The sequence below is a fragment of the Micropterus salmoides genome, unplaced genomic scaffold (assembly GCF_014851395.1).
Source record: "Micropterus salmoides isolate LMB-PRFRI ecotype aquatic unplaced genomic scaffold, ASM1485139v1 Ms_hic_scaffold_20, whole genome shotgun sequence".
NCBI classification, from domain to species: domain Eukaryota; kingdom Metazoa; phylum Chordata; class Actinopteri; order Centrarchiformes; family Centrarchidae; genus Micropterus; species Micropterus salmoides.
Window position 1 is genome coordinate 12,182,300 of NW_024041151.1, and position 135,278 is coordinate 12,317,577.

The 135,278-nt window shown below is 39.2% G+C and overlaps 3 protein-coding genes across 16 annotated transcripts; 1 reads left to right on the forward strand and 2 right to left on the reverse strand.

The window, feature by feature from the left end:
* The first annotated feature begins 2,270 nt into the window (after nt 1–2,270).
* On the forward strand, nt 2,271–39,489 carry mapk10 (mitogen-activated protein kinase 10). 11 transcript variants are annotated; one of them, XM_038734577.1, is made up of 14 exons: nt 2,271–2,582; nt 14,949–15,020; nt 16,224–16,393; nt 20,176–20,305; nt 20,756–20,814; nt 21,241–21,379; nt 21,759–21,924; nt 23,137–23,208; nt 27,294–27,476; nt 29,920–30,044; nt 30,912–30,938; nt 32,035–32,098; nt 32,398–32,475; nt 35,183–35,325. In XM_038734577.1, exons 1-14 carry the CDS (start codon nt 2,580–2,582, stop codon nt 35,323–35,325), a joined length of 1,431 nt encoding a protein of 476 aa, XP_038590505.1. In that variant the 5' UTR covers nt 2,271–2,579. The 11 variants fall into 11 exon arrangements, with proteins under 11 accessions (XP_038590505.1, XP_038590510.1, XP_038590512.1 ...); XM_038734582.1 differs by having other exon boundaries at nt 2,272–2,582; nt 14,949–15,046; nt 35,183–39,489; XM_038734584.1 differs by having other exon boundaries at nt 2,272–2,582; nt 14,949–15,037; nt 35,183–39,489.
* Nucleotides 39,490–41,951: 2,462 nt separating this feature from the next.
* arhgap24 (Rho GTPase activating protein 24) lies at nt 41,952–117,473 on the reverse strand. 4 transcript variants are annotated; one of them, XM_038734279.1, is made up of 10 exons: nt 117,158–117,473; nt 106,614–106,838; nt 92,303–92,390; nt 56,406–56,528; nt 51,974–52,181; nt 48,746–48,878; nt 46,985–47,058; nt 46,730–46,851; nt 45,422–46,604; nt 41,952–44,100 (listed from the first exon to the last, which is right to left on the reverse strand). In XM_038734279.1, exons 2-10 carry the CDS (start codon nt 106,821–106,823, stop codon nt 43,836–43,838), a joined length of 2,406 nt encoding a protein of 801 aa, XP_038590207.1. In that variant the 5' UTR covers nt 106,824–106,838; nt 117,158–117,473; the 3' UTR covers nt 41,952–43,835. The 4 variants fall into 4 exon arrangements, with proteins under 4 accessions (XP_038590207.1, XP_038590210.1, XP_038590208.1 ...); XM_038734282.1 differs by lacking the exons at nt 92,303–92,390; nt 106,614–106,838; nt 117,158–117,473 and adding an exon at nt 76,346–76,836; XM_038734280.1 differs by lacking the exons at nt 92,303–92,390; nt 106,614–106,838; nt 117,158–117,473 and adding an exon at nt 68,801–68,888.
* Nucleotides 117,474–132,605: 15,132 nt separating this feature from the next.
* esm1 (endothelial cell-specific molecule 1) lies at nt 132,606–134,530 on the reverse strand. The gene is made up of 3 exons (XM_038734527.1): nt 134,101–134,530; nt 133,478–133,621; nt 132,606–133,272 (listed from the first exon to the last, which is right to left on the reverse strand). Exons 1-3 carry the CDS (start codon nt 134,528–134,530, stop codon nt 133,178–133,180), a joined length of 669 nt encoding a protein of 222 aa, XP_038590455.1. The 3' UTR covers nt 132,606–133,177.
* Between the last annotated feature and the right edge of the window lie 748 nt (nt 134,531–135,278).

Sequence of the window (135,278 nt, forward strand, 5' to 3'; positions counted from 1 at the left end):
TTGAAGTGTTACAGTTAGCAATTGGATGGTCATACTGTTTGGACATCAAAGGGTCAAACAAGCTGGTGGCGGATGTGCTATCCTGTAACCATGTGTTGTGATGTCTTCTGTTTAACCTCTCCTCTTCCTTATGCAGAGTACAATCAGAATCCTGGTGCTAAGGTTATGGGGGAGAGTGTAACTAACAGGTTGTATGGTTTGTTTTCACATTGTACAGTTGGTTTTAAAGGTGTTGGACAGCCAAATGTCTTGTTGGCACCCCTTTCTTGTCTTTATGGGGGGGGATGTGACGTCCCCATCTTTCGGCTGCTGGGATGTCTGTCTCACTGTATCCTGTGTTGCAGATGTCAGGAGGCGTGGTTAAAATCATCAGTTGTTGGAGCCACCTGGGCCGGGTGTTCTCCACTAAGAGTGTGTCTTTTGTTCTGCACTGAGGGCTAGAGAGGAGGGAAACCCTGTTCCCTATGCTCCACGTTATTTTTTGTTTCTTTCACCATACAACACTTCACGCACTACTCCTTCAAGCATGCACACCTGCTGACATGACTGATCTACTGATTATCAAACCTCATATGACTTTTTGAGTATTAAGTTGTTTCTGTTAGTTTAAAATAAAAGTAATGGTACCTTTCCTGCAGTTTGTGTCATTGTTCTGTTGTTTTTTGTCGTGGTTTTGAGCCAGCCGTGACACTTTTAAGTACATTATCTGAGGCAAAGAAGCCCCATCAGGACACTGATAGGGATAAGATAGTTTGGGCAAGTAGCGTCTCATGAAGTGTAGGTTCTTAATTTGGGGTTTCTTCTTCCTTCTATTTCTGCCACTACTGTCTTCAACACCTCCTCACCAGTGCTGGTCTGAGCCCCAAGGGCGATTTGCACTGTAGCCTCGAAAGAGTGGATATGCCTGTTCTGACAGTCTTGGAAATGTGGGGCACCTGGTAGATTGAAGGCATGCGGTTTGCTGACTGGTGAGTTTAGCCTTTGGGTACAGCTGGAGAGCATTAAAAACTTTCCTTGAGCTCTTTTTTACCGCCTTTGAAATTAGTTCCTTGGCCTGCTTAGAGTTTAAATAAAAACTTGCCACGTCTGGCAATAAAGTGACAGAGAGCCATCCGAAATTAATGTACATATGAGTAGGCTAATGTTTGCAGCTTTGGCGGTCATAAATGTAAATCCCAGAGTCTTGTGCTCTACCTTAAGCATCTAACTTAGTCTAACCTATATATAAAAAGCTGATTTGGATGTAAATTGTCTTTTTCAAGCAGGCTTCTGCACTTCAAACATCCTCCCATTCTGATGATAAGTGTTGCTGAATTTAACTCAGAGGCATGTTAGGTGAGCTGACTTCATTGGGCACTGTTTTTCAAGTGGCTTATCTCACTGGTGTCTACTATGGGGTGGAACAAGGCAGCAACTTCTGGCTCTAATTCACTGTAAGAATGCTCTGTGGAGCTGCTGAGTATTAACATTTATCAACTCAGTCTGGGTGTGATCGTTCTGTAGTGATGCTGTTGTATTGTTACAAGATGCTGGCTTCTGCAGGTCATTCTCTTCTTGATCTTGGGCCAGGTCTGAGTGAGTCGACAGTTGTTCTGGTGCTAGCTTGAGTAACATAGACCCGTTTTTCATAGAGCCATTGCAGACATCTTATGATCTATAAATATTAAATGGAAAAAATAAGGACATATATTATGGAGACAACTCCAAAACACATAGGACTGTCTTTTAAAAATAAATTATTTGACAATAAAAACAACAAAATAAGAAATCAAAGAACAACATTCAAAAAATATAAACATTATATAGGCCTACATATAAAATACGTTGCTTGTTGCTGTAGGCCTATGCATTAAGTTTACTTGTGATGAAATGTACCTTATCTTATTGCATTAGTAAATCTACAGAAAGACCAATTATTATTAGCAATATAAATATTAATCATATTATTAATAATTATTTTGTATTTTTTTGTTTTCAAAAAAAAAAAAAATCCTGAAAAGCATCAACAATGTTGCCTAAATCAGTGAGTCGATGAGAGCTCTGAGATGTGGGCAGCTTAGTGAGACAAACCCGACCCTTAACACCCGGCTCCATATTCTCTCAGACCCTCATGAACGCACAGGCGGGACGGTAGGGGATCAGAGAGATGCTCCCACTCGCCCGTCCCGTCCAGAGACACCAGCCTCCATGTGATCTCGGCTCGGCTTTGACGTCAGACGTGCTCCTGTTCGGTTGCTACGGCAACAGATTTCCCTATACCCCCTTCCTTTTCCCTCCCTCTCTCTCTCTCTGCTCTGGTAGGTCCACAATGGTACAGCCAGCATCCTGCAGCACAATGGTTGCAAGGTGGTAAGCGGTGGGGAGAGTGATTCAGCATCAGCAAACCTCGCTTCCTTCCACCTCTGCCTTTTTCTTTCCTCATCGTCTGTTTTTTTTGGGGGTCTTTCTCCCCCCCAAACACTTCGCCATCTTTATGAACGTTTAAATTAAGCCTTCAGCTATGGTCACCGCAATGTTTCCCGTCGGGATGTTTTGAAAAGGACTGTCACCGGACTGGGATCGTCATCAGCTGGCACGGAATGGTAAGGCCGGGTGGGTTTGTTTAATGTGGATGCGATGTTTGGACCCCAGCTGCCTGGAGGGTGGAGTGATTAATATTGATTGGAAGGTAAGGTTAATGAAGTCCACTAGCGATGCCTCGGTGGGAAAGGGACCAAATAAAATCAACACCATCTTGATAAATTCATCGCCACGGAACAACTGTGCGGGGATTTCATTATGGCGTTAGTCTTGACCCGACATAATGTTGTCCAAACACTCTCTGTCCCCATCCATACAAACATCATGAGCTTAATCATAAGTTTGTGCCTAAATGGACATCGATTGTACGCCACATTATAGGCTTTATCCAGGCTACTTCTCTTTGTTATGTAGGCTATTCTGACTTTAAAAGCTGCACCATTTAATCATGCGTTTGATTCTGTGAACCATTTCCACATAATCTGACTATTCTTGGGGTAAATAAACACACTTGACTGTTGTGAAGCACGTTATGCATTTTTGATTAGAGGTGCAGGAGTGGTGCAAATGGATGATGGGTGAGTGATGCTCTTCAAAACACAAGCCTTACATGGGCAACATACTGTAGGCCTACATGCAGAGTTGGTCCATCCTCCCCCTCAGAAGTCAGCTGCGCACCTTGTGCATTATGCAGACCATCACTACTTCACCAGGGATGTGGGACTAGTCTCAGATCCATCATAGGTCCTGCTTGAAAAGCAGAAAGCTGTGTTCTACTGCTTTTACAGTCTGAATTAGTGGTGATTTATTAATCTATTTCCTTAGTGGTGGTTTTGATACTTGTGCCCTAGTGCTTGTGGAGGCTTTGTCATTAACACTGAACTTGAAGCAATCATAATGCAGAGGGGATGGGATGTCTTTCACCCTAATGTGGACTACATTCTGTGCAAAACACATTGGATTAAAAGAGTTGAAGCTACAGATGAAGGTAATGTATTGAAATCTGCATTGTTTTGAGCACATGGATTATTGGAAAGACATTTTATTTGCCTATTATGCTGATAACACAGGTACAAGTGTACAGAGGTGTTAGGAATTCATCACATTAAGCTTTCAGGTATTTGTGAACACAAACAACTGGTTTTGTTATATTTACTAATTTTGCATTCTTCCACAAACTTGTTTGGTGCATGCCCACAGTCATGGACTAATTACTGGTGTTGCGCTGTGCTGTGGAGTCAGTGAAGGTTTAAAGGTGTCACAACAAACTCTCCATATTTAGGACACAAAAGAGAGTGATTTTAGTGCTGTGACCTTGGATGCTGAATTATTCAGGAGCAGGCTTCCATGCTTGTGAAAGTGCTGCAGGGAACACGCTTAACAATTAAACAAAGCTTGTTATGGATGTTTCTGCAGTGGCTGAAGAGAGGGACATCTCTCTTAATAGATAAATAGGTTCACCGTACATCTCTTCTTCATCATCATCATCAGCTTGTGGCAAATCGGTTGTCTTGAATAGTTCTTAAATATTTCTGCAGATTTGCAAAGTATAGCTTTAGTTCACAAAACAATCTGTTTCATTTTAGGCAGTAGCCACTGCAGGTCTACACAAATTATATTGATTTTTCAGTAGGCAGCTTGTTTATCCAATGGAACATGGTCAATGGACAAACAACAGCAGACAAATGTTATCTTGCAATAGATGATGCTTGAATTTTAATTCCATTTTGTTTATCAGACTTTGGGGCATCAGTATACTAATCCTTTGTTATGTAATAAAATAACACAAAGTATTAAGACGAGATAATGTTGGTTTTACAGGCATGATTAATCAGCAAAGTAAGAAAAAAAAAGATTTTAATTATTTTCAGTATAGCTGCCGATTATTTTCCTGGTTAATCAATCATTTGTTTGGTCTATAACATGTCATGAAATAGTGAGAAATTCTCATCCCAATTTACAAAAGTCCAACTTTACAACTTCAAATGTCTTGTTTTACAATCAACGGCCCAAAACCTAAATATATTCAGTTTGCAATGGTTTGAAACAGAACCAGTCCTCACAATTAAGAAGCTGAAAAAACAATGAATTGATTATTAGAATACTTGCCAATTAATGTTTGGATGATCGACTCATCGTTTCTGCTCTGAAAGGAACATAGAAATTGGATTTAATGAGAAAATGATAAGAACGAATGTTGGAAATTAAAAAGTGGATAAATACGATGGTCTGGATTTGAATGAATTTCGTTTTTCCAGTGCTTAGAAGACACAGAAACAGAAACATGATAGCAGCATGAACTCTCATGGAAATGTCAATGGAAAAGGCAAATAATGAAATACAAGTCCAGTTCAGGCGGAATATAAAATATTCAGGACTTTTTCCTAAACAAGTCCTGTTGACCATCGATTACCTAAAATGTCTTCATCAGTCTTTGGGAAGCCTTTCTGCCGGGGTTCTCATGATCATATGGAAGGTCAAAGTTGTCATTAAAAGAGGATGGATTACTGAGGAGCATCGGCACAGTCGATCATCACCAAATGAACCTAGATGAGTATTGCTCCTTACTGTGTATTACTGTGGTTTTAATAACCTATCCCTCCATGTAGCAATAGTAGCTCAAATAGTAACTATTCATTCAACTGTTGTGTCATGGTAACTAATCAAGGAGGGGAAGAAGAAGAGAGACAAATATCTTAAGTGCCTAGCATCACCTTTGTGAAGGTGTGCTACTAGTTTGTTCATAGTACATGACACAGAAGGAAGGAATAATAACATCTTAAACATGAACAGGAGTGTGTTTCTCTATCAATTAAACTCACTTTAATTCAAAGGGGCTTTATTGGCATGGGAAACAGATGTTTACTTTGCTAAAGCAAGTGTAAAATAAAAATGTAGTGATGATCACCGATGGCACCAACACAACATCACTAATGTAGTGTTCGGTTCATATAGTTATGACAACATTGATATGTTTACCAGAATAAATGGTGCTACAGTATTATATGTTATTTACCTACCTGATGTTGATCAAAATGTACTTCTTAATGTTTCTAGGATCATAACTGCTTACTATCATGCTGCTGCTTGCCATCACCAACTGTATTGGACATTTATTTTAATACAGTGACCATTTAGATCTGAACTGAAAGCTGAGTGTGGGAAACTCAGTCTTATTCTGTTAAAAATAATGTGTTTTTTTTTAACCCTATTCTTATAATAAAATGAAATTCTCACTGCATGAAAGTTGATTCCCCCAGGCTGCAGTATTGCTTACCACTACAGACAAACAGAGAAATGTGCCTGCAGAGGGAGATGCACAGTTACATAATTGGATTTGATCTGACAAATATGCAGCTTTTTATTTGCTTGTGCAGATAGCTGAGTGCAAGACTTTAAGCTGTGTGATTCAGTCCCAATCTCCTCGCAGCACATCTGTAAAGAGAATTAGGAGTCAGTAAAGGTCAGACATTGTAGCAACTCAGAGGCCATCTAAGGATTTGAGAGGAGTCAAATTATTTCCAGACTTAATACAATGTTGAAGACCTGGCTTATATCAACGCATTTTCTCTCAGTGCATTTGTATTAAAGACTGGTGTTATTGAACACTGCAAAAAGCTAAAGGCACAGCAGCAGATATTCATGAAATCCATAATCCAATTTGTTATTAAGATGCAAATATGAGTGATTAATTATGCTCAATTGTTAATATATCACGTAGAAGGTGTGGTAAAATGTTGTTGAAGATTGAGAATAGGCATACTTTTGCAGCAGTGGTCTATTTTAGAAAGCATTATCTGCTGTAACCATGGCATCAGAATAGCTCTGTGATCATGTCAAATGAAATATTTTTATCAGCGTATGTGTTATAGATGGTACTTAGGTGGCTGTTTTACAGAAGGCACAGTGGTTTTAACAGAGTGCTCAGGTCTTGCCCTCTCCCTCTACCGAATGTGTTTCAGGTTCTGTAAGAAAAGCTGTAAATCAGATGTGCTGATGCACCTGCCAAAGGTGTACATGTTGTTACCATGCGGCTTATCAGAAAATTGCAGTGTAAGCAGTTTTTTTCAGCTAACATATCTGTTGTTTACTTAAAGTGAATCAAGGGGACAGACGAGAGCAGAGGCAGAGAGGATACGCATGTTTCAGCTCTAAAAAACAAATCAATAGATGTCAGTGAACATTCAGATTTTCACAGTCTGTAGATGATCTTGGGAGTACTGTCTTGTTTTCCTGGCTGGGTCTGCAGTTTGAAGTGCTTCACTTCCCCTCCCCTGAGCCCAAATGGGAGGCTGTACTGCGTTTGGCTCGGGCTGCACAGTAAAGGCAAGACAAGGCTGCATACTGCAGGAGAGGCTGATGCTGCTAAACCAAGCACTCACAATGGAGCTGCGAGGGAGGGGGAGGGGAGATGGTTGCAGCGAAGCTGGGAGCCTGGGAGCAGGAATGGTGGGAGCGAGGGAGGGACAAAAGAGAGGAAGGAAGGGGAGAACGCGGGCTCTCATCAGTGTTGAGGATGGAGGGACGAATGAAGACATAGATGAATACGGAGAATGTGGTGCACATTCTGTGGCAATAACAAAATGTGTATTAGCCCGAAAACATGACAGAGGGAAGAATAATGGTGAGAGGAGAGGAAGCAAAGATGGATTCGACAGGAAACAATAACACTGGTGTGTAGTGGACATTTAGATATTTATCAGTAGTGCTCTTGTGCTATAGCAGTCAATCAACTTATTTGATGCAGACATAAAACATTGTCTAACTCAACTGAAATCCTGTGGCTATAAGGATTACAGTGACTGAAAAACACAACCCTGACACGTCTTCCTGTATGTACTATACTGTCTGCTGCGCTGAGTCAGAAGCAGCATACTGTAAGCACAGTGGGTGACAGTGGGTCTGTCAAAGCTCGAAGATGCACCATATTATTCTATCAAACACCTGCTTCTGTAACACTGTTGCCACACATGCACTTTGAGCAAGACAAGATATTCCTTTTTTTCTGCAATCCATGTAAAATGTTACGATTTTTGAGATATTTCACTGGCAATGTAAGCATTTTGTGCCAGATATCATAAATAGATTGGATAATGAACATTAGTATTACAGTTAAGTACCTTATCAATCCATATAACATGATGCCATAGTGATTCTGCTGATCACAGAACCACGACTTTGTTGGCTGGCATACCTGGCATAGTGCACTTTTTATATGGGTCGTTTGTATTTTATTTCAGGGTCTTTTGCTTATGACAGGTGAATTGTCCTCCAAACGTTTCACCATGTCAGACAAACAAACTGCAAACATTTTAATCATCACAGAAATATCACAGGTGTAAGTAACATAGGTGAGGTGTGCCAGTGAGCCATCATTTATGTCGTTAATTACACCTGCCACTGTCTCAATCATGCCTAAATGAAAAGCAGCAATTGTTACTGTATTGGATACACCTGTGTTTGACAAAATGTCCATTTAAATTCGAGCATGTTCACATTTACTTGATGAATTTCTTAACCTTTTGGCCTCTGATAATGCTGCGTTCACGTCATTGTTCACCATAATGACGAGCAGCATCAATTTCTCCTACTTGGCTTAAGGAAACCATCGCTGGGGGTTACATCTAAATAAAATCGAACAGTAACACTAAGAGAATAATTTCAGCAAATTTTATAGGAGCTATGCACTGTGTGTTTGTATCTTGTTTCACTTGTTAACGAACTGCTACAAAAGCGTAATACAACAGCAAAAGTGGCTCATTTAAGCTATTTATCAGACAGCATAAACTACAAGACATTTGGGACACTAGCGCATTAGGTCAGTTTAACTACATCTGATCACACCATCATTCAATTTTCTAATAGTAGTTGCTCTTATTCATGGTCCTCTAGCCGTCCAATCAGAGGCTGATATGCACTTTGGTTGCAAGGCATGTACTATAAACTAGCAGGTTAAACAGTAAATCAAACGTTTCCTACTGTAGATCATACGGGGATGAAAAGCTACTGCTGTACGGCCACCGAGTATGCGGAGATGCAGAGTGATGGTGTTGGTTTGCCTGAGGCATTGTTGTGCTCATGAGAGTGGATGTAACAGAATGCCCAGGATCCAAATACCAAGGACCAGCCACAACTGCAGAGCACGCACACATGCACGCACACACACCAGCACAATTCAGCATCAGCAAGGACTGCGCTGGAGATTAATGGTCTGCAGTGTCAGTAATATGCATTAGCCCATTCAAGATAATTAAACCTCCTCTCTGTGTTTGTCCTTGCCTTTGATTCATTCTTGAGTTTCTTGTTACAGAGCTGGCCTTTATTGTAATTGTGCAATACATTTGTGTCTGGATGTGTTAATGACAAGTACTGTGAGTTTTTGTGACTTTAATGTGCTGCAATTGTGTGTGCGTGTGTGCTGGACATGATACTACACATGTATATATTTCCAATGTTTCGTAAGATGTCCATCATCAAAAAATCTTTATCCCTAAGTACTAATGTCCGGTGATTGTGATTGCCAGTGGTGTGCAGTGTTGATCACCAATCTGATCACCATCAAATCAATCACAGATTACGTCTAATCACGACACAGTAATTACATGTTGGTGTGGGCCTGATGGGAGCGTACTCACTTGTCTCTACTGGCCCTGCGTTGACATTGCTTTCCCACAGGCTCCAAGTTGTCTCCTAAACTGGTTTGAATTTGTGACCACAGGCTAGTAACTTTAAAATACACTATCCTACATCAACAGTCCCGAAAAAGGATATGGCAGCACTACTAACATGCTGCTGGCTGCTACAAATTGGCAATTTTATACAATCTATACTACAAAGAGTCCAGAAGTCCTGTACATCCTGCCGAAACTCTGTTGCTGTCTTAACTCTGATGCAACACTAGGCAACACTCTTGAGCAAGCCTATACAGGAGGTAAAACTTTTAGAAAACTGTGGTTGACCCCCCTATCATGCCAAAGGTATCTAATATAGGTATCTTTAACTGATTCTCTCTTTTTTTCGAGGTAGATCAAGCCACCGTGTCATAATGAGCCACCATGTCATCTTTTCACTTGTTAAAAAAAACCTTTGAGTAGTGATGGATACCGAAACTCAATACTGTTTGAGTACCAACCAAATTGTGTCTGTGAAACCAAGTAGGTACCAAAGTACAGAGAGAACATTTGGCTCAAAACAATTATTGTAGTATCAGTTACAACTGGACATTGTATTCGATGTATTACAACACAGCTATAGTTTTTAATAGAGTTTCAAAACAAACAATGTGGTAGCACTGAGACTTGAAGTTAGCAAATTCTACTCCTTAGGGACTTTGAGCCCCACTATGGTTTTGTCAAAGCTTTCATAGTTGTAATTGTGTCATTAACTTACAGTTTTTTTCAATTGCTAAGATGCAATGGTCAAAACTGAAGCCACTTTTTCAAAACTCCTCACACAGTCTGCATTACCAACATGCATCCTGGCAGTTAATCTCACCTCCAAAAGTCACTCAAAACACCAAAACACTTCATATAAGCCTCAAAATCTAGCCTCAGAATTTAAAATCTACATGTTCAACCTCCACATCTTTTAGTTGCTTGTTCACATCATATGTAAAAGAAATTTGAGTCTTTTGTCTTTTGAGAAATTGCAAATTGCAAGTGCTTTGACACATTTATGCAAATTATTATGTACATTTGTCTGCTGTTTCCTACATTAGCAATTGCTTACTGTACGTCATGTTGATCACAATGTATTACAGTATACTGGTTCTTTATTGAGAAGTCTTACCCCGCAAAACATCTGGACATAAGTTCATTGCGAAAGTCACTACATGCAAAATGGTTGAACACGTCATAATCTGTATTTTCCTACATATGTCTATTAGACTTGTTTTGTAATTGTTTCAGTTGTGCTATGCAGTGCTGTAAAATAGTCTTGTTTTTTTTTTTCTGCATCACAATGACATGCTCTGTCAACAAATTGCAGTGCATACATTAAAAGTGTAACTGTGAATCCTGTCCAATCTCTTGCAATGTTTACTGTAACTCTGTAATGTTGAAACTGATCAATGCCATACAGAAAAAGTACAGCTTTGTGCATTTTCAATCATTGTCATCAAAAGTTAAGCCATAGTTTACCAATACAAATAGTTTTGCAAATGTACCAAAGCGACTGAGAAAAAATGGAAGAAACCTGTAACATATTTTCACTTTATTGACTATACTATAGTATATGTTACAAGAATGAATCAGAAATGCATTCAGTAATTTACTTGTGAAAAAAAGAAGTTCCTGACATTTCAGTGCTGTAATACACTTTTGAGATCCAGTGACCACAGTCTTTAATTGATGTACCATCCCCTTGAACCAATTCTACTAAAATATAAGGACATTTCTTGCTTTACATTCAGCTTGCAGTTTTACAGTAAAACCACATTCAAAACATTACACATATTTCTCTAAAACATAAAATGGATGTAAATGTTCTGCAGAGATTTTCTATATATATTTGTCCAGCTACAGCAAAAATGCAAAAATCTTGTTTTGAACGTGTTTTGAACAGTTTTGGAGACAGTGAGTTAGCATTTGAAAAATGTGCTGCATATATATAGTGTTTTGCAGGTGGTGAAGTAGTAATGGGAAAAGAGCAATGAAAAATGATTCACAGTTTGGTCCACATACACTTCTGTTTCGCTGACTGTGTGAAGAGTTTTGATAATGTGACTTCAGATTTGACCAATGCAGGTTAGCAATTGAAAAAAACTGTAAAGTTGACAGTTTCACAACAGTTTTATCCTTGGTGGATCCTCACCACTAAACACTAATTCACAATTCACAGTACAACACAGTCTCAGTCAGACAAGGCTCAGCTGAAATGCACGTCATTTTTGTTGAGGAAGTTAGTGTGAATTATGATTCACTATGATATTTATTGACATATTTTATATGTCGTAAACTCCTCACCTTCTTGGACTAACCTTTTAGAATAAGCTGAAGTACACATGGGAAATTCAAACTTCTTTTTTTATTTTTGCTTGTTTAACCTCTCAATCACCTGGAATTGGCCTGTACTGATGAGACATATTGTAGTCAGAATGATATATGGGCATTTTAAGGACTGCAAACAGAGCAGCATTTCAACTGTGACCACTATCAGCAGAATCTGGTCAGAGGCGTTGAACAAACAAGCACAGAATCTACTGTGTTTCACTTGCTATCAGCTTCATAGAGGGGACAAATAGCTGTAACGTGATTCAGTTTGTCATATTCATTGCGTCTTCATGATTAACTGTTCCTCATAATTACAAATGAATCAATTTGTTCTTTCCATGACATGACAGTCAGCTACTTCCTAAGTCATTATTATTAAGCTGTGTAAATGACAGCTGCAAGGTGAATTGTTAATAGTCTTTATCCAGTTAAGACACTGCATATTTTCTGGTCAAACAGATATTGGTTCGACTTCACAGCTGAGATGATCCATCAGGTTTTAGGGAATACAAAAGATGCAAGCCACTTGAAATGGGAAACGTATAAAAACAACGTTGTTTTGAGTTGAGTTTTGATACAAAAATCAACTCAAAAGAGATGTTGGATTTGTCTTTCAGTATTATATATGTAAATACAATGTATATGATTATATAAATCTGTTGAAACCATACAGTACATCCACCATATATTTGTTGGTGGTGGAGGCCTGTGCTAATCTGTTGATCCTGTTATCAAAATGCATCAGAAAGCAGCCATTTATTGAACAGCTCAGTTTCAATTTAGCAACATTATGACCTATTTCAACATTCATTTTGTTATTTTGCAGTAACATAACTTGATTTGTTATGAAATAAAGAGAAAACCATTATGTTTGTTGGTGGTAATGTATGAATGTAGCGCCAAGCATGCTGCGTAAGTTCGTCCACACAGCCTAATATCATCATATCCAGGTAGTGTTTGAATTATTATAGTGTATACTCCTGGAAGACAAACATTTTGGCCATGTGAGAGGTTTAATATCTTATGTACACACAACGCTAAAGATTAAAGCAACACAGATGTAACTAGCTAGGTGGCGGGGCTTATTCAGTGTTGACCTGGTAGATTAATAGCAAACATTGTGCTGGTGAGTTTAGCTTCCAGCATGTTAGTCCTGTCAAACATACAGCTGTGATATTAAATTAAAATAGCGGTGTGAGTGATTGCAATTAATGTATGGATTATGCACAAAAATCACATCTAACCTCTCTCTCCTGATAACCATACCTTTCCCTCACTCTGGTGGGTTTATTCCACCCTTCCCATTTACTGTTATAGCATTATAGTGAATCAGTCAGTCTTCAAATTGCTCCACATTTAAAGGCACAAATTGCTATTGCATACTGTCCATACAAACGCAGAACACCCAATGGTAAATTCAGAGAGTAGGAAAGCAGTACTGTGATACTGCATGGGTCTAAAGTAAAAGGTCAGCCTAAATAGGCCAAACCAGAAATCTCACGCCTTTGTGTCCCACATCTCTTTTTAATACTGTCCTACTCCCTTTGGATTTAGTAGAGACACTAAAGCCTTGACTGTTGGAGGGCTGGCTGAGCTAAGCGATACATTTGTGTTCTGAAAGTACTAGATTTACCTCCTGAGAGCAAATTGCAAAGCCAGATGCTGGCTGCTGTTCTGGACTTTGCGAAAGATGGCCATACCCAACTCTAGTTAGGCCAGCAAACAGTTTTCTGTTATTTTTAATGCCAACATAACAACACGTATCAATTTATTCAGAAGATCATTAGCACATTGGTAGCTTCATTACCAGGAAAACCCTTGAAGCCGGAGTCATTGTGGAGGATAGCTTCAGCCTGTCTAGCTCCTGCTTAATGTGGGAGCCCGTGTTGTTTAGTTTCCTTTCCTCTTTATTCCTCCCTTGCAATCTTTTTAATTGATCAGCCAACAAAAAGCTATAGAAATTGTGCAAATCTACATTTTAACCAAATTGACCCAGTTAGTTGCTCCTTCACAGTAAAAGCCTCCCAGCTTTTTTTTAAAGGAATAGGAATAGTTTGATATTTTTTAAAAAGCGTATTGGCTTTCATGCAGAGAATCAGATGAGAAAATGGATACCATTCTCGTGTCTGAATTTCAAGCTATAGCTGGCCACCGTTTTGTATTAATTCTCCTACCAGCACATCTAAACTCGCTAATCAACATGTTATATCTAGTTTGTTCAATCACGCAATCACTTTCTGGAGTCCCCACTGTGTCAGAGTGACGACATGACTCCTGGAAGTGACGACAAAACCATGACTTTTTTACTCTTTTTAATAAACAAAGTACAATGTGTTAATTAGTGAGCTTCAGAGGCATACCCTTTACCCTTGGACAGAGCCAAACTAGTTGTTTCCCCTCATTCCAGGCTTTATTCTAAGCTAAGCTAACCAGTTGCTAGTGGAATCTTTTAACAGACAGACAGACATGAGAGTGGTATTAATCTTTTCAGCTCACTCTTAGCAAGAAAGTGAAAGTGTGTTTCCCCAAATGTTAAACTATCCTTTTTAGGGGGGCTAATACAACCTGGGCTAAAAAAATAAAATAAAATAAAATGGAAAGTACTGAGATGTTGAAGTGATGTTATGATATTAACTTTAGTACGAGGGGGAGAAATATTAGCCAGGAAGTCATTAAACATCAAACATTTTCCCTCCTCGATAGCACCAGCTATTCAGGTCTTTTTTTCACTAGTATCTTGACACAGCCATGCTGTATTTTACTCTGATGAAGAATTGATATATTGGTCAATTCCTGTATATAGAGGAGTGTGTGGTGACAGTTTCTCTCACTTTTATTGAGAATGATGCTGTGGCTCAGGAGGTAGAGTGGGTTGCCCGTTAACAGCGGTTCGGTCCCCGGCTCCTCCAGGCTGCATGTCGAAGTATCCTTGGGCAAGATACTGAACCCCGAATTGCCCCTGTTCCGCCAGTGTATGAATGTTAGTTTCTGTTTGAGCACTTAGGCTCAGTGAATGAATGTGTGTGAATGGTGAATGCAGATGTAGTTTAAAAGTGCTTTGAGTGGTCGAAAAGACTAGAAAGGCGCTATACAAATACGGAGCATTTACATTTACGTAGAAAGGGGACAGCAGTGAATTTTCTGGGAGAATTTAATCCCACACCAGGAAAGGTCCAAGGGTCCAAACAGCTCTTCCATCACTGTAAACATGTCGAAGAATCCTTTACTCAGAAAGGCTGTGCAAGTGATTCTGATGTAGATTAATGTACCACTCTCTGTGTTCCCAGTAGAGTACAGTTTATATGTGAGGGTTCAGTTTATTTCACATCATATACATACAGTATATATATATATGAGAAACTGCAGCTTCCTTTTACTGATGTCCACACCACACTCACTCTCTGACCCTGGCTCTCTCTCTGTGTTTGTGTCTTGTAGGTATTTATGAGCAGACATTTCTTATATAACTGCAGCCAACCAATCCTGGATGTGAAAATAGCCTTTTGTCAGGTGTGTGTTCCTTACAGGTAAAAAAGGTACAGTATTCATTCACTTCCATTTCCCCTTCATTGCTCTATATGTTGTGGTGTTGTTGTGTTTCTGCGTGTAAAAAACTGTGATAACTCAAGACCTGTCTGAGTTTCCAAACACTAGCACAATTTACCTAAGAATAAAAATAAAAATTAGCATAATGTTGTTAGAATTTAAATTCAATATGGTTTCCATCTGCGATTAGGAGCTATAGTGAAAATATCCCGCAGAAAAGATTTTTCTTTTAGAAAGTAAAAAGAGTTTCTTGCCATGTGTTGATAATTAATTTCATGCAAAGCTAAAAATAATTCAGGCATACCTAATTTTCCACAAAGTTCACTATCTCAAGTGTTTATCTGACACTGAAATGACTTCCTAACTGATCCCCCATCTTCCCTTGAGTTGTGACTCCTGTGGGGCTATAATTTCATAAACTCTGCAGTCTATGTCACAGCACTGCTTGTGTGAGAACTGCTGGGTTTGCTAAAGGCTATTTCACTGTAGATCAAATTATTAATTATATTTATTATAAAATAATAAATTAATTTGGATGTGATGTACACATTACGCATGCATGTGTAGCTTGATGTTTAATAGCAACTCCGGTACCGCTGGCTGCAAATTTTTCATCGCGTTTGTGGAAAGTGTCTCAAACTTGTGCCTCTCATTAACACACAGTGGCACAGCCTTGTTTGGTTTGTGAACTGTGTTGTAATTACCCAGTCTGTAATTAACTGATATTTTTGTTGTTGTACCATTTGTTCAACTGCACTGCCCAAGTAATTATAGCCTGATTATCGTGTACACATTCATAAAAGAATAATGTCTACAGTTACAATATAGTAAAGACATTAGAGGCAGTAATGTCATTACATAGCTGCATGGAAATGGTTTAAACTCTACTGTATGTCCTGCCCTGTGTATGCCTCTAACACATACTTTTTTTGTTGCTTGGAAAAGTACCAATGTAGACTGATATTAAATGCAGACAAGGAGTTGATAATATAGCAGCAACTAAATATTATTGACTGTTGATTCATTGATGGTTTAACAACAACATACAATTTACAAAAATTTGTAAAACATTTTACTTCCAGATATTTTATTACTTGCCAGGTAAGTAAACACATAAATGGTCTTCATCATCACAAATTGTTTTTCTGTTGTGTTTGCTTCACGCAGGGTTTTGGAAAACAAGTGGATGTGTCATATATTGCCAAACATTACAACATGAGCAAAAGCAAAGTGGACAACCAGTTCTACAGTGTGGAAGTGGGAGACTCCACCTTCACAGTTTTAAAACGTTATCAGAATTTAAAGCCCATTGGCTCTGGAGCTCAGGGAATTGTCTGGTAAGTACTCAACAGTGCATTTCTTTTATGTCCTGTTTTACATCATATCAAGCTATTTGATATGTTCTTTATGTAGTATTTAATATCTGATTATCCCATTAAGCTGTAAATTGTTTTTGTAATTGTCTTGTGCTTTGTTGCTGTGGGAGATTATTAAGGGAGGAGAATCTCTGCTTATTGTTTTCGCTGTTATGTGAGTGAAGGGCTGCAAAATGTAATTTTAGAAAATTATATGTTTCCATGGTGTAATTCTGTTCTGCTGAAAACCCTGATGTGGTCCCATTATGCTTGGCCAATCAAAGCATCTGAAAGCACGGCATGCAGCCATATAACTTGTCTTTGCAGAAATTAGTGAAAGGGAATGAATCAGCTCAATGAAAAAACCTGTGAATATAGAAAAGTTTTAATTCTTTAGGATCATTTGGTCATTTTGACCTACTTTGGGTTTTAATCCTGTATTGGCAAACAGGTAGATGTTCCTTCAAAAGGGCAAATTAATCTGAATCATTATGTTTATTTTCAATCAGTAATGTTTTAAATGCATTAGTAAAACAAGCCTATATTTTACACTATGATCAGTTAAAAGCACAAGAACTATAGGCCAACATCTTAAATTGTTGCTTTGAATATACTTGTAATAATGGTTAAAAAGTACTGATTAGGCTTAGCTTAGCTAAACCACAAAGTAATAAAAAAGTAAAGTGTTTCCTGGAAATAAATTCAGGAAAATGGCGGCAACCCAGTGGTAAAAAAGCAAAATAATCGTGTCTTGATCATTTGGGTGAATATTAATTTCAGCTGACTGACTGACTGACTGATGGACCTTTTTGAAGCAGAGCAACTGAGAAGTGGGCTTCCTCTTATGTAGTAATCAAGTAGTGAAATGTATTTTAAACTTGAATTTTGAAGTAAAATAATAAATAAGAAAATTAAAGTGAGTTGCTGCTACTTATAGAAAGTTTCAAAATATAAGTAGTATTTCTCAGTAGAAGCTGAAAAATATTTAAAACAAGTTAAAAGTAGATTTGGATTCACTATTGGTTCATATCCTCTCCAGTGCTATGAGCTGACATGTCTGCTGTTTAGAATATGGATGTGTGGGCCATAAGGGCCTAGCACTTAAGTGAATCCTTAATCTGGATTGCAGAGAGAGCTTGTATTCATTGTAATTCATCTCATGCCTGCCCTGTCAGAACTCAGTAGAACCACTGCCAAGGCTCCACTTAAAGGAATGCATCTTACAGATGATGCAAGAGAAGGGAAAGTTATATTTATGTTAATGCTGTGTCACTGTGGCCATATACCCACCTCAGAGACTCTCCCTGGGATGACCCTAATTAACATGTTTTATTTTTGCGTTTCTTATATACTAGATAAAAATCACTGGCTCTCAACACTCTAAACCCCCTGCCCTCCACTTGCACTCTCTTATTGTCCTTCCTTTGCTTCCCATGCCCTTGGCCCTTCTCCGCTTCCGCTCCAAAGCAATTTTGTGCATTTGCAAAGGAGCTTGGACAGGCTGTAACTGCTAAAGCTGGGATTGTGCCCATATGAAGGATATTGTAGAGATGGATGGCAGGGAGACAGTGCAAATCTAATTTAACCTGCTCTGCTGTGTGCTGCTTGACTCTGCTCACAGCTGTCATCTGGTGTCATATGGTTATGGTATTACCACAACCAAACTACATAAAACCCCACAGACTGATATAATGTCCCACTGATTATAGAGATCAAATGGGATACACTATGGAAATGGTCTCATTTAGATTAACAAGCACATCAACAACATACCAAAAGACTGTGACATGTGTATTTATGCTGAGTGGTTTTGTTCTAACATGATGATAAAATGATTAGAGTGGCTTGCTTACCATGCTTTATATCCAGCATAATCCCCAACTGGAGGACATAATCACATCTACACTGGAATTCCCTTCCACTAACAATTACAATATACATGCACTCACAGCAGCTGACTGTGCACAGAGAAAACTACAATATACATACAAGCAGTGATCCAAGTGAGTACAGTATGTATTCTGCTTTTCTAATGCAATAAGAACACTCCTCTGTAAAGCCTGAGACCATGGTAATGAGGGCAAACTTGTATCACTGACTCACTCTGCTAATTCCCATCTCTGCCCTTATGACTTGTGTGCTCAGTCAGAATGAGCTTTCAGAAGCATCTTTGAAGGAATGAAGGCTTTAAGTAGTTTAGCTGGTCATTACATCATCTTTCACTCCCCTAGAAAAGTGATGACAGGCTCAAATCCCTATTGGATCAATGCTTTTATGAAGGCTCCACTGTTTCCATGGTCACACACCATCCGTGGCCTTCAGTCTCCAGGGACATGACGAACCACTGTGTATCCAACCCAGCCATCCACAAACCCACACACGGTGGCATCTTCATTAGGGTTGTAGAATGCCTGCATACGGATGCCTTGAAACTCAGTTTGTAGCGTATTTTAGGGAGTATTTGTCAGAAAAGGCATAAGATATAGATGAGAATGTGATGTTCGTGGGATTTTTTTTCTCATCTAGGCACTGCTTTTCACTGAAAGCAAACATAAACACAAAGAGCCAAAATCCCAAAGGTTTTCAGGGGTTGGGATTGTGTTGAGCCAGCAAAGAACTCACTCTGCTGAAATGACCTCCAAAATGGGTTGAGTCACTTCATGGAAAAATAAACAACTTATAACTTACACCCCCCTTGCTTTATATATTTGTTGTTGTTTATAATACAGCTACAGCATTAATGTTAATCATAATATAATCAAGTAGAACGTTAATGGATAGTTCATACTAATAATTAGAAATGGGAGATGTCTGTCTTTTGTAGGCTGTAGCATCTGAATGGTTGTAAGTAGAATTAAAGGAATTTTGGGAAATCTAAGAGTTAGATGAGAAGAAGAGTAACAAATACATGTAAAAAAGGACAAATAGCCTAGTGGTTTTATGATAATGGTTAATGATACGACTCTCTTATCTGTCCACTAAATATGACGCTGGAACCAAGAGACGCTTAGCTTAGCTGGGAGCAACTAGCCTGGCTCTGAACAAAGGTAAAATGTGCCGGACTATTTCTTGGTAGGTCACAGTGACAGTGACAGTATTCCTATTTGAGAATATTCACTATTTCAAAATGGTTACGCCCACAGCTAGCCTCGTTGTTAGTACATCATTTCCATCCATCCATCCATCGTCAACTGCTTATCCTGCGGGGGGCTGGAGCCAATCCCAACTTACATTGGGCGAAAGGTGGGGTACACCCTGGACAGGTCGCCAGTCCATCGCAGGGCTAGTACGTCATTTCAATACCCTAAATTAACTACTTTTGCTGTGTTACATATTTGGAGTAAATCATCAGAAACCAAATAAACTGTGTATAACTTCCGTAAAATTAGCTGAATCGATTTTATTAGAGTTAATATTGAATTTGATTTAGATGTAACTGCCAGCAATTTCTATCTTCTCATCTACGTCTCCACAAGAAAGCTAACAAGCGTATTTCCCAAAATGTCTGAATGTGAGTTTCTCTTGTTACTGAGAAGATCATATTCATTCTCAAACTTATTTTCACAGATAAAATTATGAGTTCAAGTCATCTGTCATCTATTTCCATGAGTCTTTGTTTGCTTGGAAATGTGAAAAATAATCCATTTGTTTTTGTGACCATTGACTTTCAGGGTGGATTGTCTCAATGTCATACAATCACACACAGAGAGTGATTCATCCAGCTATGAATACTAAACAGTTCTGCTGTGGGTTTTCTTCTGCAGTGCGGGCTATGATGCTGTCCTGGACAGAAATGTAGCCATCAAGAAGCTGAGCAGACCTTTCCAGAACCAGACACATGCCAAGAGGGCATACCGGGAGTTGGTGCTCATGAAATGTGTCAATCACAAAAATGTAAGTGACTCAGCAGAGGGGAAACAGTGGTAGTAAGGAGTGTGGGAAGAAGGAAAATGTATCCATTGTCATTTTTAAAATGTACCCCAGACAGTGTATATTTTTGGTTCAAAATCCCTTTGCAAAAACGATGAGCAACTGCAATGTTGCAACCGTGCTAAATCCATTGCCTCCAGGAATGTACCAAACAGGCAGGAGAGTGAAACAGAGTGCATTTTAAGGCATGAGTGTAATCTCCAGAGCTGCAGTTTCTGCTCTTTTCTTCTCCTCCACATTTATCCCCACTCTTTAACTCACTACTTCGGTTTACTCTGTCTCTCGCTCAGCAGTGTCCGTTATCAGGGTCATTACCAATTAATATCCTCGTCCCTTGCTGTAACACAGATTTTGTGTGTATATTTACCTTCCATATGTTGATGATGACCCTCTCAATGCTGTTCTCTCTTTCAGATAATCAGTTTATTAAATGTCTTCACACCACAGAAATCATTAGAGGAATTCCAGGATGTGTGAGTATAGTAAATGATCCTTTGCATAATTACATTTCCATGAAAACATATTAATTTAGCTTGTGTAACAGGCAAAGAAAGGCTACTGGTTTCTATTTAATCTGGTATATCACGTGACAGAGAAATGAAGGGGACTGATTTTATCATGCATTATGTGCTTATTACTCACAACCGCTGGAGTGTAGTCAGTGAAAGTACTGTAGGTGTAATCTGAGGCTGCTGGATGTATCCTGTTCTCATACTGAATGATGAATGAGAATGTCTTTGTGGCACATTTCATTTTTTCAGCCAGAAGGGCTGGTAGAAGGGATGCAGAGTGCTCAGTTTATGACTTTCACCTTTTCAAATGACTTTAATAGACAGCTAACTCAACTGTCACTCAACTGATACGTCTGTTAACCATAAATCAATCAAACTTTTTCTCAGGTACCTAGTGATGGAGTTGATGGATGCCAACTTGTGCCAGGTGATTCAGATGGAGCTTGACCATGAGAGAATGTCCTACCTGCTCTACCAGATGCTTTGTGGTATCAAACACCTGCACTCAGCCGGCATTATTCACAGGGTAGGAAAGCCACGCATCTCAAGTTTCTTGTTTAACCAATGAATGTGTTTTGTGTTGGGGGTTTAATATATTTTGGGGTAGCAATTTGGAGTCTGACTTTAGTAGGTTTGCCATATACCTTGACATCACCTTGGTCATTCATTTGGCTAACAAGGGATTCCAGGTGGCATGTGTTACATCTTCCCAGTGAAGCTCCTTGCTGGCAGGTTAACTGGAGCAAACAAAGTGGGAGTTAACAGAAGCATTGCCATAGTGCAATGGGAAATGGGAAATCCAGACTGGGAGAGAACTTTACTTTAAAATAGTTTCATTATTTACAGTTTCAGGTATTTCTGATTAAAATTAAAATTGAACTAGTATTGAATTTTCCCATCTCCAGGACCTCAAACCAAGCAATATAGTGGTGAAGTCAGACTGCACCCTGAAGATCCTGGACTTTGGTCTGGCTAGGACTGCGGGCACCAGCTTCATGATGACCCCTTATGTGGTGACTAGATACTACAGAGCCCCAGAGGTTATCCTGGGAATGGGCTACAAAGAGAATGGTAAGGAGTCATGATAATTCAGTGCATTTGAGCTTGATTGGAAAATGAAATTCAGACATATTTAAAGGATGCTGGAGTCAGTCTACTTTTTGCTCAGTTAATGCAGATGAAACACAAACAAACAACCCCCCCCTCCAAAGAAATGTATCAAAATAAAATACAAAATACTGGTGCCAGAAAATGTATTAAGATAAAAAACATGGATTTTCAAAATACAGGTAATTACATTTGTGACATTGGACATTCTGAATTTATACAAAATTGCAGAACCTTCAGATTTTTATAATGTACACAACAAGGCTCTGGTGACAGTTTGAACTCTACCGGAAGGAAGACATGAATACAACTGTAACCAAAATGTAACTGAAAATAGCCTTGTACAGTATGTAGAAACATTCTCCTTTCCAATTCAAAGACATGACAGCCACTTCAATTAGTAGCCTATTGAGTTGCCTTTAAGAACAACTAACTATTCAAATATTTCTGGTGTTAACCGCCTTCTGTGTGGATGGAATATTAATCCTGCAGATGAGAACAGTCTCTCAAACGGAGCTGAAGAGGGTAGGGTTGCGTTAAATCAAGCTTGATCAGTAGATAACCCCATGGGTATCACACATGGCCCAGCCAGGTTTTGATCTAGTGTTGTTTTTTATGTTTTATGAATCATGGAGAAAGTATTTTGAAAATACAAAATGTCTCTATACTCTGAAGTACCTTGTTACAAATTACATATGAATTTTTTCTGCCTTGTCAAATACGAATTACAAAACACTTAAAAGTAATTCAAACACAAGTATCAGAAAAACTCTGCCTGCTGAGTTCTGGTTGAGTTGCACTTTGCAAATGAGCTAGTGTTGGAGGCATGAGTCACAAGTCCCCAGAACATTAGACATGTGATTGAATGCCAGCCTAAGCTATGACTCATTAGCCATAGTCCTCCCATGGATGGAAGTGTGTAGCCTCTGAGGGTTCTTTCCTACCGTTAGTTAGTCCTTCTAAGGCTCTGCTTTTCACTTTTACTGCACTTCTACTGTATTACATTTTAATTTATCTCTATGTTACATCCTCGCTAATTATTCCACCCTCACTGAATAACAGCTTCTAATCACTGTTGCTTCTCCCAGAAAGCTTGGCGTATCTAACACTAACCTTTGCCTTCCTCTCTTTTCCTTTTGCTCCCTCTTCGTCTCACTGTCACCTCTATGCGTGCAGTGGATATATGGTCGGTGGGGTGCATTATGGGAGAAATGGTGCGCCACAAAATCCTCTTCCCTGGGCGGGACTGTATCCTTGTTTACACACAACGATGTTATCTGATGGTAACACTATTTTTGTTTATAGGTTTATGTCTGCCGATTATAATGAAAAATGAAATTAATCAGTAATTCTTTGTTTTAAATACTGCCATCCATGTTGGGTTTCAAGTGTCTCAAGATGGATTCAACTGACTTTTAAAACACACACACTTTGAATAGTACTTGTCTCTGTATGTTACTGAGGTGAACTAAACCACACTCACATCTGGCTGTCTTTATAACACATTTCAACTGATCTTCTTTTAACACTTGCAATAACATCATTAAATAAGAATCATACATTCTTGCTCTTAAGTCAATATGTCTGAATTTGGCAAGAGGATGTTCTCTCTCTCTGAATATTGTAATGTAATGTGTAGAGTGTTTCTGGAGTGCTACCTGGTTTGTTCTCCTGCAGTGAGGGGGCTGTTTGCATCCCTGAGATGGCTTCTTTCAGCAGGATGGATTTAGATCAATAGTCTCCATGCTGAGTTTGTGCACGTTAGGGGGCCCACATATGTGAGTCAGACATAGTTAGAAAGCATTCAGTGAATTAATAATGAATAATTAATGTATTCATTTTGAGCACCTGTTAATATCAGCTTAGAAAGGGAACTCACTTGGTAGTGTGAGGAAAGTTCAAATGTTAAAGGTGTAGACTGTTAGCATGTTAGCGTCTAATTAAAAAAAATGAGACAGCTGCCATGATGGAAAAGTATTAAAACCAGGATGATGGAAGGTAGAAAGTATTTAAATATGTTAAAGGATACCTTAGGGATGTTCTACATTTCTCTTTTTGTGAGCTCATCCCATGAAAACCCAAAACCATCAATGAAGTCAAAGCCTGATATCACTAATTTCTCAGTGTCATTGACCTCCACAGTTGTGCAGAAGCTAATAAAACACACAGGAGAGCCACACCATTGCACTGGGTAACACATTCTTTCATTATGAGCTTGGGTACTGTAATTTTGAGTCAACCCCACATACACCATCCTGTTGCTGCTACTCAAAAGCTCACACAATCCCCAGTTGAAAATAATGGTATTCAACAAATGCACTATTTGCTCATGTTTGAGTAACACTTCCTGAAAACTACAGTGCTGTTTAGAGGCAGCAGTGGGAAACACAAGACCTGTGTGGATGCAGGTTGTGGCTATTAATCTGGTCTCTGCATCCTTGAACATGCAGTCCCTGTGCTCTGGAAAAGAGTAAACTCTTCAATGAGCAATATCTCTCGCCTTCCATCTCTGCTGCCATTAAGACCTTCTTATCATCTAACACTCCATCCTTTCTTACTGTAGGTCGATAAACTGTTACGGGACACTCTTTGTTCATCTTCTGCTTATAGATTAGATCTACACTGTAGCCTGTTGTTGCTAATCTGAATTTACTTCATAGTCTTTTCAACCTGAAGCATTGACCTGGCTGGAGTTTTTGCACCTTCTTAAGTGTCTTTCAAATAATGACATACAATAGCAGTCAGCCTGCACAGGGCACAGCACTGCGTCAGGGTGACTGGGTGTTCAATGGCCATTTAGTACTGCAGTGTGTTTAATAAGTGGCTTTGGAGTGATGGCAAGAGAATTAAAGTTGTATTTTATTTGTGGCTTACGGGTAGCATAAATGTAGACAGGTAATTACATGCATGCAATTCAAATTGTCATGTTGCAGAAGTAGCAGTCTTACTTTAGCAATGTATCACACTATATTTGTGATTCATTTATAAAGTGCAAAGTCATAGAGGAACAGAAGTTAGAGCATCTATAGCTTCAGTAATGTGACATATTTCCTAGTGAAACTGAATATTCATCAGGGTTTATTTGAAATGAGGATTTAAATTAAATCCCACGCCAGTTAGATCTGAAGGAATAGGATATGGGTGAAATTAAAATCACTTCCTATGCTACCAAAAAAGTATTAAAGCAAATTAGAGGCTAGCAGTGTCTTCTCTTCTGTGTAAAAGTTTGCTATAAATGAAATAAAAATCCAAGAAAGGCACACCAAGAGTGAAATGAACGTTTGTAACTAGCACTAACTAGTGTTGTAGTCAAGAACGCCCAAACCAAGACCAAGTCAAGACCAAATTGATCTGAAAGATCCAGATTCCCATAAAAACAGCCACTGAACAGAGCTGAAAGCTCTTTATGCAATACTCCTTTTCCATGTTCAACATCGCGGGGAGGGGTGACAGTCATTAACAGGAACAACACATTTTTAATTAGGGTTATTGGTTGCATTTGAAGCAATAAGTTTTACATCCAATCAAAGTCAGGATGTTAACAAATAAATCAGACAATGCAAAAGCAGTTTATTGATATTCCCAAGGTTATGGTCTTAACTGGTCTTGAAATAAGAGACCGAGTACAAATACGGTCGAGTCCACAACAAGACCAATACCATCAATATGTGGTCTTAAGACTGGTCTCAAGTACTACAACACTAGCACTAACTCTAGCATTTTAACATTAGCAAGGTGTTGACAGATTATCCAACTTAATGCTAACATTAAATGTTAATCAGTTGATGTGCCGTTAAAGATTAGCATGTTGTATGTGCGGATTTTGTGTTTTCCAATGAAGTAACTGTTACTTTTTTTATCCTGAGTTGGAAAAAACTGGAAAATATGTTTTTTAATTTCCATAATTTTAGATAAGAAGTTTAGAAGGCAGTATTGTTAGGTACACATAATTCAGTGGAATCAAACACTAAAAAGACAAGAGAGGTTTGTTTTTAGCATATTTATATATAATATGTATTTATAAATGTAAGTTATGGAGGGGGTAGAAGTTTGAAGTGATTTTTGATAGATGTTGGTAATGCGAGTATGTGTGTGTGTGCTTGTGCATGTGCCTGTGTGTGTGCTTGTGTTACCCCAGTGGACATGTGGTCAGTCGGCTGCATCTTTGGAGAGGTGATAAGAGGGACAGTGCTGTTCCCTGGGACTGACCGTATCCTTCTGACCTCTCAGACCCACACTCTGTTTCATATATAAACCTAAATGTAGTAGAAACCCCACAGCACTTTCTTGAGAGAAGTTTCGTTCAGGTGCATGGCACCCTGTTTTAAGACCTGAATAACGCCAAACACACTGGAGCATCATGCATTTTGGCACTGACATACTGTGGAAAATCACCTTAAGCTATCTGAGCAAATCCAACAACTTGCCAAATAGCCATGGATAAGAACCTTAGTGGATGAAAAAAAACTGCCTGACTGAGCACTGTGTTGATCATGGCCAATGTGCAATGGAGACAAAAAGGAGGTGGAAGTGTGTGGCGTTCCAGCAAGATGAAGTAAGGGGGATCTCTGGTGGCCCTGGCAGCTAACTACCTCAACTGGCATCCTCTGTGAGAACATGGGGAGGGTAGGGGGTCATTCGAAGTGTGTGGAGGGGTGAGAGAGGAAATATTTGTTGCCAACAGGGAGGGGAATCACAAGCTGACACACCCCACAACCATATTTGCACACACAAACAAAACCACATATACATGCTACATGTCTCTTGTTATTTAAAAACTTGCATATTCTGGTCAGTAGGCTCACAGCAGGTCGGCTCTTTGACCCAATTCCTGCTTGTTAGGTGAGCATTGTAAAGGGAATATAGATTGGCATTTCATGTATTTTAATATAAAAGATAAATGAATGTGTCAAGTGGAACAAAGGTGTCCCAGGAAGCCAAACACTGGAGGGAGTTTTTAAGGAATGGGAAAGTAATAGAAGGGAAGCAGAGAGTGAAAAGAAAAGCTTAAGATTTATTCATAGAATTTCTTATGCACACAATTATTGGCGAACTATTGATCAGATGCATACTGAGGCCCATAAATCTCAATGGAGAGTGAGATGGGACTCAACTGTTTTTTAGATCAGAAATGCTTCAAGTAACTTAGTGAGACTTGGTGATTGTGCTTTTTAGCACTCTTCTTATTTGTATACTTAGTGATTATACTGTCTAACAGACCTAGTTTTTTTTTTTACATTTCTTAAGTAAACATAGTAGCATATTATACAGGAGGCATATAGGGTGCTGCATAGTATATGTGTGTTTCCCTTAATCCTGACCCACCACACCAGACATCGACCAGTGGAACAAGGTGATTGAGCAGCTGGGCACACCCTCACCAGAGTTCATGAAGAAGCTTCAGCCCACAGTGAGGAACTATGTCGAGAACCGGCCAAAGTATGCAGGCCTCACCTTTCCCAAGCTCTTCCCCGACTGCCTTTTCCCTGCTGACTCTGAGCACAACAAACTCAAAGGTGAGAACGTCAATGAAAGCTTTCTCAGATTTCAGTGTTTGTAAGGTATTGTCATGTATGTCCACTTGTCTATGTGCCTCCCATTTTATTGACTGACAATTTGAATTTAAAACCTTTGCACATCTATATAGACAGACACACATAATGTCCCTGTGGTGTGATTCTGTAATGTCTGTTGTGTGATGATCTCCCAAAAAACTAATTACCCACACCGTTAAATCACTCATAGGTTTTTTTATTTGACACCAGCATCTTTCTTAACTACAGAAGCCCTGAAACATAAGGTATATACAACTCACACCACACGTGATTGAGTACCAGCGAGGTGCCATTAAAATCATAATGCCTGCTATTAAATCAAAACAGAGATATGATGTCTAACCATTATAAGTTTCAATAAATTATATAGCCAGTCTTGGAACATTCCTGACTACCTCTCATTCATAACACTTGACAGGAAAGCAGTCATTGCTGAGGAGTGTTGCGTTGTCCTAACCCTAACCCTGACAACTACTGGATGGAGCGCCATAACATTTGTAAGAGACATCCATGTGCCCCTCCAAATGAATCATAATAACTTTGGTGATCCCTTAATGTTTCCCCAGGAGCATCAGATCACCAGGTCAAAATGTTTACATTTAGCTGACACTGTTATCCAAAGCAACTTACAATTGCTATACATGTCAGAGGTCGCACGCCTCTGGAGCAACTAGGGGTTAAGTGTTTTGCTCAGGGACACAATGGTGGATGGATCACAGTGGGGGATTGAACCCGGGTCTCTCACACCAAAGGCATAGTCTTATCCATTGCACCACTGTAGTGTTATAACTAATGCAGAAATAACGACATTCCCATCAGCCTCAGCTGTACTTTGTGTTTAGTGCTAATTCGCAAATATTAGCATGCTAAAACTTTAAACAAATATGGTGAACACGGTAAACATTATCCCTGCTAAATAGCATGTTAGCAATTGTCTTTGTGAGCATGTTAGCATGCTAATGTTAGCATCTAGCTCAAAGCACCGCTGTGGTAGCCTACAGCCTCACAGAGCTCACAGAGCTGTAGACTCTTAGTTTTGCAATATTTAGTCTTGTGTTTTGGTAAACTTTTACCTCATAAAAAATGCCTTTGGGCATCTACATTAAACTGAAATGTGTTCTCTAAAATTTTACTTTTTAAACCCCATTCTGTGTGCAGTGGTGAATTTAGTCTATTCTAACGCAGAAGGTTAACCAAGACATCATGTCTCGTCTCTATCTCAGTTGAGTGCAATCTATATTTCAAGTATTTTAAAAAGTGGAAATTCCCTGGAATGAGGCTCACTTTTCCATTGCCCTGCTTCTACATCAAGGCTCCTGTCTGGTAAAATTCTCATGAATCACTTTCGTATTCCGGCGGCTTCCTGCTGGGATGCAGTGTTAAAGAAAATGCACCTAGAAAGAGAGAGAGTGGGAGGGTGTGAGACCTAGTTGAAGTGCTGCTGTTTTGTACTGTCAGAGGTAGGAACTGAAGCAGACATCCCTTGGGCTTTGGTAGTTTTGAACTGAAGGGGGAAGAGGCAGACAGACAGTGGTGTAGGATAGAGAGAAAGGAAGAAAGATAGACAGGGATTAAGGAAAGGTGGATGGAGAGTGATACAGGAGTCATTTTACAGATGTACCATCCTTTTGTTATTGATGTGTTGATGCTGAGGCAAAATGCAGAGGGTGCGCCCGGCTCATCTGTTCTTCTCTGTTCTCAATTCAGTTTCTTCACTCCTTTGCTGCTGTAGATCTATTTATAGTGGGGTCAGTGTCTGTATGAGAGGGATGGAGTGTGGTTGAAGGGTACTCGATTTCAGATCAGTCCAAGAGGGCCTGAGGGTAGAGAGACTGAGGGACTGCTGATGCTTATGGCATTTGTGTATGCTGTGAAGCCAAATTAAATACAGTGATGCATATGATGATATAATACTTGATGCCCTTTTAAAACTACATTTAAAAAGACACGACTAGGAGCAGGTATTGAGTTTGCATATCATTTCAGAGCAAGCTGACAGAAGAAAATAGCTCCAAGACCTACATTTTGCATTAATCAGAGAATATGGGACAACCCAGAATCTCGATTTGCAATTAGATCAAAGAGGAAGAGATGTCTGCATGGCTGATAAAGTATTGCAGAATCATCTGTACTTCATACATATTATCAGTTTTAATAAAATACTCTTTTCCAAAGTTCTCACTCTGTAATAGTGGTCTGTTTATTTGCTAATCCACATGTGATTGAGGCTTTGTGAGATTCTGGTTTCCCTTGAGAAGCTGTTGTTTATTATTCGGTTTAATCCCTGACATCACTTTCTCTCTCTTCCTCCCTTTCTGCCTCATTGTGTTTCACTTTCCAGAGGAGTATTTGTTGCCTCATGATCTCAACCAGATGTTTTCTGGGTTTTTTTTCCAAACCACAGCTAGCCAGGCCAGAGACCTGCTGTCTAAGATGCTGATCATCGACCCCGCTAAACGGATATCGGTGGACGAGGCTTTACAGCACCCCTACATCAACGTGTGGTATGATCCAGCTGAGGTGGAGGCGGTGAGTAGGCCTTTGGCAGAGCTGTGTATTGATTACTATCTCAAGCTCAATCCTCTTCCCCTCTTTGAATGGTCAGCAGTGTTTACTTTGTATTTGCAATGGCATGCCAAACATAACGATGATGACTCTCCTCATTTTTTATGTTATTTTTGAAACAAAAAGCAATTATAGTGATGTACAACACAACAGTTGATACAGTTTGTTCTGTATCAGTGAAAATTGCTGCATCAGTACATTTATTAATTATGTTTTAAATTTTTGGTTCACATCTCATTTTCATTTTCCTCTCACGTATGGTTTTATACTTTATATCTGAGTTCTGAACCATCACAGTTTTTAGATTCAGTAATATAACCCCCAATTTCTGCTACTCCTTAGATACAGAAAGTCAAGTTTTTGCTGCTTTTTATAATAGGCCGACTTAGTGCATTGTTCTGTTTTTATTGTAAGAGTAGTAGTGTTTCTGGTCTATTTGGTAAAGTCTAATTTCTTCTTCATTGCCTCATTAGGTATGAGGTGACAGTGAGATTGGGAAAAGCCATCTGCAGCTCCATGAAGTTGTACAGATACCACTTCTACTTGCAGCAATACACTAATTAGTGCATGACCAGCTGATGAATTTCAGCGTGAAACGTGAAATATCCCGCTGGTTAATAGTAGCTTTTGTAGATGCCACGTGATACACCTCCATTGCAGTTATCAATCATTTTTAGAGGATTTCATGCTGTGCACTTGTGTAAGTTGTCTAGCCGTTGATGGTTTTAATTATGCTATTGTTGTTAGAGTTGATGTGGTGTGTATGATATGGCATTTCAACACATTTTCTGCTGTTTTCCCTTTCTCTAATGTCATCTCATGCTGATGAAGGCCAGAGATCTCATCCAAATATCCATGGTAAATAACAACCGCTCTGCATCGAAGAAAATGATTCAATGGGACCTTTGTTTATAAAGAGTATAGATTAAAGGAGACATTTGGACATATTTTGGTCAGCACTGTCAGTCATTAATCATGATAAAAAAAGAATCAAAATAAAAAAAATTTCGAGAACAGAATACAATCTGCATATGGCATTGTACTAAAATATCATCAATGGGATATAGAGGCTTTATTGTAGTGTGTAAAAGAGGTGCGGCTCTGTCTGTGCAAATCCACAAGGCTGCATGTTATCCCGCTTCAGGATGGTGAGAAGCTGAGATGGGATAACTCCTGTAGTAGGATATTAATTTGACAAATTCTTCTCACTTCTGTCTTCCTGTAGCTGCAGAAAACTGACCTGTAACTGTCCCTCCAAGGTTGTATCAGAGGTTAATGGGTGGTCCTGTCACCTGCAGGGAGATTATGCTGTCAGATTCTGGGGCAGGATCACTATGAATGAGTGATAAGAAGGGTTGGGTGCCACATTGAATATTTGTGTACTGTTAGATGAAATGACAATCCTATATGAGGAAATAGGCACTTTTGCACTTTTTTTCTTATCTAAATTTCTGTCAGTTGTTTAATGAAATATTTTAATATATTTGGACAGACAATGTATTGGTATTTTAATTATATAAATCAATCACCATTTTATGTGAAGGATGTGTTAAGGATAAATAAAGTACTGTCTGTTAATTTTCCTTCATTTACATTATTTATTTTCTTCATATTCCACATGTGCCTACTTTGTATGCCAGCATCTCTTTGTGTACATACAGAACAATGTTATGTTAATATCAAATTACGTTAATAACAAAAAGTGTTTCTCATTTTGATATTTTTTTCATGCCCATATTTTAATTTATTCGTAAACAGTTTCCATATTCCATATTGCCAAATTCAATGCATCATTATGTAAACATAAAACCTTGTATGTAAGTGTTTTTTGTATGGCTATTCCACCTGGAGATATCCAGTGATATCAGCCATAGATATTTCATGTTAAATGAATCTTGTTCACTGGGTTGTTCGCCAAACTGTTACTAACATGACGGTTGTGCTCTCCCCCTAGCCTCCACCTCAGATCTATGACAAGCAGCTGGATGAAAGAGAACACTCCATTGATGAATGGAAAGGTGAGAACAGGAAATCACCAAAAGTGGGTGACCTGGCAATATTACAACACACACTTTATTCTGTATGTGCAGTAATGAATTTTGTGTGTCAGACAAAAAATAAATACATTTGTATTTATATTTTAAATATATCTTTTTCTCTATTGAAGTTCCCTAGTTTGTTATCTGCTTGTATGCTATCATGCAGGGTTAGACTGTTTGACAGCGTTGTCCTTAAAGCCAAGAATTAAATAGTTACAGTAAATAGTCCAGGGAACAAAAGAGATAAATTACTCCTTCTTTTCCTTGCTCCTCGGCAGAACTAATCTACAAAGAGGTGATGAATTTTGAGGAGAGAACGAAGAATGGCGTTGTGAAGGGACAGCCTTCACCTTCAGGTACTCTCAGTGCATAACCCTAATCGCTCTGTAAGTGAATTTACTATAACCTTAATGGAGTTACTTGTAAATAGATATACCCATCGTGTTGTTGACCATGTGTCCCCGTCTCTTGCATCTCCTGTTTTTAAACAAGTTAAATGCAGTGCAGTGTTGTCATTTTGTGCCAAGTGTATTTGTTAAATGGCATTGTAGGACAGCTAATCAGTAATTGCTAAGACTGCCTTTTAGTGCAGATCTTTTTATAGCAGATGGTGTTTGCATTTTTACGAGTGTGTATGTGTATATGTTTAACATGTCATGACATCTGGGTCCTCTGGGGTCCATCACAGGAAATGTCAGTCCTCAGCTGCAGCTGACATTTTATACTGCTCTGTTCTCTGCAAGGGACCTTAAGTGCTGTTCTCATAGTTTGCCACAGAGGGGCAGTACAGAGTCATGTTAGCATATTGATCAGGCCAACCAGACACTTGGATCCGTTTGAGTATAGCTCATTGGTAGGTTTAAACTACAGCCATTCTGCATAAAAAAACAAAAACAAAAACAGGTGTATTTTCAAGATTAGCTAAGCTAAATCCTACAAAGACAGTAGTGTCTGCTGACAAGGAGAAGTAACTGCCACATGTGAGTGTGAAGGGAAATAAATGTGCATCTAAGATACAACATAGTCTCTCACAATACTTTCCTTATGGACAAACCAGTCAACCCTCTTCTTGTAGAAAGTTTATAAACTTTCTGCCTTTCTCAGCAGGGCCAAATATTAATATGCACAGTCTTGCTCTGAAAAATTATGAAGGAAAGACGATACTTCAGATATTATAATGAGTAAAGAGCTCATACTTTAGGATGAATTTAACAAATAATACAACAGCTGCTTTTCATCTTCTTCTTCACTCTGCCTCTCACAAACTCATCACCTCCATCTTTCTTAATTTTTTTGCCAGCCACTAGTAATTAAGCAGATTGGCTGGCCTAGTGTCTGATGCTGAGTTCGGCAGACACATTGCACTGAAGAAGCTGCAGACAGTTTTGCTTTACTGCAGCAGGAAAACACAAGAGCTGAGAGCATACATGATGCCTCAGTCAGAACCAAGCACACCCTGGAGCTCTTTTTATGTTACTACGTGTGTGTTTCTAGATATAGTGTATTCTATATCTTTAATGCTGTATTATTATTTATATAGTTATTTCCAGGCCAGCGCTACAGTATTTGTCTGTACCACATTGTATATTATCAACAGTATTATTAACATATTCACTATTATTCCTAGACTACACACACTACACACTTCACATCTCTGGAAATATCAAAAGAATAGTAGTGCACTGAGTGCAGGGGGTGGCTGTATAGTGCAAGACTGAGTAATGATTTAGACCTTATTAACAGTGCCAAAACAGCACACAACAAGAGTTATAATTCTACATCACAATTACTTATTTTTTAATTAACCTAAAAGCTCAGTTAGTCTTCAATTTTACTAATCTTTCTTGTAACTACTGGTGAGGTTTATAGGCTCAAGCATCTTTCAAGATTTAAACTTGTGCTGCACCCCCATGGTGACTTGTAACAGATGTTTCTGATGTATTTAATGAAAATAAACCTGCAAGTGAAGTGACTGCTGGAATTAATGCCAGCCATTAATCCTGCTTTGTTCCCTGTTTTATTTTGGGTCAGCTGAAGTGCCCACCAGTCTCCATTAAGCAATAACCTCCCACAGGGAACAGACACAAATAGCAGATTTATAGTTGGCCTGCACTGTACAAGTCCACTGTAGAAATTATGGGACTACCATCATGCTTGGAAGTCAAAATGGTTCTTTAAGCGATTTCCTCATATTGGCAATACCCTTAAATTCTCATCCTTATCCTTTTTAATCAGACTTTACTCTTTCAACTCCCATGACTGTTTTTCTATTGATTTGCTCATAAACTTATCAAAGAGAGCAAAACCCCCTTAATCTTTGTGCCATCTGTACCAACATGTCAGATCCAGAAAGTCAGCTCATCAAACAGAGACGCCTACAGCCTTTTATGAAGCGCTCATCTTATTACTCATGACAAAATAGCAGCTGAGTAGACTGAATTAGGAGTTCTTTAATGAAATTTCAAAAAGTTTACTGCCCGCTGCTTCCACCTTTGACTTCAAAGCAAGATCAAAATGAGAAAATCAGTTGTTGTTTAAAAATGTCTGAGCAAAAAAAAATTTGATAAAACAACTGAAAATTGCTTCCTACTAAGCTTAGCTGTAGCAGACTCCTTTGTGGTACATAAATCATAAATGTTGTCATACCAACACATGTGTATGGCATTAAAACAAAATAACTTTAGCTTATTCAGCATAAGATAAAAACCTAACCATGCCTGGGTTTCTGCTAAAATGCTATCAATGTATTAAGTAGCTACTTGCTGGTGTGTAAATGAAACCACTCACTGCAGCCTTTGATGATCTTTCCTGTGAAACCCATTGGACCCAAACCTTCCTTACCCCTGCCTCATTATAGACACACTGTGAATGTGGTGTCCCACAGGTGTTATTGATGTTGTTGACTTCTCAATGTCATGGAACAAACTCAGCTACAATATTTGTCTCAGTGTACCCTTTGTGTGCACTTACAAAAATATATCTTCTGGTTGTATTTCTGCACCTGTCTTTGCCAGGACTCTTTTACGTTGTAACCCCCTGCTGCTGTTGATTCCCTTAGCACAGGTGCAGCCGTGAACAGCAGCGAGAGCCTCCCACCCTCCTCCTCCATAAATGACATCTCCTCCATGTCCACCGACCAGACCCTGGCCTCAGACACTGACAGCAGCCTGGAGACCTCTGCAGGACCCCTGGGGTGTTGCAGGTGACTAGCCGCCTGCCTGCGCAACCCCATGTTTTTCCGTAGGTGAAGAACCCAACCAAAATGACCAACTGAAAATCCGAAGAAAAAACCCCCAGTAAAGATCAAAATGAATATACTGAGAACAAATACACGAGTTATGGAAATGCAGAATCTGAAATGATGAAATCTAAAGCCTGTGCATTCTCATTCAAAAACAGCAGTGGTATTAAAACTGAAGTAAATGAGCTGAGATATATGTTAATGATCCTCTAGTTGCTTTGCTTAAATTACCCCACATACCTTGTATATGGCATCCAAACAAAAATGACCAAATGCTTAGACTTGCATCTCCTGTAAAGTGCATATTGGCTGGCTGCTGGTCTCCCAATTCCTTACAAAAGCATTTATGCTCCAATCATTGTGGCGAGGTGGGCTGCCATTTTACTCATCACTACTGTACAATACAAACTTCATTCTCCTTTTCCCCTTTCCCTAGCCAACCCTTATGTAACGACACTGCTGTATTTAAATCTCTAGGCTTGGTCTTAGACACCCACATCTCTACCCAACACAATCCCCAATGTAAGGTTGCCTGATTTGTGTGTTTTTATGTGGTTATTCTGCAGGGATATGTAGCCGCTCTCACCCAGAGCAGCGCTCCCTGCACTACTTGTAAATAATGTAATTCTGTACAGCTGAAGGGCACAGAGTGGGACTGACGGCCAGTACACTGGGAGTTTTTTTCTGACTAGCACACCTTGCCACAGCACTGCTTTCCACCTCAGTTGCCCCTGCCTATTGCTGTAGTCCTGCATGACTAGATTTACAACAATGCTAATCTCACTGTATGTTAAATGAGTCTATATAGAGACTTTTGTTTATATACGATGTAAACTAACTCCAGACATGGGGGGTCTGGTCACAGGATAGGTGTGTGTGTGTGTGTGTGTGTGTGTGTGTGTGTGTGTGTGTGTGCGTGTGCGTGTGTATGTGTGTTAACTACAGGCAAGCCATTAAGACATTAGTAAATGTCAGGGCTGAGTTTGGGACTTAAAGGGTCAGTACACTCAGTAGAGTGAATTATTTTGATTGTGCTCAGACTTGATAAGATTACCTTAAAGGGGTTTAAAAAGTCTGATATGTGTAATGTCCCTTTTATTTCTCCTGGCAGTGTATGATAAGCCCCTCCACTACACCATGGGCTGACACACAGCCCTGCATGTCGTTATGTACCACTAACTCCTCGTAGGCACAGGAGGTTGGTCTGTTTCGCTGTGGTGTTACCACAGGGAGACTATTCTTATTTATTTGACTGAAACTTAGAAGGCCTTTAGAAAGGGATACAAATGATACAGTGGGTACTTTAAAAGCAGGCGAGGAGTGTTAACCTCGTAGCAGTGTATTATTGTGCTCTAGAAGTAAACTCATTTACATAATTTCACTATACAATTATTCATTTGTTAATAAAAAAGGAACTGGACAGAGTTATGTGGACAACATTATTTCTTAGATGGAAGATTTATTTATTGATGAATTTATTTTGACAGATGGAACCTGAAAATGGCAAGTGCCTTTATGGAATGAAGCATTGCAAGTCCATAAATTATATTATTTTTGGTAATTTTTCTCCTGCTTCTTCTTTTTCTGCCTTAAAATTATTTGAAACCCCAGTCCACTAAATGTAGTGGAAACATTTAAGAAATTAAACACTGTTTGGCCAGATGTTGGAGCTAACTTTGTGGTGTAAAATCAATTTGCTTTCCCCACATTATATAACTTAAGACACATTTATGTGTATGCTAGTTTTAACACAGCATGTAAGGTTTTCTGCCATTTTGCATATTGATTTAATTTAATTTCTCAATCAAACTGAAGACATTGTTTGCACTGATCTTGCAAATGCTTGGCAGCTGTTTTGCACCCTTTCCCTCTCACTTCGAATCCATTGTTTCTAATTAAGAAAAGTAGATGTGGAGTATGTTTGGCAGACTGGAATCAGAGAAGACAAAGTCCTCACCTACACACAATGTTGCACCCACAACCAGCCATTTGATGTGCATCCCATTCAAAACATAGTATATTTTCACTCCTCACAACATTTTAGCCACAGTTATGCAATGGTTGATTGCAATTAAGGTGTTACTACAGCTTTCTTTTCTGCTTTAGATAAAATACACTTCAACTAGAAACCACAAAGGTGATCTGTTAGTTGTTTCTGTATATGTTATTTATACTTAGTTAAAAATGTGAAAGAAGAAAGGAATTCCCATTATGTTGGTTTCCACTGGCATAGATCATGTTCTCATGCAGGTCTAGTGTGTTATGGGGTGGGGAAATCAAAACTTATAAGCGAAGAAATTATTTAAAAATGAGATATCTGTGTTTCTTTCTCGGACGTCAAAACCATTTATAACTATTTATATCAAAAGCACTATATTTCCTATTCATGGAAATTGCATGGTTCATTAGTCCACTAGTTTAGAGTAAAGGTTCAAGCCCAGTATTTGTTTCTTAATATGTCATTCGACAGTCTAACTATATCTCTATAATCTCCGGTTCAGCTGCTACAACACAGGGGTTTACTTTTTACATGGAGTTTACCTGTCACTGTACATACAATGTGTCAAAATCCTTTCCCACAATAATATACCTAACTTCAAATAGCTACTTTGTTAACACTCTTTCCGCCTGTGGCTTGTGTACAGTGAACCGCACACAGACATAGAGTACCTTCGCAGAGCTAAAAGGGTAACTGAGGGTGGCGTCTCCAGAATAAGCTACGGCTAGCTTGGCTTTCTGTTCAGGGTCTGGCCAGGGCAATCCTTCAAAACAGGGTGCATCTTTGAAATTGTTTGTGTTTTAAAAATGTTCCAATGAATTTGTCACAAAGGGGTCAAATGTTTGAGTGGACTCCCACACCACAAATACGCACTGTACTGTTGCAGTTATTCTACAGGGCATTTTTAACCATTCCTGCCACAATATTGGTTTCCTATCTTTACATGTTCTGGTCACTGAGTACAAATACTGAAATATATTCTGTCTTTTTTCTTTTCGTTCTCTGAATGTGATCTTTTTATACGACATCCCTCCAGACAATTCTGTTGTAATAAAAAGGTGCTTTTGGTCCTGTTTAATGCTCCTGAAGTAGAGATGATTCTAACACAGAAACAGCTGGGTTGTCAGCACTGAATGTAGAAATGAACTGTTTCACTCACATCATTGCTGCTTTGTCATCAGTGTGTGCATGTGTGTGTGTGTAATTTCAAAGTAACCAGCATTGAACACAAACTGTCTGTAAGGTTGAATTGGAAGATGTGATCTGGCATCTGGGACGATTATTTTACAGTACATGTTTTAAGATCTTTCTTTCAATGCAAGATCAAGACTTTTGTGGGATTGCGTATAAGAATGTTTGATGGAGAGTCAGTGCAGTCATGTGTTTGGAAGTAGTTCATGTGCGTGTTCATGTTCAGTCACGTAAACCTTAGAATTAGAACTACCAATCCCGTTCCTAATTTTTGTCACGAGGGTCTTGAAATGATTTCTCGTGGATTCAGGATTAGCCAAATTCTCATCTTTTAGCCATTTATTTACAATCTAAAGATGTTTGACTTGACATTCAGCCATAGGATACACCTTGTACTCAGCTGTGCCAACAAAAAAATCTTTGGACCCAGTACCTGTGATCCCTTAGCTTATTAATTTATCACTTTCACGTCATATTGTAAATAACAACTTTCCAACAATGCAATAAACTCTTTATTGCACTCAGACAGGGAGGCAAGCTACTGCAAGAGTCAGGTGATGCTAAAATGTTTAGAGTCTTAAATGTGGACTAAAATGTGGAACTCCATAAATGATGAAACCCTGTATAGCTCATCTGAATCAGGTGACGTTGCTCTTTGATTCTTTTATGATTCCTTCTCTCTTGTTTCTTTTACTCCGTGCTGTTTAAATGAATCCTTCTTTTGACATTGTCAGGTTGAAAAAAAAAAAAAGATATCTGTTTCACGCTGATTTCAAAGCTTCAGGCTATAGCGTTTCAAATAAAGTCAAAACAAATGCAAAAGAAAAAGAAAAAAATTTACTGAAAGCTGTTACTGTAAACACAACATTTTAAAGGAACTGTGTATGTAAAAATAGTATATGTATGTGATTGAAAATAAACAAAACCTTTGATCTTGGACTACAGTGTACCTTTTTTCTTTTACCTGTGTTGATTTGCAATTCAATAAGTTTGATTTCTGTGTGCCTTGTCATTTTTGTTTCTGCCCTTCTTCCCAACCATCTGTACAGACTGTGACTGTAATTCACTTTCAGGCCCTCTCAGTTCCGCTGTACAGACAATTTAAAAGCTGGCTTCTATTAGCCACTTCTTACACAGAATGAACAAAAGAAATGTATGTTTACTCAACTACTGTACTTAAGTACAGATCTGTATCTCCAAATGATTTTGAAATAGAATTTTTCTGATAAACTGAAGGATTAAGTGTTCCTTTATGGGCTGGGAAAAATCTCCTAGGATTAGTTACAAAACTGAAAACAGGGCTTTTTCTGAGCTCATGAAAAGTTGACTTTTTAGAGACATGGTTCTCACAGGACATGGACACTGCAAATATGATGATCTTATAGAATATGATACACTGCAGATTAAACTACCCAACCCTATTTAAAGTAGTTAAAATTATCATAACTTTAAACAACTACAGCTGTAAAATGCAACATACACAACAATGCAGCAGTAATATTAATCTAAAACATCATAATAATAAAAAAAAACACTGACAGGGACCATTTTAATGCATAAGGCATTATTACTTTTACTTAAGTACAGGATCTGAATACTTCTTCCACCATGGGAAGTGGGCAAAATGAGTATATCATGGTATGATTTTTTGACATCTACATCCTTAAAACTGTGGTAACCTTTTGTGGTTGTATATTAGGCACTAGAAGGTTTGTTTGTTGGTGCCCGAGCAGAAACACTTTTAAGAAATATTGGATTTTTATATGATTGTTTGCATCAATACATTGAAGTATTTAGAACTGACAGGTGTTTGAGAAATTGGAAAAGCAAACATTTGGTTAATTTAAAATCTTGTGGTCTATTAAGTATTGATGTTTTATTGTAACAACAAAATAATTCGGTGTTTTAAATTATTTTATGAACCTGTGATAATGCCGTATGGTCAGTAAACTAATTTATTTCATGGGCATTTCATTTGCTGGATTAGCCAAAAGCAGACTAATGTTGGCTGGTTAACCTGTCAACGGTAGCAAACAAGATGCTTGATTTATTACTGTTCTTGATCTCAGAAAAATAAATTTTGCCCAGCAGTGTTTAAGTTTTGGCTGTAAATATGTCATTTTTCTGATTTGAAAGTGAATCTGAAGTTTTGATTTACACCATATTGGCTCTGATCTCCACCACTTCTTTTTCTGGGCCTCACGGTCCCCTTTCTCCATGGTGCCTTTTGCTTACTAGTCATCAATGGCATCAATTACATGTGAAATTTCAGAATTGAAAGTATTCAAGATCATCAAAATAATCTGAAGCTGGGCCAGTTTCAGATTTGATGGCAGTTTCCTGATATTCTCATTAAGTTTCAGATCTAATGTTGATTTTTGGTGTAATAGAAAGATCATAGAATACACAGAAATGTATAGATACAGCATCAAACACAATGACATTTGAGATGCACCCTTAGTAAAAACTAGATCTAGAGTGTGCCCTCTATTATTAGTTAGCTCCTTCACATGTTGAATCAGATATAACGTATCAAGTATGGTAGAGAGTTCAATGACATTTTTGTCAGTTACGTTATCTATGTGTAAATCACCTGTAATGACTTGGAAGTCAAATTCACCACAGGTGATTGAAAGCATCTCAGTGAAATCCTCACAGAAATGTGCAGAGTATCTTGGCCTGTATATGACCGGGGTGGCGATGGCACAATGGATAAGACTATACCTTTGGTGTGAGAGACCCAGGTTCAATCCCCCACTGTGACCCGTCCACCATTGTGCCCCTGAGCAAAATGCTCAACCCCTAGTTGCTCCAGAGCGACCTCTGACATGTATAGCAATTGTAAGTCGCTTTGGATAAAAGCATCAGCTAAATGAATAAATGTAATGACTATATAATAGAGAGAGAGAATTTAATTTCCATTTTATATGAACTTGTCCCTAAAAAAGTAACAAACACTCCCCTCCTTTTTTGTTCTGTTGTGCTTCACACTCAAACATGAAGTTTGGTGGGGTGGATTCAATAAGGATCACATTCCCAACATTAGCATCCAACCAAGTCTCTGTTGAAAACATAAAATCAAGCTTGTGGGAAGTTATACATTCATTGATTAAAGCTAGTGGGAAGTTATACATTTATTGATTAAAGTTTGTGGGAAGTTATACATTTATTGACTAAAAGTGATTTGCTACACAGGGACCTATTATTAAATAAGGCTAGTGTCAGATTTTTTGGAGCAGGGTCTGAGATACTTAGTTCACAATGTGAACCAGATTGTAGGATTGGAAGAGTTTACTGAATTTAATTGGAAAATGATCGCTTTTCCTATTATTTACCCATGTGGTGTCAAATACAAAAAGTTCCAACTATTAAAGACATACTCAAAAAGTAAAATTACAGACTCAGATGAAAATGCATTTTTATTCATATTAAGTAATTTTTTCAAAAGTTCCTTTGTGTGTCAAGTATCATGTCATGAAAATATTCCACTATCCCTTTCCTCCTCTCCCTCTTGCCCTGTGTCCATAATCTGCTCTTTTTTTTGTGGAATTCACAGAACGAGGTGCCACTGTCAGCTTGGCTTAAGCCGGTTACTTCTCGGTGAAGGGTGCAAAATGAGAAGCGCAGGCTCCCCTCCCTCCTTCAGTTATTCAGGCACTTTTCCCCCCTCCCTGTGCACATTCCAGATGCCCTGCATTGACCAGTAGCAGGTTTAAATGGGACCTGGTCTTCAGAGGAAGAATAGCCAGCGGCAGACATGTGCACACAGGCACACACAAAACTTCTTTTGACAGAAGTCCAACTCAGGTCTGTTATGCATCTTGTTTTGTATACATTAGCATATCCACATTGGGTGTAGTCATTTGGTTCAAAGCTACATAAATACACTTACTAAGGCTTCATCAATATGCAGTCACTTTACAGACATTCACTTATTGTGCACCAGTCCTCATGGACTCATGCACACACCACGTTACTAAATGTAGCAACCAGGCTCAATGGAGACACACTTGACGCTGTAATCCCATTTTTCACAGTTATGACCCACAAACACAACTTGGTGTTGGTACTTGGTTGCTGCAGCTTGTTATTCTGTGCTAGGTTAGGATGAAAACCAGTTGTGTCAGGTGGATAAATTGTCAGACGACTACAGGATTAAAAGTGGCATCTCATATGCTCAGAGGCGGCTTGTGAACTGCAATTCCCACGAGCTTTCATACAGTGACAACAGCTACATCTGTTACTGTAAAGAGTACATTTTGTCAGCTGAAATTCTGAATTCACTACCAACATTTATATTTTATCTGTTTTGTTTTGCCAATGACCCATCGTGCAAGTTACAAGCTACAAAACATTCTTCAGTCAGCATCAACTCAATACTTGCCATATCCATCTTAATATGCGTCAAACCACAGTGCAGACTAACAAGTAGTGTATACAATTATCTATAAAATATTTACAGTACAGGCTCTTTTTTTTGGTCATGGGGTATATGAAACAGCACAGAAGCACAGGCACATATACAGTATTTTGTCCAATTTAAATGGTACACACATTGATCAACAGAAACATTCAGTACCACCTTGCTGAGACTAAACAAACATGTAAGTGCAAGGAAAAATCATAATATAAAATATCACACATTGATAACTTTGCTTAAATATCAGATAAACATTTAAGTATTACGTTCAATTATTTTTACATACATATGACACTGTTTTTCTGCATTGTTTCCCTCTATGTACATGAGCAGATATAGAATTACGTGGAACATGTTTTTGGTTAGATTAAAAAGATGAATTAAGATAGGGAGGGGTCCAAGGTTGGTATTTTTGATTTATTTTACTGAATACAACATTTTTAAACATTTTGCCTTCCTTCCTATATGTCTCTAGGAGCTAAAGTAAAATAAAAGTAGTACTGTGAATCATCATAGACTATGGTGTACGGTGCCTTTACTCCACTTCCCAGTCAGAAGAGTGATTACCACCACAGTTTGAGTAGATTGGAGAGAGTCTGTGAGCTGTTTAAATAATGCTGTATTTACAGATAATGACAGTCTGGCATCACTCCAGGTGATGTCTACATTTATACAGGTGCCTTGCATTATCCCCACCTCCTATTTCTTAAATTAAAACATCCATTAACCATTGTAACGTAACTTACCTACTTGCCCTCTACAACCAGCAGCCAAATCCTGTTTGGAGCCCTCGTAATATTCACATCATTTAATAAACCATTTCCAGTCTTTACTAGCATTTCAGCCCACATGCCCCTGCCTTCCTTCACTGTATCCAGATGCTGTTGTTACGATCTGGTCGATGCGGGTCGGTGGCTGCGGTGTTGCCAGTTGCAGTGAGATCACTAAACGTGGAGAAAAACTGCTCCATCTCTTTCTGCAGCATCTGATTTCGCCGCTCAGCGTCATCCTTGGCACGCTCAGCGTTGCGCAGCTTTATCTCCGCCATGGTGTACTTCTTCCTCTCCTGGTCCAGCTCTTCGTGGAGGTTCACCATTTCGGTCTCCAGATCAAGGTTACGCTGCTCCAAGCTGCAAAGGAGAGCAGCAGAGTGTAATGACAAAACAAGTTGGAAACAGCTGCTTACATTTTTAATAAGCTAATGCCGACCAGTTACTAACGCTAACGTGGAAGGATTTGTTCTACTAGCCTGTAGTGATGCAAAGCAGGGGATAACCAGCTAGATTAACACCGAGCTGGTGTTTTATTCTACGCAACGTTCAATTTACATTTATTGTTGCTTTACAAATACTCTGCTTCTTTGCCAGTCTCAGTCGCCAGAACTTAAATGACCCACATAATAAACAATAATGCAAATAACGGTGCAGGACAACACTATAGTGGAAGACTCATTCAGTACAGTAACTTTACTTACTACGCTCTAACTGTTACTAAAGATAATGGATTAGTTCAACGTTTTGTGCGATGTTGTCTCTGAGTGCTTGCTCATTAGTTTGAGCATGTACATTAGCACAGGCTTGGAAAGAAGTGGTTGCAATCTGAAACATCACTGCTAAAGGCCTCTGAAAACTACACATGACCCTTTTAATGATTGATAAGAATTCAATCCGTTTATGTGTGGTGGTGGTAGGGCATGGACTTGTTTTACCACTGGTTTAATCAATACTTCAAAAAGGATGTTCCATTTGAGGAAACATGTTTCCCAATATTTTTAACTACTCCTTTAAGCCAATTAGTGTGTCTCCCAAAATGTAAAACTTTATCTTTAACATTCGTTTTCAAACTAGCTTCTCACTTAAGAGTTATCTGGGTATATTCAGAAAATTATGATTTCCAATCAAGTATTCAACATGAGGCTATAACCTAAATAGCAGCTACTTTTTGCAAATAACATTAACTCTAGATTATATTTTAGTGTTGTTTTTTGGATTTGTATTAGAGAGGTGTTGATTGAACTTCATTATTATTTCGGAGGCTGTAGTTTGTGGTGCTGTTGAATTATGCGGAGAGGTATCAATGAGGTAGAGTATTTAATAGAAATATCTCTCTGTATAACGCTACATAGTTCAACATCACCACAAACTATAGCCTCCAAAATGGATCATGCAGTTGAATCAAGTAAAGTGAACATTATAACTGTCATGAAGGTAGGATTTATTGCAGGACTAATAAAGTAGCGACTCAGTGTACTGTGTGTATTCATTTATATAATGGTTAATGTAAAGACAGTGCTGTTCAGTAGATAAAAGTCGTAAAGTTGTTGCTGCCCCAACATAGGTAGCAATGTTACAACTGTCTGCCAATGTGTGTATGTTAATGTCCCTCATTTATCTTTAGGAATGTCCATCTAATGTCATCCCACGACACTATTTTTCACAGATGGGTCCCTACCTCTTTATCCTGGCCTCATACTCGGTCTTCTGCTTATGCATCTCCTGTTTAAGGCTGGCCACTAAACTGTGTAGAGCACTGTGACTGCCGGGTCCATTACCAACGGTGAAACCATCACTATTATCACTACTGCTGGTGTCCCGACTGCTCCTCCCTGCTCCATCTCCACTTCCTTCTCTGTTGCTGTTTCTGCCCTCCCCCTCTCCTCCTCCACCAGACTGGGGAGGCTCATTATGCTGGGCTTGTCTATCCAGGTCTTCATAGTGACCTCCGTAGAAGTCCTGCTCAGGGCAGGTAGTGGTGGAGGAGCGACAGGAAGTGGAGTTGTCAGGAAGAGAGATTTCACAGGAGGAGGTGGACCAGGTGGCACTGTCTACGCTCTGTTTGTCCTCACAGCTGCTGTTCAGACACGTGTTGGTGATCTGGTTCTGCTGCTGAAGGTTCTGCTGGTTTAAGTGGACATTGTCATACGTGGACAGACGGTTCTGATTGGATGTTTGATCCCCGTTGGAGCAGTCACGTGTTTTGCTGTTCTCGCGTAATGTGACGCAACCATTTGGTACCCAAAGACCATTGCGGCCGTTTAGACTCCCCGTGACCACATCGGTGCCGGAAATGCCCATCCGCACAATTCCATTCCCGTTCCCTCCAGTGCTGCTTCCACTCGTCACGCCACTGGTGCCCATTTTTGTGCCGGAGCCTTTGAGAGTCCCACTGCGCCGCACCGGTAAACTCCCAACTCCAGTCAAAGTCTGGCTCCTTTCTTGACTTGGGTCTGAAGAGGGTGAGGAGCTGAAGGAGCCGTTTGTAACGATCCCACTGCCTTTACTGAAAGCTGGGTTCTTTTTAATAGTCAGTGGTGGACTGCGGGTGATGTCAAAGCGTCCCATGACACCATTACGAGGGCTTGCCGATCGCGGGGAGCCACTGTTGTCTACACGTTGGGGGTGCAAAGGAGACTCGGGTGCTTCCCAAACACACTGCCGCACCACCTGCGTGTTGTTGTTCTCTGCGTTCTGAGACACTGTAGTGATGGCAGAGGTAGTTGTGGTGGCTTGTCGCCGTTGTAGTTCGATGTTGTTGTTGACAAGCTCCAGGGCCGTGGGGCTGTCCTCATCCCCAGGGAATAGCACATCATGGCGTCCAATCAAAACGGCCATTAGCTGCTGGACCAGAACGGTACCTGACCATATGAGACCACACATGAGACCTCCTTTACTTTTAAAATGTTCATTCAGTTAAGCTCAACATTAAAGAAAAGTGTGTCACAAAGCAAGACACACATACATGACTAGCATGAATACTGACCTTCCATAATAGCTACTGGATCCTCCACCTTCGGCCTCAAGATATTTGGCCCAAAAACTGTGGCCAAGTTTTGGACGCTCATTTTATTCACTCCTGAATATGACTGGACTTCATCTAGAAATCTGGGGAACAGGAAAAATATCTACTTTTCGCTTTTTGCTTATTATTTTAATGTTTGAATAATCAATATAAAATATTATAATATAATATTTGAAGCAATTTGAAATATCTTCCACCTTAACAATCAGTTAATACCTGCAGATGTACTTGAGAAGGTTGTAATTCACTGGAGGTAGACTTTCCACAAGCCTTCTCAACTCCTTCATACCCTGCAGGTGATGGGCACTTTTTAGGTGACATAAGTTCAGTCATGAACAATAAATCATATCAATTCATACCACAAGTTATGATCAATCATGGGCAGTTTATGTCATATCATATCAAATATAACTATCACACCCACAAAACAAGTAGAGAACAAAACAAAACAGGACGAAACAAACTCAGGATTCTTCTGCCATCTAAAAACATTGAGTATTAAATTATTCCCATCATTTTCTGAGGTATGCATACAAAGGTATGTTTACTCTATAATACCGGGGTATTCAATTCAAAGAGGTCCAGTTAGAGAAAATTTCCTGAAGCAAAGGTCCGGAACATCATAACGACTAACTCGCGTTATCATTCAGTGACTGTCAAATCAAATAATATTTCAACAATAGTTCATTTTTCACATCAAACTGGAGGGATAATAATAACTACTCTGTAATAATTATAAATGTAAGTAAACTAAAATCAAGTGCTTAATGTCAGAAACAATGAAATAAAAAGTGTAGCTTGAAGTGATTGAAGTGTAGTCTCAACCAATTTTATAATAATTACTCAACACATCTTAACAAATGAACAGCTTTAATGCCTCCTCATCTCTTTTATTCCCTCCTACAAACCATTTTCCTACTTTCTGTTGTTCAGCGAGAAACGTGAGCTCTGGCTTGGAGATACGTATATGAGATATTCTGGTTTTGACTGCCCTTTGGAAGAATGTACATGTAAGAATCTGTACATACTTGATTAAAAGCCATGTGAAATCTCTTTTCTCTTTCGTCTCCTCTCTCCCTGTGTGTTTCCAAAAACGTCTCTGGTGTATCTTTTTACCGGACTCGACTCGCAATGCTTATCGGAATGCACAGATTTGATTGGCTGAGCAGCATCACATGAGACGATAGGAACACATGTAATTGGTCTGTGAGTTTCCTGTGCCGCTAAACCAGTACAGTAAATGCAAAAAAAGCTGCGTCACAAGGTGGTAATTCTCAATAATAAATCGGCTGTAGGTCCGGATTAGTGACCTCTGCCATAATAGAATGAGTTATAGGTTTTAGGAAAAAGGTTTTTTGTCTTCTAACTACTATAAGAGTCCATTTGTCTTTTTTTAACATAAACATGAATGCAAATAACTAATCAAATACAAAAATATTATCGACCAATATGATGATTTGTATACTTTCTATATTTCTGGATCATCAGTTACCAGTGAATTACAACCAAAAAACACGCGGTAATCCACTGACAAACCAAACACTTTTTCTGCTCGCTCAGTCAGTTTTTTTGTTTGTTCAAAATCTTACAAACTGTACACAAAAGGCACAAACTTGGGCTCTTAAGTGAAAATGAGAGAAAGATGTTTTGGACACTGTGAGGAATCACTAGACTCGTCCCCTGCTGTGATACAAGCCTTACAAAAAGAAAGAAAGAGAATTATATTTAGATGTTAGAAGTCAAGACAGGCACAGCAAAGTCATTGTGTGAGAAACAGCAGAGCACGGCAATGGATTACCGGGCAGAAAGAGGCCGGCTTTAACGCCACAGAACAGGACATATGTGAGAGCTTTTCAGTGCTGAATTCTGATATATAAATTGACCTTTAAAAAACTTTATGTAGAGGAATAAAGTTTGTGAAAGCCAATTCATTGCTAGAAATAGGTTAAGAGAAAGTCATCCAGTACTGTTTCTTACCATTTCATCATCTTTGCTGAGGAGCTTGGCGCTGGCCAGAAACTCATCATACTTGTGGAAGGGGATGACGGGCTCCGGCAGCTCTCTGAGATACAGCTTTAGTAGAGAGGCTACTGTATGCACATCTGTGTTACTGTGGAGAAAGAAGGGACAAACAAGAGGTAGAAATCGGGGAGGTTATGAGTACATGGCATGGGGGCAAACAAAATCCTCATGAATATTCCTGCAGCAAGAGGACTGTTGGCTGGATGGGTGGAATCAGAAGGAAAAATTATGCAAGATTGCCATTTAGCTTATTTTAGCAGCACAAAGACTGGAAACAGGGGGAAACAGCTAGCCTGGATCCATCCAATGCTAACAAAATCGACCAACCAGAACCTCTACAGCTCCCTAATTAATATGTTATAAAACAAAAAAGTTTATACAGCGTACAACTTACTTAGCTAAACTAAACTAAGCTAACAGGCAGTTGGCTGTAGTTTTTTATTGTTTAAGAGCAAATTTCAAAGCAACAGAATGACAGATAGGTAACAACAAAAGCAAGAGAGGGAACAACAACAACACTGGGAAAGCTTAGATGATCTGCCAAAAGGCAAGAGGATTTCCACTGTAGGATCAGAGACACTAACGAGCCGACGAGGGGCAGCTGGTGAAGCAGGCAGACGGAGGCTAGAGACAGAGTAGATGGTACGAGTGGCGGATGGTGTGAAAGAGGGAGGGCAGAGAAAAAGATATGTGGATTTGGTATGTTCCATCACTCATGCATGTCATCCTGAGTTATTGACGAAGGTTGTCACATTAAAAAACAGATCTCAGTCTCTTAGGACAGCCACTTACACACCCTATCAATAGAAGGCAGATTGTAACTGCAATGTAGCTGCAAGATTGTGGAGTGTTTTAAAATGGCCAACTTTACAGTAGAAATAAACATGTTTAAAGTCTTATACAAGAAAAGGTTTGGGTTTCTATAGCTACTTTCCCCATTCATTTTTATTTTTATATCACTTGTTTAAATGATATTAAGGCTTAAAGTTATGCATAATTAAGGGCGTGGCTGGTTTGAGTGACAGATGTGTGCTGTCACAGGTGCCTAGCTGCTAGGTGGCAAGGCACTAGCTCTTTGCTAGCTCTGACCACGCTTCACTTCAGTCTTTGCCCATTTTTGAATTAGGCAGGAGTTAGGCAAATCAGGCACTGCCAAGATGGCGTTGACTGGAGATTTTGTGCTCTTCAGAAACCTGTGGGTGACATCATGGAGACTATGTCCATGTTTAATATAGTCTATGGATTAGTGATCTGCTCAGCTATAACTTGTCCTGCCCTAAATGGCTGTTCACCCCAGCATTTAAAATAGAGGTATTATGTGACAAAATCAATTCCTTTCAATGGAATTTCGACTAGCAGTAAATTTGCACGCAAGGGTGAAACAAAAGTAATTTTTCACGTTTCACACTGTTGACCAATAGCAAACCTTCACTATTCATTTTTATTTAGTGCCCCTCACAAATGAGGCATTCTTTTTGGACAGTTATGTGACAGGGGTTGATGGTACAAATATATGTCTCTGACAGTCAGCACGCTAGATCAATTCAGAAAAGCTACATTTAAGATATACTTTTAATAGAGATGATTTTGTTTAGTAATTTAGCATTAAAAGCAGATCCATTTCATGTGTCTCAGTGAATCAGCAAGCAACACAAATGGAACGCATTTACTTATTAACCCAATTAATCACACCCGTTCTTTGCCTGCTAAAGACATTAGATCACCATTTTGTACTGCTGTGTTTACAATGCTGCACTGCACTGATGAGGTAATGGCAACGAATGACAATAAATCTGAGTAACATTTCATTTACTTTCACATAAAAAACCTGTTCCTCCAATTTACCAGCTGTTACCCCTCAGTGTGGTAAAAGCAAAACCTCCTTTACTATCTGCCAGTTAATTACTGCACAGATGTGTTCAAAAGAAGAACATTAGTATTAAAATGAACATAGACAGATTATAAAGTTCAAAATCAATGATAGCTGTTAATTTTTAAGTGGCGCACAACACAGTCACAAGAAAATGCATGTAAATCTGACAATGAAACCAAACATTCATCCTTTGCTAAGATATGTATTTATGTATTACATTTAGTGCTGGGCACCCATTTCTAAAGAATTGAATTCTAAAGTAGTGTATTGCGCACTTTTAATTTAAATGTACTGCTATTTACACAAAAGTGCAATAACATGTGATTTGCAAACACCAGCAGTATTCCCTTTACACAGTAGCAATAAAATATTTCTTGTAAATCTCTATTTCCCAATGCCAGGGCGTTACCTTTTACACTTTCTTAAAACAAGTTGTCCAGAGAGTCCAGAGCCACGTCATAACAGGCACCTTCTGAGCAACAGGTTAAAATATCTGTGTTCTTGTTTTTTTTTCTGAGCAGGAATCAGCAGAAACATTTTCTTTTATCAGGGAGCAGCAGAAACAGTCTATGTTCTGTAGCAAGTGTTCCTGTTAGAGTGAGATGAAGTGCTCGCCTCACGCACATGCCCACCCGCTGACAAAGTTGAATTGTCTTGAACTTTTGTACGCGACGCACAGCACAAATCATTGGAAGAGAGACTGATCCTCGCTGTTTGTGAGTTTCCATAATCTATTACAGTTTACTAAATAGGACATCAACAGGAGGGAATTCGCATGGCTTTTGTTTATCTACTTCTCCCACACGCTGCATCCAGCGTAGCCTAGTCTGCTGAAGCCTCCCTCCACTGCTTGTTTGGGTGGGTGATTTGCAGGCTGATCAACATCCCATCCCTCCTGACCCATGGTTTGACTGTATGTGTATTCAGAACCAGTGAGCAACGGACTTTCAAAATAATAATAATCCCCTTTGTGTTAGTTAGTCTTGTTTAGCCACATTTAAATTCAGGCTGAGTTTTCCTAAAGGTTCCTTGGTTTGTCACAAAGGATCCTTCTAAATGTCTTTGTTTAGATTTCCAGTGCAAAACAGGTATTGAAATCCATCATTCAAATCTCTGGATGCAACTGAATCTTATACCCACTCACCCACCTTTGTGTTTTTGTAAACTTCTGGGGGTTCGCCCATTTGTTCCAGGCCAACAGGAGCACCCATGTGGTTCCAGAGGTGCAGTCAACAGTCTAAACATATCAACTTCACATTAAAATGCACTGAGGAAATCCAAGTAGCCAGTACCCTGATGTGTTTCCTTACCAATCAAAGGAGGGTTTTTCTCCACAGTCGAAGGCATCCTGCAGCTCTTTGACCAGGTTGGCCTGTCCTGGCAGCCTGAATAGGCCCTCCTCCTGAAGGCCCCACTGCCGAATGAAATCCACACATTGCTCTACCAGCATAGGAGCCAGCTTGTTCCCAAACCGGCGTTCAAACCGCACAGTTTCCTCCAACTTCTGACCAAAGATCCCTGAAGCACAAGGCAAAATGTTTTATGATGGTATGACATTGATAAATGGCAGCAGCATTGAGCGATTCAGTTTTTACCCTATATTTGAACATTTATTCATAAGCAAAGCCAAAGCTTTTATCATATTTGTAAAGCAGTCATTAATAATAGGAGAATACGCAGTTAACCACAGTGTGCAGAGTTCAACATTATCAAAGGAAGCTGAGAGATGTGTTTCAGTGTTTAATAATGTTTTTATCACAGATAAATTATTTAGGCCATGATTCTGAAATTACAAAAAATGATTGTTCAGTCATACAAATACACACACACACACACACACACACACACACACACACACACACATACACTGTACATCATCTTGCACTATTTAACTTTCTCTCCCAAAGTAAAAGGAGCATTTTTCAAAGAGTAAAAAAACATTAGCCTAGCATCCGTGGCTTAAGGCACATCAAAGACAGCAGTTAAATCGATTGAAAAAAAATTCAGATGAGGCCGGCTAGACAGTCCAAGCAAAAAACACCCACAAAGCCTTAGTCTGATGATCAAATCTCTAACTTCCTGCTGAGCACCTCTCGCCTTTTGTCCGAAAAAAAGGGACTGATTTCCATTTGCAGCCGTCTCATGTGGATGCAACACAAGAGGGGATTAAGGCAGCCTTCCTGAGAGATTTGGATCTACATACTTTTCCGGTCTCCAGATACAGACAGAGGCTACTCACACACATGCATACACGTGGTACAATGAAGTACCGTACAGTGACTAAATTAAACTTAAGCTTACCAGGATCCTCGTGCTTTTGACAGCATGACACAGCAACAAATCACTTAAAAACAACCGGTGTTAATGTGAACACAATTGTAGTTTATTGCTTGCCTTTTCACTAATAATATCATTGTATGTTGTCATACTCACCCCTCTTGAAACTGACACAACTTGTAAGCTTCCGAAAGATACACCGATTACAAAATAAATAAGATAACAAACCAGAGTTGCAGAATTTAAAGTGCCTGCAATCTAGCATTTTCCAAAAACAACCCCTGTTTTGTAGTTATGACAGGAAGCAAAAACAACAACAACAATGCAGAAATAAAACAGATGCATGAAATCCAAATTCCAAATCTCAGACGAGTCACAGTGAAATATAGATAAGTCAAGCTCCCCCAGAGTACAGAATGATTGAATATACTCATGTATCAAAAAGAGCAACAGAGAACAAATGAGGAAAAATGACTGGATGAAAACGAGGTCATCCCTCCAGACATTCTGGTCATGAGTCTAGGAATTTTTTCCCGGGGTCACATGTAACTGTGTGTGTGGACCAGCTTATGAAGAGTGTGTGCGTGTTTACTGTATATGTTTGCTGTACCTACTCAGCAGGTTCCCTCAACACTCTCTCTCAGTCTCACACACACACACGCACACGCAGAGGGACAGAAGATATTAGATATAACACACATCTCACACCCATCTCTTCTTACTAATCCTCTTTTAACCCCCCCTTACTTCACTAAATGCTAATGTTACATATTCATAGACATATATGGTGAAACTAAACAGCTTCAACTGTGTTTTATACTGCATGTCTCATGCAGAAATATTTAATATTGAGAACTCTCTACATAGTATGTCAGAAGGCGAAGGGATGAATGAGCGTACGGGGGAGGAAAGAAGTTGACATTAGAGCTTGGTGTGAGTTTATGTTACTACGCTGAGTTAGAGGAAGGCTTTAAACAATGTTCAAACATTAAATTAAGCAAACTCAAGCTCTCCTCAAAGGCTCCCAGCTGCATACTGTATCACTAGTTTTTTGTACTGAAAATGTACTACAACAGATACTAGATCATTTTGTATTTTAAATTAATTATACCCTGCAACATGTGAGGACATGTCACTCAAAAGATGACAAATATTTGACAATACAATAGTGCAGACAGGCGTTATTCAAATAACTCAAAAGTTAAATAAAGCCATGGCACTATAAGGCTTAGGTGCTTAGGAAGTTTGAATATTTATAAGGAGATTTTCATTATTAATTATTATCATATTCATAGACAGCTACTGTATATCATACCTGGGAAATAGCATTTTATAATGTTAAAAAGACAGGAAATCACTATGGGTGGGTCTCTTTTTAAATTCATGATGTAAACATAATAATTAAGAAACTGATAACTTCTCAGATCAGTTCAACCAGGGTGAAATCACAGCTCACAGACTGTTTCAGAGGCAGAATATAAATTGCAGGTAATGACTATATGAGCTTATGTCCCTTAACTAACATCTGAACTTAACACCTGTTTGACAAACCTTGATAGACTAAAGAACTTTTCTAAGCTTCTGTGTCTTCTAGGTCTGGTGACTCCAATCCACAACCATAGGGCAAGTAAACGTCACATTTTACTATTAAGTAACTTCATCTATGGTGTTACACTAAACTAAATAATAACTGTAAATTAGGTTGTTCGCTGTCAAATGCTGTTGAAACTAGACTGAAACAGACATGACACATGGCTGTAAATAGAAAAAACATAAATATACACAGTATGTGCCACTGTAGTGTTTTAATATGAATGGTTTAAAATAATATTGTCCACATAGAATTATTTCAACAACTTCAGCAGTTCAAATTCTTTCCCAAATTGCAAATAAACATTTGGTAATTACCATGAAATAAATCTCCAAAGATCCAGATGGAGAGGCCACAGCTGCACATTTCTCGAAGGTCTGACTTTGAACTCTCTCTTGTCCAACGGTTTGTTCAAGCTGGCCGGTAATTAATTCAACGTCATAGCAAGTGTTGAGCACAACATGACAGCAAACCATCAGTGGCTCCGAGCTCTTCTGTGGGTCAAACACAGGGCTTCTCTTTGGGAGCTCCCTCGCTGCCTGTCAGTCTCTGAACAGAATTTTTAATCACACTTCAGAGGCACTGACCAGCCAATCAGGGCTCCGTTAGTCTCTGCTGCTACTGCAAAACGTGAAAGCCTGGAATATGTGTGTGTGCTCTTTATATATACGTATATGTGTGTGTGTGTGTGTGTGTGACAGACCGGCTCCGCTCCAACTTGGAGCCACCTTTCTTGTGGCATCTTTGACAAATGGCTCGTCCTTTTGAAGAGCAGTCAACTGCAATAGACATCAAACTCCCAGCACTGAAAACAGAGGGGCCAGGCCAGCCTCATCTATTCACTGTGTCACCGAGAGCGGCCCAAACTGCCTGTCCGGTTACAAGCGCCGCACTTGTGCCCCGCTCATACACAATGTAGGCCAATGTCTGCAAGTAAAGTCAATAAAAGGCTGTGGCAGCGCAGCGGGAAACTCCCACAAAGGTCAGGAATAACTCCATGAGAACAACTTCCACTATGAATCACGGTTCATTTGATGATTACATGTTGCCTATTTCATCTACAGTAATTGATTTTAACACAATACATTGCTTTGTTTATTAGCATGAGCAGCTGGATAGATAGTGGGGGAAAAACATGCAGGATGATGACACAAACATGAGAGATTCAAGTAGTTGAAACAACTGAAACAAGACAAGGCAAATATTCCTAAAGCTGTTTCTACATCTCATCATGGTGAGGTATTGTAGTAATGTAACCAATATGTGACAGGACACCACCATATGGAGTTACTCATGGAGGAGGCAAAAAGGAGGCAAGCTGATGCTTTAACCTTCCAACAGACTCGGGAAACATGTTTGTTTTAGAAGAAACTTTGAAGATACAGTACGGTAAAAGTCATGATAAAAGGTATTGTGGAATAGTGCAGTCATCTATTCATTATAGTCCTCCTTTTAAAAAAGTAAAACATAATATTAAATCACAATATTACAGAATAGCTATATTGTACCTGGAAAGTCCTGTCTCAATCATGCAGAACAAAATGGATTAAGGCAATATTATAATCATTGTTCACAAGGCAAAAGCTGAAGTTTGTGCTTTCAGCCCTTAGTTAAACACAGTCTCTGCAGACAAGCAATGCATTTTGTCAGCTGGATCAGTCAGCAGATTTATGGGGTTGTGTCTTGCTCAAAAAAACCTTAGCAGAGATGGTAGCTTGCTCAGAGATTGAAAATACACACTTATCCATCCTGCGGTGCGGCTACTGGAAACTCATCCAAATAAACAGCAAACTGGTTATACAAATCTCAGTCACATCAGCAAGTTAATAACAAGCTATTCAGTTAATACAAACAGTGGCTGTGTGGATACTGACCTCCACCAAATGGAGCCCAGATGACCCTGCGGATCGTCTTCACCCAATCCTCCATGTCATTCTGGGTGTTAGCCATAAGAAGGTAGGTCTCATGGTTGGCTGTCATCCGCTCTCTGTCTCCCCCTGTTCAAATATTAAAATGTCCTGTAGTTAGTAGCCGAAGTCCCTCAAGTAGGCCTGGGCGAAAAATCGATTGAATGAATTAATTCGAATTTTTTGTTGCGGGCGATTTAAAAAATAAGTAAATCGAGTTTTTGTGTAATAGCACATTTTTGGCTCCCCGGGGTTTCCGTAGTGTTCGTTTCCCATAGCGACAACATCATACACTAAACAGCAACAGCAAGCGACAAAATGGCTACCGGTGAGAGCGGGAAGTTTGTTCCCAAGAAAGGAATAAAGTCATCTGTTGTTTGGAACTGGTATGGGTTTGCTGCGACAGATGTGGAACAACAGACACCACGCTGCAACATTTGCCTAAAGCCTATCGCAGTGAAAGGCAGCAGCACCACAAACCTATTCCAACACCTGAAACAGAGACATCCAGCCGAATATGAAAATCTCTCCGCGATGAACAAAGCCGCACTGACCAACAAACCTTATTGCTTTCCTTAAGTAGGGGGGGAAATCGGAAAAAATCGTAAATTGAATTAAAGTAAATAAAATCGGAGATTTTATTTTTAGGCCATATCGCCCAGCCCTACCCTCAAGCTGCAAAACTTTCATTGTTAAAATCATGGAGTCAAACTGTCCAACACAAAGAGATATCATCATGCATTGCTAATCTGATCTCTTTATCTATCAACCCATCTACTTCTTTTCCCTCATCAATCCTGAATCTTTGAACACACAAATATTGTTCATTTCAAAAGTTTAACTACTAGATACAAGATGCCTCCTTTTTCACTGAAAAGTCCATTTTCAGTGTATGTGTGCTGGAGGCTTCAAGATTTCACAATACACTGTGAAATTTGCACACTGGACTTCAATTGGCTTACAAACAAGTTGTGATGCCATAAAATCATCAAACTCAGTTGAGCACCGAGAAACGTTCCCCCTTCCCGTGATCATTTACTTGAACCTAACCACTAGGTGTCTCAACAAATATGGAAATTTTGGATACACACACACACACACACACACACACTGCCTTTTTAACTCACCCGAAGTTATAAATCAAAAGAAATGTTTATATCTCTGGGCTCTGCACCAGTGTATACTCCATTAGAGACAGGCTCAGCTATCCTGACTCGACTTGTGGATAATGGCTACAAGCACTCTGCTGTTATGTGATATCAGACAGACTGGAGTGGAGGGTCTGGACTTGTTTCATATAACGAATCTGGTTGCAGCGATTACTATGACAATAGAACCATTTGCACCGCTCCGCAAACAAACAACGACTTATGGCATTTCACAGGGATGAACCTGATCTATTATAAGATGAGATGGGATGTTAAGAGACATAGTGGTTGAATTATTTATGATTATGACCACTGAGGATCCTGCTCCATTGATTGTATCCCAGGATGAGATCTGTGTGTTGCATATGAAAGATATTTATAGACTACTACAACCCAAAATGAAAGGCCAGCCAAGGGATCAGGTTTACCAACATGAATTCCTAGTGACTTTATATGAAGCATAAAAAAATATACTTGAACTGTTTTCTGATACGAACCAATCCAACGGTTGTGAAGGTAATAAACAAGCATGCAACAGGATTATACAGCATACCATGGCTATTACAACACACTCCTGTTCCTCCTGCCAATCCATGTACATTTTTAAAGTGAAATTCAAAATAGCCAGAATGGGATTACGCTAAAATCAGAAACATAGTTTTAGACACTTGGTACACATGCACACATATATTTCCCATTGAATTCATTTTCTACTGAATTCAACAGCTTTAATGTTTTTCAAGAAACATTCTCATCTCCAATCTGTCAACAAATTACTTAAATGTAAGGTATTATTATCAATGTCACTATCATGAATTAGACACTCAGTTCACATTTTGATTGATGCAGTTCAGGATATCAATGAATCAGTAGTATTGTCAGAACTGTGTGTTTTGGTGTGTCAGAGAGCTGGGCCCTGTTCTTCAAATGTGGCCAAAATAATACGGTTTATTCTCATCTATCTAATTTGGTTCTTTAAAAGCAGTTTGATGATAGCTTTGTTAACAGGGCCCTCTTATTTTGAAATAAAGACAAAATGAGTAGAAGCTGAAACCATGATTAACATTAATATGATTGCGTGGCTGGGGATCATGAGATTACAGTTACGTGAAGTAGGTGTGTTGGGAACCCTCCCAGCATGCACTGGAGCAATAGATTCACGGATATCCGTCTAATGTTGTGTATGTTTCTGCATTGGGTGTCAATTGTTCCACATTGAGCTCTACTGTGTTGACTGTTTCCACATTTTAATCACTGTTAAACATTAGATATTACCAGTGAATGTGGTCAAGCAAGCCATTTCTATTTGAAAATTTGTTCATATATGGGGTTGTTAGCAGTTATGCCTAATTTATTTTAAAAAGAAACCTCTATGCATTCATACTGTAGAACTGAACGTGCTCATATGTATTTGTTTAAAATAAAGGAATGTTTCTTTATGGTTTCCAAATATCATTGCAGCCAGTACAATTCATGCATCATCCATCCATCCATCCATATTGTGCCTGGAGTAACAGTAAAGGACGCCTTTAGAACTTGCGCAGACCAACTCTCAGATTAAAAACATTGAAGTTTTGACCCATAGTTGTGATTTGCGTCCAGGAAGCACGGTCTTCCTTTTAACAGTAGGTTAATGCCCTCTATTCCTGATCCAGTAATTAGTCACCACCCACTATTACCTCAGAGCCTTATTAAGTAGCTACACCTCACATGGAGTAGACACGACAGATTCACTTTGTCAATCACACCCACACATTTATACTTGAACATGCAAAGCAAGCTGCATCTGCATTAAACTTATGAAATAATTTCTGCTAATGTTTGGTGTTTGCTATTTGTCCATTTGTGACTGCAACATAAGCAAAGAGGCAGCTTCAGCTCACCTCTCAAGTGAAGGAATCACACCCACGATGTCATTTCAAGAAACGATGCACTAATCGGCCGGTAAATGTGCAGCTCACTAACATGCACACACGTGAGTGGTTCTTCGGCCGTTGTAAAAGCTCCGTCGCTCCAAAATACCTCGTTTATATAAAGCGCTTCACGTTTAGATTATTAACCCAAAGTCCTCCGTTTAACAAAGTCCTGACACCTGCTGATAAAATCGTAGATTTAATTCAGAGAGAGAGAGAGAGAGAGAGAGAGAGAGAGAGAGAGAGAGAGAGAGAATATCGATATGTTGGTATGTCCACTGTGAGATGGAGACCGACAGTCCCCATGGCCGCGCCAAGGTTTTTTAAGGGTCCAAAGCAAGTAATCCTGAGTCCATGTGCATATTAAAAATGAAATGATTAGAAATGGCTCACAAATATATAGTTTCATTTTAATAATGCAGCTGGGCACTGTGTGTTAAGAAAACTTCACTCAGACATTGTGCTTTTATTGTGGACTGTTTTCAGCTGTGGATCACAACACATTTAATGCTCTAGTGGTATGGTATCTGTGGGAAATAAATTAACAATTTAAATTACACAATTCAACAGTGTGTCTGATTGATGTGTTTTCAATAGTTTAATAATTGGCATAGAAGAGAATATTCAGGCATATAATTTTAGGTTTTGAACAATGGGCAGTATGTTTTTTTTATTTTTTTTTAATGGCATTTATTGAAGTGAAATTGAAAATATCACCACACCTATCATTTAAGCTAGGTAACCACTTAAGAACATTTTGCGAACAGTTTAAAATTAACTTTGCAAGCATATGGACCAACAATCAAGTATAATTATGCTTGTACAGTTTCCTTACTGAAGAAATCAAAATGATACAATGCAACATAGGAAATACTTATATTATGACACTTAATGACAAAAAAAGAATAAAAAGCCATAAATGTAACTTTCAAGAAGTGTATGCAGATTATTGACTAAAGGTCAATAATCAAATATGTATTGATAACAATGACATATGCATTTCACTTTGTGGTCCTGGAGAGAAAGTGATGTAAAATTCACAGCAGGTCAGAGCAGGTGCGGGTTATTTTTGCAGTCATTTATTAAGCCCTGCCTGGGAAAAATGCACTTTTGTAAAACATCTGCTTTGTAAAATTATCAGTGTTTGTTACAGATAGGCTGCAGCCTCGTTCTCCTTCCACAAGATTAAAGCAGAAAAAAACGTCATAAGTGGTATTATTTTGTTCCTTTTGTTTACTTTCACTTTCCAAAACTGGAAACCGGCTAAGCCTGACTTAGCATACTGCAAAATAACTCGATTTAACAGTTTCATACTGCATACTACTATGAAAAGCAATTTGCAGTCTGTAGTCCATACTGCATACTGCGGTCACCGGTAGTATGTAGTAGGCAGTTCCGAATACAGGCTAAGTTTGTCTGTTAAGTTTATGTTGCTACTCCATTCACAGTTGATCCACCGTTTGCTTGCATATCTTTCATTCTTGTGTGTGTGTCCAGAGAAATGTAACTTGTGATGTTTACTTAAGCCTACTTCACATTACACAAATTTAAGCCCGTTTTGCTGGTCAGTGAGCTCGGCGACCATCAGGCTGGGATCATGGGTAAATCAGTGATCGATCAGAGGTTGCCAGTCATTATGTGCGAACTACTCAACGACGCATCAAAACATCGCTGACGCATCGCCGACGCCAGCCAGATATCTAGCATGCCAAATATCTGGAGGAGTAGGCCGACTTAGCATTCACATCCAGCCAATGAGAGAAGGCAGCTGACAGAGCAGGCAGCTACTTTTTCACTGCAAAACACTTTTTACTCAGCTCCAGCTCTCTTTGTAGCTCAGACAATCCCTGCTACCTGCGTGTGCTAATACTTTCTTTCACCCATATTCTCTGTCTTTATAATTGCTATCTTTATAATAACAAACAACAGCTGTTTCGTGTGTAGGTTTGCGTCATTTCCCGTTTCACATTTCATCTGTGTTTTCTTGACAAAACATGGTTTGGAGACCAGCCGTCGGGTGATGCAACCATTATCAGCTTGTGTAGTGTGTGACCCCCGGTAAACAATCAGTCACATAACGCCACAACGACTTCAAGACCCCCGTTACAAGACGGCAAGTTGTGTAGTCTGAACAGCACGCCGATTGGCCGACGCTGAAAGTCGTGTAATCTGCACCGTTATTGCGCAGTTGATGATGATTCTGTAATTACAGCTTTAAATGAATAGTAGTTAAATGCATCATTTATCAACGGGAATGGCACCAAATGGTCCAAAATTACATATGCTTATACTTCTGACAGTTTCTTACGTCAGTAATTTAAGTGTAATGTTGCAAATGATGCATACAGTTTAGCGAACTGTATGCATGTGTTGTAGTCAAGTTGTAGTTGATATCTGTGGCTATAGAATGCTATTGCATTTAGTAGTAGTGAAATGTTATTAATGGCTACCTTGTATAGGTTTTATCTTTCAAAACCACACACACACACACACACACACACACACACACACAATGTTTATATTTTATTAGACTGCAGTAAATTGATCAACTGTCTCAGGAATCATCATTTACAAAAGTCTTGGTTGAACATAGGGAGTGCATTCTAACAGATGCACACTCGACGATTATAACTGAGCAGCCAGCCAGTACTTATCAAGCCAGCCTGTATAACATCTCAGGTATGTACACATTTGGTCAAAATGTCATATTACGCAACTTCATCAATCGAATGCTCATCTGTTGATCACTGATGTGGATCTGTCAGATAGATTCTACAGTGACACCAATTAGTCACACTGGCCAATTTGGCCAGTTCTCAAGTCACAGGCCTCTCCACCCTGACAGCATTGTCTGCATAGATTGTCATGCAAAGTAACTGTGATTCTTTGGTGCCCCTGTGAGTGCTTTAGTCCATATTTAAAATCAATCAGCCCTTAACATAGAGCCTGTGTTTCCATTACTTGAATGGAAAGGCAGTATTTCCTTTAGGAAACAACGGTTGTGAAGGTGTTAAACAAGCATGCAACAGGATTACATTACAGCATACCATGGCTATTACAACACACTCCTGTTCCTCCCGCCATTTCCTGCTGATGCTCAACTTTCTTCCGCAGTTGCTGAATTGGACACATGTTTTATAAAGGCGGACGATACGTCAAACTCACTTAGCATATGGACAGTCTTCCTAGACAAAATCTTCTAAACTATCATTCTTTATGACTGAGGAACATATTTGTCATTTACTACCTATGTAGTATCCCACCTCTAGCCCTGTAACCTGTATTACTAGTATTAGTATAAGCATTAACCTAATATAGCTAATATATCGGAAGAACACATTTGAATATGACCTCTAATGAAACAAATATCAGGATCAGCAGATGGGTTTACATCCATTCTTGGGCTGAAACATGACTTGAATATGAGTTTCTTCAGATGATAAAAACACAAGTGACAACAAAGTAATACCAGCTGCCTCTGTTATTTTTGCTGACTGGCAGCTTTCAGCCCAGTGCCTTGCTTTGTGTCTGTAACTAAGAGCAAAGGGGTTTATTTGAAACTGACTAAAACCTAGCAGCTGCAATGATTGAGTCATCACTTCAGTGAATGACATAGTGCTGTAAACTGCTCCAGGGATTAATAGTGTTGTTTCTTTGTCTATGGGACCTCTTTTGAGCCAAATGCAATAATAATATTTGAATGCACAAGTGTTAATTGTTTGGAGACTCATGTGTAGTCCAATCATAAACACACAGCATTCGCAGATTACTCAGCATTGTCTCCAGAACTCAGACACAATCAATGATATGACTCCAGGTTAAAATCACCATCAGATAAACAGATAATTAGAGAAAACCAAAGCCACATCCCTGTTAGGAACAAATATTAGCTTTTCATTCCCTGACCTGCAACTTCCGCACCCATCAGAATTTTGCTCAATTAAGCATTAACCGCAGAAAGATGAAAACCTTGAGCTCAAATATCATCTTGTCGCCTGTGGGTAAATTCTCCATATCTGTCCACTAAATAAAATGACTGGAGGCTCCTGTCTGACAGATTGTTTACTGGCTGTGGTTAAGCTGCCAGCAAGTATTATTCTCTAGTACACAATTCTTAGACTGCTTGTGGTGTGACTGGCACTGTGTCTCAAAAAAAACCAACAACCCCTCAATCATCACTTCTTAAATGAGACCAATCCTAGCAGGAATTCCCTGCCTGAGACAGTCAGGGGGCTTCACTTAAAGTACGACTGTACCTGAAGAGACAACCGTGACAGCTGTCACAATTCCCCTGATTCACCACGCTTCAGCACACTGCTCCAAAGTTTTAGGAACTCAGCGGTGAACAATTGTCAGCTTTATAGAGGCATGCTGACTGGTACTTCAGAAGACAGCTTGCATTAAAGAAGACACACAGATGAAGATTCCTTATTCTCCTTGAGACTTAGACCCCATGAAAAAAGTTCAGCAAAAGAGATGCCATACATTTTAATTTTTTGCCTTTAATTCTTTTGACAATATTCTCCGCAGTGGAGCCCCTATAAAATGACAACTTTATACTAACTTCTGCTATTTACATTCAAGAAACATTGTACTTCAACTGCATCATTATTTATCATTATTTATAGTTACCCTATGTGTGTGTGTGTGTGTCATAATTCCCATCTTCCGGGTGAACGCTGGCGCTATTAGCTGCCACTGCTGTGTATTTCTAAAGCTTCCTGCACTTATGAATGCATGGATGCATCTATGAACTGTTTTAAACTATTTTAAGGAGCCACTCCGACCTGTGTATCCACGCTGATTCGGCGGGTTTATATGCTAGTTTTGGTACGTGTTGATGCTTTCTGCGGTTGCCGGTTTGCCTGCTGGTTACTGACTGTTCTTCGTGGTACCTCTGGCACTTGGATCAACTATAAAGATCACTGAGCTACCGGTGCGGATGAACTATATCTGGGTCGTCCTTTCTACTAGGCCTATATACCATTCTGTGGCATGGTCGATGCTCCAGTATTCGGAAAGTATCTCAGTTAACTTTGTCTACATATTCTTCTTTTGAAACAACTGACTTAAAAATCAATGGTGCAATTCCTACCATCCTCACAACTATTTACCATCCTCCCAAGAGCAATAATGCCTTCTTATCTGAACTTTTGACTTATCTATCTTCCATGTCTCCAAATGTAATCATTCTGGGTGATTTTAACATTCATATAGACAATGTCAGTAATGCATTTAGATGTGAATTTTGATCATGTTTGGATTGCTTTGGTATGCAACAATTTAACACATTGCCCACTCATACTAAGGGGCATACTCTTGATCTTGTTTGCTGTTCTGGTATAACACCTTATAATTGTACTGTCTCTGATCTGTCCATATCAGATCACCTACTGGTGTCCTTTTGTGCCAAATTGGCAGTTTTTAAGGTAAACCTGTGTCGTTCGATCACATTTTATATTAAGAACATTGATGTGCCTACTCTTGCTGATGAACTTGCCATCTTCTCCAGTAAAATGGATTTATCAACTGTTTATGAACTAGTTACATACTACAGTGATGGACTGAACATGATTTTAGATGAATTTGCACCTGTGAAAACTTGAACTGTTTCATTTGTACACTCAGCTCCTTTTACACCTGAACTACGCAAACTTTAAGGCCGTAGGTTAGAGCGGTTATATGTCAGGTCTGGCCTTACTGTTCATAAAGAAATGTATGCTGAACATATTCGAAATTATAAAAATGCACTGTCCAAGGCTAAATCTGATTACTACTCCAACATAATTGGAGTTAGTAATGGGAACTCCGGGTCCCTTTTCTTGGTGGTAAACAATATTCTGCAACCACCTGATTCTCTGCCATCTGATATGTATTCCATGGACTTATGTGATGGGTTTTTTTTACTTTTTTTGCATCTAAGGTTGAATATGTACATCACCAATTAGGCCTACTTACTGGTACTCTTCACAATGACTCCTGTCAGTCTATCACTTACACACCTCCCCACTCTGTTTTCTCTAACTTTACACTACCAACTACTTCAGAGATAGTGGGTCTGATAGGTAAATCTAAATCTTCGACTTGTCAGTTAGACCCTCTACCTACTCCTTTAGTGAAAGCTTGTTTACCAGCCCTGTCGCCATTGATTACTAAAATTGTTCATGCTTCACTTGTTTCTGGTTCTGTATCTTCATCTCTTAAATCTGCTATTATTACTCCCATTCTTAAGAAACCAGGGGGTGATCCATTTAATTTAGATAATTTTCGTCCAATTTCTTACCATTTATCTCTAAGGTGGAAAAGTGTATTATAGTTCAAATTCATGAACATCTTTCTAATAATAATTTCAATTACAATTTCAATCTGGCTTTCGTCCCCACCATAGGACTGAGACTGCTCTTGTCAGAATAACCAATGATCTACTGTTGGCAGCTCACTCTGGGCTTTTATCCATACTTTTCCTCCTAGACTTGAGCACTGCTTTTGATACTGTCTCACATAAGATACTTCTTGACAGATTAGCTTCTATTGGTATTACTGGCACTGCTCTGTCTTGGTTTAGGTCATATCTATCTGGACGCAGTCAGCGTATCCAATTAAAAGGTTTTCGATCAAGAACATCCATAGTAACTACTGGTGTTCCCCAGGGTTCTGTCTTGGGCCCGCTTCTTTTCATTATTTACATGCTCCCTCTTGGTTATATTTTGAGGAAATATGGGATTCATTTCCACTGTTATGCGGATGACACCCAACTCTACTTGTCTGCCAAACCCACTGGTTCTTTCCCACCACCATCTTTGTCCAGCTGTTTAGCTGAAATTAAAGATTGGCTTTCCGCTAACTTCTTGAAGGTAAATGGCAACAAAACTGAGGCTTTGCTTATTGGCACTTGATCTGTTTGTCTAGATCTAATTGTCTTTCTTTGTACATTGACAATACTGTAATCTATCCTTCTTCACAGGTTAAAAGTTTGGGTGTCATCATGGATAGCACACTATCCTTTGAAGCTCAAATTAATAATATCACGCGGATCGCATACTTCCACTTGCGTAATATTAACCGTCTCCGCCCCTTTCTTTCAAATAATAATACTGCAGTTCTTATTCATGCACTGGTCACTTCACGTATAGACTATTGTAATGCTCTTTTCACAGGTGTTCCCTCCAAATTGCTACATAAGCTTCAGTTAGTTCAGAATTCTGCAGCTCGTGTTCTTTCTAGAACTCCTTATACTGAGCACATTTCTCCAGTTCTTCAGCGATTGCACTGGCTTCCAGTAAAGTATAGAGTTGAATTTAAGATCCTGCTACTTACTTATAAGGCACTTCATAATCTTGCACCCCAATACCTTACACAACTTCTCCATGTTTACACCCCTTCACGTGCTCTCAGATCTTCATCTTCAATTTCGACTAAATACCATGAGTGCCAGATCTTTTAGTTATGCTGCCCCCCGCCTATGGAACTCTCTTCCCTGTGATGTTCGCAATAGCGACTGCTTGTTGACTTTTAAAACGCGTCTTAAGACACATCTTTTTATACAAGCTTTTTTATAACATGTTGTACTGAATTTTTAATGCATTTTATCTGTATGCGGCTTGTTCGCTGTGTGTATTGTTTTATGCAGTGATCTGTATATTGTCTGTGAGGTGACCTTGGGTGTTATGAAAGGCGCCATTAAATAAAATGCATTATTATTATTATTATTATTGAGTTGGGTTGAGTGCAGACAGCTATTAACTGTTTGTTCCAGTTTGGACCACTGGCGATAATAAGTGTCAAAACTCTGCTGCAGAGTAGTCTTTAACTAATGGCTCAAAACAGGTGGGAGACAACAAAGGCTCCCACTGTGCTGTAATTGCACACAAATACCTGGAGCCCCGATACGCTTCACTCTGTGAGTAAGTCCTGTAAAATGCAGTGCATTCATTCTGCGTGTTACATTGGATGGAAGGATCACAGAAACAGTATTCATCTTTTTACCCTTGATTGTCACTGCCAAATGATGCTAGCACTATGTACAATGCTATTATTATAAATTGTTACATGAATATGAACATATAAACTGTATGTATTGATAGTCTTTTTGGTGAAAGGAATAGCTGGGAAATACACTCTTTCATGCCGTGAGTTAGACGAGAAGATTGACACTACTCTCAGTTTGTTAACTATGAAACTACAGCCAAGACTTGTAACTTAGCTTAGTTGTTTAATATTTACTTCTGTTTTTGTACCAATTTAAAAAGTGTTAAAAATTGAAATACTGATAAGTTTGTTGGATTTTTTTCACTTAGCGACAGAGCCAGGCTAGTTGTTTCCTCTTGTCTCTAGTATATATGCTAAGCTATACTGCTTCCTGACTGTAGCTTCATATTTAATGAACAGCCAGAAACTTAACTTTCAGACAGACAAATATGTAGAACTATTCCTAATGCCCTGTGACAAATCAATGAAAACCTTGTGTTTACCTCATTGCAAGGGTCTAACATTAAAAAAATGGTCAGTTTGGTCAAATTTACATTGCCCAAAAGGGAGTGGGTGGTAAAGGATTCAAAATGACATAAAAATATTATGTTTGCTCAAAAGCAGGCCACATTTTGTGAGAGACTTGTTGAGAAAAGTTCTTCCAGACTTTGATTGTGCTGTTTGCCAAGCGGAGGAAGCAGCTGCTGCTGGCCCAGAAAACAATGCAGACCCTGTAAGTACCTTTCAGCTTTAAATGACAAAAATATGTGTCATAATTCTCCCAGTGTGTCTGTGTGTGTGTGTGTGTGTGTGTGCGTGTGTGTGTGTGTGTGTGTGTGTACAGTGGGAGATTAAATGAATACATCAGTGTCTGTTCTCTCTTGTCTGCAAGAGTCTTCTTGTTTGCATGCAAGCAGGGGCAAGTTAAGATTCAATATTGCGTCTAATGATAGTCTTCTTAGAAGTCCACACATCATAAATACCTCCAACAGAACAGGAAGTCACTCACCGAGCGACAAGCCACACAACAATGCAAAATGTTTGTTCATTCATATGGAATGGTGACGGGGAAAAAACTACCTTTGTTTCCTTTTTCATCTTTGGTTTGGCAGCAGATGGCACCCTTATATACAGAGTTTCAATCATGAATGATATCACCTTCAGATAATGTAATTCCTCTGCAAAGTGCAGCTGTTACAACAAAGAAGTCTGTAGTAAAGACATCAGTATATGTTTAGAGAAATATGTCCATTGTATTGTATTGGAGAGATAATGTATTTAAACCCATCAACAGGCGCAAAATAGTAAAAATCAACAACACACTTATTATTACCTTGATTGGAGGATAGTAAATCAGTTAATCCATACTGTGGCAAACTATGAATCGCCTGATGAACCATCTCCATGTCTCCTCCACACTCCTGTCTCTGGCAGTCCTGAAAAGAAGCGTGTTACAAAGTCCTGGCTGTCTGGGTTAATTTGAGGACGGGAGTTCCTAAATGAGGAGCTGCTCTACCAGTTTTTGGCCTCGCTTAGAATGAGTGAGTGAGCACAGCTGAGAGGGTGTGAAAGAGAAAGGGGAAGGAGCGGAGGGAGGTAAGGTTTGAAGAGGGGGTTGCAGAGTACACCCCCCCACACACATACACACACTCACATACCTCTCTTGAGCACTGTAATGGGAACAATAGGCAGATCTCTCTGAAGGCTTTGGTTTGAAAAGGCCATTGGTTTGACACAGGGCTTGACCCCATAAGCAAACATGGGATGTCCCATTCACACTGTGATGCTTTGTTAGCATATTCAACCTCAAACTGTTTAGAGCATAATGATGTAATAATATTGCCTTTTTGCAAGTGGACTTAAATTAGCCTTAATGTGATACATAAACAATTATTATTATAACATAGACACTACACTATATTTTTTAAGTTTTGGTATTGTATTGTAATTGTTTTGTTTTGCAAATGTAACTAACAATGACAATAGTGCTGATCCAAATAAATAGTCAAGTATTCAACTGACTGAAAATTAATTGACAGCAATTTAGACAATTAGTCTTTATATATATATTTTTACATTCCCTTGCCACTCATTATTTACCAAATAAAACACACAAAAACTGTATAGCAACTCTATCAAAACAAATAAATGTCAAATGAACAGTGCAAACCCTTAAAATTGTATGAAGCCCTTTGTGGCTCCAGAGGGAGCGGTCGAAATCTGATAAATTTGCCAAGTCACTTGAGTCATTGTCAGTCAGTGCTGAAGACTACAAGTTTGAAACTGGCGACTATTTTAATAATCAAATAACTTTTTCAAACCCCAAACATCCCCTGCATCCAACTTCTCAAATGTGAGGATTTCATGGGATCACTGGAAATGGAACAGGATTTTAGACTATTAGGATAAAACAAAAAAATCCGAAGACATCACCTCAGACTCAGATGATGAGCTTTTTTCACCACATTCTGACATTTTATTACTCAATCTAACATTAATTGACAGATAAATTGATGATAAAAACAATTATAAGTTTAAGCCCTAGATGACAATTTGTTAATTTCATCTTCCCATTATGATGGTTGATAATGTTAAATGATAAAAATCTCCAGAGACTATAGAGAGAATAATTAAAATGATTCAAACTCTTATTCTTTCATATTCTAAATTCTCTTTACATTTGGCACGTTGGAAAGACTCTGGTGTATAGCCCTTCTCTGCAGCTACATCTTCCCATCTATAATGGGTGTCCTGTTTCATCTGACCCCCAGCAAGGTATCGATGGCTAATTCTCTTCCTGATGTCACGGTGGTCCTTGCCTGTCAATCCACATAATGTGAAGGCAGACACCACAACATTAGCCTCCACCTGAGTCCCTAAAGACATTGTCTGGTGGAGAACACAGACTCCATAGAGTTGCTATGGCTATCCATTACCACCTGATGCTGAATGAGTAACAGAGTGAATAGGAGTACGGAGGTCAAAGGGGACAAGGATTGTTTGACTTTCCTGTCCCTCCACAGACGCCCATGGGGAAGGAGGTAATCATGGCACCAAAAAATAGGGAATAATGGCTACATCATCTAAATTCTCTGTATTCTTTAGTGCAGAAAGGCAAACATGATATCTTGACTGCTTGGGTTCTGAAGCCACAAGGTTAGGCGCAACAATGCGGAAAGTCTACTTTACAAAAATGTTCCTTGATAAAAACAAGTAATTCAGTCACCACATATCCACTCCTCTGTTCTCACACAAGATGAAAAGGGAGTGAACTGCACTGGTTTGAAGGCAGCTGTTGAGTAGTGTGAGTGAGCAGAGCTGTAATAAGTTGTCATGAGGACAGTCAGGGACGGAATGGGTCAGTACGTTCAGGCAGGTCACAGGGCTGACAGAAAGCCAAGTGTCTCTGTTCTGATTGCATGCCAACTAAATAAAGAAATATGTCTGTGTGTCCTGCCAAGGCTTCTGTAAATATACCATTATGTAAGGGGAATCAATTTCAACTTTAGGACAAGGAAACAAGGCTCAGACTTGACTTAAAGTCCAGAGCTTTTGTTGGAACATAAATTGACGTGATAAATACCTAGTACCTACCACAAGTACAACATTTTCTAACAATGCTGTTTTCTTCTTTTTCCAGTGTACCTCTGACAAGAAAAGAATATAGTACATCATGGTTACTATGATGGATTATATGCTGTATCTTAAGGTACTTTTGGATATTCTTGTAAGGAGTGTAAATATATATGTTTTGTTGTCAATATGTGTAAAAGACAAACTGAGCCAAACAGAATGATCATTTCATATTTGACTTGCTTTTAAAATGCCAAATGCCAAAACAACTGTATATATAAACCACATATGACATTTATGGAAGCTCTCAGCCCTTGGTATGAAACCACAAACATTCTTTTCAACCTATTTATTTCAGTGGTGACTTCCAGTATAACATGAGATTAATTCTAGACTAATTCCAAACATCTTTAAACTATGCATGACAACACTTTGAGGTTTGTTAAAATACCAAAAACCTTACGAGTGAACCATTTAGACCACTGGCAGCTTCAGTGACTACTGACTGGGGGATTAATATTCCATTTAAATGTTAGCAGTGTTGAGATTTGGTGAGGGCCGGCAGCTGTTGTCACTTGAACACTTGCACGCAATGCTGGGAGGCTGAAACATTACATCAATGATACAGGCAGACTGACACTTATGATGATAGCGAAAGGTGCAGTACATATAGATCCAAGAGAAGAACCACAAGTGGCTCCACAGCAAAGCTCTCTAAAGTCAACCTGACATTACCTTTTAATGCACTTTTAGCCTGGTGTCATCATGTTTCGTGTACAGTTCTCTTTTGGCCTGCAATGTGTTTGACAGGATGATTTTCATCTACTGTGCGTGTGCTGTAATATGCATGTGATGTTGTGTGTCTGTGTGAAACATGTTGGCACCCTTATATAAACGTATCTCGCTATGACGGATCACCAATTCGACATATGTATATCATGCATTCATGGCCATGAGACTGTAAATCTGTACGCTGTGCATGCCAGGAATTCATACTTGGTGTGCAGTCTACGACCCAAAACAAATGTCTGTCCGATATCCAAATTGGTTTTGATTTAGATACAGGATGTTGTCAGTGCTAAGCCTCATGCACACACATAGACACACACAGATGCAGATCAGGATGCTACTGGCAAAACGAATTTCTTTAGGGCAACAGTGTTTTTTTTCTTCAGCATAACATGTAAATAACACGCCATTCAGCTAAATCTGCGTCTTTGTTTGCAAATTATTATGTTGGAAGGAAAAGACGTAGACAAACATCCTGGCACTGGGAGAAGGCGGTGAACCACCCTTGATCTACGCTAGAGAATGAAACAGGGAGTGGACTTGACAAAGTACCTGTTGCTCACTCACTAATACCTTCTAATATCACCTTTCAGCAGTGATGCGGGCTTCAGGGCAGATTCACACCTGCACTCCCCACAGCCAAAATTGGTAGGTTGAGTCAGCCTGGCCTTTGGGAAAGCCCTTTGAACCTTAGAAACCCGACTTCTGGTTTATGGTGTGACTACTGGAGGCAGAGAAACTCATTTATTCTGTCTTTCCCCATGTGAACCAAAGAGAACTAGCAACAAAGGAGGATGTGTGATCAAAAGTAAAACAAGTAAAACAGAAATAGCCTGAGTCTGGATTTAGCATGTGAGCTCCGGAAACGCTGTCGGTGAAGACCATTAACCAGAGAGACACAACAAAAATGTGACAGAAAGAAAAATCCTGACAACTGGGTCTTAAAAAAAAATGTTTCTCATGATTTTCGTTCCCCTGAAGTAAATTTGTTGTAAAATGAATTCACTCTGGTCATCTGTCATAGAAGCATTAATCAATGTTTTCATTTGCTAGATTGCGTTAGGAGATTAAAGGGCGTGTCAGAGGTGAACATTATTGTGATAGAAAGTAGAGATAAATCTGACTTTCATCAATCATCACCCTACATGAGCCTGTCCCACCACTTCATATTTCTACTTAGTGAGTGATGAGGTGGAACACGGAATATGAATGACACCATTTTAGTTCAAAACTAGTGAATGTGTTCCCAGAGCAGAGGCATCTGTGTCACTGTGTAATAAACTCATACTTGTGGCCGTCTGTGCCAGTTATGTGTTTCCGCACGCATATCTGTGTGATGGCCAAACTCAGAAGGCATGCATCCTAAAACTTCCTGTTGACTCGCTGCCCAATTATTTGGACAGCCAATGGACACTGGCCATCAGCTTCGGCAAGATAAGCGTGTTTTCATTTTGGCCATCGCAGCAGTCCTGTCTGCGTTGCCGTTCCACATCCTCGTTGTTTTCTCTGACAAAGCTGGTCAAAGCACTGAGCCTGAGAGGGCTGCAGTGCAGGGGGAGTGCAGGCAAAGAAAAAGATTGGTGGTGATCTAAGTGGAGAGACAGAGAAATGCTGACGATAAGGATGTCTCTTTGTGTGTCGATGAAGGTTTGCTGATGTTGTTCAGTCAGTTCTCTAGGCTCAGACCTGTGCTATAAATAAAGCTTTCATTAACTGCTGTCACTGGTACTGAGTTACCTCACGTGTGTAGTGTTTTTTTAAATCAGTGTCCAGTTGCTTTGCAGTGTTACATGGAATAACAGGAGTTTCTGATGTATTTTAACCGAGATCACTGTATACAGCGTTGATTCCCTTAGTAGAAAAAGTGAAGAGGTCTTTAGTAGGACTGCAACTAACAATTATTCTGATTATTGTTTAATCAGAATAATTTGTTTTCTTAAATGTCAATTTCCTACAGCCCAAGTTGAGTCAACAGTGAAAAAATGTGAACCTGAAGACAAGTTGGAACACAAATGTTTTATTATTACTCAAACAAATCAACTCTACCCTTTTGTATCACCCCATCTCACACTGCGACCACCAACACCACCACACTGGATCACTTCCACATTGCAGTCTTAAACAATGAGGTATCTTTGAGGACCGATGTGAAACATCCAACATGAATGACAATGAATGGCAAACAAAGCTTATCAAAGTATTTAATTAAATTGTTTAATTTGTCCTTTACCTGATTTGATGAAGAATAGGAAGGCAATGTCCAATGACATTCTTCACACTTTTCTGTTTCAGATTAACACAACTAAACTATATTGTCTAATATTGTTGGGTGTGCCCACTTATTGGCTAGTCATTTAGTTTTATTGTCTAGTCACTTATTACTTGCTGCCTCCACAGGCAAGAAATAGCCTGATCAAATTTAAAATGAATAATTATATAAGCGTTTTTATCATTTTGCTTTCTGAGATCAGCAAACCAAACATATAAAACACCTTATTCCTCTCTTCACTTTCCTCCTCACCTCCATCAGCAGTCCTTGCAATCCCATTTGTGCCCCAACATTCTACATATACGGTACACTATTTCTTCTGCCTGCTTTCTCTCCCATCTGTTGCTTCAGATTTTTGCATAAGAACAGAACTACCAAGATGGATTTACAGGCAGGCTGGGAGCCATGAATTCATGAGTGTGTTCTGTTATCTGCCTCAAGCAGCCAGAAATTTTAATAATGTTTTTCTTCCCCTGGCAGGATTTTTTTAAAGCTATGTAGCACTACCACAACTGGGTGGCATTTAAACTACATACTATATTATATAAAGCATATGTTATTCGAATTGCTCCAATGGTTAAATCCTTTTCACACCATAGCCCCTTTTCCACTGCACAGTACCAGCCCGCCTCGCCTCGCCTCGCCTCGCCTCGCCTTGCCTCGCCTCGCCTTGCCTTTTTTTGGTTTTCCACTGTGGAAAAGTTGTACCTGTACCAGCTAACTTTTTTTCATATCACCTCCATTGAGGTTCCAAGCGAGCTGAGGCAATACTAAAATGTGACATGCAGCAGACTGCTGATTGCTCAGAGAGAATCGTCACTATTCACTGCATCATCATTGCGTGCACCAGACAGAGGCCAGCAACATAAAGTTTTATATTTTACAATTTTCATGTGTTATTTCATCACTAAATCCACTTCTGAGAAGTTTTGAGGTGAGAAATCAGCTGTTTAGATTTCAAATATTGACAGTTTTACGAACAGTTTTACGAAAAGTGATGGCGGAACCAAAAATGTGCTTGAAAGTTTACAGAGTTGAGGAGCTCATACCACTTATCTGTCTTTATATTCTCAGTAATGTTGAAACGTTTTAACTTAAATAAAGAGACAGATGTTTGTGGGTCGCTGGTGTGTGTGTTGCACGCGGCAAATGCCAGTGGTGTTTACACTCAATATTTACAAGTTAGTAGTGTACAGTACGTAGGAATTGCTGAACTTTCTATTTCATCTTCCTTTACTCAAAGTTGAAATGAAAAATAACATTTTCTTAATTCATTCATGCAGTGAATGAATGTAAAATGTCTATGTGGTTTGTTGGTGTCACCTGTGTGACTGACAACAACAAAGCCTTTCATTTCATCAAAATGTTTCCAATCACATTACCCAGTTGGTTAATGATATTTTGTATTACAATGAGGTGAAATAGTTTTGCAATTGCTTCATAGGATTCTTTTGATGGATTGGTGCTTTTATATTTACTTATTCTACAGTCACTGAAGGCGAAGGAGAACTCTGCCGATTCCGCACCTCAAAATCTGTGTACAGGTCTTAGGGAGTACTACTGCATTTGTTAAAAAAGCTGTGTAAAAAGCTTTTGTGGCTTTAGAGGGATGTCACTTGTCAGTGTCATTTGGGTCTGAAGACCACAAGTTAGAATATGAAAAATAATCTGTGGTGTGGAGTTAGAAAGAAGTGAGCTTACCAGACCATGTAATGTACGGAAAATTCAAATGAATGACATATTGAGCATGAAGGAGGATCTTCATCAAGCTCCAAGACATTGATCATTCACATCCTGTCAATACAGCGCCACAGAGCAAAGCCCCCCAAAAGACCTTACACAATTTGCCAGAATAAAATACCATTATTCACAGAACATGTTTGCAGATGTTACAGTAGATAAATAGATTAATAAAAAGGAAGGTGCAGCAATGTCACCACAACAGCAGGAAAATCAGGAAACTGCTCATCTGAGTTCACAGCTGCAATAAACATAAGCTATGAATGGTAACTTGTAAAACACATATCTGCTGGCATGATGAATGAACAGCATTTGGAAGATACTTTCTATGTAGCTTTGTTTCTGAAGTTTAAGACAACTGAAGCTGTCTAAGAAATCCTTTCACCCCTTCCCCCAGTCATAACTGAAACTTAAAACAGACTAAAAAGTCTAATAATATCCCTGCCATCGTAATGAAACGCTCCAAACCAGATGCAAACGTGTTTAGTATTCAGTAAAGTGACAGACCTGGGTTGGAGTTAAGATCCATGGGGTGCAGAGGAAGATGTGCACCCTTCTGAGCTGGAGGTTGAGGGAGCAAAAGCCACGCTGTTGCTGCGCACCGCCGGCCCCCCAGTGCCACTTCTTCATCTGTTCTTGTTCTGTGCCACAGTTAGATTTATCTCCTTCTGATTCTGCTAAAACATTATCCACTACACTCACTATTTTCCTTACTACTTTCCCCCTCCTTCCTTTGCTTCTCTCTTTCTCCCACCTCATATAACTCTTTCGCCTAAAACTTCAGTCAAAGGCAGGTCAATGTGACACACCAATCAGCAGCACTTAGGCAAGGTCAGGCTAAGGCTAGTCTGTCTGCCTCTCAGGAAACCTTTCCTCTACATATGCTTCTGTCAAAGGAGCTGAAAGACCAGAGGAAGCATAATTCTAAGACAAACAAAAAAGAAGTGTAGGAGAGAGCGGCCGAATAAAACCGAGTGAGACAGCAAGCCGAAGGCAAGATGGTGCGTCTGCTCGACTCTGAAGGAAGTGAGAGGGGTGGGGTGGGAGCTGCTGGTTGTGGTGGTGGAGGGGGGTGGGAGAGGGAGGATCGTAAATCAAGCAGCCCTCCCCAAAGTGGGGACCTGTAAATCTGGCGAATGAAGAGTGGGCACTCGGCCAAATGACTCATCCACAGTGCTCTATAAATACAGCCTGCGGGGTCGGCAAGGCTGCTGCTACTGGTGGCCAAGAAGCCCTGAGACACTGGGGTTTCTGCCTCTTGGAGGAAGGTCTTTAATAGCCTCCTTATCGTTTTTCAATCTCACCCTGACTTAAAGGCAAAACACACATCATTGGCTTCCATTAAATGGCAGAGGGCGCCCCTTTGAACCTGAACTTGGAGGGTGATTAAATTTAGGGTTGACACTACCTTTTGGATATAACTCAAAGGAAAAAAAAGAGTAGTGGGGATACATAAATATTTATCCAGACAGAAATCAGTTTACATACCAATGGTCTGAACATTCAAATCAAGTGTCCCTGTCAGACAAACATGCTGTAGTAGTCCTCACTGGAGGCCAAAATGTTCCCTTGCTGAGACCTGGCCAACCTGATACATGTGAGAGCAGGGGTTGTGGACGGGCGTTAGAGTGGGAGGCTGACGGAGGAGATTGCTATGTGACATGTCAAATACCGATACCCTCAATAAGGCTGTTATATAAGCATCGGAGCTTCCTGTGCTGACCTGAGACTTGGCCTGTTTGCAGGCCTCTGTGCATTTCCTCCAGAGGATCTCAGTGCCGCAGAGTCTTACACACAGGGACAATAATGCAGGAACACAAGAAAGGAAGAAGGCGTTGAATTTCATTACTAGAGCATAGATGAGAATGAGGCAAATATTTTCAACATCTACAACATACAAAATGTATGCAGCTTATTGTTTGGACACGCTGAATTCCCCAGTCTCCTGCATTTTGTCACATACCTTTTTGAATCAGTAGTTCAACATTTTGAAACATACAACACCTCTTCACATGAGTGTCTGGCTAAGATGTGAAGAATGAATACATGGGTTTTGTATTGCATTTTATTTTCCATACCGTATGTAGCAGTGGTTGTCCTTCACAGCTCAGATACAAAACCCTTTATCACCACACACTGCTAGTTTATCATCTTTTCATTATCTGACAGAGTTGTTAGGCTCTAATGGATGACGCATCATTAAGTGAAACACCTCTGCTGTGCAATATAAAAAGTGTAGCACACAACACTGCGTGTCTACTCATCCTACACGGTGTCCTTTTGTGTTGTTATCGCAGCTGCTTTTTCCCATTTAGTGCATGATCAATCATGGCTTTATAAAAAATGGGCCTCATCATTCACTTGCAGTTTGAGCCATAATGTGAACTCCCTCGGGTTAAAAAAAAAAAACAAACTAACTAAAATACATAAACTGCACCTTGTGTAGTTACATGGGAACATAAGAGGACTATAACCACTGATGAGACTGCTATTGAAGATACGCTCTTTTAATTTAATTTACATGTTTGTATACATATATGTAGGCAGAGTTGACGGAAAACATTTGTAGGCTGTATCTTTTTTAAAAGGAATATTTCAATATTTTGGGAAATGACTGGTTTAGATGAGAAGATTGATTGCCCATTCTCATACTTGTATGTTAAATATGAAGCTAAAGCCAGCGGCCAGTTAGCTTATCTACAGAATGGTAATACTGGGAAACAGCTATCCTGGGTCTGTCCAAGGTAACAAAACCCACCTACCAGTGCATCTGAAGAGCACTAATATATCTTGTTTCTTTAATTCATAAAAAAGCAAAATGTAAAATTAACAAGCTTTGGGTTTAAAGGGAATTCTTGAGCTCTCTTGCCAAGGGTTGGATCAGAAGGTTTATTCCACTCTACAGCTAGCTTAGCATAATGGAACTGGAAACTGTTTTAGAAGTGGTAATGTGCTGGACTATTTCTTGACGGACTGCTATGACCTGCAAGACCTATGAAGATGGCCGAAGGTGTGGGTAGACTAGTTTTCTGTAGCCTTGCTAGTTTGTCATCTACAGGGACTTGGGTCTCTTCTGGCTGAATGTGACAGTCCATTGCTTTTCTTAACAGCCATTGCTTTAAACCTAGAGATGTTAGCCATCACACTCACCACGCTCCATTGCACATTGGCATTAATCACCTGATAACCATAAAAGGGCAATATTTTCTATAAACAGCAGATTTCACCCTACTGTCTAAAGTGAACATTCTCCAGACCTTTTGCCTTAATGAGCACTCTTTGAAAATCCCACACAGTAGGGAGGCATCCTTGTCAGAGAGTCCAATGCCCTTTTTAACAAACCCGACCATTATAAGAATCTCTGAGTGTACAATGTCTGAACAGCTTGCTGCTGCAGCTCTGGGAGCCCAGGCACTCACAGCACCACCTGCAAGATACCTTGTGAAACCTGGTCAGTGACCTTTTTCTAATCCACAAAGCTACATGTAGTCACGATTAGCAAACTCCAAAACTTTCAATGATCTGTTAGAGGGTGAAAAGAAGTTGCACATGCTTTGTGTGCATTGTTACTTTTAAATCCATTTGACAGTCAGATAGAGTTTCCTTTCCAGCACCTTGTCACAGGCTTTCAGGGGAAGGGAGTTTGAGTTGTCTGTGATCTGATTGAGCACACAATCCCCAAAATGTTATGCTTCCAATATCTGCCAATATAGTGCAATAGTAAATGTGACACTGAAAAGGCTTTTCAATCACAAAACTTCAACATTTCCAGACAGATTTCGTCCATACTGCCATGACATTTTGAACTATCTCAACATGCTCTGCCAAGAAAAGTTTCTGAGACTTTAAAATTGGATTCCCTTTTCTCTAGAATAAAGCATTTGTCTACTGGGTTTTCTTTCTCAAACTGCTTCTTACACCTTCCAACTATTTCTCCCGTCAATGTCCCTGCCTTTGCAAAAGCACACTGAGCAATGTCCTGCCTCCGCCTTCTTTGACACTGAATGGTTTTCCAGAACTCAATCCTCCTCCATTGCCTCTATTATCTACACCCAACCCAAACTTCTACAGCAGCAGCCTCGCTGGCCTGCAAATAACTTTCAGAGTAAGTAGTACAAACTAGGTTCAGATGGCTTCCCATTTTATAGTGATAGCACTGGTCTTCAGTGGCATCAACCAGCAGGACATTGGCTACCACCACCTACCAGCTTTTGAGAACTCCAATTAGCTGCTTCCATGACATTTGAACATGAAGCTGTTGACCACTCGTGTTGCTTAAGATGTCTGTTCAGAATTCATGGCAGTCCATAGTTATTGAGACATTTTAATCAAAACCCCAAATGGCAACCTCATGGTGGAGCTAGACAAATAGTCAGAGAATCACCAAGGTCAATAGGATTCATCGTCTGGGAACTATGAATGTCTGTGCATAGTTTTGTGCCAGTCCATGTTATAGTTACATAGATATACATAGATATAAAAAAACGACCTGCTTGTGGCACTTCATGAAAAATTCATTAAAGTCACTATAATTGTGGTGGTGATGGAGCAGTGGATAAGACACATACCTTTGGTGTGAGAGACCCGGGTTCTAATCCACTGTGAGACACCAATATGTCCCTGAGCAAGACATTTAACCCCTAGTTGCTCCAGAGCAGTGTGGTCTCCGACATATATAGCAATTGTAAGTCACTTTGGATAAAAGCGTCAGCTAAATGAATAAATGTAATGTATAATTCATCCTCCGGGAACCATGAATGTCTGTACAAAATTTTATGTCTATCCAATAGTTGTAAAGACATTTCCCTAAAAAATAAAAATGCAAAATGAAAAATTGGGATTGTCAATCTCAGTAGGATTCATCCTCTGGGGACCATCAATGTCTGAACAAAATTTCACGGCAATTTGTCCAATAGTCGTTAAGATATTTCCGTCTGGACCAAAGTGATAAACCAACCAATCGACAGACTGACATTGCCATCCCTAAAGCCACGCTGCTAACATGGCTAAAAAATTGTAATTCATTTGAATGTCTCTATGGAAAGAGATTCAGTGTGTGTTTACTATGATGTCAACACAATGCATCCCACAGTTTGTGCCACAGCAATGTGCTCCAAATTAATTGTCACACTGTCAAATCCCTGGGGAAAATGTCACCAATGAAGCCAGTGGGTGGCTCACTGTTTTCAAGATGTATGTTGCATCAGAGGAAGAAACTATTCAGTTATTGAAATGTGGGTTTTGTTAGGAGTGTGGTTTTTGTGTTCATGTTTCCTGTTTAAGTCCGTTTTGGTTCTGTTTCCCTGTGTAGTCTTGTGTCTTAGTTCTTTGTCCTGTACATTAGTTCATGTCTTAAGTGTTTACTCCTGGTCTGTGTTCTTCTGTTGGTTGTTATTTTGCCCCATGTCTGCCTGTTAAGTGTTCCGTCTGTTCCCCCAGTTATCTCTCTGCCTGCCTGTGTCTCGTCAGCCTCATGTCCCTCACCTGTGTCCCCTCCCAGCTCGTTAACCCTGTGTGTGTATATATCCTTGCTTGTTTCCCTCAGTCTTGGTCCGGTCAACATATATATGTATAGACGCTCTGTCCCATGTTGCTGTTTGTTGTATTAATCATGTTTCCCTGGATTTGGATTTCTGTTGGAATTAAACCTTTTTTGAACTGTACCTCCTCTGCTCTGAGTCCTGCATTTGGGTCCCACCTGCTCAACCACCACAACACCCTGATTTAGAATATTAAGGAACATAATACTGATATCATGACCTAATTCAATTTGATAAACATATGTGTTGCATCAGGGGTGAAAATAAAATGGCAATGTCTTCACTAAAAGTAAAAACACCTGCAAGCTACATGCATTCTAGGTATTCTATGTGCTGCTGTCTGTGCATGATATCTAAGCCATTTTTGGAGCTTTTGTAGACAATTTTCACACTTCAAGCTGCCAGGACATTAAAATCCACTGTATATGTCTGCCCTGAGACGGCCCTCTTCCTCTTTGTAATGTTAAGTGCTTGGGGAAATAAATTTAGATATCAAGAGAACAACAACAAGGGGTGTGAATCTCAGAAGCCCCATATGAGAAATGTCAACAGCGGCAGATTGCTAGGCCACAACTCCTCCAGGAGGCTACATGCCGCTGTGTCACAGACAGCAGGCCATTGACTTTAAATGCACACTGGGAAAACATGGATGTGCGTAAACATGTCTACACACGGCACACAACACGCCCACACATATACAAACATACACTGAGGACGAAAAAGAAGAAAGAGAAGTTCAGTTTCTGACCTTTCTGAAAATGTCACATCACATAGTGAAGCGAGAAAGGACACTGACACGATCCCACAGTCTCTGACCAGACAGACTAGTGGGAGACGTACAAATAAAGATAGACGACACTTTTATATGCAAAACATAATCCTGTCACTAATGCTTCTCCAGACTTCATCATTTTATCACAGTAAAATTCTTAAAAATCAGTTTCACTGCTTTCCCTCTTAATTGAAACTGCTGCTCTATTCCTCGTGGATGTATGATGCATTAGATGCTGAGAGGGCACTGTACATCCAATTGCTAATTAAATATAAAGCATAAAAACATATACTTTGAACCAGCAAGCTACTTGGTCAGATCTTGTGTGTCAGATTAATTAGATCAAACTTGGGTATGGATTAATATATGTTCTAGTTATGACACTGAAGTGGGTGTAGGAGGTGTTTGTGTATGTGTGTTTGGTGGAGAAGTAATTTTATTTCCTGGAGCTATGTGATTTATTATAGCTGGGTTGGGGCTTTCTCCCTAGACTCCTTGGAGTTCATTTGTTGTGCTGCTGTGGAATAGTACATATTTGTCTTTTTCCCCCCTTTTTTCCTATATTTGTTTTTATTTGGATTATTACCTTAATCATCTTTCCTTTCCTTTGGACACTTAATGCTGATCTTGTGCATTGTATATGAAATTTGATCTTACTCATAAAATTATATCTGTCATTTTGTATTGTCTTGTGTTTCTTTTATATCTTGTCTGAATGCCTTGTATGTCTTGTGTAAAGCACTTTGAATTGCCTTGTTGTTGAAAGGTGCTATACAAATAAACTTAATGTGCCTTGATCATGCTTGAAAGACATGCCTGCACACTGAGGAAGGTATTCATCAAAAAGTTTGTGCTTTTTACTCCTATGCATTGTAAATTCATAATGAATAGGAAGTCAAAGAATTGAAAACTCCTTAATTTGTGTGCAAACCAGTTGCTTGTCTTTGAAGAAAGCCTTGAAATAGAACTGCAATTGAAACCTGAGCCGGTTTTGGGATTACAATAGTCCACTGTCATACATTCCATAAAATTTATATTATATAATATTATATAAACTCTATGTATAGTAGTTCAGCCAACCCTCTGAAGCTCCAGGGGTGGTCATCGAACCTTTGTTGATACAAAGGGGTGCACACATATAGCCGATGCCAGCACCAGACGTTATCCATGAATATTGGGACCAATTTGAAAACCACCTCCATACATCCTGACACTGAAATATCAGCACCACAGATTCATATGCTTTCTCAATTACTCTACTGGAGCTTAACCTTAAACATTGATGCCTAGAGGGCAATATTCTCAGCCTGCTTAATTTATTACCATCCATGAACAATACTTGTTTGGGTTATTAAAGTCCCCCCCGGCTTGGGCTTTTTAAAATTTAATTCATCCATCATTCCATCATCAACTTTTGGTACTCATAGTCTACATGCTGGCTTATAAGTAACCCCTGGCTTCCTCATAATGAGCAGTACAGAAGTCTTTTAATTACATGTCTGTCTTCACCGTCCAATAGTAATCATTCGGCCATTACAGTTTAGTCCAGGACAAAGTGTTATGGGAACAGGGCCTTCTCAATGGCCCCTAAACTTTGGAATTCTTGGCCCCACTATCCGATTCTCCCCGACCGTTGAGATTTTCAAGAGTTATCTTAAAAAACACTTTTACACTAGCCTTTAACTGTGCCAAACTTTACCAGATCAGGTATTTCCCCTTAAGTCTCTGTAGGTCTGTGTTGTCACTATGGGCTCTGTGTGGTCATGTGCCTTAACTATTGACAGTCTCTAAGCATTTTCAAACATCCCTTTTTTGCATATCTGATTCTGTCTTACTCTCACTCTTCCCTGCCTGCCTGCTTATATTTGCATTGTGATTATCATAAATCAATCACACAAGTCACACTGAGTAAATAAGACATTCACCTCAGTGACATGACACTGATAAGTCATTGCAGAGGTCACCAAGGTGTCTATCTATTGCAACCCATCAGGCATACATGTCACAGGATCATGATGGAACATTAATCACAGACACACTAAATAAAAAAATGAAACAATAAAAAAACTAATTACAAATGAAACAGCATTTAAAAAAGTTATTCTGGCAAAACAATCTGAACTCCAGCCACGTAGCACCTCTGTCGGGAGCTCTCAACTGCATCTCACAGTTTGCTCAGTCATTGCTAAGCTAAAACACAATACTAACATATACAAGATAATATAATACATTACAATGATGCTATAATGCTCTACAAAGCATTTGTAAACTCAATAACTCACTCATATTACCAATGTCTTTGTGCAAAACTAGAGAAATGTTAAACGAATGCTTAAGTAAATTCTGCACTTTTCAATCAGGTCATCACAACTTATTTAAACCAGTTAGCAATCTTATTGTTTCATAAATCCAGTGTGAAAGTAACAAAACCCCTTAAATGAGGCAGTAATACATTACTGTATTTGAACTCACAGCACAGAGACTACAATCTTGCATAACTCATTCAGAATTATACAACATTAGAATTATACATCATACAGTCTTTCCATTTGTGAGAATCCATGAAAATGCACTACAAGGAAAAATTGTACTCTCCTTATTCCCTATTTAACGTAAGCTTACTTATTTGCAAGATGCAAAAAAGATGAACAGGACTGGATTTTCCCCAGTACTGTAATGAATTTGAAAACCACATGATGGCACTATAACCTTTATTTAGGCAGGGGCTCTGAGGCTTTCCTTTCTCCACCTTTCACTACAGCATCATATCAACTCACACTTAAAATGAGGAAATACCTACATATTACTTTACTTTATACAATAAGCTCGGACCAAACAGAATCTTTGATCCTGGTAGAAGAGGATACTCCTCTACTCTCCAGGTTTGTTTAATACACTCAGGCTTTGCCCTGTAAACAGCATTTATGCTTGAGGCCGTCCACCTGCTCATGGCAACATGATCCCAAGGTCCTCTCATGAATGAAGGGATGGTGGCCTCTGGGTATGAGCCGGGAAATATTCCCATAATTCAGTGACTTGCTGTGGCCTATACCAGCCACTCTAACCATGCAACCAAGGGAAAGTGAGAGAAACAGAGAGAGAGAGAGGGCAAAAGACTGAGCCTGGGGCAAAGAGAGAGAGACATACTGAACTCATACTGGAGCCAAAGCCTTGTGTTTATTAGAGCTTGGGGATAGAGGAGCACACTGCTTCTCCATCAAAAACACAGCGGGGAGTGTTTCCTGTGTTCATTCTTGTTTTATAGGAATGGGATGATTTATCGCAGTTGGACCAGGGGAAATGACATTTAGTTACAGGTACTCATGCAACTTTGAAATCTAAACAAAAAAAATTTGAAACGTGTGATATTTTGTCTAAAATCAAAATTTGCTAAAGCCAGATTATACAACACAGCTATGCTCATACCTGACATTCTTGGGAGGATTCAACAACATCAGATAAAATAGCACACTGATCCGGCAGGATGTTCTGATATGTATGGACTGAGAGAAATCCAGTTTTTTCTTCTGTCAGTGCTGTCTGTGTATGAGAGATATCCTTAAGAAGCTACACTTCCTGTGATTTCTTAGGAAGTACCAGAATTTAGAATAGTTTGCAGTTGCAGCTAAATATGGCTACACAGAAAATGTCATAATGTAATCCTTAAGCATAGCATTAAAATGTCCTGCTCAGATTATCTAAAAAATAAATATTTAATGCCAGAAACAGACATTTTTGACAGCTGTATTTATGCATTTTTGATGTTATTCCTGTTCCCCTTAGCTCAGGCGCATGTGTGCTTGCACATGTTGTAACGTGTCAGTGTGACGGAAGACAACGTCACTGGTGCTTAAAATCCTGGTTTTGGTGAGCAAAACAAAAGCCCCATTATGTCTATACCTGTGTGTCTCGGTCAGACAGTTAAAAATAAAGACATAACCATGATTCTAGACTAAATATTGTTGGCCATGTGGTGAATCTGCTTCATAAGCCCCCCTCTCTTCCTCAGTGACTCTTTCTGCAGGTTTAACACACACCCTCCAGATGTGATGAGAACAACAACAGAGAAGAACAGTAAGAAGCATCAGTGTGAACACAGCACTGGTGGATAAAAGTTGCAGAGATGTTTTCTGAACTATTTCGCATTTTTCACTGAAAGTAAAACTTTCCAGAAAAGCTAAAAATACAGAGTTGTGTGTTAATCTGAGAGCAGCGTCCTGATGCATGCTCATGTTCAAACCTCGCCACCACCCTTGCAAGACAACAGACATCTCTGTGCAACTCTGACTTCCACCCCCCACTCCCCCATCATTTCCCGTCTGTCTGTTTGCCAGACTGTCCATGTGTTGTGTTCAAATTGCAAGGCCCCATTTAGACCAGTGGAATATATGTGTTGTGTTTTCCTTTCATTTGCTCTCTCTGCTTCTCTTAGACTTCTTTATTTGCTGTTTCATAACAAGCCGTGTTCTTGTTTTCCGTCAATATCGGGGCGTAGTGGATGTTGCAAAATGGGGAAAACAGTTCAGTAGTATTAGCTGAAAGTCTGTTGAGTCCTGATGTGTAACAACAGCCCATGAGGCCCTTGTGGCGAACCTGCAGGTAGTCACATTCCAATCCACATGTTTTGGTATGTGGAGCAATTTTACAACATCTGAGACATGGCCATAACAAGTGCTTTGAAGTAGAAAGTTTAATACGGACATTGTGGCCAGTGGAGGGAAGTGTGAGCCTGTGTGTATAAACCAGAGAAATCATATGTGTGAATAAACGTAGTGTACTGGATCTATACATTAATACAAAGTACTTGGAATAATTTGACATTTTGGGAAATATGCTTATCTGCTTTCTTGCAGGAAGTTAGATGAGAAGATCATTACCACACTGATTTCTCTGATAGGGCCACACCTATCAAACAAAGTTTATATCTATAATTTTAATCTGTGCTATGCTACAGCATAAAGACTAGAAACAGGGCGAATACAGAGATTAAACATCCATAAAACCAAAACGTGTCATTTTTGTATTTTTGTCCAGTCTTTATGCTAAACTAAGCTAAGCGGCTGTAGCTTCATATTTATCCTTCAGACATAAGAGTGGTCTAATTCTTATTTGACTTTAGTTAGGAAAGTGAATAAGCGTATTTTGCCAAAACGACTAGACCACTAAGTTTAAAAGTCAAAATTAAAGGAACTTTGTCTTATAAATTATAGGTAAAATTTTTAAGCAATATGTTGACTCAGTTTTTGCTGTTACAGCCTTTCATGGTCTAGAGCAGCTTATGGTGGCTAATGATGGCTAATGTAAGCAAACTTTATCTAGATATAACTGACCTTTCTGAGTCAGTTTACTGACTTTATGACTCCTCTCTACTTGTACTGGTGTTATACTATGCTTTAGCATTTACCCTTATCCCTTAATTGTAACTTGTGGCCTCAGTGACATCTGTTTTATGGTCTTGTTTAATAAAATACCAAGAAAACATCATGTGTTAAATTATATGGATAAACACTAAACACTTAAAAAGTCTAAGTCATCTTCAGTATCTCACAAAAGTGAGTAAACGCCTCACATGTTTGTAAATATTTCATTCTATCTTTTAATGTAACAACATGGAAGAAATGACACTTTGCTACAATGTAAAGTAGTGAGTGTACAGCTTGTATGACAGTGTAAATTTGCTGTCCCCTCAAAATAACACATCACACAAACATTAATGTCCAAGTTCACCCCTAGATGAAAATGTCCAAATTGGGCCCAAAGTGTCAATATTTTGTGTGACCACCATTAATTTCAAGCACTGCCTTAACCCTCTTGGGCATGGAGATCACCAGAGCTTCACAGGTTGCCACTGGAGTCCTCTTCCACTCCTCCATGACAAAAGTCACGGAGCTGGTGGATGTTAGAGACCTTGCGCTCCCCTACCTTCTGTTTGAGGATACCCCATAGATACTCAATAGGGTTTAAGTCTGGAGAAATGCTTGGCAAGTCCATCAGCTTTACCCTCAGCTTTTTTAGCAAGGCAGTGGTCGTCTTGAAGGTGTGTTTGGGGTCGTTATCATGTTGGAAAATTTCCCTGGGTCTAGTCTCTGAATGGAGGCGATCATGACTCCCTCAATTAACTGTAGCTGCAGTTGCCAGCCTGGTTGCCAGCCACACGCTTGACATCATCATCACCAAATAAGTTTATCTTGGTCTCATCAGACCACAGGACATGGTTCCAGTAATCCGTGTCCTTAGTCTGCTTGTTTTCAGCAAACTGTTGACAAGTTGACCCCCCACCCCTTCAACCTCTGCAGCAATGCTGGCAGAACTCGTACGTCTATTTCCCAAAGACAATCTATGGAAATGATGCTGAGCACGTGCACTTAACTTCTTTGGTCGACCATGACGAGGCCTGTTCTGAGTGGGACCTGTCCTGTTGAACCGCTGTATGTCCTTATTTATTCACAAATGGTAACTAATATATTGTCATACATATTTAGGATTATTTTTACACTGTAACTGCACTGTGCTAGCACATCCTTTACAGTATTAGTATTTTGCCTTTTTATACTTCATTCACTTTCCCTATATTAAACAAGACAACTGAAGTGAAGCTATTGTGAACACTTTACTGGTTGATAGCAAAAACTGAAAATGCATCACATGGTACTATATCAGGAACTGTAGTACATTTTCCCCATGGCCTCAAAGTCATACAGTACTAAAGCAATGACATGAGCTGCATAACACAGTTAACACCAATATTTGATCACATTAACTGTCACTAAGTGCCACAAAAGACACAAAAACCTCCATATCCAACATAGATAGCCAATATACTACAACAGATGATATCCCTTAAGGTGAGTTAAGTGGAATATGGCAGCTGGGAGCAGCACCTGCTGTATTGTGGAAATTCTGTTATGACTACTATTGCAGAAGGAGACAATTGAGTCACTGGATTTCAAATTTCCTCTTCTTTCAACATTTTTACAGAAGCTATAGAAGAAAAAAAAGAAAGCTGTTTGTAGTGGTGGAGACTGGAATACACAAAGTCTCATAAATCAAGAGAACCTGAAAATGTGTTAATACACCACAAACTGTTATATGTAACAATATGTCTCAACAGTAAGGTTGTACATGAAAATAATATATTTCACAGTGTGCTAAAACAACAACATATACTGTAGCACCGGGAAAGGGGGAACTAAAACTGAGACTGAAAGGTGGTCTAATCAGTCACTGAGGCATGTGACTCATTTTTTACTGTACTTAAAATCTAACTACGAAATTCTAACTGCATGGCAACAAGACTCTGCTGTCTGGCTACTTGGCACAGGTCAGATCATCTTATTCAGCAGTGCCTTCAGCAATCAAAAATATTTCACCGTCATCATCTTTCGAGAGAAAAGCTGGCTAAAATGTATCAGCAGACGTTACCAACATTCTGCAACTTAAAATCATATGTTCTGGTCATGGACTTCTCAAAGTAAAGTTGGGTGTGGGAAATCAGTTCTGTGCCAGCTCAGTCAGCAGAATAAAATACAATTCTAAAAATAGACAACTTAGTTATTTGTTGTGTGGCTGTTTTTCAGCTGAAGTGCATGGCTTCAAAAAGAGAAGTGAAGATTTAAACATCCCTTTTGTTCCTACTTCCTGACATATTAGCTTTTTTTAATTGCTTTTAGACAGTATGTCCTGCTTTATATTTAGAAACAAATTTTGTTCCACTACATGTGTGCTGATACATCAAATGTTTTCTTCCATTGCATACGCACACAAGCATTTAGAAAAATAGTGCGTAAACTAAACTGTTTCGTTACTCCTATAACACAACCACCTCCAACCATGAGAACTATTAATCACAAGTTGACAAGTTGACTTTGCTTCATTTCAATGTGAACATGGAATAGCTGGAGTGAAAAGTAGCAGCTGAAAGTACAGGATTAAGAGATAATCCTGATCTGATGTGGAAACTATTTGACAACCAGCAAAGTCATTAGCATTCAAAAACTAAAACGCTATCAAGGTTAACCTGCGACACACCTGGACTTTTCATCTGTCAGTTCTGGCCAACTGCCCAGATTACTTGTCTAATTTTGGCTCATTCTGGGCAGTCTTTAATTTAGCTTTCACTGACAAATGTTTGGATGAACTTTCATCATTATCTGCCGGGTCACATTGTTTTTGAGTTTGTGTGTGTCTAATGGGAGCCACAAATCACATGAAAAAATGTCTTGATATTCATATTTAGATTTCCTCTGAGAAAAACAGTAGTGGATACACAGCAGAGAAAATATCAAAATACAAAATACAAGTAGCTGTTGCACACATCCTGTGTTTTCTACTGGGTTTTACTGTAGACGGATGGTGGTGTCAATGCACTTTGCTACTGTATCTTTTAACAGCTGTCTCTATTTCCCCAGTGTACATGTGTGTTTTAAATATCTATTCCATAGACTCACATTCCTGGCATTGCTCCGCCTGGGAAAATACCCCACTATTCCTTTGTGTTGTATCCGACCATGTTTCCATACAGTCTTCTGGCGTCTGTATTGGCCTTTGAGTTTATGTGTGGGAGTATGCATGTGTGGTCAGTGTTTTACTGTAAGCCACCTTCTCAGCAAAATTTCTGAACTCTTGAGTTCCAAATTCAGTTTCTCAAATTCAGTTTCTTAAAATTCAGTTTCTTAAAATTTCAATTTCATCTATCAAACATCCAACGTAAAACTAATATCCAGCTTGAAACTTACTTCACCGCGGTCCGTTCTTATATGCCGTGCTGCGGAAAAGAAATTTGCATTCGGGATAAACAAAACGTGGAGTTTTATTTACTCAGAAGCGGGTAATACTGAACAGGAGGAATCAGATCATGCAAGCAAAAACTAGGAGCTCATACCTTGAGAGAAGTCTGTTGAACCATGCAACATTTTTCCAGCAGTTCCAGCCACTATGTGTGTGTCAGGTAACGTTTAATGGCTTGCCCACAGACATCTAGTCTAGTTGACCAAGACATGCTGTTGTTGTGATGTTAGATATAGCAACAGGTGAGCTGCTGTGCTGCTCTGGACCAGCTTGTCCTCTCGTTAGCTTTGCAGCAGCAAGAAGCGACAGTTTGCTGCTAACCCACTTAGCTACGTTGCTGTGTCATTGTTCACTCTATATCATTGGATTTGTCATGTTAATGGATTCCTCCAGAATTGCATGAATTATTATGATGCAGAGAAATATCACGAGTTAATGTTGGAAATTAACTCATTAACAGTAACTCATGATATTTTATTGAATTTACAAAAAATGTTTTATATCGGCATATATATCATTATTGGGATATGAAATCAAGATATTATTTTTTTGTCATATCGCACAGCCCTACCTGCTGCACTTCACAACTCACATGTAAGTGTATTAGCATATGTATAAATGTATTAAACCTTTTTTTTCAACTTGCACATGCTGAAACAAAGCCTTATTTAGGTCTGGTGACATGTAAACCAAGATATGGTAGGAGAGACTACACAGCTACTGTTCAATTTCAAATGTAGCGTACAATATTCACTTTGAACATTCCAAATTCAAAAATATTACATTAAGATTCAATTTGTGCTCACACTAAAATAGCTCAATATAGGCCAGCTATTTCTCCCTGCTTCCAGGCTTTAAACTAAGCTAAGCTAACCACCTGCTGGCTAAAGCTTCATGTTTAGTGTGCATTTTAAATGTCAGTGGTATTAGTCTTCTCATCTAACTCTTGGCAAAACAAATGAGCAAATTTCCAATAAAAAACAAATTTGGGTCATAAAAATGGTAAATTTCAACTTCAGTCAACCTGTCAGTGGCTCTTCATTGAGCCTCTTTATAATAAGAGGCAGAACAAAATAAGAACAATGTCAGAGTGCTAGAACTGGAAAGCAAGAGAGAAAGAATGTTGTAACATTACAGTAATCACAATTTCACAACATATGACTTCCTTTTAAGCAGCATGTAAACAATCAGTTAATGGCTAAATTCTTCCCTAGATGATTCTCACAGTGTTTAAGAATTTGCCCAAATGTATTTGCTGCAGATGTTTTTGTTCCTGCCCGTGCTCCAGCCGACATTGCTATCATCATTTTGTCCTTAGTAAAGATTTTAAAAAAAAGTGATTCCATTGCTTTCATCTTTTCCTACCTGGAATGACTTCGAAGAGAAATTTCCCCCCATCATCGCCGCTGGTTGCATGCTCTGTAACTTTGTTTCCAGGTAAGAAAATGGTTCCCTGTGGATAATGAAGAACAGACTGATCAGAAGAAAAATCCCAAACAGAGTATTATGCTTACATCATTAAACTAAATGTACGATGTTAGATGAATGTTAGTTTTGATTGTAAATGCTAAATAAGGAATATTTACGTTGAATAGATACATCAAAATACTTTATTTTCACTGTATATGGTGCAGAATCTAATGTAGTCACAATGTTTTATAAATTTTTTTTTTTTACAATTAGGTTTCATGTTAAAATTGTGCCTGGTTTAATGGTTTAAGGCACACAGTCCACGTGCATTAAAAACACGTTTAAATGTTACTGCACATTTGCCATGTGACCGAGAATGGTTCACTTTGCACAACCTTTCCTGCTGTTCTCTTGCAGCAGCACTCCTGAGCTCAGCAGCACACCAACTCTCATACATTATCACAGGAAAAATATGTTTAGAAACACTGACATGTTTGTCAAAGGATTTGCATTGTCATGTGTATCAGCATCTCTGCCGGTTGAGAAGGTGGCGTACAAGTCCCCAGGGATAGGTCTGGATGATGGAGCTGACCTGTTATAAAATGTGGCAAAGCGGTAGCATTATAGAGGATCACCATCTCTCTGGCTCAGCTCTGTCCACAATGATACATCATCTGTGTGACACCAAAGGCCAGAGATTCTCTGCTTTAAATAGCAGGAGCATCAGCTTTTCCAGAGTCAACCTCTCAACAACCTTACTGTCGAGACTTACTGTCTGTTAGAAAGGTTGTGGGGCAGATCTATGTACCTAGTCTTCAAAGAGCATCAAGGCAGACACACTCATTGACTGGACCAGTGATAAATGATGACCCAGGATATTTTATAATATTAACCTCAGAAGGGTCACAGTGCGTGTCTGCAGGTGCCAGTGAGTATCTGTGGGTCATGTTAGTGACAGCAGCCGTGGAAAGCAAGTACATTTTCTGAATTTAAGTGCTTTTCCTTCACTACATTTCACAGTTAAATTGTTCTTCCTCTACATTAATTTGTTAGTACATACATAGTTATGAGTTACTTTCTTGGCTGATAAACATTTAGCCTATAGAACATATGATCACCTCATAAAATATGATATGACATTGTCATTGATTCAGCTATACCCAACAAGATGTAAAGTAATATTAGCTCCACATCAACCAGCTACATTAAAATGCTGCTTGTATTTTAATGCATCCATAATAGTAATCCATGTGACACTGGTAAGGGCCACTCAGCTGTCTCCTTAGTTCTTTTATTTTGATACTTAAAAAGGTGGAGTAAGTGCTTCTGGAGAACTCCAACACCATGACGAATACCATGATATAGAGCAAACAACAACACAACAAGTAAGGTAACTAGAGCTTCCGCTGCAAAGCTAACATGCAGAGAAGACAATGCGGTCCAAGAGCCAGCACACTTGTCCCAAAATAAAAATTCTACTTAATTCAATGAAATTTGTCATATGTCATCTCATTTCACTTTTCATATAGAGGAGGTCTAGACAATACTCTTTATAAAATAACGAAATATTTATAAAGGGTCTTAGTATTAGTGATAGACAATTTATTTTAAATCGTAAACATCACACACTCAGTAATTTGGCAACCGTAACAAATAAATTACCTATTTTAACTTATTTATTCTAATTAGGTTGACTGTAAAAAAGGATTACAACACAACCAGCTGCAGTGACCCTTATGCATTCAAACAGTGAATTGATTAACAACTCAGACATTACTGGCACAATGCAGCATCTGACAATCATTAGAGTGCCCTCTGTCTGGGTTAATGGTAATGCAGACAAGATGTGTATTGGCGGCAGTATCAGTGTTAAGCACCCACACACATGAGGGGATCTGGGGGGAGTCAGTTTCCTTCATGCTGAGAGAGAGAGCTCTTTAATGAGCCATAACTGTGACAACCGGGAAGTGGAAACCCTACCTGAGGCCCCAGATGAAGTGCTTTTAACGGGGGTAATAAAGATGGGACAACCATGCTCCAAAGTGGAGGAATGAGGGAGAGACAGAGCTCGTTTGATGTGGTTGTCAGCAAGAGAATCTACTCAGCTGCAGTATCTTGGGATTAAGAGCTTCTTTGAAGACTTTTTTCAGTGAACATAGAACTTATTGTCATGCACATTGTACTGATTCCAAGGAAAAAGGAGATGACTTAAAGGTATTGTGTGGGTGAGGTAGACTTAATAAATGTATGCTTTTCGGACCGTATATATTCTTAAAAAAGACGAAAAGGACCCCCATACTGTAAAACCACAACACCACTGATATTCCTCTCCATTTCTGAGCCACAGCCGCACTTTCCTTGCTGACATCCTCCCTGGTGGGCTGTTGTTTGCTGCAGACAAACCCAACCACAGACTGAGTAATATTTACCAAGCAAACAGTATGGTAGCTTGGCCCAACCCAACGGGGCAAAAAAACCCAACCTATTTGGGGGTGTTTTTTGCATTTTTATATTGTCGTTAACTAGGATGAGGTCATTTTTGGAAACAGTGTAATGACACAAACCCAATAATCTTTTGTTCTCAACCAAAAGCTACACACGTGGAAAACAAACGTCTCAGAGAAATCTGTTTGAGAAAGGAGACAGCAGGAGACCCAAGCTCGTAAGCAGCAGCTCAGTCTGTCAGGGGGCTGTTTCTGAGGTTGTGTCCAACGGTATGCTCCAAATTAAATCAAATTTGGGGTGTTTTCTCAGACTGCAAGAAAATACCAGAATACTGACTGTGACTCCAGCTCTGCTCATTTAATGGCATCTGCACAAGTTTGTCTGACCAGCCTGCACACACTGCAGCAATCAAATCCAACTGAGATGTTCTTTTTGGTAATAAAACAAACATTTTACCTCTCCGAACATTCAAGTTTGTTAGGAAATGTGCAATAATGCACCTCATTGTTCCCTGCAGCCTTGGATGGTTGATTAACTACCCTGTGGGTCACATAGGCCTTCTTAATAAAATGTTAGGAAAACACTGTGGGACCAGCTCATACAACATGATAAGCTATCCATTATTAATGTCTAAATGTTGTTGTAATGAGTTGATACCGTTAACCTTGTGTCCACTGCATGATAAAGGAGATGCCCCTAGCATTGACCCCATTTCCACATATAATCACATGATACATCGTAATGTAAACTATTGATTATAGTCACTTTAAGAATAAAAATGACTACGCCACTGGAATTTCTCCTGGAAACTATATCTCTAGCATGATCAACATTTGTTCAAGGCAAGTAAAACAAATTAATCAACAGTCAGGGATAGTTAAGAGATAGTCTTAGTTTGTTAAATAATGATCTGGTTTAATGAATGAGTGTGAAAAGCAGGACATGTGGCAAGGTAATAAAATGCAGAGCAATATATTGTGGGGTAGAAATTGATTTCAGATTGCAAACAGATAAGTAAATGCTCCTACTGAAGTCAACTAACCAGAAGTTATTGGTGTAACAGGTCATTAAAGTGCTTGTTAAACATTGGCTGGTTGATCAGTAGTCCTTTTATCCAATAATAACTGTTCCTGAGCTTGAGTGACCTCTCAGGCACAGGAAGTCAAACTCAGTGGGAGACCTGGAGAGGGTATACTTTTTGCCTGTGGACTATATTAAGTGTGTAAGTACTGTCTGTCTATGTGTTCCTTCTTTTCACAATCTGACTCCATATTTTTGGTTGTGTGCCTGCTATAAGACCTGTCTATTCAAGTGGCAAAGAGTTACTAATGGTTGTTTGCTCTCATTGCTCCACTGACTCCATCCATCCAATAAATGTCATCATTATTTCACAGTTATAAAACAGGTAGTTCTGGTCTTCAGCTCTGACTGGCTGAGTTTGTTCAAAAGCCTTTTCCATTAATTTTTAGTTACTGTGTGAATTAACTGTGGGTGAAACATGTGAGATGTTAGGCACAATAAATGATGATACAGAGAAGACTGAAATTAACAAGAGGGGAATTAAAATGTTGGGGAAATCACAAGGCTGATGGCATTAAACAGATTATGTGAAATGTTTGCTTAAAACAGTGACCAACGATAAATGGGAAAAAACTCAGCCTTGCTTGGAGCTGATATGATTGTTTGAACATGTAATGCAGGTAGATTTTATGAAAATCACACAATCTCTGGCACCAAATACAAACCTAGCAAATAATTTTGTAATGTTTAGCAAAATCTTGCACAGAGAGCTATAGAAACAGACAGCAAGGACAGGTATGGTCTGAAGCATGCTTCGTTTCACACACACAGAAAATCCATCAAAAACTACAAGATTCCTAAGACAAAAAACAAGAAAGCCTATGTGCAAGCAGCTGGAAAACACAAGGTGCCCTGTCACTTTCTTGCAGGAATATCTGTCACTGCTGCTTTTATCCTTATCCAAGAGGAACTCCCATATTATAAAATATCTTCCAGGACTAAACCAGGACTGCTTTTTTGAAAAACAGTTTGAATCTGAGATTTCTCAAATCATGAAATATAAGGAAAGATAATGGAATGAATGATATGACACTGTACACTGCTTTTTTTCTTTTGAAGAGAACATAAAATGCCAAAGCAATTACTGTGAAATCTCATGAAAATAAAAGGATAGAGATTAAAGGGCACACAGTCCTCTGTTCAAATGTAAAACCTTAAGAGGCAGAATCGAATGTTTCAAGAATGTTATTAATTTATGTAATTTCTCTTCCCTGGTTCATTTTCAAAAATGTGATAATTTTTTACCTTTTTTACATGTACTTACAGACATTTTTAAAAATAATAAAATGCACACTAATCATGCACAGAATATCTCACTAATAAAGGTTCCTCCTCTGCAGGGCAGAATGTCTCTCAATGTCTTTTTAAAAACTAATGTCTTTATGTAACCTTATTAAAATCAGTGCTCCTTTGACTTTATGTGCTTTATGGATTTATCTTCTAAGGCCAATAATATAAAAAACATGTTCAGATACGAAGCTCTGTGCCATTATGGGGCGGCTGTGGCTCAGGAGGTAGAGCGGGTTTGCCGTTAATCGGAAGGTTGGCAGTTCAATCCTTGGCTCCCCCTGGTTGCGTGTCGAAGTGTCCTTGGGCAAGATACTGAACCCCGAATTGCCCCTGGCGGCTATTCCGCCAGTGTATGAGTGAGTGTGAATGTTAGTTTCTGTTTGAGCACTTAGGCTCAGTGTATGAATGTGTGTGACTGGTGAATGCAGATGTAGTGTAAAAGCGCTTTGAGTGGTCGAAAAGACTAGAAAGGCGCTATACAAGTACGGAGCATCTATACAAGTACGGAGCATTATATTGGCCTTCTGTATCACATAGCATACTGAAGGCGATGTCTGAAGTGGTCCTCTTTTCCTCTTTTTTCAAGTAAGGTTTTTTAGTAAAATAAATACTATGAATTCCTTGCACAGCTAATGACAATTTAGTTGAAAATATAGAGGACTGAGCATGAGTGGATACATTTCTATGTAAAGTGCTGTAGACACGTACATGCTCTAAACTTGATGTGATTCCTGTGAAATTAATTTATACGTTATTTAGCTGAACTCTTAGAGAGTATTTACACCTTTAAAACTAGAGCACAGCTGTAGGAGGCATCACTACTTTGGCTTACAAAGTATACAAATAACCAGCCACAGACGAGGCACGAGGCATATTTCTGCTCATCAACTATTTACCAGTGAAATGAGTTTGCTGCTGTTAGTTCAGCTGGACTCTCGGTTACAGCAAAATTCCACCTTTAAAACTACAGCATGGCTGCACCATTCACAGAAATCAGAGAACCCATAGTCCTGTTCATTAACTATTTGCACTGTTATTGGTTATATTCTATACTGTCTTTGCGATCATTAACCAGGAATTAAATAATAAATAGTTACTTATACTGATACAAAAGTCAAAGTAAAAGTCAACTTTATTGTGAATTATACAAGGCACACGGAGGACTGAAAGTGCGTTTCTCTTTTGACCCAATGTGAAATATACGACAAAAACAAATACCAAAAAAACAATTTAAAAGTAAAACAGTAATTAACAAATGACAACAGTTTAAGAGGGGGTATTATGCTTTTTGACTTTTTCCCTCTCCTTTATTGAACTATATACCTTTTTTTGTGCATGTAATAGGTTTGCTAAGTGAAAAAGTCCACCCCAAAGAGAGTTCCCATCTCCCACAGACAACTCTGCTCTGAACTGCTTGAAAACAGCTTGTTTGTAGTCCATCCGCTTCGCTTTCATCCTTGTGACGACACAGGGATGAAACATAAATGCGCCTCATATAATGCTCACCAAGCTGCTACTCCGACATGCCCTCAAAAACACCAGTGGAAAAACACGGAGCTGCAGCACACACCTCTCCTCTCCCTTCCAAACACTAGCTATCCTCTTGCTCCAGTCTGTGTTGCCAAGCTGGTCTGCAACATGTACAGCTGAACCGAAGCTGTTTACTGGTTTATCGCTGACCTGCCCTTCTCAGCTTCTGATCGGCTAGTAGTCATTCACTAGGAACTGCACATATGCAACTCCCAACAAAGATCATTTAGAGACAAGATGTATCACTCCATAGATAAAACAAAGCCTTCAACACAGGGTGAAAAGAGGAGCTGCAGCAATGTGCAGTATGACAAAAAATATGGTGTTTTTTGAAAATTAAACTATATAAACCTGTTCTGGTACAACTCCTAAATAAGATTTTGAACCTGAAAATGAACATAATACCACCTCTTTAAACAACTTAACTGAAGCAAGTTTAAAATCAATCCACATAGAACAAAGTTGTCCACGGTCCACAAATTAAAATTGACTGCCACAGCTTTGTTTTATTAAGCCAGAGAAGGAAGGACAGATGAGAAAAATGAGAAATCTAAAGAGCAGACTGCCTGGAGGCTTAGATGATAAACATTCCCGGGACTTGAAGATTAACAAGAGGAAGAAAAAAGCAGCGTAGAATAAAGCCTTAATATTCAGTATACCCTCTGAAGTGATAATATGATTGATTTTGGCTATACCTAAGAAAATGAATAGCACAGAGGTTGTATGAATGGAGTCTGCACTCTGTATGCTGTTCCCATGAACACATACAAGTGATGTTTTGAGCAACATGCCTTATATCAAATAATGAAATAAAATGGTAGATAAATTAAAGACATAAACATTAAATGTTTACACCACTGTCATGAGCACGTAGATACCAGGTAGCCACAAATACAGATGTTAAGATTCATCCAAAAAGAGAGGAGACTCTTCCTCTAGGGAGCATGAATATCCACGGGAAACTTAATGTCACCAGTAATTTTCGAGATACCTTGCCACGGACCGGAGTCTTGGTCTGGAATAACTGTACATTTGACAGAACAATACCATATTTTATTACAACCTTTTGCAAACTGAGATTTATAGCTTTAATAAAAACTAATTTTCCAGACTGACTGTGTAGGACACTAAATCTTATTAAGAAAAACTTGGAAGCTACAAAATTCCAGTAACCTGCCATAGTAATTTTGCACAGCACTTTGAATCAGTAGAGATTATACAACACTATCATACCGGTGTCTGTTAATTTACCTTCAAAACATGTTTTGACTGACTTAATGGATTACATTTGTGCAAACCTAACATTATTTTAAATATATAGAATCACATGTTTAGTAAACAGCAGGATATACTGTCAAACCTTAAAGCAATGCTTATGTGATGAAATTATCTAGATAATATGGCAGGTTATTTCATTGACGGATGACTTCCAGAAACAGCCACAGACAAAGAGAAGTCTTAAAGCAACAATTTGTCTTATTATTATTTATTTTACATAAGGTGCTCTGAGTAACTTACCCGTAGGGATATTGATGTTTCAGTATTAGCTGTGGCTAAGAGTCCTGTGCAGTCCAAAATGAAAAGTGGCAGTCAGAAACATGTTTAGCCACAGGGCAGCATGAAAACACATTTAAACCCTCCACAAGAGCTGACATCTTTTGTGTATTTCTGATATCCTATTCTGCTTTCAGACTGCCCACCAGGACGTCTGTACGTACTGCTGATACACATTTTTGTGTGACAGTTACTTGCCACACAAAATAACAGGCACCTAATTTGCATATAGTACCTTAAAATGTCTCTGTAAGCTTGTCCACATTTGCATGCCACCAACTGGATAGAAATTAAGACTTAGCTTAACTTAGCTAAAAAATCGTTCATCAATGCCATTACAGATTAGTAAATGGTACCATTCAGAGCTTGACATTAACACCTGCCAACCTGCCAAATGCGGGCAGGTAACACAGTCACTCCCACCAGCCAATTTGGCATGTTGAAAAATTGTAGTCAAAAGGCACATTGGCTAGTGAGCAAAAAAGTAAATGTCAAGCCATACCATTAAAAACTAAAATAAGTAAAACCTGCAAAACTGTTTTTGCCACAGACAAGGCAACGTTAGCATTCATATGGAGTTGTGATTCTGGCCAGCTGATCAATCTGGCTCTTTACCTGCTAAATGCTTAGTCCCTAACTTTATTGTTGGGTCATTTGGTGCTGAGCGAGTTGTATACAGTGGATATTTAAATGATGATGCGGTGGAGCTAACAGTAAAGTTGTGGGCAAGAAAACAAGTTGAAAGTTGAGTTAAAAGACACTAAACCGCTTTGTAAAACTGACTGGAACTGCAGATTAAGGGTGATGCATTGTTAGTATTACTGACTACAGCTACCTTAAGAAAAATTTGAAAACTACAGGCACTAACCAACACTTACAATTCTGTGTTGTGGGAAAATACACACATTAATACATGTAGCCATTAGAAAGTGAAGTATTTTTAGTCAGACAAGGTCTTTTGCCCGGGGATACCAAATGAAACCTGTGTTGTGTGTGAGGAATTCTGATGTGATTCAATACTCCATACAGCTCCTGCACCAGCTGCGTACTCACTTCTTGTGAGGAAATGTGCTCTCCAGAAAGCAGCTCAGAAAACAGAACTGGCATGAGCTTGTTGCAAGTCCAGTGAGAGTTAATTGACTTTTCTATCCATCAATACAGAGCTTATTAGACATGCAGTCACCATACAGGAATCAGAGGTAATATTCTCTGTATTTAGTGTGCGTACTAGGCATACTGACATCCTGCAAACTGTCATTCTTCAATGATTAATTTTTTCCCTGCTCTAATGTAAAGTTTAAAAAAAGTAATTGGCTTTTAGTATGTCACTCATACATCAGGTGGCACCCAGCCATGTCCACACAAAGTCTGTGTATGGTTCTGTAACCAGACGATTGTCACGGATGCGTTTAATGATGTATACAAATACATTGAGGGTCACGTCACGTCTGGATGTGATGTGACTCACTGGAACCTTCACACAGTACAAGTATACATACATGTATACATTCTGCTAGGAATCCCTCGTCTATGTGCATGTTTGCCAATGTCAAAAGTGACAAAAGTGAGACACAGAGTGAGCACAATTTCGGACAAATGGTACAGTGTTAATGTTTCATCAAAACAGCAGCAAGACGACTGCAGTGGCATTTTATTTACTCCTGTTAAATGCCAAGGTCAAACAGTTCACAGCTCAAGCAGAGAAACCAAAGAATTTTCAGTGGGTTATTGCACTGCATTACAGATTTAACAAAACTTCTCATTAAAGCCAACTACTTTTTGTTCTGATTATTTTGTCTGAGTTCAGACACAGCCCCCTCGTGCTATTAATATTAATGAACTAACTTGTAAGACCTGTTGTGGTGAGAATTGTAATATTCTAATTAAATTTTAATATGTCTTTCATTTCTTAATGTATTATAATAAAATTAAATTGCTTCAATGTATTCATTCACAATTGTCTCATTCATTCATAATGTTAGCTTGCTTACTTTACAGGAATACAGATACAATACTAAGTGGTCTAAATTACAATAATCATACCATTTCACCCACTGAATGAATACTGTCTTTGTTTATGGCTCAGCCAGATGAAATCTGAGTGTGTGTGTGTGTGTGTGTGTGTGTGGAAATGTGAGTACATGCATGCTTGTGCGTGCATACATCTCCATGGACGAGTAAGGGCAAGCAGATGGCATGTTGAAGCTAAACCCACACGTGCCGTACACTATGCATGCTTTTCGGTGACCCTTCACCTCTATCTGACTCCCATTCTTCAGATTCCACACGTTGCTCAGAGAGGTTTGGCCTGACTGTACAGGACACAACACGGACCTCTGTATTGACAATAGTGTTACGCTCACTTCCTCTGAGCAGCAGCATTTGAAATCTCATCTCATCTCATTTCTGTATAAAGCTAAGTGCTAGTATGGTTACCATTATTTTCTTCTATTTTCTAGGACTGGTCCAGGGCATTTCACTATTATGTACACAACAACGTAGTGAACTCTTGCAACACAGTCCTGCAAGAAATACAATCACAGTAAATTTTGTAAATCTTTACAGCTGCAGAGTATTTGTTAAGCTCCCCATCACAACCATCATCCTCTGTTGTGCTCTTTGCGTCTTTTTTGATCTAGCACCCCTATTGGCAGGAATTTGTCTGTATGACCCATCCATTCACCCCAATCACCTCACTACTTTACCTGACTTCCTTCTTTGTTACTGTCATGGCCACTAAAGGTGGCCTAACAACAGCCTTACAATACATGTAAATATGGGTCGTAATGAGCTGCTTGAACAATCAACCTATACATCCGTTTTTCTGGTGAGGACGGGCTGAGGTTAAAAGTGTCTCCAGCAGTGACAAACACACACAGAGAGTTATCACCTCATTCTACAGTTCCTCTCAGTTTTATGAAAGTGTATAGCTTCTTTCAGCTCATTGTTTTGGTTATATCATCTGTACCTCCAATATTTTGGTCTACTCCTGACCGCAGATGACAGCTGTTTTTAACAAGAAAAATGTTAAAAAACACTATTTGCCCAGGACCAAATGGTAAGCAGACAAAATTGCTAGTGAAAATAATGAAGCATTTAGCATAAAGAGAAAGATTTTGTGCCGCTATAACAGTATCACACAACTTCACACTCATTAGTCACATGACCGCAAAAGATCACTTATCAGGAAAAAGTAAGCACAGTCTCACTATTCCCTACGTAATCAACATTAAATAAGTGAGAAGTAATATGAGATTTAGAAATCACTGACTGGTGTAAAGTTGTATAACTGTAATTTATACATAGAAAAAGGGCGAATCATTGCAATGTGGAGTTTTTAGAAAATAGTAGAATTAAAAAAACAGCCATAAAGCAATGGAAAGTAAATAGTGTACTAAGCAGTAAAATGGGAAAGATTTCTCATGCAACCTTTGTATTTAAGTATTACTGTTCATGACAAAATCAGTCCAAGTTTTGTTGGTGACTGTGTTTCCACAGGCAATAGAGAGGGGCAGATGTTCCTGCTCCCACAGAGGAGGCAGCAATTAGGCAAATGTGACAGGTAACAAATGGAGATGTCACAGCACGTGAGTGAATTAATTAATAGCTGATCTAAATATGGCTTCACACCCCTGCGTTATGTGGTTCATGACGCAGGACAGGGAGATTTAATTCTATTGAACACACTCTTAAGAGATGTATGATGGTACATTTGTGTTGTGTGTGTGTGTGTGTGTGTGTTTGCCCTGATCTTGAACATCAGTGTTATAGGCTAGGAACAGCTGAGGCTGAGGCTCTCTCTCCTCTCTGCCCTACTTGTGTTTTTTCTTTCAGAATGTTGGAAACTCTAGAGTACTTATCTTGTATTCTATTGGGTACTGTGTCATGTTAGAGTGTTGTTTTTGTGCTATTCCATGCTTCTCTGCTTTGGAGGTCACAGAGATTTAAGCACTTTGAAAGCACTGCTCTGTGCCTGACCTAGTTTTATTGAAATTGGCAGTTTTAGGCATCTGAAATTGATGTTGGCTTTGTTTCAGAAGTAGGAAGAATAGAAAGTTACAAAAAAAAAACAGATGAGTAGAGCGTTCATTAGGTAGCTGAAGTTGTAGGAACATTAATGATTAACATTTTTGGGTGGATAAATATAGATGGCAAGAACATTTCAAAGGAAAACTAATTTTTTCTGTCATTTTCTTTAAATTATCATGTAAAACTGTTCCACAGTAATTGCATCATTCCCTCAGGATATTCACACCACTAAGAGCTAAAGCATAACTCATGGTGCTTCTAATATAAGACCACACTCTGTTTTAAATACACTGCTTAAGAAGCAGAGCAACCCCGAAATAGCAGCGAAGAAAATCTCCTCTCCCTTTATCTGGCCAGAGGCCCACCTTCAGGTCTGGATCTTTAACCTTCAGAGACTGCTGCTGCTGCTGATGTGGCTTGGGTTTGGCTGAGCTGAGCTTGCTGGGAAATCAACCAGACAAAGACATGTGGGTAGATGAGCAGAATGAAGATTTCAACTGTGCTCAAGTGTTCAAGTTTCCCTTGGAAAAAGAGGATATTGTTTGGATGGAATGGGTATATGAATTGGTTGTGGAACATTGCTCGTGGTGTGAAACAGCTGGCTTCTACAAAAGGGTAACACAAATAACTGAGTAGCTACCAATGAAAAAGTTGAACTGCTAATTAATAAAAAGAAAACAGGCAGACTTTAAATTACTCGAAAGGATTTTAATGTATGTCACTTGTTTATAAATTAGTATTTAATAATAAGTTCCTAGACATCTGCATACTGACCAGTCTCGTACCTAACCAAATCCACCCACCAGCAGACCTAAAGCACTTAACATATTATATCTAGTTTGTTTTATCTAAGCTTTAGATGTAGGCAGATTTCTTGACCTTTGGACAGGGTCACACAGCTGTAACCACCTGTTTCCAGTCTTGCTAAGCTTAGCAAGTAATCATCTCGTGGCTGCAGCTTCATATTGAACAGACATGAAGGTGGTATGAAACTTCTCATCTAACTCTCGGCAAGAATAAGCCAAAGTCTTTATAGGCAAGCAGGCAACTCGGCAGCCATCTTGGCATAGCCTCCGAACAGCTATTTCGGACTGAAAAGACCAGGCTCCCATTTGAATGAATGGGGAGAGAGCCGGAACTTCACTTTTACTGGTCACCGGGACATAAAACCGTTTATACTTCTACTACGCATGCATCACTACTACCATGCATGCGCATTAGAAGAATAACAGACCCTTACATCAGTGGAACCACATGATTGGCTGAAATATGTTTCCTGCTTTGCTGTTAAAAGCAGACGATTGGCTTTCTAGTGTTATGGGCTTTCCACATAGTGTTATATAGAGAGGATGTGATTGAGTGGCGTGTCTAGCTTATTTCCCAAGATGTCAAACTCCTCTATTAATATCGCTTCTTATCTGTATTCAGTTGTCCCTGGCTCCCTGACATTCAGTCCCAGCAAAATGATCCCTGAACAGCCATAGAAACAAGAATAAATCTGTGACAACAGATTCTAACTTCTGTTTCTCAGTTCAACTTCACTTCAATTTCAACTTCAAAGACAGTTTGTTGAAAACATGCAACTCCATGTTGAACTAACATGGTGGAATTAATTATTTTTCCTTTGTAATGAGAATCAAAAGCCTGTCTAATTCTGCTTCTTTGTTCGGTCTACACATGCTCTGTGAGAGAGGCTGCCTGGTTACAGTAACGTTAGAGACAACCTTATTGTCTGCATCACTCATTGTCCCCTGTTCTTTCAGGATAGCTTTGTGTGCTGGCTTCAGTGAAAACAAGTACACAACAGTTTACTTTGACTTATATTCAAACAGTCAAAATAACCTGATTCATCAGGTGAGTCAGATCTTGTTATCTCATGTGGCTGTAAGATGCATCTGCTCTGTAAACCCATTGTTTCAGAGATAATGCATGGGAACAAAATAATTCCAAAATATTTCCACCTGCAGCATCCACCTCTGATCTGATCAGCTATTCGTGGTAAATGTCTGTAAGTTCTTCAAGTGTGATCAGCTCATAACAGATTCAATTGATTGTTGACTTGGCTGACAACAGTACACAGTTGGCATAGTTTTATAGCAGCCCAAACACAATTGTTCCTTTTTCTTATATCTGATATTGAATAATGCACAATAGATCAATATGAATACCCATAGCACCAACACATGTTCCATTATGTAGGCTTCCGGCTTGATTAAAGAACTTGGCATCTGATCATTTTGTCACTAAGAGACACATCAGTCTGTGAAATCTGTTGTTTTCTGTTGCCATTATTTAAAAATAAGTTGGGATTAGTCTTTCAGTGTATTCACAGCCTTACCAGAGCTTTGGTCTCCTCCTCGTCTTTGTAATAGTAGAGCTGGTCCCCTCGCAGAACAAACCAGCGACTGTGCCAAGTCTTGACAAAACCTCCTTGCTTCCTGAGCCACCCACACCTGATGACACTCAACCGTCCCTGCCTCTGGATCTCTGTGCTGGGCTGAACTCCATTGCGCTGGGGACTGCCGTGGGACACACACTGGTCGTCCATTACAGCAACTCTAACCTGCAAAAAGGCAAAACAGTTTTTATCTGTTTGTATTTACAGAAGTTCCAAGTAGGCAATAGGTAACCAAATACTTTCTGCAACAAACAGATGATGACAAATTCTTAAATGCTCTCCTTCCAAACTCAGTACTGATATTCAGGAAGAAAATTATATAGAGGTGGAGTGACTCTTCAGCCAAGTCCTAATATTCTGCAAGATTTCAAACAATAGAGAGATTAACTTGTATGTTAGGGAGAGTGTATTAATCACAGAACTCACAGTCACCACAGTCCAACACAAATGCGACAGCAACAAGTCTGTTCATTTAAACTATTCCTTCAGTTAATTTAATGAAAACCATTGTTTTCCAATAGAGTCTGTGGGTTTTTTCAAATGTCAGTTTCAATTCTAACAAATGATAACCTGTCTTTCCCCTATCTGCGTGGCTAGAAACAACCTGTGGTTTGGACGTACCAACTCTGTCAGAGGGATGGTTGGCTAATTTGCTGTGGTTTGCAAGTTGTGGAGCATTAAAGAATTTGAGATGGACAGAGTTGAGTTTTGCAAAGGCAGGAGGGGAAATGTGGGAGGAGGAATTTATAAGCCAGAAAACAAGACCAGAGGCCAAACCTCTACTCTCTTTTATCTATTTCTTGTGTCACACACCTACATATGTTGGTTGGCCTGCCAGTCTTTCCCTTGCCTCACTGTAACATTTTGTCTTTTTGTCGTTTTGAATCCTCAACCTTTTGAAGTTTTACAATTCAAATAGATTACATCTAATCAAATGCGACAAAAATCCTTAGCTGCACCTAAAACTTTCACACGTGCGTACAGGAGTGCAGTCACAAACACATGTAATAAATCAACCTACACATATTGTTTCCATGAGCATGATAGATTGTTTAAACATGTGCATCATTCACTGACTATGCTACTACTCGGAGACTGCTGCAGTCAGCTTTAAGCATTGCCATGTTATCAGTGGCTCTCGTTGAGCTTGCCTTGGTAGAAGTCCAAACAGCCCGCAGGTCCAGATGAGGACCAGATGCGGCCCAGTACTGTTCCAGGCAACAGTGGAGCAAGTGCAGCAAGGCTGCTGTGGTGATTTCAAAAAATTCTGTGGTTCCATGCACAAGGACGTTAGTGAGTCCTGTTTGCATGTGCATGCAAAAACGTTCTCTTGGAAAACAGTAGTTTTTACCTTGTTTTGCATTGTGGAGGCCATAAACTACTTTTTTTTATCTGTTGTCTTTCTCTACTTATGGTTGCTCCGCTTTTGTGCTGGAGCTATGTAGGGGGGAAAGTGGGCAGTGCTCAGCAGCAGTGAAAGCTATCATCTGAGCTAAGTTTATTCAAGGGAAAATTCTTTATTGCGTGGGATCATTTAACACTAATATTGGATGGAATAACCTCTCTATCCCTGCTGCTTCCTACATTCTTGATTCTCTTAGTTTAAAAAATCTGTAAGTACACACATGAACACACACACAACATAAATCACAGTCTAGGGTCGATACACCCATCTGTTGTGGTGATGGAGTCACCTGCTGTGTTGCCAGTCTGGTGCCACATCCCCTTTACAATTTCATGCCACCTGCACTGGGCGTAGTTAACAGTACTGCTGGGATTGGCCTGTGCTGCTGCAAATTGAAATAGTAAATAACTCAGAGGTTTCTTAATGTGAGTAACGTGGTGCCGGCTGAGAGTAGAAACAGTATTTAAAATTTTCATTACACTGTGGTCTAGTCCAGAGGTAATAAATTGCCATACAGGGATAGAAGGCATAATCATTACTAAATCTATAAATCAACAGACAAATGGAGTAAGATAAATAGAAAAGTTGGAGGTTCTTTGGCCTATGCAGGAACAACATGATGAATTGTGACCTTTAGAAGGTACTCATTTTAATTTTTATGGTTCATTCTATAAGACATTTCTAACATAATCATGGTGAAATTATGTGTAAACAACAGGCATAAGTAATGAATCCTAAATTCTATGCACAGTATAGGGTGGCCATAACTTTATCAGAATTTTGTGAAGCAACAATCCAACTAGGGCTAAAGGCAAGGTAGTTGACCTGTTTTTCAAACCTGGATTTTATTTTTATTTTTTTGCAGACACTTCTCCAGCGAACCTTCTGATGGTGCCAGATGTGGTTTACATTTGTGACACAACTGCAAAGTCTCTGCAAGAACGCATCCTTACCTGACTTTTGTCCACTCAGCACATTGAAAGCAGCCTCCCAGAGGTGCATTCTGTGTGTGCAGGTGCATGCAGGTACTGTGTCTTTTGTGGCAGTAGTGTCTCTTTACCGTGAGCCTCATTCTCGACATAAGCAGAGGAACTATATTGATGATTTCTTATAACAAAGAAATAGGATATGTAATTTACAAGGCAGTCTGAAAGGTAGATTTAAGAAAAAGGAAATTTTATCTGTGAATCACAGAAATAGAGATATAAATGGTTCCTAAGTTGCAATCTATTTCCAAACTAATGCCCAATAAATAAGTTCCTTATTCAAAAATTGTCCATACAAGTGTTACATTTCAAATTAAGCAAAAGTTGTATTCAAGCACACTAGAGGAGAAGTAATTTTGGGATGAAACTCCCAAAAACTCCCTTTAAATGCTAGACACAAAAGTAAACATAGTAAGAGCATAAACCCCAATGTTCTTCTTTAAGTTTGGTGATCAAGTCTGCTCTCTAGAATAATGAATATGACAGTATGAAGGAGCATTTCATTTTCAATGCGACAATTAACACTCTGCATTACCATCTGTTCGTGTCTAGTAACACTTGCTTCTGTCAATGAACGTTCAAGATACAGTGGGTACGGAAAGTATTCAGACCCCTTTAAATTTTTCACTCTTTGTTTCATTGCAGCCATTTTCCAAAAATCAAAAAGTTCATTTTATTTCTCAGTAATGTACACTCAGCACCCATCTTGACAGAAAAAAAACAGAAATGTAGAAATGTTTGCAAATTTATTAAAAAAGAAAAACTGAAATATCACATGGTCATAAGTATTCAGACCCTTTGCCGTGACACTCATATTTAACTCAGGTGCTGTCTATTTCTTCTGATCATCCTTGAGATGGTTCTACACCTTCATTTGAGTCCAGCTGTGTTTGATTACACTGATTGGACTTGATTAGGAAAGCCACACACCTGTCTATATAAGACCTTACAGCTCACAGTGCATGTCAGAGCAAATGAGAATCATGAGGTCAAAGGAACTGCCTGAAGAGCTCAGAGACAGAATTGTGGCAAGGCACAGATCTGGCCAAGGTTACAAAAAAATTTCTGCTGCACTTAAGGTTCCTAAGAGCACAGTGGCCTCCATAATCCTCAAATGGAAGACGTTTGGGACGACCAGAACCCTTCCTAGAGCTGGCCGTCCGGCCAAACTGAGCTATCGGGGGAGAAGAGCCTTGGTGAGAGAGGTAAAGAAGAACCCAAAGGTCACTGTGGCTGAGCTCCAGAGATGCAGTCGGGAGATGGGAGAAAGTTGTAGTAAGTCAACCATCACTGCAGCAATCCACCAGTCGGGGCTTTATGGCAGAGTGGCCCGACGGAAGCCTCTCCTCAGTGCAAGACACATGAAAGCCCGCATGGAGTTTGCTAAAAAACACCTGAAGGACTCCAAGATGGTGATAAATAAGATCCTCTGGTCTGATGAGACCAAGATAGAACTTTTTGGCCTTAATTCTAAGCGGTATGTGTGGAGAACACCAGGCACTGCTCATCACCTGTCCAATACAGTCTCAACAGTGAAGCATGGTGGTGGCAGCATCATGCTGTGGGGGTGTTTTTCAGCTGCAGGGACAGGACGACTGGTTGCAATCGAGGGAAAGATGAATGCGGCCAAGTACAGGGATATCCTGGACGAAAACCTTTTCCAGAGTGCTCTGGACCTCAGACTGGGCCGAAGGTTTACCTTCCAACAAGACAATGACCCTAAGCGCACCGCTAAAATAACGAAGGAGTGGCTTCACAACAACTCCGTGGCTGTTCTTGAATGGCCCAGCCAGAGCCCTGACTTAAACCCAATTGAGCATCTCTGGAGAGACCTGAAAATGGCTGTCCACCAACGTTTACCATCCAACCTGACAGAACTGGAGAGGATCTGCAAGGAGGAATGGCAGAGGATACCCAAATCCAGATGTGAAAAACTTGTTGCATCTTTCCCAAAACGACTCATGGCTGTATTAGATCAAAAGGGTGCTTCTACTAAATACTGAGCAAAGGGTCTGAATACTTATGACCATGTGATATTTCAGTTTTTCTTTTTTAATAAATTTGCAAAAATTTCTACATTTCTGTTTTTTTCTGTCAAGATGGGGTGCTGAGTGTACATTACTGAGAAATAAAATGAACTTTTTAGATTTTTGGAAAATGGCTGCAATGAAACAAAGAGTGAAAAATTTAAAGGGGTCTGAATACTTTCCGTACCCACTGTATCTTGAGTTTAAGAATATCCCAGAATTTTCTCACAGCACGCCTGAGAACTTTCACCATACTAAGAAGTCTGTGGGAAGAGACACCCTGACCTTCACTATAGACAACAACAGCTCCACATACAGCACAGACAGCCACACACACAAACAAACACACACATACCACAAACACACACTGTACACTCGAAAGGACAACACAAAGATAGTCACGAATCAGCCCCCTAAGGTTTTGTGGCATGCACTATAATTTCTTAGCAGGATGTAACTGTGACTCTGTGGCAGTCAAATAAAAATTAATAAATTCAGAAGAAATGAAGGAGGGAAAAAAGGGCTGGATTCGCATGGACTCCTTTGACGGGTACAAATCTTTCAAACCACCATTCGTGTTTGTCTCCATTTCGGCACTGAGGTATTAGTATTCTCTGTCGGTCTTTGTCCATCTGTAAAATGGATACTGAGCCAGGCCATCTCAGGATCAGGGACGCCTTGTTGTGGTTTAAAAATATGCGTTTGTCAGTGTAATAATAAAATACACTACTGGACATGTCTTAAGTGATGAAAACTGATCTCAGAGCAGCCAAAGACACAGGAATTGTACAATAAATCATTTTCAATAGTTTCCTAGGACACAACTATTTGATGTAAGCTGATACTTTTGATTATGAACTTGACAGTATGATAAAAAGGGGTCCTGTGTTTTGTAGAGTGGTATGGGATGACAATTAACATTATACCCTTACAGAGAGGAAATAAGGATATCTAGAGGTCTAAACAAGGAAGGATGTTTGATGAGCTTGTAAAATCTCTGATATTTGATGCTGCAGACCTTGTCCCTACAGGACCCGTCTCACAGCATCAGGCGGTTGGTAGTTTTCAGTGCTTACACAGACTGTTTGTTCCCCATATGGGAAAGTACTGAAGCTAGCAGCACACAGAAAGCCTGAAATGCTGTTTGACACGTCTTTGTTTGAATTGAGCTGGTTTGGAGGAAAGGAGATTGAGGCCTTAATTTAGTCTGTCTCATCCTTTGGGAAATTAAAGTAGTGCTTGGGAAGATTTTTTGGGGGTAAAAATACAGCAGAGTTACTGAAATCATACATTTTGCACTGCAAAAAAGAGGAGCATTCAATTCCCCCTAATTGAGACTTTACAGACTTTTGCCCAAACGGCCAAAAATGTTGGTGTCGGGTAAGGACAGTGGCAGGAAATGTTCTGTGACCACAGGAAATGGCCGGTCACAGCAGCAAGGGAGCACTCTGTCGAGGGAAAATTGGACTCAACAAACTTAGATCTCCTGCCTTTCCCACCCTGTGGCTGCTATAGCATCACAGGCAGAAATGGTAAACATGAATGTACTACAATGATTTTTACGTTGTCATGTGACATGATTTCCCAGTTTTCAAACCATTTTGTTAACCTTTGCCTCACTTTTCACTGTTGCTATGCTTTACAAGCTTTCCATTCTCGCATAGCACATGATACCGGTGTAAGATTTGTAAATTAAGTAATGTTTGAAATTATTGATTTCAGACAGTCGATTCTTTGGCTGAAATTACAACTTTTGCTAGCAGGTTGATATAAGATATAAACCCTTAATTTACAAAGGTATATAGGAAATCTAGCTCTACATCCTAACTCCCCACAGCCTCTCTGATGCCCAACCTCCCTCTCGCTCCTCTCTATTAATATTTTCACATTTAACTAAGGTTTTATTTTAACTAAACCAGAGCTGGTGATTGTTGGAACAGTAAAAATACAAACCACAATGGCTTGGTGAGTTTTATTTTGTTTCTGTCGAGTTTAAACAAAGTACGATGATCTGCAAGATAAAATAACTGTATTTGTCAATGGAGTCTTGTGGCTTGACAAGAGCGACATAACAGCTATTTCTGGTTAAACAAAAAGGTCCTAGGTTCCTTTCCACAATGTTGTCAGACACTTATTATAACAATCTGAGCCTGTCAAAGGCAAAAACAAGCACTTTTAGTGAACAGACACTGAAGGTGCACTATTGCCTGGAAGGATTACATTGCAGCCATGTTTTGCGGCTACCAGCTGCAGTGCTCTTGCTCAATACTAGACAAATTCAAAAAAACATTGTCCCTTATACACAAAAACATGGGAAAATACGGTCCAGTTTGAAAATAAACAAGGTTTCTCTTTTATGATTCACTGATGAATAGCAAGCATGAATTCTTTATTCATGTTCATTAACATATGGCCGACGGTGCCATTGCCATCTGTCTGTCTTCAGTCCTCAGTGTTACATTTTCACCAGCTGTTGAACTCCACATTGGCCCCAGTGCTTGCCAGTAAAGCCTTTCCTTGTGTCAGCTTTGCTTGGATGATGCAAAGGTCAGTGGGGCATTAAAAGTCACAGTAGAGGGTCAAAACAGTGCAACCACTCAGTCTTATCAAATCTTATAAAACTAGAATTACTATCTATCAGTTCAATTCAATTCAATTCAAATTAGTTTATTGGCATGAATGTGTAACAACAATATTGCCAAAGCATCATACAAACTACAAAAGAACAATCAACCCCATCTATCTATCTATCTATCTATCTATCTATCTATCTATCTATCTATCTATCTATCTATCTATCTATCTATCTATCTATCTATCTATCTATCTATCCAGCTGTCTGTCTGTCTATAAGGCAAAAGATAAATTATCTCTGTTCCTGAAAAATCCTCTTCACTATCAAATGTCTCTCTCCTCCAGTACACCACCACAAAGATGCCAGTAAGATTGGTCATTGGTGGACACACAAGATGTGACAACTTTGTTGCATATGCAAGTCAGCATGTTTGACAGCTGATTAAATCCACCTGGTAAGGACATACACTCTGTCTGTGTTTCATTAGCAACCACCATTCAAGGCTAATTCAGATCAAAGCCTATTCATTCGACCAAGTCTCTCGTTTGTTTGTGTATGTGCACAAACAACCATCGTACCCTGCTAACCGCAAACAGACACACAAAAAAAACACAATAAAACATGCAACAGAGAAAACATGAACTTCACATCTCCAGTCAATGCTGTCAACCCTGTAAATACCCCTAAGCAACCTCCCCCCTCAAAGTCTGCACAGTAGGGCCTCCATGACCCACATGTGTTAAAGACAAATATAACCCGTCGTTACCAAAGCTGCTACCTCGAGAGCAGTCTGTTTCTGCCACAGAGGTGAGAGGAGGGCATGCTTCTTGCTGTGCTGTTGCAAGTTGTTGAAGAGGATGTGAAAGAGGAAGGGCTTCAGAGTGGTCACAGAACTACTCACTCCCTGAGCCATTGCTTCATCTAACATATGCACAAGTCAGGTCTATCATGATTTAATGCTGAAGGGAAACTATCCTTCATTATGGTTTAGATACATAGTCCATGATCAGTCACTACCTACTACAATGGCAGAGAAATAGGTGGATGGATGGAAGTAGGAAGAGAGGAAGGGAGGTGAGGGTGGGAGATATAATGTATCACAAACATCAACAGGATTGCTTCTTGGAGATACAAGTTCCTTTTGCTCCTTTCTGCTGGAATGCCAAATAAACTCGCTGGCTTTCCTGTATGAATCAGTTTTATGAGTCAGTGTCTATTTTGTCTACACACCAATTTAGACGCCATATGTGGCCCCCTTCATGGTCTACAATGCAGTGCTTTTGGTATGATACACTCGTTACCCACTCACTAGCATCGCTGCCCCTCCCTCTCCATTTTCCTCTGCGCCATGTGTCACAGTATGTCTGAGTACAGAGCGGCAGCCCTGTGGAGAAGGGTGAAGATTTCACATTGGCCTCTGACTCATTCTACACATGTTTGACAAACTGTTTTAACTGAATGAAAGATACTGTTGATGTGGCTATCCTTTTGTAATGCAGCAATGTGAAAACAGGGGGATATTTTCTAGAAAAAAACAAGATACAAGATGTTACAAAGTGAGAGGGGGGATCTGAAAATGACACCTGTGATCATAGTCATTTCCCCCAGAGATGTTGTTTGCTCTAGAAAGCTAAGCCAACTCTGCATTTACACCGTCATAAATGTCGTCCTTATTATAGATTCTCTAGGTGAACTAGCCAGTGTCAAGTTTAACAGATGTTAAAGGAGTAAAAATAAAAAAAATAATAAAACAAAATAAAAACACTTCAGTTTCTGTACAGTTTATACAAATTAGATATTAAGTGTTTACTAGTGAGCCTTATAGGTGCTGGTATGAAGATTTTGTTACCCATTTTGCTAGCGGTTTCCCCCTGTTTCCATCTCTTTCCGTCTTTGTGCTAAGCTAAGCTAACAAGCTGCTGGCTGTAACCTCATATTAATTGAGCAGTAATGAGCGTATTCTCATCTAACTGTCTGCCAGAAAAAGCACAGGTTTTTCTCAATATCTCAAACTATTCTGTTTAACGTGCTGCAGTTTCAGTCCTCCTTGTCTCCATCCATTCCTCTCTCTCAAAAAAACAGTATTAGACCTGGGAACAGAAGAGTGCAGCAGCTGACACTGGGAACCTGATCCCTGGGCTTTCCAGCAGCACAGCTTGTGCACTGCAGCCATTCCTGGCACACGGGGGTCATCATATCTTCCCTCCTTGTGCCTTGTTTGCTTTCACATCTCCTTTTACATTAACACATCAGGTGGGGGGAACAAGTTGTGGAGATATGTTTTCTGCCCTCCCTGGCATTTTTTATCAGGCCCTCCCTGTCCTTCCTTGTCATGCTTTCATTCTTATTGTTTGAAATATTTTCTCATTGTCCTTTTCTGATTCCTTTTCCCATTGTTTTATAATGCTGTGATCAGTTGCAGTCAGCAACCCTGCACAACTAGCACCTTAATCCAGACATAATTGAGTTTTCTTCTCTTTTTGGCCAGCTGACAGCCAGACAGGGGGTTGTTGTTTTGGATGGCACATGCAACTGTCATGGCCATCTGTATGTCCTGCTCCAGAATTAGGGAGCCACTGCAAGATTTTGGTCTGACAGAGTGACAGTACAATAAATTCACTTGAATTTTAATCAAGTTAAACCTTACCTTAAAAGTATAACAATTATGCTTTCTAGCTGTTCAACAGCAGTCACTTAAAGAAAAATGGTATTTCAGTTATGTTACAGGCTAACAATGTAGTTAATATACTTTAGACAAAAGATTGTTGTCATTTTCACAGTATGTTTCACAGATTGCAGCAGGCCCACACACTGAAAGGTATGCACTTATTTCCTCTGGTGCATTTTCACTCCAATATCAACATAACTGTACCCCTGGTAACACAGCTGGAGGAGTGTGTCGCTAGTGTAACACATTGGAAATATATCACATTCATCTAGTGATCTAATCCATTTGAAAATGAGTGATGCTGGAAGTTTGTAAAGCTTATTCCAAAAAAAAAACAAACCATTCAGTCAAGAAAAGCACCAATGTATCTTATCATTGTTCAGTAAATTCAAGGCACTTGCAGACCTACTCTGCTTGTGGGATTATATGTGTTGCACATAAATGAAACACATTGATGGAAAATATTAAACAGATCCAGAAACCCCAAAACACCACTGAATGTCATAGCTAATACTATCCACTGCTATGCTACAGAACGTGCTGCTACTACTGCAATTGTATATAAATCTCCAGGGATACCTGCCTAAAATGTAAATTTACCTTAAAGTATCACTCAACTCTTCTAAGACTGGTCCATTCAGCCAGACCATTTGCCTACAGAATCTTCACATTCTGATTACCAAAGTGTGCAGAGATATGTGAATATGGCTCAAGAACAATGGGTACATTGCCACAAAATCACCAAAATATAACAATACAATAATAATCCCTCAGTGGCAAAAACATACTATAAAACTGTACAACCTCAAACAGAGAGACTCACCTTTCAAATAAACAGCCTTGTTGAATCTCACAGCTCTGACGTGTAGCAATGCACAACTATTGTATTCAATCCAGTGACAGGTAGTCATTCAACATCAACAGAAATCCTGTGCTGAGACGAGCTCAAGTTGCACTCCAGCTCAGCTGCTGCTGCTGCTGCTGCTGCTTCTGCTGCGGCTGCGGCTGCTGCTGCTGCTGCTTCTCTCTTGAACTAACTCAGTGTGTGCAGAGTGGATTGAGTTAGCTGAGGCTCAGAGGAGCTGTTACAAACTTTTCCCCTGACTGCTCACACCATCTGCATGCTGAGAAAGTCTCCGCTGTGACAGGATGGCTGTCGCGGTCAGCACAGTCACACATGGGGCACCATTACAGCGAGAGTCCGCCCAGACACATGCACACACACACACACACTCACACACACACAAACACACACTCTATCCCAACACTGCAGCCTATGCAATCCTAAGTCCTCCAGTCATCCTGGCTGGTGAGACGATCACATTCAGTCTGAGAAGACCGTGTGTGTACGTTGGTGACAGAGAGGAGGGAGGAGAGAGGGAGGGGGAAGGCGTGTGAGTGTGTGTGTGTGAGAGAGAGAAAGCATGTTTTAGGAAGTCTCAAGATCTCTGAGCAGCAGTGCAGCTGACTTTCTTTTGTATTTCAGATTCTAGAACAAGCAACTGGCAGTTTTTAAACACCCACTGTGTTCCAGTCTTACCATAAGTTCCAAACTTTGCAGTGGTTCGTAATGTGAAATAGAAATCCTGGATTTCCCATTATCATCTGTGAGTAATCCAGCATACAAACAAGGCTGCCCCAGTTTTAAGGTGTCTTCGAGATGACATATACAAATGACTGCGTGCATGCAGCTCGACAAACATTTATTTAGTGACACTAGCCTCACTTTGGTGCGAGCCCAGCTGTATATACATCAGTGGAAAGTGCATCTTGTTTACATGGGAGTGGTCTAAAATGTCTTCCTATTACATACTCTTGCAGTGGTCCCTGCTAAAGAACTTGTCTGCCTGAGTAAAGGACTATTTTTCTTTTTGTATGTAAGATACACAAACAAATATGTTTAATGTGTGAGACAAATGGCCTTTACACTGTAGCTGCAGTTTCAGCAAATTACTTTTTATAAACTGAGGAATTCTGACATGTACAGTACAATCCAGCTCAATTATTATATCATTGAGCTCCTTATTGACTCCTCACAACCTGCTTAATCTGAAATGAAATATAATATATATTATAGATAATTATAAACCAAAAGCAAATATGGTTTGAAAATATGTGTTGGATTCCCAAAGAACTATATACAAAAAGAAAAGGTGGGACCCAAGTGTACAACACCAACAGGAAGCTTTAGTAAAAGTAACAGTGCAGTTTACTTAAATTTTCCAGATCTAGCGCAATTATGAGATCTTGCTTGAAGTGGAAACACACAGATGACACACCGAGGTAGACTGGCAAAAATCCTCCACAAAGAATGAGAATCTGAGGCAGAAGAAAAAAACAGTCAGGCAAATCTTTGTCAAAGGAAAGAAACCTAACAAACCAAACACTGAGAACTGACGACCTGGCAAAAAAACTGAGTTTAAATGCAGAAGAGCTTGATTACTGGGATGTGCCTCAGGTGCACAGGTGATCATGGGCGGAGAGTCAATTGGCTGACCTGAGACAAGTTGGAAAGCCACACGCACACACACACACACACACACACACACACACACACACACACACAGAAGACAGACAGGGGAACCAAACAGAAACACAAGGGAGGGAGGGAGGCACAGCAGAAGCACAAGGAAACAAAAGGTTGGTTGACATTTCGATGAAGAGGCTTAAGAATGGAAAAAGGAGGTTTATTTTTCATAAATTGTTTTATAAAAGACATGGATAAAAACAAAGCAAAAAGGTGTACTAAGAATCAGAATATTCACCACCAAAAGATTTTTCTATTTTCCTATCTATGATATACTGAAATGGCCAACATGCAGGCTACAATTTATATTATCGCCACACGACAGATACAGAACCTCTACACAATATTAATGTACCTCTGGCACGTGTCAGCTCCGTGTCATTCCCTGGCCCTGGAAAATGTCCTCAATAATGAGGGAGGGAAATTACAATCTATATGGGAGGTGGCTGATATGTCAACAATAATTGCTTCCTCAAAATCAAATCAGGATGAGAATTAGTTTATTTACAAACTCATAATATAGAATATGAGAACAGGGGGAAATCTGACTGGGGTAGTGTTGTGATTATGACTCTAGAAGAGCTGGTTGAGTATAAGGTGACGGAGGAGTTTCACTGCGGTGTTGAATGTGGAGGAGGTAAAGTCAACATTCAAGATCCTGGTTGGTGTTATTGAGTTGTTAGAGGGTCTAGGCTGAACACATTGCTTATTGATCTGTTTGATCTATAGGCACACTGCGCAGTGAGGCAGGAGTGAGGTCGCTGTCACATTTGGACCTTCAATTAGCATCTGTCAAATGATTGATCAAAGAGGCAGCAGCGGTACATGAATCTGTCAAAGCTTCTAACAACCCCTTCTCTGAGGACACAGAACATGATTGGAGTTTGAACCTGTCTGGCACTTACTCTGGTCAATATGCATATTTTCTGCAGCCATCCTTACGAGACTTGCACCCTAAATGCAACTTATTGGATAGCACTGGTTATTCTGACTTTGGTACAAATGCTGTGACCCAGGCTCGCTCATGCGCAGTAACCATTAGGCGTACTTGGTAGAACACATTTTGCTGCAGAGTCTCTCTTTGTTACTTTTTGTTACCCTATATGAAATGTTGTTAAGAAATTTAATGGTATGTCATTAAAATAGTAATTTTTTACACTTATTTGCAGCTGTGCAAACTGAGAATATAGTAAAATCCTTTCCACTCAATAAAATCTAATCTCCACACAGAAGGTGAGTTTTCTAGGCGTTATGAAAAGCCTCATTAGATAAGACGGAGATTAAATGAAATGTTGACACTAAACAACAGTAGGCTCTGAGCCATCTGTCCTCAGCCATCCCTCAGCATGTGTTATTATATTTGAAGGACGTGGAATGCAGAACATGAAACACTGTGACCTTGTGACGTAAGAAGTGGCCATCTGTAAACAAACTGGAGTATTATCTATTCCCAAGAGACACTCTGGGGGATCTTATCTGATAGGAGATAACTCATAAGATTAGAGTGGGTGAATCTTCACAGAGAAAGCCTCTGGGAATTAGAATGTTCTCAATAGGACTGCTGTTCTCATGGCCTTGTAGTCAGAGGTTTTGAACACTTGGTGACTTCTGGAAAGAGTATGAAAATCTTTGGAGGACTGTGGCAGGCAGACAAAGTAAACTCTTTATTATGATTATATGATATAAGGCCATCTAATATTGCTGTATTAATAAGAAGTATTGAGTATGACTCAACAGTCATATTTTGAATGAAAGTCATATTCAACATCTATCAGTAAGTGTTCCTACAGTTAGTGTGAGCATGACCTCTATTGGCATGTGTCCGGTCATGGCAGCAGTTCCTTTTTGCATCATGTCACAAAAACAGTGTTAAACAGTTCTTCAAAGACTCCAGTTCAAAAAGTGCCATCAGGTGACTGCTGCCAAGGAGAACAGTTGCTTCTTACAGGAAAAGAGGCACACATGCTGACAAAGGACAAAAGAGACTCTTTAGATATAAAGACAGTTATTGCCTGACTCTGCTTTTCTGGCACAACTTTCCTGTTTTGGTTCACTCTCACTGCTCCCATCAGCATTTGTTTCGGACACAGCAGGCAGATTCTTTTCAAAAAAGCTCCAAAAACCCATTGTACACTGGCTACTCAGCACCAAACAGTAGCTGGTGAACATAGTGGAGCATTTAGCAGCTAAAGAGGCATACATTTTCCTCAGTGCTGGAGTTGGTAGAGAGCAAAACGGTCATTGAACAGAGTTCGATCATCAGGCTGGCGCAAATGCAACTCCAAATGAATGATGTCTCTCCATTTCTGCTGGATGTGTGTAAATAGACAATGGTTTGCTAACAAATTCCCTGTATCAACGTAAATTAGGTATTTATGTACAGTCTATGGTTTTCATCATACAGTATTTCTGATGCACCCAAGTGGCCAAAATGAGTCACTGCAGTTTTAATATCTAAAGTGTAACTCAAAGTGTCTGATAAAAACCTAAAGTTGGAGGTGCTCTGTTGGCCTATGGAGGACCCATCTCTCTCATTTTCTGTCAGCCTTTTGCTGACCAACTGTCTAATCTCTAAAATCGGAAAAAACATCAAATAAAAAAGTTAAAGGAGAAAAGAGATCATCATCACTCGTGAGAAAGAGTCAGAGTGACAGATTACAATGTTGTTGTTTAATCTTGCTCTTATTTATAGTCTATTCTTTTTACTGCAATAAGTGGAATTTTCAGGGACTGAACTTGATCTTTTCTCGAGAGACAGTAGTGTAAGCTTTCCATCCATCCATGCATCGTCAACCGCTTATCCTGCGTACAGGGTCGCGGGGGGCTGGAGCCAATCCCAGCTGGCATAGGCGAAAGGCGGGGTACACCCTGGACAGGTCGCCAGTCCATCACAGGGCCACACATAGACGAACAACCACTCACGCTCATACTCACACCTAAGGACAATTTAGGGTCACCGATCAACCTAGGCCGCATGTCTTTGGATGGTGGGAGGAAGCCGGAGAACCCACGCAGACATGGGGAGAACATGTAAACTGTAAGCGTTCCACCCACACCAAATCTTTCTTGTATTTGCAATGCAATATTGCTCTCTGGTGGTGACTTCAAAAACCTTTGGATTAGAAATGTAAACAGGCTTGTTCATAGTGTTTATCTTCTTTTCAGCTTTAACGTTCTGCATACACATAAATAATAGTCATAACAAATATTTTATTTTAAAGAAATGATTTGTATTATGAGTGACACTTTGATGGTAGCCTTTAAATAACATTGGATCAATGCTGTAAAATTCTTATCAGCCTTATTATAAAAAGACAGACAAACCCAAATTAATACAATCAAAGTAAAATCTCAAATTGCAGTATTTATCAGAGCTTCAAGACAAACTGAATGGCAAATAAATGCGAAATAACAATGTGACGCAATAACATGAAGGAGCCACCAGAGGTCCATGTGTCACAACAAAAAGGGCACTCAATGATGTGTGCACACATTTCAAAAAACTATTCTGGATGAAATCACTAATGTCACAGCTCCAAAAGAACATTTATTTAGATTGCAAATGCTAAATAAAACATTCTGGGATGTCTGATAATTGTGCAACTAAAGCACATACCAAACATACAAAATGCATTACAAAGTACAATTTTAAAACTTTACATGATAGCCTTATACCTTAATTGACCTTCATGGTGCCACAAGAAAGTAAATCCGCAAACCACCACTTTGTGTTTGTTGAAAGTACTCTGACATAACATTATAGCACACATTTGCCATTTCCCCAGAAAGCACGACCAATTTAGCCAGGAGAGATACTTTGTTCGTTTGGCCTGGGTATTTCTTGCTATGAACATGGCATAGTTTTAAGTAATGTGGTCACATCAAGCTCACACTGAAAAATAAAAAGATTTATACACTCTAAGACAGGGGTTTTCAAAGTCTGAGACTGTGGGCCTCCCACTTTGAAAACTCCTGCTCTAAGATACTCTAATGGAGATGTGATGGTGAACCATGTTTAGAGCATCAATGAACACTGCTTGTTGGAACCAGATTCAACATACGTACCTTGTACAGTGTTGTCCAATCTTTAGTGGTGCTGGTAGGTGCTTGGTTTATTTAGGTTCCAGTGTACTCCAGCTATGACATATTGTGCTGGTAAATGTCCCAGATTGTGTCAAGAATCACTTACCTAATAAACTGAAACTGTATTTACTGTGTTTGAATATTCTGTGCTGTCAATGGCTAAAGGCACGTTTTAGTCACAGGGTTGCAGTGTTTCCTCAAAAATTAGGTTTTACAAATGTCCTGTATGTTGTCTCTACTTCTGGACTCTACTTATTGTGTCTATCTCACTGTCTCTCTCTTGCTTAGTCTATCTCTGGGGTCAACAACTCAAAAGTGTGTTTTCTGCCACACATAACTAGATGTAGCCTGCAGTCTGCGTGGTTTTCAGCAGGTCTTTCTTTCAGGTCTTTTTTGTACCTAATAATCAGTACTGTTGTAAAGGACTGGATGGTGCAAGACTGGCTAAATGGCAGACTCTCCCAGTCTCTTCCAAATTCAGTTGTCAAAGTTCATCAAGTTTGAAATCTTTTTTTTTTAAACAAACACATGCAAATGGGCTACCTTTTCTCCCTTTGAATTGAAGCAAAGGCAACACCCTAAAGACAGCATATGGCCCCCAAAAAGTGCTCCATGCACATTGTAGATGATGCAGACCAGGGCCGTACTTACCTTTTTAGGTGGAAACTTTATGATATGGTCTACTTTATTGTTTTTTATTTGTGCATAAAATAAACTGTGAAATTGAACTGTGAGACAAGGTAATTACATTTTCCTGTTAAATCCGTACTGTTTGGTAGAAGGAGTTTGTACATGTCTCTTGTTGCTATAGAGCTGCAACAAACAGTTTTTTCATCAATTAATCTGTTGATTGTTTTCTCAATTAATGAATTGGTTGTTTAGTCTTAAAAATGTTGCTTCAGCCAGTAAGGTAACATCTTTTTTGCGCATTCTTTCAGAGCCAAAGCCAACACCTGTCTGATTCCAACACCAACAATCTGGTCGATCACTTCAATCATTTCTGCTTGTCGTCACTAAATATTACTGCTCCTCTAAAGGTTAGGCCTACGTCTAAAGCTAGTAAGCAACCCTGGATAAATGACAGCATTCGCAGCCTAAAAAGGGAATGCAGGAAAGCAGAGCGCAGATGGAAAAAATCCAGTCTCCAAGTCCATTACCTCAGTCTGAAGGATTTATTAATTAACTACAATAACATGGTTAAGGATGCGAGAACACACTATTTTTCTGAACTCATTACTACACATAAACACAATCCCAGGTTTCTATTTAAGACTGTGGATCAGCTGGTAAACCCAACCCCTCCTTGTGCCTCAGCTGGAAGTAATGATGACTGTGAATTGTTTTTATCTTATTTTACCAATAAGGTGGTGTCAATCAGAGCCTCTATTACCCCCACGGCCTCTTACTCAGAGGTTCCTCACCAGCAACAAGAGAGTTTTAACCTGTTTTATCCCATCGACTTGTCTGAGCTTTTAAAAACAGTATCACAAATGAGAGTGTCCTCCAGCCCACTTGATGTTATACCTACAAAGTTTTTACTGAAAGTAATGGATTCTGTTGGGCCCCATTTGATCTCTGTTTTCAACAGCTCCCTATCTACTGGTTGTGTCCCTGATTATTTTAAAACGGCTTGCGTGAACCCACTTTTAAAGAAACCTGGTTTAGATCCCTCCCTCCCACATAATTTTAGACCAATTTCAAAACTGCCTTTTATTGCAAAGATTCTAGAAAGAATTGTGTCCAAACAGCTGCTCACTGTACTGGAAAATAAAAAATATTTGAAAAATTTCAGTCTGGTTTTAGGAAGTACCACAGCACTGAGACTGCCCTGCTTAAAGTCACCAATGACCTTTTAATGTCTGCTGATGAAGGCATGTGCTCAGTCCTGGTACTCCTGGACCTTAGCGCTGCTTTTGACACCATTGATCACAACATCATGTTAGACAGACTGAGGCACTGGGTGGGGATCTCTGGTACTGCTCTAGAATGGTTTTCATCCTACCTGTCAAATAGGAAGTTTTGTGTGTCTGTAAACAACTATGTCTCCTCGTTCTGTCCAGTTAAATATGGTGTGCCTCAGGGGTCGGTCTTAGGACCCATTTTGTTTTCCTTGTATCTGCTTCCCTTTGGACATATTATCCATAAACATGGCATTTCTTTTCATATTTATGCTGATGACACAAATATACTTGCCCGTCAGATCCACAGACCCTGGAATGCTGAGTTCACTTACCGATTGCCTTTGTGAAGTTAAAAAATGGATGTCAAATAATTTCCTCCAGCTGAACTCAGACAAAACAGAAATCCTGGTCATCGGGTCAGCAGATGGCAAATCAAATACTGCCATCTGCTGGTTCCCTAGTAAATCACATTAAGCCTGTGGCAAAGAACCTTGGTGTTGGTTTCATAGTAATTTAAATTTCGAGCAGCACACCACAAAGCTTGTTCAATCATGTTTTTATCAACTTAGAAATATAGCAAAAATTTGATCTATGTTAACTTTTAAGGACACCGAGACCATTTTACACGCCTTCATCTCATCACGCCTGGATTATTGCAACAGCCTTTTCACCTGTTTAACCCAAAAATCTATTGATCGACTCCAGACTGTCCAGAACTCAGCTGCCAGGCTTTTAACCAGAACAAAGAAATACGACCACATTACTCCTATTTTAGCTTCATTACACTGGCTCCCAGTATGTTTTAGAATTGACTTTAAAATTCTATTGATCACTTTTAAAGCTCTTTATGGCCTCTCGCCTTGTTATATTTCTGACCTTTTAGTCCCATACACACCAGCACGTACCTTGAGATCCTCGGGCAGAGGTCTGTTGTCTGTTCCAGAGTCTCGACTGAAAACTAAAGGGGACAGAGCGTTTGCAGTCAGGGCCCCGAGGCTCTGGAACAGCCTGCCCGAGGAAATCAGGTCGGCTGAGTCAGTGAACTCTTTAAGTCCCTTCTTAATACATACTTTTATAGGAGAGCCTTTCCGATCTTATTTGATTTTATTTTATCCCTTTTATTTTATTGTATTTTACTAATTTTATATTTATCTGTATTTTAGTCTTTCAGTGTTTTCATGCTTTTATCTTGTATTGTCTTTGTATTATTGTCTCTTGGGTATTATTTTTCTTTACACTTGTTAAAGCACTTTGTAACTTGTTTTTGAAAAGTGCTCTACAAATAAAGATTATTATTATTATTATTATTATTATTATCTGTTTCTATCAATGTGTTTATGAAATTTCCAATGTGCTGTTGCAATAAATGGATCACACTATATTTTTAGTTCATATTAATAGTTTGTAATTTTCAATAGCAAATTCCAGCAAAACAATCACATTGTACAACCATGCAGATTATTTTAATGGGTTTAAAGGATTATTAACAGGTATTATTTAACTCCAGGAATGTGCATTGGTTGAAATACAACGGGAAGGGTAGGCTTAGACATGATGTAGCAGCATTAAAATTAACTGTGGCATCTGCAGATATCAAGAAAATTATGTTTTTTTACACTCAGCTTATTAATTCTGAACAATCTTTATTACCTGTACTTTAACTTAAACTATATGAAGTTTTATTACTCTCTAAATAATTCAGTACTTCTACTATGTAGGAAAGTGAACTATATGAAGAGTATTGGAAATTGGATTTGTAAGCCTATAAGGTAAGGTAAGGTATACTCTATTTTCAAACAGCACAATTCATTCTCTGCATTTAACCCATCCCTCAAGGGAGCAGTGGGTAGCCACTGTGCAGTGCCTGGGGACCGACTCCAGATCTGATCCAGTATCACTGGTCAAAATAATGCTCTTACTTTGTGTAATGTGAAAATGTAAGCAAATTCGGAGTCCGGGCATCCCTGTATTCATGGGTATTTATGTATAAAAAAAGTTATTGGATTATTACCTCATGTCAAGTTCCTTCTACTGCTCCATTTAGCTGTTGTCATCAACTAAAATCGATTTTTTTGCAAGATCAGCTCACTATGCAAGGTTATGAAGTTGTGGAATGATTGGATGTAACAGCTGCATGTAAATGTAAAGCACACGTTGTCATTTTGTGGCGCTTTAGCATCATCCACTGGCTATTTTCATTTGTGATTTCTTTACTGTGGTAACGTTATTATACGAAATGCATGTATTAGCCTGGTAACGGCAGAACCTGGTTATCCTTAAAGGAAAAATTAACCCATAATACATAATTTATGTATCAAGTGCTCACCGTGTTCAGCCTTAAAACCCTGAAGAAAATGTTTTAATCACAGGCCTTCATGGAAATACATTTTGACAAATAAAGGCCAGTCTCTATTATAAACTCTGTCTAATAGTAATGCTTATGTGGTTAACATAGACTTTATACATTTTAAATAATTTTATTTAATTTTTTCCTGACTACCTAAACTATCATTGTAATTCTTCATAATCCTGATGTGTGATAATAAAACGTTTGGAAATTTTCCGTCCCACATCCCATCACAGGGGTCAGAAATCCTGTCAGGTCACTGAGGTCAAGGCTTGTTGTGCCAGTTTACCGTAAGAGGTTTCTGAGAACTTTAAAAAAAAAAAAAAAAAAATAGCAACAACAACAACAAAAAAAAAAAACGTAAGAAAAAAGAAAATCTGCATTAAATGAGCCAAAATAATTAATCAGACAGGTTCCCATTTTAGATATCTGCTATCAATGTAATCAATCTCATCACTTAATTTCCTTGTTCACAGAGTTTGCGTGTTGTCTCCCACAAGCCTTGTCATTCTACCGCTACAATAAACAACCTGTTGAGTCAGTGCCAAACTGTAAATACCAGAACATCTATTTGCAGTAAATCAGAGTTATTTACTACTCCGTTCACGCACCTTTGTTTCTGCAGAGGCGGCAGTGACGTGTTCAGGGAGTCAGATAAAGGGTATTTCTCACCAAGGCTTTCCTGTTATTTTGCAGGGTCCTTTGTTTGGTTGCGAGGCCTCGGCCTGTTGGTTCTCAGGGGAACATTCAAGCCCTAGCACTTATGAACAGTCCTGCCCTCATACACAGACGGCCCCATACCTGTCTGTATCACTGTGTGCATGTATGTGTGTCACCTTGTCCTTGGATTGAGGAGATACATCCCCACAGTGGATTAATGTCTGTTTGAGGGAACTCTGTCCTTTATGCCTTTGATGGTTATGTGATCATACAAAACTGTGAAAATGAATTAAATTATACCTTAATATACATTAATGCTCAGGTTTTAATTTAGAATAAACCATAAAATGAAATGCAAGTAATGGACCACATTAATAAAAAATTTGATGCTGCAACAGCAATGAAGGACAGAAATTTGTGGTTTCAAAGCAAAACATGTGTAAACTTGTAACATTTATATTTTAAATTCCTCCTTCCCTTAATTTTACTAAAGAGATGATTGGAAAATATAATGTGGATCATAGCTATAGAATGAATATATAGAACTCAACACAATATTTATCTGATTTATAAGCACATTATAGTTTCAATTTTTGTCTCATGGACAGCTTGTTTGTTGATTGGTGTTAAGGTGTTGAGCTTAATAATAAAGGTTGAAATAATTATTGAACAGAGTGAATAGGAAGTGTGCTCTTCTAATACATGACAAGTTCAGTTGTGCGTCACTTATAAATTACAAGCTTTTGGAGTGTGTCTTGAAAAACAAACAAACTTGCTTTTAAAATCCTGTCCCAGGCAGACACAACAACAACAGGAAGAAGGGCCATTTTCACAGGTGTCAGGAAGCACAGGAAATAAACAAGCTGAATACTGGAAAACATTTTTGTACCAGTAAGAGTCAGAGGTGAGGCTAATAAGAGATATTTTTAGCTGGGACAGGATTATTTTGCGGTTTGGGCCAAAAATGTTTGACATCATTTTCATCTTCATTAGATGTTTTGTAGTTTTAATACTGCCTGGTGACGTATTAAAATAGGGCTTGAGGGGGAAAGCGTCATCCTCTAATCAAGGGTCAGTTATGTTTGATCATGAATGACCTGAGGTGTAATTCTAACCTTTTAAAAAGTCAAAAACTTCAATGACAATGAAAATTTAATTGAAATATTGTGATCAACACATTTAATGCATTTATCTTAGACCAATATTTATGTGAGTAAATTTTTTTTTAATGTATACCGCTTTCACCAAAAGTATTATAAACATATAATATAATGTATCAATGATACAATGTATCACTTGTTGCTAAATGCATCTGTGATTAATATATTTATTTTAATACATAATTACTTTTAATTAACACATTTACCTTCAAAAGAAACTTATTTTGTATTACAAAGACAGTCTGTGGAAAAAAACTCAAAGGATTGAAGACTTCAATACATTTGAAGCTTTATCAAATATTTTGGCAACACTGTATTCTTTATAAAGACACGAATGCTTTTTATTTTTTCATTAGGTTTAGTTGCATTGAATATTTGCTTGCCACTTATAATACATGTTTAGTCTGTTTGCTTATCAAAATGTTTAATTTCAGCTCTAAAATAGTTGAAAGACTTGAATGTTTTCCTCCAGGAAGGACTTTATATCATATGCTTTTCTCAAGAAAGACCTTAAATAAGTTGTAAATAATTTCTATTCATTACTTCTTTTCCAACGTTGACTATTGCAAGCCTCGTCTGCAATGGATGTACTTTTGTTAAGCCTTATAGACAAAGCCAAGCAGAAGCTCTCCTGTCAGGGATAATGTTGATTTGCAATGCAAGTAAACCCTGTCTTTGCTCTTCAGATCTTTTCATGCTATTAGTGGTCAAAGTATTTATCCGTGAGAAATGTTTTCTGCATGGGAACAAAGAATATTTTGCTATTTGTGGAAGTTGAGGGAGTATAGCGTTCCTCCACTTAAGAGTCAAGGATGCCTGAAAAATTCTCAGCACTAATATCCGTTTCTGCTCCCGAGTTTGGATATATCATTTCATGTCATCATGGGAAACGAGACTCTAGACACAAGAATTCCTTCTATTCAGAAGACATACTTCTGTCCAGACTTCTAAGCATTTTTTAAAATGTTCAGACAAGATTTTTTCACCTCCCATAAATAAATACCAGCCTTTTTCTGTAATGTCATCCTGAGAATATTAATGTCTTCTCTTCTTTTTTCACAGATCGAATTTGCCTTCACCTGATTACAGTCGACCACATTTTCTGTCATAAAACAGCTAACAGTTGGATTATTGAACACTAAATGAATAATAGTGATGTGTAATACCTCTTTGAAACAGATGAATTTCATCACCCCTTAGCATATCTCGATTTTAAATACAGACCACAGACCACTTACAGACCAGAGCATGAATAAGAAGCATTGAATATACAGTAACAAATGCCATACAAATATCACAGGTTAAACAGGAACATCTCAGACAGAGGAGGAGGTTATAGACTGATGGACTGATTTACTATAGTGTCCAATCTGGGAGACAAAATTACTCAAGAGATTTGCTCAGTTTGTGAATGATGAAGATCATCTAGGTGGTGATGGTGCGGTGGATAAGACACATGACTTTGTCCACTGTGAAACACCAAGGTGTCCCTGAGCAAAACACTTAACCCCTAGTTGCTCCAGAGGCGTGCAATCTCTGACATATATAGCAATTGTAAGTCGCTTTGAATAAAAGCATCAGCTAAATGAATAAATATAATGTCCAGAAACTCAAGAGTGTCAGCTCAAGAGTGTTAGCTCATATGTGAAAAAATGTAAAATAATTGCTAAAGACAGTGTAAACAGTAGCACTTTGCCAGCTTGGGCACTCTGGATTCTGTAACAAAGCTTAAAGTCTACAATGATTTAAAAACATTCTGGAACAATACAAAAGATTTGCACAAACCTCAACCAGGCACACAATGATCCTCCACCGTATAGGACATGAACATGAGGACACTGAAGAGTACAGAGAGTGTGCTAACGTACACAGATTCAGGGGACAGATTGACAACTAAATTGCGGACAAGTTCATATGTCACCTTAGGCACTCCCCAAATGAAATTTTGGAGCAAAAGAGGCAGAATAACAGTTTATGTCATAATACTTGTGCAGAAGCTAGTCTGGTGGATCTTCAACAAAGCCAAGATGAATTGGATCCTAAGAAATCCTCAGAGCATCATTTACGGCTCATTCAAAAACATATGGGTCAAGGTTGAATATCATAATTTTGAATCACCACAGATCCTTTTGAAAACCTTTTGAAAGCCGATTTGTAAGAAATGGGGCAGTGCAGATATGGTGCAAAGTTCAGTGGCAGCCCCCAGAAATTTTTCATAGGGCCACTAGAAATCCTGGGGTGGCACACCAAAACCAGAGCCGTCTCTTTTAAATGAACGATGGGAGCTGACTCCCGTCTGAGATCTGATTTCTCCAGAGGGACACTGAGGGGGACCGGCAATTTTATCAGGGTGGCCGTAGCCATCCCTGGCCACCCCTTGATGGCGCCGCTGGCTAGGTTGTGCAATGTCAGGGGAGATTTACAGGTGCATTTGTGACAACGTTTGTATGACACCTGTGTCAACCACCAAAGAACCCTTGCACCATCCGCCGGTTCTTCACCTCTGTGGGCAAAGCCATCATTGCAGCATTTAGATGTAGAAATAGGGTTGGTCCCATTTAGGCTAAATTAGTCCATTCCTGCCTCACATCACATGAAGTAGGAGGTTATAACTTGAACATGGGGCAGGACACATCAGAGCCACCTTAGTGGTGTGACCTCACAGCTAGTTGTGTGTTGTCTCACTTACATTGGGGCGTGGGTTTACACCAGACACTCCGGTTTCCGGGTAATTTTTATGTTTATCTGAATATAATGAAAATAGATGATTTTGTGCATAATTTCTGGGCATCTCATTACAAACTGGAAGAAGAAAAGAATGAATGCAAAAATAAGAATAATGCATTACACTGACATACAAACAACAAGTGTACATACTGTGTTCAGATCTGTGAAACATGTTGCCTTTTATATTTCACTCCTCACCTTCACTTGACATCTCTGTTTTCTGTCTCATTTTCAAAGCTGTTCAGGTTGCCCTGGCACCCTCCATACAGGAAGAGTTGTAAAAGTAATGTTAAAAATACACCCCACCCTAAGCTGTTTCTGGTGCTGCTTCACAGACAGGAAGAGAGACATAGATACAGGAAGCAGAGGGTAACCATTAGTTAGGACTTGACTCTTAACACATGTCACATCAAAGTGTATTGTTTGTACATTCAGTCGCCAAATCAAAGGTTATATAGCTTTCACATCCGGTGAAAGACTGGAGGCCCCAAACGCAGACAAACACACACGAGGCAAAGCAGGTAAGATGAAAGGAAATTTACTTGAGGCAGTGGTCATGAACGCACTTACAGGTTAACAGGAAGGTAGTCGGAAAAATCAAACAAATCTAGAGGGCATGGCTGGTGAGCAGGTCAGGAACAGGTAATATGACAAAATCCAGGAACATGTAACAGGTTGTATTCAGGATAGATTTCAGGTTCAGATGGCTGGACAGCAAAGGCATAACCATCATTGCTAATCTGTGTGGGTGAAAATGGGTTGGTAAATACTGCCAGGCTAATACTGCCCCCACATGTAGTCTACTCACTCATGAATAAAAACACAATCATTTTTGACAGGATTTTTAGATAATGCAATGACTGTACCAAATGAAGAATTTTTAATTAAGTTACTACATGAATTAGACAAATGACAACAGTCAGTGATAGCTTTGGTTTAATTGTAAGAGCATTCTTTACATTAGCTGGTTTCATATACATGATATGTTCAGTGTCTGCTTTAAATATATAGGCTACAGTAGCCCTACATATAAAATTACATTATGGAAAACTTCAAAATATTTAGTGTAGGCTGTTACAATGAATCAATGAAAAATATTGCTGCATCAACATTGAAAATAAATGCATGGTCCTTCATTGTGACATCTACTGATTTTTTCAACAATAATGTATGAAGGCACACTAAATCAGGGGATCAGGAATACACCGAAGCTAATGGGAACAGACTACAGTATAGTTTTAATTAATTTACTCTAGAAAAAGATACAGAACACTGCATATTTCATTAGAAAAGGTGATGGTGTCAAACAAGGACCAAACAAACAAAATAAAACTTCATCTTCAGCTTTCATTGTTTAACATAATAAAATATATCTTTCGGTTAATTTATAAGTTAATGCTACATTTACACTGAACAGATTCAGTCTTGTCAGCACTTGTCAGCGAGGGTTGAGCCGCTTTGGAGCAGTGGATCTGTCTGTGTGTTGATCTGTGCTCTGGGCAGTGCTGACCTCTCCTGAGCCCACATCTCCCCCTGAAAACACAAGTGAAAGAATTCATTAAACCATCAATACATGCAACTGTTCCACAAATGACATGTCTTTTCAGAACGTCATTTTGTGTACTTGGTAAGACATTTGACCGCTCCAAGCCCACTGAGAATTTTCTAATGATACAAACACTTTTGCTGGGCTGTAAGAAGCAGTATCTTTATTTTCAGAAGTCTTAAAATTGTGTACCTGCTTGTGGTTCAGTCTTGAGCTTGCTGGCAATTTTGGCAAAGAATTTGAGGGTGACACAAGCTCCTGTCTCCCTGTCACAAATGCCACCTTTGCAGTTGCATGTCTTGCGGCACTCAACCCCGTAGGTTCCATAAAGACAGTCTGCAAAGAAAGAAAACATTATGTTAGAGTCTTTGTCTCACAGAACAAGCAGGGGAAAAGGTTACCAGATCGAATGGGAAAGGGACTCTATTCTACAGCGTTACAAACTCATTATAAAGTATATTACTTATATATAAAGATCATCACAGGGGACATATAGACAAAAAATCTGCAAATGGATAGCTGCAGTAGGATTGATGTTTGAATGTCTATAAACTTCAACCCTATTATTAGCTAATCCTCAAGTTAAATATCATTTCATATTTGAAGCAAGGCTGCACAGGTATGCACATATGCCTCTGGGTGCCTCTACACCCATTGGCTATGGTGCTATTTATTGTAATACTTCAATAAATAGAGCCTAAAAGACTGTAATAACATAATCTGCATTTGGTGCAGCAGGGCATCACATATTCAAAGTACAGCATACAGGCAGAAATAGCATACCAGGCACATTAAAATGTTGAATGTGCATATACCTTTGCAGATCCCATATTCGTCTCCATAATCGTCTTCATCCTTGTAGAACTCGCAGAATAATCCCGGTCCGCACTTCACCCCGTGCATCCCCGACACCGTGCGGTAGCAGTGCTCCCCTCTGCCGGCTGCACAGACCTGGCAACAGCCGCAGTCATCCAGGACCGTCCGTGTGCACCGCTGCGTCCCGCCGCACCGCTCCGCGTTGCATCTGTCGGGGCAGTTCACCGCGTACTTGACATTGGCGCCCCACGCCTCAGCATCTTGCACTAGAAGTGAAGACAACACTGTGATAGGAGAACATACATCACTGGGTGCAGCAGGGAGAGTCGGAGAGCTTGTGAAAGGCTTCTTGGGGATGAGCGGTCTCGGGGAAGAGACAGAGAAGCGGACCACCTCTGGGAGACTTGAGTGGAGTGACCTGTGGTTCATCAGGTTGTATGGTTAACAGCAATGGACAACTTTGTTTTGCACATGACTTGCCCTCGTCAATTTCCTGATTCCGGTGTTGTCGTCCTTTTCTCTTTTTTTTGCCAGTCAGCCCCCTTTTTAGAAATCCGGCTGGGAAGTGGGATTTACTCTGGACCGCCATCCAGGAATTGAAATTCGTGTGACCTGATGTCATAAGTTATCTTTGGTTTGTTTTTGTGTTAGTCAGTGACGGAACCCCCAAACCTCCCGGTTGCATCAGGCTTTGAAGAATAGCATTTTACAACATCCTAATGATTGCAAATTAAATTAAAATAATAGAAGATACAGCTCAATTAATGCTGGTTGAGTAAAAAGTGAAAAATGGATGTCTATTTAACATTCGGCCTCTAAGAAGCAAACAGAAGAAAAGGGCAGATTGTCTAAAATAATTTGCTGTTTTCTAACTTTTCACTAAGCTGTAGCCTAATCTTTTACATTACTGTCATTATTTTTTATAAACAGTTTAAATAAATAAATAAAAACAACATGCCATTAAATGTAACATGTAACAAACTATTTGAAACATGAGTGTTTTGAGGTTTCTTTAGAATCTATCTGACAGTTAGGTTGTTTTTGTTTTTCATTTTTCTTCCTTTTTTAAATGTTGTAGGCTAACATGTTAAATGAGTATATGTGTTTTTGTTTCAGCTATTTCTGTTTTCAATTAATTAATTGGTAATACAGTGAAACATATAATGTTGTTAGGGCA

What these genes read in the sequence shown, in the direction of transcription:
- arhgap24 (XM_038734279.1), bottom strand. Translation starts at nt 106,823, where the DNA reads ATGGACGACCAGTGTGTGTCCCACGGCAGTCCCCAGCGCAATGGAGTT. An exon ending in AGGAGGAGACCAAAGCTCTG is followed by an intron (nt 92,391 to 106,613) that starts GTAAGGCTGTGA and finishes CATTATCCACAG; the next exon opens with GGAACCATTTTCTTACCTGG. An exon ending in TCAGCAAAGATGATGAAATG is followed by an intron (nt 47,059 to 48,745) that starts GTAAGAAACAGT and finishes CATCACCTGCAG; the next exon opens with GGTATGAAGGAGTTGAGAAG.
- esm1 (XM_038734527.1), bottom strand. Translation starts at nt 134,530, where the DNA reads ATGAACCACAGGTCACTCCACTCAAGTCTCCCAGAGGTGGTCCGCTTC. An exon ending in CGAATATGGGATCTGCAAAG is followed by an intron (nt 133,622 to 134,100) that starts GTATATGCACAT and finishes CTTTCTTTGCAG; the next exon opens with ACTGTCTTTATGGAACCTAC. An exon ending in CAAGACTGAACCACAAGCAG is followed by an intron (nt 133,273 to 133,477) that starts GTACACAATTTT and finishes TTGTGTTTTCAG; the next exon opens with GGGGAGATGTGGGCTCAGGA.
- mapk10 (XM_038734574.1), top strand. Translation starts at nt 3,434, where the DNA reads ATGTCTTTCACCCTAATGTGGACTACATTCTGTGCAAAACACATTGGA. An exon ending in AATGGGCTACAAAGAGAATG is followed by an intron (nt 21,925 to 26,098) that starts GTAAGGAGTCAT and finishes GTGTTACCCCAG; the next exon opens with TGGACATGTGGTCAGTCGGC. An exon ending in GGGACAGCCTTCACCTTCAG is followed by an intron (nt 32,476 to 35,182) that starts GTACTCTCAGTG and finishes CCCTTAGCACAG; the next exon opens with GTGCAGCCGTGAACAGCAGC.